At 44.1% G+C, this 144,179-nt stretch overlaps 3 protein-coding genes and 2 long non-coding RNA genes across 31 annotated transcripts in view; 1 reads left to right on the top strand and 4 right to left on the bottom strand.

Moving 5' to 3' along the window:
- Positions 1-267: 267 nt before the first annotated feature.
- LOC123793533 (uncharacterized) lies at positions 268-43,550 on the bottom strand. Of its 2 annotated transcripts, none has more exons than XR_006780020.2 (3): positions 43,417-43,550; positions 43,232-43,305; positions 268-3,105 (listed from the first exon to the last, which is right to left on the bottom strand). It is a non-coding gene; the product is annotated as an uncharacterized LOC123793533 (long non-coding RNA). The 2 variants fall into 2 exon arrangements; XR_006780019.2 differs by lacking the exon at positions 268-3,105 and adding an exon at positions 25,802-29,753.
- A 5,151-nt stretch (positions 43,551-48,701) lies between these two features.
- Positions 48,702-55,914, bottom strand: TSPYL2 (TSPY like 2). 3 transcript variants are annotated; one of them, XM_045799367.2, is made up of 7 exons: positions 54,943-55,914; positions 53,553-53,630; positions 53,317-53,428; positions 53,085-53,230; positions 52,858-52,955; positions 51,703-52,544; positions 48,702-49,449 (listed from the first exon to the last, which is right to left on the bottom strand). In XM_045799367.2, exons 1-7 carry the CDS (start codon positions 55,741-55,743, stop codon positions 49,262-49,264), a joined length of 2,265 nt encoding a protein of 754 aa, XP_045655323.1. In that variant the 5' UTR covers positions 55,744-55,914; the 3' UTR covers positions 48,702-49,261. The 3 variants fall into 3 exon arrangements, with proteins under 3 accessions (XP_045655323.1, XP_045655324.1, XP_045655321.1); XM_045799368.2 differs by having other exon boundaries at positions 51,715-52,556; XM_045799365.2 differs by having other exon boundaries at positions 51,703-52,556.
- Positions 55,915-57,041: 1,127 nt separating this feature from the next.
- On the bottom strand, positions 57,042-80,467 carry GPR173 (G protein-coupled receptor 173). Of its 4 annotated transcripts, XM_045799369.2 has the most exons (4): positions 79,757-80,467; positions 69,569-69,627; positions 66,063-66,198; positions 57,042-61,127 (listed from the first exon to the last, which is right to left on the bottom strand). In XM_045799369.2, exon 4 carries the CDS (start codon positions 61,028-61,030, stop codon positions 59,909-59,911), a length of 1,122 nt encoding a protein of 373 aa, XP_045655325.1. In that variant the 5' UTR covers positions 61,031-61,127; positions 66,063-66,198; positions 69,569-69,627; positions 79,757-80,467; the 3' UTR covers positions 57,042-59,908. The 4 variants fall into 4 exon arrangements, with proteins under 4 accessions (XP_045655325.1, XP_087716374.1, XP_087716375.1 ...); XM_087860248.1 differs by having other exon boundaries at positions 57,042-66,198; XM_087860249.1 differs by having other exon boundaries at positions 66,063-69,627.
- Positions 80,468-101,395: 20,928 nt separating this feature from the next.
- On the bottom strand, positions 101,396-108,252 carry LOC148106951 (uncharacterized). The gene is made up of 3 exons (XR_015723335.1): positions 107,861-108,252; positions 102,930-103,132; positions 101,396-101,798 (listed from the first exon to the last, which is right to left on the bottom strand). It is a non-coding gene; the product is annotated as an uncharacterized LOC148106951 (long non-coding RNA).
- A 113-nt stretch (positions 108,253-108,365) lies between these two features.
- The window catches only part of FAM156A (family with sequence similarity 156 member A), a 55,435-nt gene continuing 19,621 nt past the window's right edge, over positions 108,366-144,179 (top strand). For 11 of the 21 annotated variants that reach the window (XM_087859726.1, XM_087859736.1, XM_087859737.1 and 8 more), the window contains exon 1: positions 132,384-144,179. This exon is cut by the window's right edge. The gene's annotated coding sequence lies outside the window, so the exon portion shown is untranslated. Of the gene's footprint in view, positions 108,638-116,482; positions 116,584-117,534; positions 117,712-132,383 lie in introns of those variants that run through there. The other 10 variants (XM_045777962.2, XM_087859734.1, XM_087859745.1 and 7 more) reach the window with 5 other exon arrangements.

A 144,179-nucleotide genomic window follows, 5' to 3' on the forward strand; every position in this document is an offset into this window, starting at 1 on the left:
AGGAAAGAAAAAATCTTAAGCAGGCTCCATGCCCAGTGCAGAGCCCAACGTGGGGCTCTATCTTACAACCCTGAGATCATGCATGACCTGAGCCGAAATCAAGAGTCAGACCCTTAGCCGACTGAGCCACCCAGGTGCCCCTAGTTTTGTAACTTTTTATGTCAGAAATTATTACAAAAGAAAAAGCTAAAAAATTAAAAGGCACATATTGTTTTTTTTTTTTTGCTGTTAAACCAGAATGTTTGTTTATTTATTTATTTATTTATTTATTTATTTATTTATTTTTAATGATTTTTTATTATATTATGTTAGTCACCATACAGTACATCCCCGGTTTCCGATGTAAGGCTCGACGATTCATCAGTTGTGTATAACACCCAGTGCACCATGCAATACGTGTAAAAGGCACATATTGTTATGTAAACAAGTAGGAAACAGAATGAAATATACAACATAAGACCCTCAGATACTGTTAACTTAAAACAGCCAGTTATTTCACCAGCAAGATGGGTTTATTCGGGAGAAGCAGAATTGCAATTTGGGACATGCAAGCTGCAGCAAAAACCATAGGCAAGTCCAAAAAACAAAGGAGAGGAGTTATTTTATGGAGAAGAAGGAGGAAGTTGGAAGGGATTGTTTTGAATGAAAGTCCATGGAGAAAAGCAAGAGTTCAAGGCGCTGACGGTTTCTCATTGGCTGGGTTATAGGGGTGGTCAGTTTCTTGCAGGAGATGCAATGTGCATCTTTTCCTGTTGGGGCCTGGAATTGGTGTTTCTTTTCTGTTGACAGTTCTTCTTTTGGGGTCCGTAATTGTCAGTTCTTCCTATAAATGATGTTGAGTAGAACGGCTCCCCCTTCTGGCTTCCCAATTCCACTTTAGTGAGGTTTCCTTTCATTCATTTTCACAATGCATTACAAATACATGCAAACACAGCAGTATATTTTACCAGGACATGCACAAACAAAAGGTTATACATTAAAATATTAGCTTGATTCCCTGAGAATGGTGAATGGGAAAAGGGGGAATCGGTCATTTAGTTTATCAAGAGATGAACTTTATCAAGAGAAGGTTTTCTAGAGGGTGTGGGATTAGATCTGGACCTCACAGGATGTATGTAGGGACTTGGGAGAGTTAAGGGGTGGTCCGAAGTCATGATAGTGGCAAAATGTGGGAAATGGAGCTAGATGGGGCTTGCAGGTGGTGCCAAGAGTCTGCGTTGGTCTGAGAGGAAGGACCAGGTGCAGAAGCATTGGGAGTTGAGGCTGGCTAGAGGGGCTCAAGCTGTGGAGACGGCTTCAGGGCCAGTCTCCTCTCTGGCCCTGTCATCTCCTCAACTACCACCACGAGGTGCTGCTGGGATTGAACACTTTCCTGCCTTTTACCTGGTATTCAGGCCTCATTCTCTTCTAAGGACCTCCCTTCTAGCACCTTCCTGCCCCCTCTACCCCGGATAATGGTATCCGTTGTGTTGTCCTTTGATCAGGTCCAGACAGGGAGACAGGTAAAAGGCCAGACCTTTCCCCTAGACAAGGGATTAGGGTGAGGCTGGACCAGGGGCTGGTGCCTCCATTACTCCTGCTTCCCCAAACTATAGACCTCAGTGTCCCTAGCTTGGCCTATCCTGCTGTGTGGCTTATGTGGTCATCTGTTCAACCCGTAGCTTAGCCTGGAACAGCGCCAGTTTGGCTCCTCTCACAACCAAGCATTGCAGATGAAAAGCTGAGGCCCAAAGGGAGCATACAGGGGCCCAGAAAGAGCAGGCACATGAAGGCTGCCGAACCGCCTGAGTGCAAATCTTGCCTCCATCAATTACTGGCCATGTAATTTTTTTGCAAATGACTTGATCCCTTACAGTCTCAGTTCCCACATATTATATTGAAGGAGAATAGTAGAATAATAGTACCTATCACAGAGGGTTATTGTGAGAAGTAAATGAGAGTATGTATTTAGTGTCTGGCATAAATGAAGTCCCTAATAAATGTTAGCTGCCATTATTATCATTTCATGTTCTTTCTCAGTCCTGGTCCTTGGGCTCTCATAGCTGGAGTGACACATCACCCTGGCTCTGGCTATGGGTCTACTTCAAAGGAGGTATGGGGTACTGAGAAAGGGATGGGAAGTGGGCTTGATGAAAACAGGTACTACTCTGTATTTATTTTATATAGTTATGACAAGGGGTGCAGTTGGTTAAGGGTCTGACTCTTGGTATTGGCTCAGGTCGTGATCTCAGGGTCGCTCAGCTTGGAGTCTGCTAAAGCTTCTCTCTCCCTCTCCTGCTGCCCCTCCCTGCTGCATGCTCGCGCTCTCTCGCGCTCTCTCTCTCTCTCTCAAATAAATAAATGACTGCAGCTTTGTAATAGAGCTTGAAGTCCGGAATTGTGATGCCACCAGCTTTGCTTTTCTTTCTCAACATTCCTCTGGGCTTTCGGGGTCTTTCCTGGTTCCAAACAAATTTTAGGATTGTTTGTTCCAGCTGTGTGAAAAATGTCAATGGTATTTTGATAAGGATTGCACTGAATGTGTACATTGCTCTGGGTAGCATAGACATTTTAACAATATTTGTTCTTTCAATCTATGAGTATGGAATGTTTTTCCATTTCATTGTGTCTTCCTCAATTTCTTTCATTCATAAGTATTCTGTAGTTTTCAAAGTAAAGATCCTTTCCCTCTTTGGTTAGGTTTATTCCTAGGTATCTTACGGGTTTTGTGAATTGTAAATGGGATTGATTCCTTAATTTCTCTTTCTTCTGTCTCATCAAGACAGTATGGTTCTGGCACAAAAACAGACACATAGATCAATGGAACAGAATAGAGAACCTAGAAACTGACCCTCAACTTTATGGTCAACTAATCTTCGATAAAGCAGGAAAAACATCCAGTGGGAAAAAGACAGTCTCTTCAACAAATGGTGCTGGGAAAATTGGACAGCCACATGCAGAAGAATGAAACTGGACCACTCTCTCACACCATACATAAAAATAAACTCAAAGTGGATGAGAGACCTAAATGTGAGACAAGAATCCATCCAAATCCTAGAGGAGAACACAGGCAGTAATCTCTCTGACCTCAGCTGCAGCAGCTTCTTGCTGGACATGTCTCCAAACCTGTCCAGGGAAACAAAAGCAAAAATGAACCACTGGGACTTCATCAAGATAAAAAGCTTTTGCACAGGGGTGCCTGGGTGGCGCAGTCGTTAGGCGTCTGCCTTTGGCTCAGGGCGTGATCCCGGCGTTGCGGGATCGAGCCCCACATCGGGCTCCTCCGCTGGGAGCCTGCTTCTTCCTCTCCCACTCCCCCTGCTGTGTTCCCTCTCTCGCTGGCTGTCTCTATCTCTGTCAAATAAATAAATAAATAAATCTTAAAAAAAAAAAAAGCTTTTGCACAGCAAAGGAAACAGTCAACAAAACCAAAAGACACCCTACAGAATGTGAGAAGATATTTGCAAATGTCTTACCAGATACAGGGCTAGTATCCAAAATCTATAAAGAACTTATCAAACTCAACACCCAAAAAATAAATGATCCAGTCAAGCAATGGGCAGAAGACTTGAACAGACACTTCTCCAAAGAAGACATACAGATGGCCAACAGACACATGAAAAAGTGCTCAACATCACTCAGCATCAGGGAAATACAAATCAAAACCACAATGAGATGCCACCTCACACCTGTCAGAATGGCTAACATTAACAAATCAGGAAACAACAAATGTTGGCGAGGATGCGGAGAAAGGGGAACCCTTTGACATTGTTGGTGGGCGTGCAAGCTGGTACAGCTTTTTCTCTGTTAGCCAGAATTTCTATTTCATTCTTGAAATCATTAAAACAAGTTGAACATTTTAATAGTTTTTAAATAATGGTTCTTTTCTTCAAGTTATTCACAGATGCTACTCTACTTCTTAAAATTTTTTTTTCTTTATGATTTAAATTATAATATCAATACTACCAGGGAATGATTTTTTAAATCTCACTTTTCCAAAGTTGAATTTTTGCTTTGAACCCTCTAATCTTTGTCAGTGCACATTTTCACAAGGTCCTTCCAAATCTCTACAAAGTATATTCAGGCACCCAAAAAAGTCAGCTAATCTTTTTTCCACAAATCTACCAGGTGAGAATGGTTCATGGAAAAAAACTCTATTTTTATTTTTTGCTTACAAACTTCAGAAAATGTTTTTCCTTTGGATCAGCTCACACACGTACGAAACAGCAAAGAGGGATGTTCTTATCCTTCATCTTAAAACAAAGATGACAACAGGTGGGATGTTAGTGCCTTGTATTTTAATTAGACTCCATACCAATAGTACCATTTCCCATGGAAATCAGATCAAAAGGCAAACTCTTACAACAGATGAGGATTCGTCTGTATAAAACAATGTATTACTAGAATCTCAGGATTTTCAGAACAAACTCTAGATGCAAAGCCTTTTTATCTTCTTATCACTGTGGTCTCACTACACAAATTCCTTTGTTTCAAAATATTCATTAAAAAATGCAATGCATGATCCTGGATTGGGTCCTTTTGCTATAAATTATAGAATATTATTAGGAAAACTGGTGAAATCTGAATGAAATATGAGGATTAGGTCATAGTGCTATATTAGCATTGATGGTTGTATTGTGATTATGTAAGAGAATGTCCTTATTTGTAGAAAAGTCCACTAAAATATTCAGAAGTGATGGGTCTGCAACAACGTCTGCAACTTGCTCTTAAGTGGTTCAGGAAAAGAAGTTCTCTATACTGTTCTAGCAACTTCTCTTTAACTTTGTGACTGTTGCAAAATAAAAGATAATTCATGAAATATTTGCTTGGATATTTTAACCTGGAATCATCTGCTTGGCATTGTTGCTTCTCTCAATAATTCTCCGTGAAAATCAGACATTTAGGCTCAGGAAGGAGGGCTTGTTGGGCACCCAAATCCAAACTTGAGATGATCCTCATGACTAAACCATCATTCATGGACCCAGGGTTGGTCCTGAAAATATGATGACATTGCAGCTTTACTCCAAAAGTTGTCCATTATGATACTGTGGTGGTTAATTTTATGCGTCAACTTTGCTGGACCATGGGTTGCCCAGATATTTGGTCAAACATTATTCTTGGGGTCATTTTGCTGAGATTCACATTTAAACCAGTAGACTGAGGAAAGCAGATTGATCTGAATGTGTGTGGGCCTCATCCAGTCAGTTGAAGGCCTGACTAGAACAAAAGGGCTGACTCTCCCCAGAGTAAAGGAGAATTCTTTCTGCCTGACTGCCTTTGGACTGAGATATCAGCTTTTTCCTATCTTCAGAACCAAATGAAACAATGACTCTTCCTGGCTGTGTTGGCCTTTGGACCAGAAATACACCAATTCTCTCACTTGCCAACTCATCCTGCATATCTCGGGGCTTGTCAGCTTCTATAATCATATAAACCAATTCCTTATAATAAATCTCTTTATCTCTATATTTGCATCCTATCGGTTCTCTTTCCCTGGAGAACCCTGACTAATAATTTTGATATTGAAAGTGGTTCTAGAGGAACAGAATTTTAAGGATGAGTTTTCTAAATTGGTTTTGGGGTTTTGGGAATTGGATCTCTAATCTGATTATATTTAAAGACACTAATGACTCTATTCCAGTAGTAAAGAGAGAATTGATAGTCCATGGCAGGAACTTCTAGAGATACACAAAATATCACCATGTAATACTCCTAATCAACCACTTATAAGAAGCAAGGATCTGGGTTACCATGTATTTACTTCTGAACATTTTTTTTTTGTCAAATTAACAAATATAATGAGATTGGCTGGTTGCTCCTAATGTTGTTGGACAAAGTTGGGGGGAGCAGAAGATGAGCTTTGAATTCCCAGTGCAAGAGCCACATAAATGACCTGAAAGCTTCTATGTGTGCCCTGGAGGCCCTTATCTTCTGTAGCCACAGGGACAAGATGGCTGAAAATCAAACACAGAACCTCATTCCACTACTGGTTGAATTATAACACAAGTTGAACTCACAGGTCACAGGGTGTCTACTGTTAAAATGAAAACATTGATGGGGGAAGGAATATTATCCTGAAGGCTGGAATGGTGAGGCCAGGTCTCCCTGAGGAACACTGAGGAACACACAAATTTATACTGCTAATCTTTTTCTTAGCCTTCCTCCGAAGGGACCTACAGCCTTTTCCCAGGATAACTGCATTGGGTAAAAGGAAATGATCAGATCTTTGGGGGAACTACTGGACACTAGCTCTGAGCTGACACTGACTCCAGGAGATCCAAAACATCACTGTGATACTTACTTACCTGGCAGGGGAGATACCATGATCACCAAAACCTCACTGTGGCCCTCCAGTCTGAGTAGCGGCTTACAGAAGTCAGATGATCAATGGGGTTTTAGCTCAGTTTCATCTCACAACGCGCCTGGTGGGTCCCTAAATCCATCTCATGGTTATTTCTCTAGTCTGAAATTCATAATTGGCATCTATATACTCAGCCACCAAATACATAATTGGAATACACATACTCATGTTGTTTCCCTGCCCTGTGGAGTGAGGGCTATTATGGTGGGAAAGGCCAAATGGAAGCCACAAGAACTGCACCTGCCGAGAAATATAGTAAATAGTAAATCTAAAGCAGTACAGCATCCCTAGAGGGACGGCAGAGATCAATGCCACCATCAAGGACTGGAAATATGCAAGGGTGGTGATTCCCACGATATCCGCATTCAGTTCTATTTGGCTTATACAGAAGACAGATGGGTCTTGGAGAATGACTGTGAATTATAGTAAGTTTAACCAGATGGTGCCTCCATTTGTAGCTGCTGTACCAGATGCAGACTCATTGCTTGAGCAAATTAACACATCCCCTGGTTTCCCCTGGTACCTGGTGTGCAACTGTTGATCTGCAAAATTCTTTTTCCCCCCATACCTGATAATAAGGACCACCCAAAGTGGTTTGCTTTCAGCTCACAAGGCCAGCAACACATCTTCACTGTCCAATCTTAGGGGTATGTCATCTCTCCAGCCCTATGTCATAGTTCAGTTCACAAGTGTCTTTATTACCTTTCCCTTCCACAAGATATCACACTGGTTCATTACATCGATGATGTTTTACTGACTGGATCTAGTGAGCAAGAAGTAGCAACCCCTCTAGACTTATTGGTAAGACACATGGTGTCAGAAAGTGGAAAATAAATCCTACAAAAATTCAGGGACTTTCTACCTCAGTGAAATGTGGCGGGATCTGGTGGTATGGGGGTGTGTTGAGATATCCCTTCCAAGGTGAAGGATAAGTTGTTGCATTTGGCCCCTCCTAGAACTAAAGATGCAGCACAATGCCTCATGGGCTTCTGGATTTTGGAGGCGACATATTCCTTATCGGGGTGTGTTACTCTGGCTCATTCGCCTGGCGTCCTTAAAAGCTGCTAGCTTGGTGTGGGGCTCAGAACAAGAGAAGGTTCTACAGCTGATCCAGACCTCTGTGCAAGCTCCTCTGTCACCTGGGCCCTATGGTCCAGCAGATCCAATGGTACTTGAAGTGGCAGTGGCAGACAGGGGTGCTGTTTGGAGTTTTGGCCGGGCTCCTAGAGATGAACTGCAGTGCAGGCCCTTAGGATTTTGGAGCAAAGGCCCGCCATCCTCTGTGGGTAACTACTTTCCTTTGGAGAAACAGCTCTTGGCCTGCTACTGGGCCTCAGCAGAGACTGAAAGCTTAACCACAGGCCACCAAGTTACCGTGTGACGTGAGCTGCTCATCACGAACTGGGTGTTATCTGACCCACTACACCATAAAGATGGTGGTGCACAGCATCGTTCCACCATCAAATGGAAATGGTATTTACATATGCATGTTGGGCCCGGGCAGGCCCTGAAGGCACACGTAAGTTACATGAAGAAGTAGCCCCAGTGTCCATGGTCCCCCCACTCGTGCCACTCTCCCTTCTCTCTCCAGCCTGCACCTAGGGCATCAGGGGGAGCTCCCTATGATCAGTTGACAGAGGAAGAGAAGACTCGGGCCTGGTTTACAGATGGTTCTCCACGATAGGCAGCACCACACACTAGAGCCTGGGACATCCCTGAAGGCAGTGGTGAAGAGAAATCTTCCCCGTGGGCAGAAGTTAGGGCAGTGCACCTCATCATTCACTTTGACTGGAAGGAGAAATGCCCAGATTCCTTGCTTATATATCAATTCATGGACTGTGGCCAATCGTTTGGCTGGATGATCAAGAGACTTAGAAGAAACATGATTGGAAAATTGGTGACAAGGACATTTTGGGAAGACATGTGGACAGATATCTCTGAATGGGCAAAATATGTGAAGATATTCATGTTTCATGTAAATGGTCACCAAAGGGTGACCTTGGCAAAGGAGAATTTAAATAATCAAGTAGATAAGGCAACCCGTTCTGTGGATATCAGTCTCCTTCACCAAGCACCCCTGTCACTCAATGGACTCATGAACAAAATGGCCATAGTGGCAAGGATGGAGGTTGTACACAGGCTCTGGAGCATGGATTTCTACTCATCAAGGCCAGCCTGGCTCTGGCCACTGCTGAGTGCCCAACCTACAAACAGCAGAGACCAACACTGACTCCCTGATACGGCACCATTCCCCAGCGTGGTCAGCCAGCAACCCGGTGGCAGGCTGACTATGTTGGACCCCTACCATTGCGAAAGGGGCTAGATTTTGTTGTTACTGGAAAAGACACCTACTCTGGATACAGGCTCGCCTTCCCTGTACTTAATGGTTCTGCCAAAACCACCATCTGTGGACTTGCAGAATGCCTTATCCACTATCATGGTATTCTATGCAGCATTGGTTCCAATCAAAGAACTCGCAAAAAGTGCAGTGTTTGGAATTCACTGTTTGTACCATGCCCCCTACCATCCTAAAGCAACTGGCTTCATGGAACAATGGAATGGCCTTTTGAAGGCTCAGGTACAGGGCCAGTTAGGTGGCTCTAGCTTGCAGGGCTGGGGCAAGGTTCTCCAGAAGGCTCTGAGTCAGCATCAAGTTGTGGTGCTGTTTTTCCCGCAGCCAGCATGCATGGTCCAGGAATCAAGGGCTGGAAGTAGAGTGGCACCACTCACTAGCACACCTACCGACCCACTGACATGTTTGCTTCCTATTCCCGCGACCTTATTCTCTGCTGGCCCTAGAGGTCTCTGTTCCAAAGGCAGGAATGCTTCCCCCAGGAGACACAACAATGATTCCATTGAACTGAAGTTAAGTCTGCCACCCAGCCACTTTGGGCTGCCCACACCTCTGAATCAACAGGCAAAGAAGGGAGTTACTGTGCTGGCTGTGTGATTGATCCCAACTACCAAGGGGAAATTGGACTGCTATCCCACATTGGCAGTAAGGACACGTCTGTGGCTATATGGATGATCCCTTAGAGCATCTCTTAGTGTTACCGTGTCCTGTGATTAAGGTCAGTGGAAAACTGCAACTTGATCCAAGCAGGACTATTAATGGCCCAGACCCTTCAGGAATGAAGGTTTGAGTTACCCCACCAGTAAAGGACCACAACCAGCTGAGGTGCTTGGTAAAGACAAAGGAAATATAGAGTGGGTAGTGGAAGAAGGGGGTTATAAATATAACCATGACCATGTTACTATTTACAGAAAGGAGGACTATAATTGTCGTGACTATTTTCTCCTTGTTTTGATATGAATATTTGTGTGTGTGTGTGTACTGTTTATCCCATAGCCTCTATCTATCTATCATCTATCATCTATCTATTTATCTATCTATCTATCTATCTATCTATCTATCTATCATCTATCATCTATCTATCTATCATCATCTATCATCTATCTATTATCATCTGTCTTTATCTTTGTTTTTGCCCTCCTTTACATGCCCTTATCATGTAACATAAGATGTATTGGCTTTATATCAAGGTATTTCAGTATGGTTAATTTTACATCATAGTTTTTAAGTTATGGAATATCAAAGGGAGAAGTTAATATCTTTCAAGGATTTTATCTTCTCTTCTGGGTAAGTGGATAGCGCATTTTTGGTTGTATGCAAGATAGTTGTATCATGTTAGGTGGAAGCTTGACCTCATTATTGTCTTCATCTGGCAGTTAAGTCTGGTTTAGGGAGATGCGTTTGAGTGTCAAGATGATGGGGGTAAACTTGTGATTGTTAATTCAGTGTGTCAACTTTACTGGGCCACAGACTATCAGTTATTTGGCCAAGTATTATTCTGAGCGTTTCCGGTGCTTTGGGATGGTATTGACATTTAAATTAGTAGTCTGAGTAAAGCTGGCTGCTCTCCCTAACGTGGGTGGGACCGATCCAAGTCCATAGCAGGCCTGAATAGAACAAAGAAGCAGACCTTCCCCAGGGTAAGGGAGGATTCTTTCTGCCTGACTACCTTTGAACTGGGACATTATCTTTTTCCTGCCTCTTGAATCATTTCCAGATTCAAAATGAAATAGCAGCTCCTCATGGGTCCTGAGCCTGCCAGCATTTGGGTGGAAATACACCATCAATTCTCCTGGGTCTTCTTGCTGACTCACTCCACAGATGTAGGGGCTTGTCAGCCTCCCTGATTTGCCTGAGCCAATTCCTTATAATAAATCTATCCCTCCTTTTTTTCTCTCCTTCCCTCTCCATATACATGGATATAAGGTTCTGTTTCTCTGGAAAACGCTAATACAGATTTGGAAATAAATATTTGTATAAATTACATCTATTTATATATTAGGTTCCCAAAAATGGTTTTTAATATCAGGATGCATTTAGAATGCTTTAAATTGAATTTCATTGGAAATTACAAAAATCCACATGTGGTAAATGAAATATTAATTGTTGGTTAATTTCCTAATCGAAAACTCTAAAAATTCTAAATATTCAAAATAAATGTTACTTATACTCATGTGTGAACATATTATGAGTAACAGATTTTTTTCTGAAGCTGCAAGGGCTTATAACCAGCCCACTGTAATGAATTGACCTGATTAAATAATTCCACTATTACACTTTCATATTTTTTCTAAAAGGAAATGATTCAGAATGAAATTCCATCAAAAATCAGCATGTGGCTAGTTGCTAACATCAAAATCCAATAATGCAGAAAGATGGGGGAGAAAGACAAGTTGGGGAGAGAGAGTTACAGAGGGAAGGTAGAGAAAGAAAAAAGGATGAAGGAAGGCAGGCAGGCTGGCAGCCAAGAAAGAAGGGAGAGAAGGAGCAATGGAGGAAAGCAGGGAAGAAGCAGAAAGAAAATAGGGGCAATAACAACTTCGAAAATAACAAAATCAACTGTGTTCCTTTTAGCAGCGCCTAACAGTAGATGCCCATGACTCTGCTAACAAAGATTTAACTTACGTAACTTCAGCGTTACTAGAAAAAAAAAACTGTAGAAAGAACAGAGTGAATCTAATACAGTTTTACGTATCATCCGTATGCACACAAGACAGGAGCAAAGTGAAAATCAGATCAAGTGGAGCAACTCCCAGAGGTCAGAGGACTGCTACGTTGTGGTTGTGCAGCTTGCAAAGAGCTGCTCTCTGACGGCAGGAGCCGCACATTTAGTCTTTCATACCAGCGTAATAAACCCCGGATCTAAAGAAGTTCACAGAGGGAACCACTGAATACCGTACTGTTCAAATATCCCTTCAAACTATTTTATTTACTTATTTAAAAAAAGATTGTATTTATTTATTTGAGAGAGAGAGTGCAAGCAGGGGCAGAAGGAGAGGGAGAGGCAGGGTCCCCGCCAAGCAGCGCACAACACACGGAGTTCGATCCCAGGACCCTGGGATCCTGACGCGAGCTAAAGGCAGACGCTTCACCGACTGAGCTACCCAGGCGCCCCACTTTCCAACTATTTTAAAACGGGTTAAAAAAAAGTTGTAAAATTACAGCTATCAATAACTCCCACCTCCTGGAACCCGGGCACATAGGTTGGAAGATTTCACTTTAATGAGTGAGCGTTTGTATTTTTGCCCTTGGAGGCTTAGTGGTTTGCCTTTTCTTTTTGGGTTTAATGCTGTGATGAACACCCTCACATATGTCCCCTTATGTCTCTGTGTATTTCCCTGGGACTTACTATTCCCATGGGCAGAACTGCTGGGTCATATCCGACATGCATATGTCACTTGACCAAGTGCTGCCAGGCAGCCCTTCAGAATGGCTGCCCAAGTCCACACTTCTCCCAGCCACACAGGTGGGTATGTAGGTCCTCACATCCCCACCATCACTTGTCATCGTCCTGCTTGCTAATTTTGTCAGTCTCATAGATACGAAGTCATATCTCACTGTTATTTTCACTTCCCAGATTTTCAGTGATCTTGAATACCTCATCATATGCTGTTGGCTTTTCAAATTTCTTCATCTTCAAATTGCTTATTCTATACTTCGCTCAATTTTATATTGGTGGTGGTATTCTCTTCTCATTGATTCATGGGACATTTTTGTATATTCTTTTTTTTTAAAGATTTTATTTATTTATTTGACAGAGAGAGAGACAGCCAGCAAGAGAGGGAACACAGGCAGGGGGAGGGGGAGTAGAAGAGGAAGAAGCAGGCTCCCAGTGGAGGAGCCTGATGTGGGGCTCGATCCCAGGACTCCGGAATCATGCCCTGAGCCAAAGGCAGACACTTAACTGAGCCACCCAGGCGCCCCAGTTTTTGTATATTCTGGATATGAAATCGCTTGTTGATTTCTGTTTTTAAAAGATTTTTATTTATTCATTTGACAGAGAGAGAGAGAGCACAAGCAGGAGGAGGGGCAGAAGGAGAGGGAGAAGCAGGCTCCCCACTGAGCAGGGCGTGGGACTGGAGTCCTGATCCCAGGATTCTGGGATCATGACCTGAACTGAAGGCTCAGCCAACTGAGCCACCCAGGCGCCCCCCCCCCTTGTTGGTTTTGACACTGCAAATATCCTCTTCCATTCTGTAGATGATTTCTTGCCTTTGTCCATAGTGTCTCTCATCAAGCATGAATCCTTAACTTTGATGCAATCAAATTAATCAATTCTTTACTATATAGGTTATAGTCTTGAAGTTTCATCTCAGAAGTTATTCCGAGCCTTTAGGTCACAAAGATATCCTCCTACAGTTTCTTCTATTAACATTATCTTTCACATTTAGGTCCTCTATCCAGAGTGCAGTTTTGTATGTGGCAGGAGGTAGGAATATGGTTTTATTTTTCTCCATGTCATGAGCCAGAGTTTTCAACACCATCAACTAAACAACTGTCCTTTCTCCATTGATTTGTCATACACTAGGTTCCTTTATACACACAGGTCTGTATCTATGTTGTTCTATTAATCTACTTTTCCATTTTTGTGCCAATGTTACATGGCTTATATTACTAAATTCAAAGAAACAAAGAAATCATTATGATAAGGTAGAAATAAATGAAACAGAGAACAAAAGACAATAGCAAAAATTGGCCCAACCAAATCTGGTCTCTGAAAAGACTAATATAGGAGAACAGGGACGCCTGGGTGGCTCAGTCGGTTAAGCATCTGCCTTTGGCTCAGGTCATGATCCCAGGGTCCTGGGCTCAGCTCCCTTCTCAGCAGGGAGCCTGCTTCTCCCTCTTCTCCTCCCCCTGCTTATGCTTCTTTCTCTCTGTCTAATAAATAAATAAAATCTTTTAAAAAACATAGACCTCTGAAAAGAGTGATCAAGAAAAAAACAAAGAGAAAATTTAAAAACTCAGATACTGAATAAAAAGTGGGTAGTAACTACAACAAAATAGATTTTTTTTCAAAAAGAAGTATGAATGATATGCCAATGAATTCAAAAACCTAGATGAAAAGGATACATTCTTAGAAAACTAGAACATGCTAAAATTGGCACAAAAAAAGAAAGGTCTTGAATAGTCCAGTGAGTATTAAAGAAACAGAAATGGTAGTCAAAGAACTCTCCTCCTTCAAAACCCCAGTTGGTTTTGTAGATGAGTTGTAGCAAACTTTTGAGTTTCCGATCTTATGCATAACAAAAGAGTGAAACCTATCCATTTCACTTTTTGAGCCTACTGTAACCTAGATGGCAAAACCAGATAAGGAGAATCCAAGAAAAGAAAATCCTAGGGTCATTTCATTTATGAAACAAAAATCCCCAATAAAATGTTAGCTAACAGATATTAACACTATATTCAAAAGCACAGATGATGACCAGATAGAGTGTACCTCAGAAATATAAAGATGTTATGGTTCAACATCAAAAGTCACTATATAAATGGTCTAAAGGATAGAAGTCATAAGACGAGCTCAGATGATGCAGAACAAGCCTTCGAGATATTCCTTTTATGTTGAAGTTAGTGCATTAGCTTTATTTTTAAGAAGTAGGCGTGGAGGTGGGTTCCATTACTATTGAATTTCATTTCAGGATAGTAAAATGTACCCTGAGTCTTATGTGTTGAGACTTACTGCTCTCAGGGGATGCTGAGGCATATTGAGGACCAACTGAACACTGTCTAGTTAGTGGGTCCTGGAAAGGGACAGTGCATATTGTCTGTTGCTGATGGTGGGTGAAGGCAGAATTGGGGGGAATTGGGGTGTCCTGAGACACAGAAACAAAGTGTTGGTCGGATCAACCTCAAAGAAGCCTGAACTGGATTCATGGAGAGGATGATGGTGAGTTCAGAACTCTGGCATGAAAAGGGTGACATATTCAGTGATATGGTGTGGGTCCTGATCATGGTGGCAGACCTGTCTGCTCTTAAAATACATCTGCCTAGGGGCGCCTGGGTGGCTCAGTCGGTTAAGCATCTGCCTTTGGCTCAGGTCACGATCCCAGGGATCGAGTCCCACATTGGGCTCCCTGCTCAGTGGGGAGCCTGCTTCTCCCTCTGCCTCTGCCTAGCTCTCTGTCTCTCATGAATAAATAAATAAAAATTTTTAAAAATACATCTGCCTGACTTTCTTACAGGATAGGGCTATTGCATAGATTCTGAGCTGGCATTAAGATGCCCTGTTTGAGGAGGACACTGATAGAAGGATCTCTTCCCTCTTCTGCCAGTTTTGAAAGTGGGCGCTGTGACAGCAGGATGGCAACAGGTGCTGTGTAATTTTGACTTTAATGGGAGTGTCCTAAGCAGCTGCTGTCCCTTGTTAAGGCCAGCTGTCCACCAGCTGACTGGGACTTCCGCAAGTGCCCAGCCCAGAAAGTCAGCTATTGTGGGTCAGACCAAATTGTTACAGATGGCAGGGGGAGGTCCAGTTACCGTCCAACTTGCCTACAGCACATTACTATGTTTAATTTGCAAGAAATATTTCTACCGTATATGTTAGTAGACACGCAGGGGTTAGCCAGGAAGGCACATACCTCAGTGAGGCATCCCATGGTAAGAGGAAGCCATTTCATCAGGTAAGATAATTGCCTTGATCCTGATTTCAACTGCAGCAAAAAGACCTGACAGGGCAAACTGAACACAGAGCGACAAGGCAGAATAGGTGACTTTAGTATCGAGGGGAAAATGTTCATTGGTTCATCGAAGGAGACAGGGACACTAAGACTGGGGGACAAAAGGAGGCATAGTGTGGCTCGAGGTGACCTGAGTAGACTCATTGTAACCCCCATGATTCTTTTCCAGGCTGAGGATGGCTGAGGTTTACACTTATTTTTCCAACAGCCAGGTTTTAGTTTCTTCTTTTTAAACTACAGAGGCCATTTCCGGGGCGCTTGGGTGGCTCAGTCGGTTGAGCAACGGACTCTTGATTTCATTTCAGGTCATGATCTCAGGTTCGTGAGATTGAGCCCCATGTTGGGCTCTGCGCTCAGAATGGTGTCTGCTTGAGATTCTCTCTCTCCTTCTCCCTCTGCTCCTCCCCCTGCTCACATGCACTCTCTAAACAAATAAATAAATATCCTTCAAAAAAATAAACTACAGAAGCAATTTCCAAGACATGGTCCAACATGGGACTGTACTTCTAAGGTATGAGGGTATGGTCTCTTCCTCTTGTAGGGACAGGAGTCTAGTTCCCTGCTTTCTTTGCTGGTTTTTGAGTTTTACTGTAAAATGGGCTGATGAGCCAAGGGCTGCATTTGGAATTCTTCAGGAACACTGGGCAGTAGTTCCTGGATGAAACTTTGGAGAAATGACCACTCAGAGGGGACTTCAAAATCCTCCACCTTGAAAACCTTTGTATAGCCACCACTTACTTGATTATAATGATCTTTTGGATATTCATGTGATTTGACTTTGTACCTATTGGTTTTGGACCAGATTTTTAAAAAAGATCTTATGTATCTATTTGAGAGAGAGAGAGAAAGAGAGCATGAGTAGGGGGAGAGGCAGAGGGAGAAGCAGACTCCCCGCTGAGCAGGGAGCCTGCCGCGGGGCTCGATCCCAGGACCCTGGGATCATGACCTAAGCCAAAGGCAGACGCTTAACCAGTTGAGCCACCAGGTGCCCCTGAACCAGATTTAATAAAGCCCAGCTTTCATCACATTCAATATTGAGGTGCAGAAGGTAGAGAAAACTGCACTCCACTGGTCATATCACATTATTATCTTTGATCAGTAGAATGTGTATCTTTTTCTTTCTTGCTTCAAGCATTCCATTTTCTCTTCATTCTCCACTCCCATTTCCAACCCCGTCCCACCATAGAAAGACATTCTAACGTGTTTATTGTGATTTTTGTTGATTCTATGTGTTCCATCAGGTGTAAACGTTGCTAAGTTTGAAAACTGTGTTTCTTTCAAAATTTTAAATGCATTCAACATACAGAAAAGTTTCTGAAAAATATTTTTACAGTTTAAGGAAAATAGTAAAGCACTTATATATCCACCAACCAGGTTAAGAGCTAGAACATTAGAGTATTTTAGAAGCCTCCCGTGTATTCCTTCATGTACCCCCTTCCTCTGCCCTAGAGGAAACCATTATCCTGAACTTTACATTATCATTCTCTTGCTTTTCTTGAAAATTTTACCTCCCGTGTATGTGTCCCTAAACAATGTATCGTTCTGTTTTGAAAACGTGAGTGGCCAGCACACACCAAGCTGGTCACTGAAGTTATTATTAGGCGAAGATGCTCAGGAGTGCATAAGCTGAACAGTCTCTTGGTCATAGTCTGGCTTCAGCTTTATAAGAGTTTACAAAAGACACTTCTGGGGAAGTCAGCCCGTGAAGTCATGAATGAGTCTAGGGAAATAGACCAGTTAGGGCACCAGTGGGCTGTTGTGTGAACCAGAAATTAGTTGTCTGGTAACAATATGGTTTGATGGGGAGTGGGCCCCTCTGACTCTTTGTTTTTATTTTTTTTAAGATTGATCTGTTTATTTATTTTAGAGAGAGCAAGAGAGAGAGAGGGAGAGAGAGTGTACTACCGGGGGGATAGGCAGAGGCAGAGGGAAAGCAGACTCCCCGCTGAGTGCAGAGCCCATCATGGGTGGGTCGTGGGGCTCTATCTCTGGACCCTGAGATGACCAGAGCTGAAACCAAGAGTCAGACGCTTAACTGAGCCACCCAGGCTCCCCTGAATTCTCTACTTTTTAAAGTAATATATAATTAACAAACAGGTTTATGTTAGTTTCAGATGTACAATATAATGATTCAATAATTCTATACATTGCTCAGTGCTCACCATGATAAGTGTAGTCACCATCTGTCACCAAACAACATTTTCACAATCTTATTGACTATATTCTCTATGCTGTACTTTGATCATCCCTGTAACTTATTTCTTATGTAACCAGAAGTCTGTACTTCTTAATCCCCTTCACCCATTTCACCCATCCCCCTACCAACCTCCCCTCTGACAACCACCTGTTCTCTGAATTTAAGTCTGCTTTTTTGTTTCTCTTTTTTCTTTGTTATTTCTTAAGTTCCACATATGAGTGAAATCATACGGTATTTGTTTCTGTCCAACTTATTTCACTTAGTATGATACCCTCTATGTCCATCTATGTTGTTATAAATGGTAAGATTTTTTTTTAAGATTTTATTTATTTATTTGACAGAGATAGAGACAGCCAGCGAGAGAGGGAACACAAGCAGGGGGAGTGGGAGAGGAAGAAGCAGGCTCATAGTGGAAGAGCCTGATGTGGGGCTCGATCCCATAACGCCGGGATCACGCCCTGAGCCGAAGGCAAACGCTTAACCGCTGTGCCACCCAGGCACCCCTAAATGGTAAGATCTTATTCTTTTATATGGCTGAGTAATATTCCATTGTATGTATATACCACTTCTTCATCCACTCATCTATTAATGGACACTTTGATCGCTTCCATATCTTGACTATTGTAAATAGTGTAAATAGTGACTATTGTAAATAAATATAGAGATGCATATATCTTTTTGAATTAGTGTTTTCATTTTCCTTAGGTAAATACCCAGTAAGGAAATTACTGGATCATATGGAACCTCTATTTTTTTTTAAAGATTTTATTTATTTATTCGACAGAGATAGAGACACAGCAAGAGAGGGAACACAAGCAGGGGGAGTGGGAGAGGAAGAAGCAGGCTCATAGCGGAGGAGCCTGATGTGGGGCTCGATCCCATAAGGCCAGGATCACGCCCTGAGCCGAAGGCAGACGCTTAACCACTGTGCCACCCAGGCGCCCCCGGAACCTCTATTTTTAATTTTTTTAAAAAAAGATTTATTTTGGAGAGAGAGAGAGTGAACACAAGCAGGAGGGGCAGAGGGAGAGGGAGAGAGAAACTCAAGCAGACTCCGAGCTGAGCATGAAGCCTGACACAGGGCTCAATCCCGTGACCTCGAGATCATGACCTGAGCCAAAACCAAGAGTTGGACTCTCAATCAACTGTGCCACCCAGGTGCCCCTTTAATTTTTTTAAAGATTTATATATTTATTTTAGAGAGAGAGTGAGCGTGTGAGTGGTGGGAAGGGCAGAGGGAAAGAAACAATCTCAAGCAGACTCCGCACTGAGCCTGGAGCCTGACATGAGGCTGGATCTCACAACCCTGAGATGATGACCTGAGCTGAAATCAAGAGTTGGATGCTTAACCAACTGAGCCACCCAAGCACCTCGATTTTTAATTTTTTGAGGACCTCCATACTCTTTGCTACAATGGCTGCAGCAATTTGCATTCCCACCAACAGTGCATGATGGTTCCTTTTCCTCCAAAACCTCATCAACACTTCTTATTTCTTATCTAAAAAGATAGAATCAAAAGATTCTAGCCATTCTGATAGGTTTAAGGTGATATCTCACTGTGGTTTTGATTTGCATTTCCCTGATAATCAGGGATGTTGGGCATCTTTTCATGTGTCCCTTGGCCATCTGTATGTCTTCTTTGGAGAAACATCTATTCAACTCTTCTACCCATTTTTTAATCAGATTGGTTGTTTGTTGTTTTTTTTTTGTTGCTGTTGTTACTGAGCTGTATAAGTTCTTTATGTATTTTGGATACAACCCCTTATCAGATATATCATTTGCAAATATCTTTTCCCATTTAGTAGATTGCCTTGTCATTGTGTTGATGGTTTCCTTTGCTGAACAAAAGCTTTTTATTCTGGTGTAGTCCCAGTAGTTTATTTTTGCTTTTGTTTTCCTTGCCTGAGGAGACATATCTAGAAAAAAGTTAAAATGGCTAATGTCAAAGAGACTACTGCCTATGTTTTCTTCTAGACGTTTTACGGTTTTGGGGCTCACGTTTAGGTCTTCACTCCAGTTTGAGTTTATTTTTGTGTAAGGTATAAGAAAGTAGTCCAGTTTTATTCTTTTGCATGTAGCTGTCCCATTTACCCAGTACCATTTATTGAAGAAACTGTCTTTTCCCTATTGTATATTCTATATTCTTGCCTCCTTTGTTGTAGATTAATTGGCCATATAAGGTGGGTTTATTTCTGGGATCTCCATTCTGTTCCACGACTTCCCTACTTCTAATCTCCCCATGACCTGCCCCCACCAAGAGTTGATGACAGCAGTTAACAGAAGTGGGATGGAATGTGTGTCCACACCTGATCAGGCTGCTGCAGCGCTTGGAGGGAGGGTGTGCAAGAGCTTTGGCAGCACGTGATCAAATGAAACAAGTACAGACACTTTGAGCCAGGCTCACCTGGACATTCTGTCTTCAGGTTATAGAGATCAGGTGGGGCTGTCTCCTTCTTACAAGAGGGCAGATACTAAAGGATAAATGGTATGGGAGTGGGTGACTGAAGACAAAGGAATATACAACTTCTTTCTAGTTTTTCTTTCTCCTTCTTGTTTTATTTATTCTCTATTATCCACATTCCCATTCCTCGCCAGACCCTGCCACACAGACATCTCTTTGAATGTGTTTAACTTATATCCTTTTATTTGTGTGAGTTCTTGTAAGATGTGTATTTGGTATGTATGTGCATTCATTTGTAACTTATGTGAATAGTGTTTTGGGTGTTCTTTTGTTCTTTTTTAAAGACTTTTTTTTTTTAAAGATTTTATTTATTTATTTGACAGAGATAGAGACAGCCAGCGAGAGAGGGAACACAAGCAGGGGGAGTGGGAGAGGAAGAAGCAGGCTCATAGCAGAGGAGCCTGATGTGGGGCTCTATCCCATAACGCCGGGATCACGCCCTGAGCCGAAGGCAGATGCTTAACCGCTGTGCCACCCAGGCGCCCCTAAAGACTTTTTTTTTTAAAGCAACCTCTACACCCAATGTGGGGCTCAAGCTCACTATACCCCAAGATCAAGAGTTGCATGCTCCTCCAACTGAGCCAGACAAGGGCCCCGCAAATAGTGTTTTTGTTATACGGTTTATTTTTTTCTGCCCAGTGCTATGTGCTGAAGATCATCAGTGTTGCTCTGTGTATATCTAACTCACTGATCCAACTGCTGAAAGGGTATGGAGTGCATCCTTCGCTATTTCCCTGTGCACTCCCCTGGTGACAGACACCCAGAATGCCTCCAACTCCCCACTGTTGCAAACCACACCATAACGAACATTCTCCTACATTATCCTTTATGAATCTGTATGAGAATTTCTTCAGAGAGTCCATGGGGGTAATGAATTTGACTATGTACTGACATATTCAGCACATTGGGATGGCTGCCAAAGTCTCCACTACCACTAGAAGTGCATGAGGGGCCCTATGCCCCTGCATTCCCGCCACACGATTTGGCACGATTCAACTTTTTAAAATGTTGCCTACCTAGGAGATCTAAAGTGAAATCTCATTGTAGTTTTATTTTGTATTTCTCTGATAACGAACACATTTGAGCATCTTTTATTTTTTTTTAGATTCTATTTATTTGTCAGAGAGAGAGAGGGAGAGATCACACAAGCTAGGGAAGCAGCAGGCAGAGGGAGAAGTAGACTCCCTGCTGAGCAGGGAGCCTGATGTGGGACTCGATTTCAGGACCCTGGGATCATGACCTGAGCCGAAGGCAGACGCTTAACCGACTGAGCCACCCAGGCGCCCCTTGAGCATCTTTTCTTACGCCTGTTAGCTTTTTGGGTTTTCAACTTGAGGAAATTGCTTGTTCATATACTTTATAGACCTGTTTGTGGAGTCCCCTCCACTGGTTTTCCTTTCTATGTAGGCTGCATTGATCATCCTGAACCCATGGAAGGGTGGACTCTAACCAAGGCTTCTGTATTCTGTATCAGGCACTGTAGTGCCTTTGCATTTCCATATGAATTTTAGGATCAGCTGGTCAAGTTCTGCAAAAAAGCCTGCTGAGATTTTTACAGGTATTATGTTGACTCTATAGATCAGTTTAGGAAGAACAGACATATTAGCAATACTGAGTTTTCCAACGCATGAACAAGGTATATCTTTCCATTTGTTTGGTTCTTCTTTCTCTTAGCAATACAGGTGTACAGGTCTTTCATATCTTTTGTCAAATTTATTCCTAATTCACATTTTTAGATATTATTACAACTGGAATTTAAAAAATTTCTATGTCCAGGGGCGCCTGGGTGGCTCAGTTGCTAAGTGTCTGCCTTCGGCTCAGGGCATGATCCCAGGGTCCTGGGATCAAGCCCTGCATCGGGCTCCTCCTCTGGGAGCCTGCTTCTTCCTCTCCCCCTCCCCCTGCTTGTGTTCCCTCTCTCGCTGGCTGTCTCTCTCTCTGTCAAATAAATAAATAAAATCTTTTAAAAAAATTTCTATGTCCAATTCTTCATTGCTATATACAATTGGTATAAACAATTGTTTTGTGTATATTGATCTTATATCTTGCAACTTGCTGGATTCACTTATTAGTTCTAGTAGGGTTTTTTGTTGTTATTTGGTAGATACGATTGGATTTTCTACACAGATGATCATTTCATCTTCAAAGACAGTTTTACTTTGTCCATTTCAATCTGGGTACCCTTAATTTCTTTTGCTTGCCTCATTGCACTGGTGAGAAGCTCCAGTACAATGTTGAATAGAAGTAGTAAGACTGGACATCCCTGTCTTATTTCTGATCTTGGGGGAAAAACATTCAGTCTTTCCCTACTACATACAATGTTAGCTGTGGGTTTTTTTAGATGCCCTATATCAGGTGGAAGAAGTTCCTTTCCAGTCCTAGTTTGCCAAGTGGTTCTTTTCTTTTTTAATCAAAAATGGCTATAGGATTTTGTCAAATGCTTTTCTGCATTTATTGCAATCATCATGTGGGTTTTTCTTTTCTTGATTTATTGACACGGTGAATCGCACTGATTTTCTAATGTTAAATCAACCCTCTATTCCTGAGATAAACCCCACTTGGTCATGATATCTTTTTAATATATTGTTCAATTTCATTTGATAAAGTTTTGTTTAAATTTTTTTCATCTCTTGGAGCACCTGGGTGGTTCAGTCGGTTGAGCATCCAATTTTTGATTTCAGCTCAGGTCATGATCTTGGGGTTGTGGGATCGAGCCCCATGTTGGGCTCTGCACTGGGCATGGAGCCTTCAAGATTCTCTCTTTCCCTCTCCCTCAGCCCCTCCACCTGCTCTCTCTCTCTCTAAGAAATTTTTTTTTGCATCTCTTGAACCTACCCTTAAACACTGTTACCTCAAATTTGCCTCACCACCGAGTACTTATCTTCAGTATGACCCGCTCCTCCTGTCCATATCCTCCAGACTGTGGCCGCGGTGGTTACTAAGGCTGAGACTTGTCCCAAACTCAGAGAGGGTCCAAGAAACTTTAACACAGAGATTGAAAGCATTTCTGCTGAGGTAGGTCCTACCTCTGAGAGCATGAATCTCCTGGCAGCAGCCTTACCCCTCAACAGATGCAAGTTCCCAGCCTGAAGAGCTGTCACACCCTTTGAAGCCTCCCAGTACCTGACAGGTTTGTTCTGAAGAGAAAAGCATTATTAAATGCTTAGAAAATCCCTTGCCCTGAATTCACCCCTCACTGTCACTGTTAGCCCCATTTGGTATTGCTCTGCACTAAGGAAATAGCCAACACAGATCACCTCTCAGGAGGGGTCCATCCTTAAACACTACTTCCCATTTTCCCACTGAAGAATCCTATCCCATTCTACCTAATGAACTTGATATCCCACACCCTAAGCTGACCAAATAACTGCTTCAAATTTCTGACTTTGTGTTCTTGTGAATGACCTTCGTCTCCAAGATATTGGGAGAACACATGGGAGGGGATACACTCTGTGCTTTTCTCATTGTACCACAGAAACTCTTCTCCCTTCAATCCCTTCAAGCACAAAAGTAATAACGGTAACAATAGCAAACACATATAGAGTGCTTACTATGTGCCAGACACTATTCTAAATTAACTCATTTAATAACCTCAATCACCCTATGAAATAAGTACTGTTATTATCCCCAGTTTTACAGATGAAACTAAAAAATACAGAAGTTAAGTGACTTGCCTACCTATGAAATGACACATCTGGAACCCTAAGACTAAAAAAGGATAGAAAACTTGACCAAGGTCACAATGCTAGTAAGTAATCGAGCAGCAATCCAAATCGAGGTTGGTCTGGATCTACAGCTCATGTTCTTAACCACTATGCTACTTTCCCTTTAATGTTGATTGTAGTAGATGTTCAGTAAATGGTGGTCAGGTGCCAGGTACTTGACGTATGTTCTAACATCCACAAAAACTTTCCAAGGTAGGGGCACCTGGGTAGCTCAGTTGTTAAGCGTCCAACTCTTGATCTCAGCTCAGGTCTTGATCTTAGGGCCGTGAGTTCAAGCCCTGTGTTAGGCTCCACACCCAGTGCCCTACTGTCCAAGGTAGGCATTAGGCTCATTTTATTGATGACAAAACTGATGTTTAGAGGATAGGTGTAAGGTCACACAATCAAGACGTGGGGGTTCCAGGCTTTGAAACTGGGCTTGCCAGACTCCACAGCCCACTTGTCCTAGATTATTAGTGCGAATGAAACCCAAGGGAGATGAATCACAATGTCTGAAGACAAGATGGGGCAGGCCGCTTTTACTCCTTGAGAGATGAGGGTCTCTACATCATTGCTAGTGTCAGGAGTCAGAAAAACTCTTCTCCACAAGGAGATCTCCACACATAGGGCTGAGGGAGACTCTAATATCCAGGAGAGTGAGAATGACCCCAACCCCAGGGAGGCCTAAAGGAAGCAGGTCACATAGACGTCATGGTCTAGATAAGGAAGCCAGGGACATTGGAAGCTAGCGTGGACAAGCTCCTGGACAGTCATGTCTGAATAACTTTTCATGACTTTTCTGAAGAGTTTGAACACATTAGCATGTCGGAGGGCCACAAACTCCTCATATCTGGGTTTTGGTATTAGAGTATCTTAGGACGATCTCATAGAAAGACAGGCGAACAGTAAGCATAGTTAGGCAGGTTCATGCACATCATGCTGCTTCCTATCTTTTGGCCTTTGCCCATGCTGTACCCTTTGCCTGGACTGCCCTCCTCTCCCCTTGTTAGTCACCCAGAAGATTCTTACTCATCTTTTTAAAGCTCAGTTCATATGCCGCCTCTTCTAAGAAATCTTCCCTGGTCCCCTGACCTGACTTCCGTGTTCCTCAGAGGCTCTCACAGTCTATTGTACCCACTGCTACTACACTGGCCACACTGAATTGTGGTTCCATGTCTGGGGACACACCTTGTTCATCTCTGGGTCCTCAGTGCAGAGCAGGAGGCCTGACGTGTAGTAGGTGGTCAGTCTATTTTGCTCAATTAAACTTATGATTAGTTGGATGGTTACACTGGTAATGATGAATGAATTCATGTTGGCCTGGAGAGGGAACTCTCTAGTGGCACGCTATAGGGCCCTGTGTATATTGATGACATTCTGATGAAATCAGTGGGTGACAAAAAACTAAGGGAGTAGGTTATATCTTAGACCAGAATTAGTATCTCAACAGTCATGGGCAAGTAAATACACTGGAGCCACACTGGTCACCAAGGAGTTTAGGGGAAAAGTCAGGACTAAAACCTCACAACCTATTGCAGTCTTGACAACGGGGGAAAAAAGGGTTTTTTGAGCTGAAACTTAGCTCCTCGTGTTGTCCACCATTATAACAGTACTTACTATGTGCCAGGCTCTGTATCAGCTTCTGTACCACCACCACCTCCCAACCCAGTAACGGAAAAAGAATAATGGGGGTGATTTGCTTGACCTGGGACCAAGAAACAGTTCCTCACAGAGCAGGAAAAGGGGGGATCCTAGCTGGGCTCAGAAGGCCCAGTGAGAGCTGCGGCTTTGGTTTTCACCAGGTAACAGGCAGGCATGACAATACAGCAGTTTGAGGGCTGTTTGAGAAAGAGGCAGGTTCACCTTCAGGAGCCTCAGGGCATACAGCCAGTCATGGGGAACGTGGGTCTTTGTCACCACCCTACCAACCAGGAACTTACTTCTCGAAAGAACCCAGGATCTATCCTTACTGCTTCTTCACAACCCTCACCCTTCTGAACAATGACATCCACGCTCCTTAGCATGGCATGAAGGCCTTCGTGACTAGCCTAGTTCTCAATACATTTCTCTATCATTCACATTAATTAATTAATAATTCATTAATACTGTTTATTCCATAAATATTTATTGAGTGTCTACTAAATATTACTATGCACTGTTTTTCTTGGCACTGGGGATACAATAGTGAAGAAAACTAAGTCCCTGCTTTGTGGAGCTTACAGTCTACTGGGAAAAGACACACACTAACCACAATAAATAAATAGAAAATATATCAGGTGGTGATCAGTGTTTTGTAATAAAAACATAAGACATCAAGTAGGATAAGGGGTTAGAAAACACTAGTGAATGGGACTAGTTTGGTCAGGGAATGCTTCTCTAGGGAGGTGACGTTTGAGCATACTGGAAGTGGGTGGGAAACTCATGAGATTATCTGGAAAGAAGAGTGTTCCAGGCAGTGAGAACAGCAGGCACAAAAGCTCTGAAGGGGAAGGGTACCTGACATGTTTGAGGAAGAGCAAGGAGGTCAGGGTGGCTGGAAAAGAGTAATGGCAAGATTAACAGGATATGAGGTCAGAAAGGGCATGGGGACCACATTGTGTGGACTTTTGGGCCATGGCGAGGGCTTTGACTTTTCTTCTGAGGGAGCTGGGAGCCATGGAAGAATTTTGAGCAGAGGAGAGACATGACATGATATGGATTTTAAAAGGGATTTCAAACAGTTAGTAATAGGTATGATAACATTAGGCAAAAGAAACAAAGACTGTTACTAGGAAAGCAAAAAGGTATACAACAGAGGATATATAATCAGAGTGTACTATGTGGTTTAGATGTGAACGAAAATGACAATGTCATACTTATGCAAACAGTGATTATTGGTTGAACAAAAAGTGTACATAATGTTCTTTTTAAATAAAAGATGCAACCACAAAAATGAGCAAGCAACAAAAGACTATTAGGGATGATTAGGCATATTAGAAAGGGAAAATACGCAGCTTGTACACATGAAAAATATACTTACTGAAACAAAAACTCAGTAGACAGATTAAATAGAGCTGTCAGACAGACAGAGCTGAAGAGAAAATCAGTGAACTAAAAGATATATCTCAAGAAATTGCCCAGAATGAAATGCAGGAAGACAAGGAAACCAAATATCAACAAGACATTATGAGATATGGAAGATAAAATGAGATCCGAAATATGACTGACTGGATTCTGAGAAAGAAAATATGGAAAGGGTGGAAGAAAGGCAATATTTGAAAAGATAATGGCTGAGAATTTTCTAGAAATTATGAAAAACATGAATTCAAAAGCATGAAGCACATTTCCAAAGTAGAATAAAAAAGAAATACATGCCTGAACATGTTAGAATGAAACTGCATACCCCTCTGAGAGAGAGAGAGAGAGAGAGAGAGAGAGAAAGAGAAAGAATTTCTTAAAAGTAGCTCAAGTATAAGAAAATAGCAATTAGACCGACAGGAGACTTCTAAACACTTATAACAAATTATCTTTTAAGAATGAGGATAAAATAAAGACATTTGCATATAACAACAAAAACTGGGAGAATTTAACACCAAGAGACCTGTACTAAAAGAACATCTAAACATTGTATTAATGATAAAAGAAAATGATCCCAGAATGATGGTCTGAGATGCAAGAATGTATGCATGGAAATCCAAACAAATACTGTCTATATAAAATAATACTAATGATGATATAGAATTTGTGAGGTTAGGGGAAAAAAAAGAAACAAACTAACATACTCAAGACAACAGCATGTGGCAAAGAGAGGAATGACCAGAGCTGAAGGTTCCTGCATTCTTCAAGAGGGAGGTTAAAACGCTATTTAGCTTTAGACCTTATAAGTTACACATGCATAGCAAAAGTTCAAGGATAACTGCAGAAAGAATTTTTAAAAAAAGAATGTGTAAATTTCAAACAGTACAGAGGAAAATTTTGAATAAGAAAGCGAATAAATCTCAAAACTAAAAAACAGGCCAGAAAAGGGAAAAACGAAGCATAGAAAAGGTAGTGGTAGGAAATAGAAATGAAAAAGCACAATGGCAGGAACAAGTCCAAATATATCACAGAAAATGTAAACAGACTAAACTCGCCCATTAAAAGATATCATCAGATTAGATTTTTTGAGGGTCCAGCTGTATGCCATTCTCAACAGATATAATTAAAGCATAAGGGCATGAAAATGTTGAACAACGAAAGGATGGAAAATTGTATGCCACACAAATCCGAACAAGAAGAAAAGTTTGTGTTAAGGTAAGATAAGATAGACTTCAAAAAATGCATTATCGAGAATAGAGAGGGTCATTACATATTTACCAGGAATGTGTAACAATTCTTCATTTGAATATTCCTAATAAAATATCCTCAAAATATATAAAATTTTTAAAAAGAACTATAAGGGGAAACAGACAAATCCACCATCATAATTGAAAATGAACACACTTCTTACAATTACTGGCATAGCACGACCAAAAAATCAGTGTAGATATAGAAAATTTGAACAATATAATTAACAAACTTGATAGTAGACATATGTAGAACTCTGTGTTCAACAATTAGAGAACATACATCTTATAAAGCACATACGAAACACTCAAAAATATTGATCATGTACTAAGCCGTAAAACAAGTCTCAATAAATTTCAGAGTTGTTATCACACGGACCACATACTCATACCATAATGCAATTAAGATAGATTTCAATAACAAAGAGATACATTAAAAATTCCCCGCACATTTAGAAATTTATAAACACACTTCTATATCACTCACTAAAGAAGTAACCATGATGGAAATGTTGAAGTACTCGGAACCAAACAATAATGAAGTAGGACATGTTTGAACGTGTAGAAAAGTCGTGTTTGGAAGGAAATGTATATCCTTAAATGCACACGTTACAAAACAAGAAAGGCTGAAAATTAATGATCTCCATGTCCAACATAAGAAATCAGAAAAAGAACAACAGAATAAATCCAAAAAATGTGGACGGAAGGAGATCAAAAAAGATAAGAGCGGAAATTAAAGAAATAGAAAACAAAGAAACAATAGAGAGGAGCAACAGAGCCAAAAGTTGGTTCTTGGAAAAGACTAATAAAATAGACAAACCTCTGGTGAGATTGATCAAGAAAAAAAGTGAGAAGGCACAAATAACCAGTATCAGCAATGAAAAAGGAGACATCGTTACAGATTATATGCAGCAGAGGATTTTTTAAAAAGGGATCTTTATGCCAATAAATTCGAGAATGCAGATAAAATGGACCAATTCTTAGAAATTGATCACTTACCAAAACTGACTCAAGAAACAAAAAGAAATCCCGAATAGCCCTCTAATTACTACAGGAATGAAAGAAGCAAGTTAAAACTCTTCCTACCAAAAAACAAACGAAAGAACAAAAACTAGGAGGCAGAACTTTCCAGCTGATGTGTGGATCCTGGGTAGGTGGAAAGGTACTGATCCCCTCAGTCCTGGAGGTGCCCACGTGGGCCTTAAGGCTGTGGAGAACCCAGGCAGGCCACTTCTCTCTATGGGCGGCCTCCTGTGGAGATCCTTACAGGGTGGCCTTAGTGAAATGGGGCCTGACAAATCCCTCTACAGTCCCCGTGGGTAGTGAGTACGAACAAGGGACACCCAGCGCGCCGTTACTGCTCTGTGGTAAATGTGCTAAGTGGAGCCAAGGAGGAGTGCTACGGCTCGGACAGCCTCTTCAGTAGCCGGCTTCTGTCGTCTTCTGCTCACTGAGGACAAAGGGGCTGTGGAGCTGCTGGAGGAGTCTGCGTTCCAGTCGCCAAGAATCACCACACACAGCCCGAGTAGTGACTGGCTGGGGTGGCGCTGGGTGCAGGGAAGCCAAGCAGGGGCTTCTGGAGGGCGTAGCTCCAGGTGGCAGCCCTGAAACTCAGTCTTCACGAATACCAGATACTTCTATCCGTGTGCAGCTGATGAGCCCTTTTAATGGCGTCCAAGCTAGCTGCAGGGTGATGGTTCTAACAGTGATGCATGTTCTGCAAATAAGAGCTTCATCATTATTTCAGAATAATTAATATGAAAGAGTTCAGGCGGATTTGAAATCTAATCACACTGTCTCAAGAATATAACAATATATTTGTCAGTCAAACAAAAAAGGCTGCTATCATTTCAATCGGTAAACATTTCTGAACAAGTTAAAAATTGGTTCTAAATACTTTATCGCTTCCATTGTACAAAGAGAGATTTTTGTTGGTGGTGACTGTTAAGAATTTGAAGAACATATCATTAAAAAGTCTTGATCAGGATTTGTGTGTAGCCACTTCAAGCATAAAACCTCATATAAAAGAAACACGTTATGGGAGCAGATTTCAAGTTTCTCATTTAAATGTTTGAAATGATTTTATGTAGAAGTTGAATATTAATTCAATGTTAAAAAAGCAAAACACCAGGGCAAGATGGTTTTACAGGAAAATTCTACCAAACAGATCGTTCCAAAGTCATGTACCATCTTCCAGAATATTGTAAAAAAGGGAACACTAACTCATTCTAGGATCCCAGCAGAACTTGAGGCCAAAAGCAAATTATGATTGCATGAGAAAGGAAAATTAAAGACCAATTTTACTCATGGACACAGACACAGAAATCCTAAACAAATATTAACAAACTAAATCTAGTACCGTATACAAAGGAAAAGATCACGACCAAGTAGTGTTTATATCAGAAATGCAAAGGTAGTCTACCATGAGGAAAATACATACACATCATTTACCACATTATCACATTACTGAGGAGAAAAAAAAACCCATAATGATCCTAAGAAATAGAAAAGGTATTTCATTAAAAAAAAATCAACACCCTTTTGTGATTTAAAAACAATAATAAAAACTTCTTAGCATAGTGACAGGTTGGCACTTGCTTCACTCTGGTAACACCCGGGGTAATCTACAGCAAATGTCATTCTTAATAGGGAAAAAGTTAGTGGTGTTTCCTTTAAAATACCCAACAACACAAGGATGCCCACTACCGCCTTTTCTCTTGAACACTGTACCGGAGGGCCTGCCCATCTCAGTAACACAAGAAGAATAAACGAAAGGCATTAAGATTGGAAAGGGAAAAAACAAATTGTCATTATTTATAGCTGATATTGTTGTCAACATAGAAAACACAAAAGAATATACAGACAGTAATGATGTACTATACCTTGGCCAATTGAATTTAAATTAAAAAAAAAGAATATACAGACAACTTAGAAGAAACAAGGGCTCCTTGAGAAATGGTCAATTCTAGGGATGGAGCAGGAAAATAACAAGATGAGTAGGTAGTATCTTGTAGCCCCGAAACAGGTAAGGCAGTGCTAAAAACAAAAGATGGAGGCATTTGAAACGGGACACAGGAGCCAACTTGAAAGAGCTCCCAGTGGCCAAAGCTGGAACAATTTGAGCAACAAGACAAATGACAAAGTATTGGATTTATAATTCAAATTATTAAATAAATATGCACGAGTGCATACTGATACACACAGGCAACTGAATAAATAAGCAAATAGGCAGGTAAATAAACAAAAAAAAGAAACAAATAGTTTTTACAGAAGAATTGCAAATACTACATATAAATACACGCCCTGCCAGAAGTGGAGCTTAAATCCTTTCCCTCTCCTTGAAGGGGGGTAGAGTCTTCTAAAGAACAGAAAATAAAAAGGGAAAAATAACAACTTTACAGTGGAGACATTTGGCAAACTCTACCTTAACCAGTGATTAAGGTCAACATCAGTGATGTCATGGGGATACCACATACGTCTGATATAATATGATGAAAAGGGCACTTCAACTCTACGTTATTCTTTCCAAAAACAACCCCAGTTTAATTACGAAGAAAACTTCAGACAAATCCAAACTGAGGGACAGTCTACAGTACGCCTCAAAACTGTTAAGGGCATGAAAAGCATGGAAAGACTAAGAAACTGTCAGAGAGCAGAGGGCAATAGAGATGACAACTAAACACAATATGGTATTTTGAACTGGATCCTGGAACAGAAAAAAAGACATTAGTGGGAAAACTGATAAATCCATATGAAGTCTGAAGTTTGGTTAATAGGAATATACCAATATGGCTTTCTTAGTTTTGACCAATATATCATGGTGAGGAGTACACAGGAACGCTCTGTACTATCTATTTACTTTCCTGTAACTGTAAAATCAGTCTAAAATAAAAAGTTTGCTTAAAAAAATAAAAGTTTAGCAAGGTGAATGGCTGGAATATTAACATAAAAATCAACTTCATTTCTCTACACCTGCAAATGAGATAAAACATGTTAAATGACAAGATCTCCCTTATAATAGCAGCAAAACCGTAAATACCAAGGAGTAAGTCGAACGCAAGATATGCAAGACCCTATGCAGGAAATTAGAAAACCGTACCAAGAGACATTCAGGAATTTATTTAAAATGAAAGGGTATGTCATGTTCATAGCTAGGAAGTCTCAGCATCACCAACATATCGATTCTCTTCAAACTGATCTGTAGATGCATTGCAATTGCAATATTCTTGTCGGACCGGACAAGATGGTTCTGAAATGTGTTTGAAATAACAAAGGGCTAGGAATATATGATACTCCTGAAGAAGAATAAGATGGGAAGATGTTGCTGTACCAAATGTCAAGATTCTTTATGAAACCAAAGTCATTAAGGTAGTAAGGTAGTAAAGTAATGAAGGCCGTGTGACACTGGCTCAGGGACAAAACGTTGGCCAGTGGCAGAGATCCCAGCAACGGACCAATACAGATATGGACCTTTGGTATATGACAGAGTGGTACTTCAGATCATGAGGCTATCCGTGTGGAAAATAATGAAACCGGCTCCCTCCCTCATACCTTTATACCGCACAAAACTCAATTCCATTTGGATTAAGGACTTAAAGAGGAAAAAAAAAACCCATTAAACTTGTATTCAAAGAAAATAAAGAATGTTTCTATGATCATAGGTTAGGAAAGACAACACACAAAAAGTGTTCTAGCTATACAGAAAAGATTGAGTTGTCAACGAAAATTAGGAATTCCTGCTCATGCAAAGATACCATAAAGAAAAAAACGCCACAAACTGTGAAAAGATAATTCAACACGTATAACTGGCAAATGATGAGTATCCAAATAATTAAATAGCTCCTGCAAGCCAATAAAAATGAGAAAAATCCCAATTTTAAAAATGGGCAAAAGACAGTAACAGTCATTTCACAGAAGAAGAAACACGAATGGACAAGAAACATGAAAAAAATGCTCAACCGCATTAGTGATTGGAAAAATATTAATTAAGTCCACAATGAGATATCACTTTACACCCACTATAATGACAAAAATTAAAAAGTGGGACAGTATCAAGTACTGATTAGGGTGTGGATCAATGGGACCTCTTATAAATTGCTGAAAGGTATATAAATTGGCAACCTTCAGATAGGAATACATTTGGGATAATACTGTCAAGCTGAATGCTTAACTGTCCTATTAACTAGCAATTCCATTCCTCAGTATATACCTTCGAAAGATGGGTGTGTATGTGTACTAGGAGACACGCACAAGAATATTCATAGTTGCACTGTTTCTAAGAGCAAAAAGCTGGAAACAATCTAAATGTCTATCCACAGATAAACGGATGAATAATTTGTTTTATGGTCACCCAATGAAATATTATACAGCACTGAGAACGAACAAGCTACAGTTACATGCAAGAAACCAGGTGAATCTTTGAAACATAATAATAAGTGAAAAAAATAAGTCACAGAAGACCACATACAGTATGATGCTATTTTTTTTACAAAGCTCAAAACCAAACCAAATAAATAATGTATTGGTTAAACATTTACACAAATATGAAAAAAAATGTATCAAAAAGAGCAAGGGAAATGCTAAACATAAGACTTAAGAGAATGGTAATTTCTGGCAGGGGGGATGGTGGGGAATAGGACAGAAAAGGACATAGGGATAGATGCTATCATTAATGTTGTTCTTGGGTGGAGTTGTGACTTCTACAGTTTTCATTACATTACTTCTTGATAACTCATGTATATAATTTTAATTACATATCTAATATATTTTGTATGAACAAACAGAGAATAGAAGAGTAGGAGAAAGTGAGGAATGATAGCTCTTTTGGAGAGTTTTGCTGTTAGGGGAATAGAGAAAGTCACAGTTGCACAGGGATGTGTGATGAATCAGGTTTTAAATGCTTTTTAAAGACGGTAGCAATGGGAGATAAATGGAATGACAGAATAAGGGATTTGGTGAACTGGCTTTCCCTTTAAAACAATGACAATATGGGCAAACCAACAAAAATCAACCATTTCAAAACTTGAAATTAACCAAAGACACAGAATGAAGTAAAAATCATCCGTCTAAGAGAAACCACTGAATCTTGGGAAGACAACAGGTTCTATGACATTTTAACTTGTAGCTAATTCCCATCCTCTTTCCCTCTCTAGCTCAGTAGTATAGTAGGCAAAGGCTGACTAAATTGCAGGCAACAGAGAGGCCTGACTGCTTTGGCCAGGAATTTAAAAGGAAAATCCTAGAGAATGAGACAACTACAGGAAACTTTGAAAAGCCCTGATATATTCCCAGGTATGTTAAGGGCTGTGCACATATTCAAGGCTATGCACATGCCCAATAAAGAGGTGGAAAAGGAGAGGCCCCAAGTCACTCACTTCTGGCTGACTGTAAGCAGAATGTGAAAGCTAAGCCTGCCTTGTAAACTGGCTAAAGTTGGAAGACACGCTTTCTCACACAGATTCCCTTGGCGAAGGGTGGAAGACATATGGACAAGGGATTTAAGGAAAGCCAACCAATCAATGGCTGACCACTAACATATACTTACACAGGTGCAATCTCCTAGGAATCCAGGCTTAAAAATAAAAACATGAAGTTTTAAAAAAATAAGCTAGCAGAGAACTCAGGGGCCACATAGTGCAAGGAATATAGAATCTACAGAATTAGTTGAGAAAAGTACTCAACAAATTAACAGTAATGACGGAAATAACAACAACACACACATACAACAACCACACACACACACACACACAAATACCACACATACACACACATACCCCAGAAAAACAAACCTTGAGGGTAGAAGAGGTTGATACCAGAGTTGTTAGAATAGAGTATCTAAAATGCCCAGTTTTGGGGGTGCCTGGCTGGCTCAGTCAGAAGAGCATGTAACTCTTGATCTTGGGGTCATGAGTTCTAGGTCCATGTTGGGTGTTGAGATTATTTAAATAAATAAAAACTTTTTAAAAATGACCAGTTTTTGACAAAAAAATTATGAGATATGCAAAGAAATAGCAAAGTATGTTACATGTACCAAAAAAAAGCAGCCAAAAGAACTTGTCCCTGAGGGAGTCCATGTTTGGAACTCAATAGACAAAAACTTTAAATTATTACTATAAATATTTTCAAAGAAATAAAAGAAAGTATACCTATAGAACTAAGGAAAAGTTTGAGAACAATGTTTCACCAAATAGAGAATATCAATGAAGACACAGAAATCATAAAAAGAATCAAAAAGAAAATCTGGAGTTGAAATGAAAAATTCACTTAGTGGGGCTCAACAACAGTTTGAGCTGGCAGAAGAGAGAAAGGGTAAAGCTGATGACAGGGCAATAAAAAGTATACATTCTGAAGAGCATAAAGAAAAAAGAACCAAGAAAAAGAAACGGAGTTTCACAAAACTATAGGACACCACCAAAAGTACCAACATATGCATAATGGGAGTACCAAAAGGGCAAGAGGAAGAGAAGGGGCCAAAACACTGCGAACTTGATGAAAAATATTAACCTGTACACTTAAGAAGTAAATGCAAGTAGAATAAGCTCAAAGAGATCCACACCTAGACACATCATAGTGCAACTGATGAAAGCAAAGACAAAAAGAAAATCTTGACTGCAGCAAGAGAAAAATGACTTATCACATATATGGGACCCTCAATAAGGTTAAGAGCTGACTTCTCATCAGAAATCATGGAGGCTGGATGATAGCATGATGGCATCTTTAAAATATTTACAGAAAAAGACTATCAACTCAGAATTCTGTATCTAGCTAAATTGGTTCTTCAAAAATGAAAGAGAAGTTAAGATAAACAAAAACTGAAAGAATTTGTTGTTAGCAGACAACAAACACTACTTTCAGGCTTAAATTAAAGGACACTAAATGATAACTTGAAATAGGTATTATGAAAGAAAGTGTTTTTATTTGTAACCTTTATTCTCTTAACCGTTTTAAAAGACAACTGTGTAAAGCAATAATAATTATACTGTGTTGATGGGCTTATAATGTAAGAAGTAATTCATATGATAACAACACTACAAAGAAGGAAAGAGGGAACAGAGGCAATTGGAACAAAGTTACTATTGATATTAGAATTAATTCGAAGTAGACTGTTTCTAGTTAAGATATTCATTGTAATCCCCAGAGCAACTGTTAAAAACCTAACTAAAAATACATATAGTTAACAAGGAAATTAAAAAGTTAAAGTAGAAAATATCTACTTAACACAAAAGAAGAGAGGAACTGAAGAACAAAGGAACAGAAAAGACAAATGGCATACAAAAAGCATATATTAATCCTTCACAAACTCTTCCAAAAATAGAGGAGGAAACACTTCCCAACTCATTCTATGCAGCCAGTATTACCCTGATACCAAAACCAAAGACATCACAAGAAAACTATAGAACAATATACTATAAGAATATAGATGTAAAAATCCTCAACAAAATACTAGCAAACCAAGTCCAGCAATGTACGGAAAGTATCATATAACATGACCAAGGAGGATTTATTTCAGGAATGCAAAGTTGGTTTATTATCTGAAAATTAATCAAGGTAATATACTATAATAACTATATAACTATAATATAATTAATCAATGTAATATACTATATTAATAGAATAGAAGTATAAATTCCAGATGGTCATCTCAATAGATGCAGAAAAGCATTTGACAAAATCCAACATCCATTCATGGCAAAAAGACCCAGAGAACTGGGAGTAGGAGGGAACTTCCTCAACTTGATAAAGGGTAACATCACATTTAACGAAGACTCAATACCTTCCCCCTAAGATCAGGAACCAGACAGGAATGTCTGTTCTCATCACTTCTAGGCAACACTGTACTAGAAGATCTAGTCAGGGCAATTAGTCAAGAAAAAGAAAGGAAAGGCACCCAGATTAGAAAAGAAAAGTAAAGCTATATTTGCAGATGACATGATCTTGTATATAGAAAATTCTAAGGAATCCACTAAAAAACTATTTGAATTAATAAGTTCAGCAGTGGGCCAGGACAGAAGATCAAGAAACAAAAATCAAATTTATTTCTATGCACTAGCGATGAACATTCTGGAAGTGAAATTAGGAAAATAATTCCATTTATAATAGTAACAAAAAGAATAAAACACCTAAGAATAAATTTAACAAAAGAAGTGCAAGATTTGTACACTGAAAACTACAGAACACTTTTGAAAAAAGGTAAAGAACAGCTAAATGGAAAGACATCTCATGTTCATGGATTGGAAGGCTTAATATTGTTAAAGGCAGTACTTCCTAAATGGATATATAGATTCAATATAATCCTTATAAAAATCCCAGCTGTTTTTCTGCAGAAATTGACAAGCTGATCCTAAAATTCACATGGAAATGCAAGGGACTTAGAATAGTCCAAACAGTCTTGCAAAAGAAAAACAAAGTTGGAGGACTCCCATTTCCTGATGTCAAAACTTATGACATAGCTATAGTAATCAACACAGTATGGTCTGGCATAGTGACAGACCTACGGATCAATGCGGTAGAATTGAGAATCCAGAAAATTAACCTTTACATTTAGAATTTATGGTCAGTTGACCTTTGACAAGGGTTGCCAAGACAATTCAAAGGGGTAAAATACTCTTTTCAACAAAAGGTACTGGGACAACTGACATCCACATGCAGAAGAATGAAATTTGGACCCTTGCCTCACGCCATACACAAAAATGAACTCAAAATGGATCATAACTATAATCACACAAATATAAGAGATAAAGCCATACAATTCCTAGAAGAAAAAGCAGGAAGAAACCTTTGAGACCTTGGGGTGAGGAATGTTTTCTTGGATATGACACAAAATGCTCAAGTGAGAAAAAACTGATAAATGGGACTTTCCCCAAATTAAAAACTTTTGTGCATCAAAGGATACCATCAAGAAAGTAAAAATACAACCCACAGAACGGGAGAAAATATATGCAACTCACATAGCTGACAAGAGACTTGTGTCCCAAATATATAAAGAATACTTACAACTCAACAAGAAGACAATCTAATTTTAAAAGGGCTAAGGATTTGAATAGACATTTCTCCAAAGAAGATACACAAATAGCCAATAAATACAGGAAAAGATGTTCAACATTATTAGTGATTAGGGAAAGGCAAATCAAAACCACAATGAGGTACCTCTTCATACTCACTAGGATGGCTATAATAAAAAAGACAGACAGTAAAAAGTGTCAGTGAGGATATGGAGAAATTGGAACCCTCATACATTGCTGATGGGGATTTAAAATGGTGCAGCCACTTCTATGAACAGTTCTTCAAAATGTTAAACATAGATTTGCCATATAACCAAGCAATTCCACTTCCTAGGTGTCTACCAAAAGGAAAAGAAAACACACATCCACACAAAAACTTGTGCACAAATGTTCAGAGCAATATTATTCAGAACACCAAACATGAAAACAACTGAAATGTTCATCAACTGACAAATGGATAGGATACAAGAAATGTGGCATATCCGTATAATGGAATCTTATTTGGAAGGAAAAAGGAATGTTATATCAACAACATCGATGAACCTCAAAACCATTATGCTAAATGAAAGAAGTCAGTCATAAAGAACAATATATTGTATGATCTCATTTATATAAAATGCCTAGACTAGACAAATCAATAGATAGAGACAGAAAGAATAGTGGTTACCTATGACTGAGGGGGCGGTGTGGGGAAGAACTGCTAATGAGTTTGAAGCTTCTTTTCTTGGGGGGAGGATAAAAATGTTCTAAAGTTGATTGCAGTGATGGTTGCACAACTCTGTGAATATACAAAAAACACTAAATAGTACCCTTTAAAAGGGCGGATTTTATGATATTAAATATATCTCAATAAAGCTGTAACAAAAAGATGGGAACAACAACAGAATGTCTGTGTGCTAATGGGAATGATCTTGTAGAGAGGGAGAAATTGCTGAAGCAATGTCTTCAAGTAGGTAAAAGAGGATGGGATCTAGTGCCAAAGTAGAGGGACTGGATTTTGATGACAGCAGGGCTAGTTTATCCATAATAACACAGAAGAAGGCAGAGTATGTGAATACAGATGCTGTTTGGTGGTTAGGTGTGGTGAAGGGAATCTATGCAGGTTTTCTTCTGATAGTTTTGATCCTTCAGTCAAGCACGCAGCTTGAGTATAGGATGGAAGAAGTGGTATCAAGAGATTTAAGGAGAGAGAAGATACAAAACATCCAACTAGGAAGGTAGGAGAGTGAATGGCCTAGGGAAGTGCAGTGGAGCAGGCAGACAGTTGGATTTCACCGGGGCTGGGGTTTTGCCCTATAAACACGCTGAAGTACAGAGGGCCATGGAAGTGAGGATGTATGCAAAGGAATGATGGTCATGATGGACCATGGAATCTAAGCTGATTAAAGGAAGGACACAGGAACACAGAGGAAGTAAAGGGCAGTGGAAAACGTTCAGTCTTGGTGGTGTTGAGGGATTGTTGGGAGTTGGGGAGCTAGAGGGAGTAGACTACAAGGATAAGAAGCACTGGCTGGATGACAGGATGCCTGAAACAGTATGGAGGCAGTGCAGTCAGAGGTACTGATAAGAAGAAGGGTAAGACTGTTGGAGAGGGTGGCTGAGGCAGGGTTGAAAGGCAAGAGCATTATAGGAAAGCGGATCACAGAACTGAGAGACGAGAACATCAGAAGGATCATCTAGGAGGATATTAAAATCACCAAGAAGTGGGACTGGGGTAGTGTTAAAGAGTGACAGTGAGCGAGTAGCTAAATTGTATGAATGAAGTATGATGGGGGCAGGTATGTGTATATGTCTGTACCTGACTATAACACAGATGGGCAGGTAATGGTATAGTCTGATGGTATGAAATTTAAAGCAAGGTGGTTGTGGGGCGCCTGGGTGGCTCAGTCGGTTGAACGCCTGACTCTTGATTTCAGCTCAGGTCATGATCTCAGGGTTGTGAGATCGAGCCCCATGTTGGGCTCCAAGCTGGGCATGGAGCCTGCTTAGAGTTTTCTCTCTCCCTCTCTCTGCCCCTCCCCAACTCCCTCTCTAAAAAAAAAAAAAAAACCAAACCCCAAAACAAGGTGGTTGATATTTATATAATCTTAAAGTATCTCCCCACAAATTACTTACTAACTACAAAGGAAAAAAGAGTAACTATACTGGAGAAACCTGGCAGGCACCACCTTAAACAAATAGTCAAAGTGAACAAATCCAGTACTAGGAGAAACTGACATCATGTGCCTTCTGATATAAAGCACTGAAGACACATCTCTTCCATGGTCTTCTTGCCAAAATCACATAACTTAACTATAATCACGAGGAAACATCAGACAAGTTCTATAAAATAGCTGGCCAGGACTCTTCAAAAGTATCAAAGTCATGAAAGACAAAGAAACACTAAACAACTGTCCTAGATTGGAAGTCTAAGGAGCTAAGACAACTAAATGTAATATGGGATCCTGAATTAGATCCCAGAAGAGAAAATTCATATTAGTGGAAAAACTGAAGGAATCTGAGTAAGTTCTGTACTTTCATTAATAGTATTTTACCAATGTTAACTCCCTAATTTTGATAATTGAAATACAGTTGCATAATTTATTAATACTTAAGGAATCTGAGTGAAGGATATATGAGAATTCTTTGTACTCTTTTTACAGGTTTTTAAATCTGAGATTACTTAAAAATAAAAAAAAATTTTTAATTCTAAAAAAAGGTAGTTTGAGGAGGAGAGAGAGTAAGTGTCTGGGAAGGTCAAGTAGAGTGACAACACCTACCTTCGCCTCTTGGCCTCCTGGCAAGAGGGATATGAGGGGGCTTCTGGGGAGCAGCATGATCAGGAGAAAGCCAATTTCTATTCAAGCAGTGGTTCTCAGCAGGGGGTAGACAGTCAAGGGATGTTTTAGGGTCTTTTTGATTACCACAATAATTGGAGATCACTAGTGACATTTAGTGGCCATGGACCGGGGCGCTCAGCATCCTGCAGTGCACAAGACAGCTCCACACAGCAAAGAATTGTACTGCATCCCATACAGCTTTTGAACACCCCACCAGACAACAATGTAAGTGAAAAACCCATTCATTTCATTCATTTATTCATTCAACATTTTTTTTTTGAGAGAGCCTATTCTACGCTAAACATTGTTTTAGGTAATAGGGATACATCAAGGCACAAAAAAGACAAAAACCTCTCCCTTCTGGAGCTTACAATCCAGTAGAAGAGTCAAACAATAAATAACAAACACAATAAAGGTGTAGATTAGATATTATAGAAGAGGGTGAGGAGCACTAGGGTAAAACAGATTGGGGTATGTGCTAGGGGAGAGCTGCAATTTTAAACAGGATGGTCAGGGTAGGCCTCACTGAGAAAGTGACATCTGGATAGAGGCCGAAGGAAGTGAGGGCATGAGCCTTGTATATATTTAGGGGCAACGCCTTCCAGGTCCAGGGGATGGCCCAGCACAAACCCCTGGGGTGGGAGTGTGCCAAATTTGTTCAAGTAGCGTAAAGGAAGCCAGTGTGGGTGGAATAGAGGGAACAAGTGGGGAGAATGGTAGGAGAGAAGGTCAGAGAGGTTATGGGGGCCAGATCATGGATTCTAGTACTGACATTTTCAGAAATTCAATGAACCATATAAATTGAGGGAGGATTGCACTTGGTTTTGTTTAAAACTTTATGAAGAATTATTCATGACTCGGAAAATCACATCACCCTACCCATGGTATTTGAGTCAGCAATCAACACACATGTAAGTGTCATATTCCCAGATACAAGGATCATTACGTGCAAGACCATTCATTATGTCTCCTAGTGAAATTATATCCTAGCCTTTACATATTGAAATACATATTATTTTATTAGAAATTACTCTTCCTTTACTTCTCCCTTATATTATAATTAGGACATTACATTGGTTTGGGAGGAATTATGTGGGGAGACAGATTCTGTTATCTATGCACTTCATTTCAGGATAGTGAAAGGGACGTTTCAAAATAGAAATTATAAAAATTGAGTGTTGGGTCCAGTAGGTATGAGAACCACTAAGGCATGGCAAGAAAAAAAAGGAACTGTTCAGAAGCCAAGGTGAGAATGGAGATTTTGCTGGTCACTGACAGTGAGTTCCAGAAGGCCTGGTTAAAGGATTTCAGGATGGGGACAGAAAAGAGGGCTGTGTAGAGATGTAACTAGGAGAATTCTGGTCTTCTTGTGGTGACCAACATAATAAAGGATAAAGGGCCTGGTTCACTTTTTCATCTAAGTTGACCCCCCACCCTGGAGGCCTCTGCCTGTTTAACACAGTAGGGTGGGAAACAAAGAGGGTTCTCTCCTCAGTGAGGCGAGAAGTAGACCAAAACCAGGCTCCATTTTTTTTTTTAACCCACAGAACAGTCCAGAGCCCCAGGCTAAGCTCATAGATGCTCTCAGGCCAGGCTCATTGCTATAAACAATGCACCTCTAACCTGCTTAGAAATGGGAAAGAGACAGAGAGAAATATGAAAAACAGTAACAGAAAAAGAAGCAATCAGAAAGAAGAATCAATGGCGCTAGGGTCAGAGACAGGCAGGGAGAAAACAAAGCCAAAGACCAAGAGAGATCATTTATTTTTTTTTCAGTCACGACAGTCATCATTTATTGAAAAATTTCTAGGGGCCAGGCACTGGGCAAAGTGATGCACATGTATTGTCTCAGATGGAGATTATTTTTTTAAAGATTTTTTTATTTATTTGACAGAGGGAGAGACAGCCAGCGAGAGAGGGAACACAAGCAGGGGGAGTGGGAGAGGAAGAAGCAGGCTCCCAGCAGACGAGCCTGATGCGGGGCTCGATCCCAGAACGCCGGGATCACGCCCTGAGCCAAAGGCAGACGCTTAACGCCACCCAGGCGCCCCTCAGATGGAGATTATTAGACTCCCATTTGACAGATGAAGAAACTGAGGCCTTTATGGGTGGTGTAGATAAAGGTTTCATGGCTAGTCTTAACTGGTAGCGTCAGGGTTCAGCCTTCTAGGTCTGGGCTGTCTAGTATGTCTCAGAGAAGGAGACAGGCAGAAATATAGAGACACACAGAAAGATGGAGAAGGACAGGGAGAAGAGCGGCAGAGAGATGGGAGACTTACAGGCACGCAGACGATCACGTGAGCTGCAGACCTGCACAGAACCGTTTCCCAAGAGACAGGGGTGGGCATGGGTGATGGGCTCCGCAGGATACTCACCTGGTTGTTGTCTGGGGCTGCAGGGGCACTCGCCCTCCCTTTGCTACCCGCACGATCCTCCGCAACCCGCTGACCTAGGGTTAAGAGGCCGCCCAGGTAAAAGCTCGTCCAGGCCCCACCCCTCATGCGCTCCAGCCCGGCCTCTTTCCCTCACACCCCCCACCTCCGTCTTTACAGCGTCTCACCAGACACCTCCTGCCTCCGCGCCACCACTGCCGAGCGCCAGCAGATTCGAGGGGCCGGCGGCTGGATCTAGTGAACGCACTGGACGCGTCCCTCCAGCCGGCTGGAGAGCTAGCTGGTTAGCAGGCCTCCACGGCTACTGACCGCTCTCGGGCTCCCATTGGAGGAGTGCCCTTCTGCCTTCCCTGGGATTGGCTGGAGATGGAAACACTTTAGTTTTACCTCCCAGGCCCGGATCCAAGCCGAAGAAAACTCCGCCCCTCTGGGGGTCTTTGATTGGTTTATGAGCCAAGCCCACCCTTTCATAGGATTGGCCAGGAGAGGAGGACTTGTTGCCTTTTGCCAGGCTGTTTGACAGGCCTTCGAGAATTAGTTGGGAACACGCAGACGCTAAGGCCAAGGTAGCCTGGGCGCGAGTCACTGAACAATAGTAGATCCCCGGCTTCTTGACGTCTTACTCTCCGTAAGCCACCTTGCTTAAGCCAACGCTGTAAGAGACATGACTCGACCCCCCACCTGCAGGATTTCTGAGCCAGGTTTCTTTTGCTCAAAATGAGCGTAGTTCCTAATTTCATCCATGGAGGATGAGGTGGTTATGGGGGTCTGGCCAGTCACACACCAGCCCCTGCCGCTAAGACATTGTTCAAGTGACAACCTCGCTAGGAGCCTCAGTTTAACCATCTGGAAGTGGGAACATAATTTAAAAATCTTTCCTTACAATGCTGTTGTGAGGTTTGAGAATACACAAATTAATTGCCTGGAGCGTATATAGTTAAGGTCTCCCTCTTTTAATTCTTGCCTTTCCCATTGTTCCAGACTGAGGGAATTATGGCCCAGAGAAGCAAAGTGATTGGCTTGAGTTTACACAGCAATAAGACCCTGAATAAAACCCAAGTTCTGTCCTCCAAAGGAAAGCTATTTAAGAAGGAAGGAGAGACGGAAAGGACATTTCTATTATCAGGTGTTCTTAATTTGGGTTGATGGACCTCCAATCCAGTCCCGGGACAGGGTTTGGAGGGGCCCATGAATTTGGATGGGAAAAAATATACATAAAAATATACATCTTTATTCACTCTAATTGAAATTTAGCATTTTTTCAGTAAAGACTGTAACATAGTAGTAGTACCTGTGGTTCTGTCATCAATAGAAATCACAGAGATTTTCATATCGCATTATAGATGTTGTAGATCTGAAATATCATGTAATCTCATCTCTATTTTAATATCATGATAGTCATTAGACCCTCCACTAGATCTTATGATTTAAGGGATTAGTGAGGAGCACATATATTACCATAGCACATATCTGCTTTTTCCATATTTTAATAACTATATTTCAATATAATCAATTTCTTTTGTAACTCTAGGTATTTTATGTATTTAAAGGATACTGTTTTCTGAGGAAAGGCCCATAGGCTTCACCAGATCACCAAACAGATCTATGGCACAAATTGTCTTTTTTTTTTTTTTAATGATTTTGTATTATATTATGTTAGTCACCATACAGTACATCCCCGGTTTCCGATGTAAGGCTCGATGATTCATTAGTTGTGTATAACACCCAGTGCACCATGCAATACGTGCCCTCCTTACTACCCATCACCGGTCTATCCCATTCCCCCACCCCCCTCCCCTCTGAAGTCCTCAGTTTGTTTCTCATAGTCCATAGTCTCTCATGTTTCATTCTCCCTTCTGATTACCCCCCCTTTCTTTATCCCTCTCTTCCCCTACCGATCATCCTAGTTCTTATGTTCCATAGATGAGAGAAATCATATGATAGTTGTCTTTCTCTGCTTGACTTATTTCACTTAGCATTATCTCCTCCAGTGCTGTCCATGTTGTAGCAAATGTTGAGAACTCGTTCTTTCTTATAGCTGAGTAATATTCCATCGTATATATGGACCACAACTTTTTAATCCAGTCATCTGTTGAAGGGCATCTCGGCTCCTTCCACAATTTAGCTATTGTGGACATTGCTGCTAGGAACATTGGGGTGCATATGGCCCTTCTCTTCACTACGTCTGTATCTTTGGGTGGCACAAATTGTCTTAAACTCTGGGAAGGAAGACAGACCTGGTTTATCATATTTCTTTATTGTATCCCTATCACCCAGTTTAGTATCAGACACACAGTAGGTGTTCGATAAATGTTTACTGAATGAATAGGATTCCTCCCCAACCATCCTCCATACCCTCAACCAAGGAAGCCAGTGCTGGCTCTCTTGGTCACCTGAGAAGGGGGGTATTCCTGAATCTAGTTTTGTCCCTGCCAATTGCTTTTGTTCACAGAAGGGTGTGGAACTTTAAAAGTCTGGTCCCAGGAGAACTTGGTCCCTGAGAACCTCACCCGCAGGCACAGGGCCCTCTGCTGCAGAGGAGTGGAGTAAGCTGTGAAGGATACAAAGACAAGTAGCTTCAGCATGGGAACCGACCCTGGGGCACATTGGGCCCATGACTCCTCATCCTCCACCTGGTCCTCCTTCTGGTTTCTGTTTAGGGTCCCAGCAAAGGCAGCCTATCTTCTCTGGTTTTCAGCAAAGACTGTATTTTGGAATTGGATGTGATCTTAAAGACCTTCCAGAACAGCCCTCTCTTTTGGAAGCCCAGACTGGGCAGGACCTGAAACCACACCACACACAGAGGAGTGAGGACACAGGGAAAAGATGTCACCCTAGGCAAAGAACATCTTCTCCTCCCATGCCTTAACCCAAAACATGAGCACCCTAGCCAACTATATCAGAATCCCAAAATTGGCTCCTAACAGTGTCCCTGAAGCCAGAGGCCTTCTCTAACAGGGTGAATGAAAAGGAGTCTCAAATGCCAGGATGAGGGGCTGGGGATTTGATTAGGGGAGCAGAGAGGAATCAGGGAAGACATGATGAGGGCCAAGCTTTGGAAGTCTGCTTCAAGGCTAGTCTCCATCTTGGGATCCTAGGCAGGTTGCTTCTCCAGGGCTGATCCCCCAGTAAGATTAACCTCAGTTTACGGAGGGAAAACTCAGGCCCTCTAGCGAGGGTGATGGAATCACATTGTGAGGCAGAGCACACTGAGGGAAGGATACCCAAGCCGTCTGTCTCTCAGACTGGCTGGGATCCTTTTGCTAGGCTGACCTCTTCTCCTGGCCCACTCCAGGCCTTTTGCCCCTGTTGTTTTCCCCTCTACTTCACCCGCTGGTCATTGGGACTGGCTCCTGATTATGCATGTAGGTATCTCTTCCCTCCGCACAAGATGCCTTTGACTCAGAATCTTGCACTCTCAGCTCTGGCCCTGAGGCAAGATGTTCCCCTCTCCAGGCTAGAGTCTCCTCTTCCCACCTCTGACAGTGCAGTCCCAGTCAGAACCAGGGGAATCAAAGCCTTCATGCTCTCCCCAAAACATTTATCAGAATCATGGAGTATGTCTAAGATCTGGCATTCCAACTATATCACAGAGGTGGCCCAGGGAGGGAAGGGGCCTTGCCAAAGGTCCCACAACAACCTGGTAGTCATCCCTGACTCCTCTCAGTCCCCTCTTTTCCCATATCTAAAGCCCATTGATTCCAGCATCTAAAAAGCTCTCATAGAATAGACATGTTTCTCGTGCAGAATTCCAATTAATTTATGTAGATATTTCCCCCTCAAGGAGTTGGAGCTTAACTCCCCACTCCCTAAGCATGGGCTACACTTAATGGCTTCCTTCCAAAGAGTATGGTATGGAAAAGGGGTTGGGGGCAGGGAGCAGGAGTAACTTTACAGTGGAAAATCCTGGCATACACTGCTACCTCACTCAGGTGATCAGCGTTAACATCAACAATGGTAAGACATATTGATCGTATGTACCCTTGATATGATGAGGATGGCATTTTCTTTTTGTGGTCTTCCTTCCCCAAACCCATAACCCCAATCTAATCATGAGAAAAAACATCAGTCAAATCCCAGTTGAGGGACATTCTACAAAATACCTGACCAGTATTGCTCAAATGTCGATGACTCCAGGTCATCAAAACCCAGGAAAGTTTGAGAAACAGTCAGTCACAGCCAAGAGGAGCCTATAAAGACATGACAACTAAATGTAATATGATATTCTGGATGGCATCCTGTAACAGAAAAATTACATTAAAAACTAAGGAAATCTGAATAAAGTATGGACTTTAGTTAATGATAATGTATTGGTATTGGTTCATTAATTGTGACAAATGTACTATGCTAATGCAAGATGTTAACAATGGGGGAAACTGGTTGTGGGGTATATGGGTACTCTGTATTATCTTTGCGATAATTCTATAAGTCTTAAACTTTTAAAATAAAAAATGTATTTTAAAAACCTCCCATATCCGCCCATTACACCACTCTAACCTGAGGAATAAGCGTCAACTTCCTCACTGCTCTCCCTCCCTCCAATCCATTCTCCTGGTATCCAGCAGAGGGCATTCTCTGAAACTGAAATCTGACCGTATCTGAAGACTTCCATTAAAACATGAGCGTTGGATGGAAAATTCGGGAGGTATATCGCAGAAGACCAACGTGGGTATTTGTAAAAGTTATCATTATGAGCCACAAAGAATCTGGAGGTATTTCAGGTGTCCACCGAAATAAAGTTACTGTATCCAAAATCTAAAACAACTTGGCCTTTCCAAGGTCTGCCTTTCAGACGCCCAACTCCTGACCACTCCCCCACCCCATCACACAGCTACATAGTAATTTCCCTTTGCTTTCCCCTTCTCTCTATGCACTCTTTGGCTCGAGCCATCTTTTCTTGCCTTCTCTTCCAGGCCTAGTTCCAGGAATCCTGCACCCTCTCTCTAAAACGAGAGAGGATTCCTGAATTATTAGGATGTAATGTCTCGACAGATTATCATTTTTTAAAAACTACATGCAAATGAGAAAAATGGATTCCAATGGTTCCCCACACCCAGCTCACAGTAGGCCCGAGGAAAGGTTTGACGCATGATAAATAAAATGATGAATCACTGAACAAATGGATATTCTAGGGCGCAGGGCGTTTCTGCGCGCCTGCGCGAGAGGGGAAGGCGTGGGAAGCTGTTTGCTACCTGCCGGGGTCTACTGCAGCCGCTGGTAGGGGGTGGGGCTTTCTCAGCCTCGCCCTGCCATTGGTCAGGATGGTCCGCATTGGTCTGACGCAACACCTCTGCGGCCTGCAGAGTTCTCCCCCAGAAAGCCAACCGCCCCCCCCCCCCCACACCACCATCTTGCAGGCCAGTGCGTACAGACACCGATTTGAGGGTCTGTGGAAGAGAGACTGGTTCCTGGGGATGGCTCGCCAAATGGGACAAAAAACTAGAAGCAGCACTTTGAATTTGCTCAGAATTTTATTGGGATTACCAAGGTTCACAAGGAACAAGGAGGGGCTTCTGGGGGAGGGGGACAGGAATACCGCAATGACAAGCGGCCTTGCATAGACACCAAGGCGGGCTAGCGGAAACAGCGTGGGGGAGGGGGCGAGGGATGGAGGGAAAGAGAGGCTTGGGAGAACAGGGTGGCAGCAGAGCCCCCCAAGGCCACAGCGGCCCTCCCCGCTTCGGGATCAAGGGTATCCACTCCACACAGCACGAGGAGGGGGGGTAGAGGGGCCCTGACCAAGGCATCACAATAAATACGTTTAGCAGCACACAGAAGCCTGCAGGGGAGGAGGGCCAAAAGGAAGGGGGAATCCCCCTCTCCCTCCCCCCCAAAATAAGAACTCTGCAATTACTAAACCATAAAAATAAACTTTAAACCCGTGTACGAAGTCGGTCACCCCCCAGAAGTGCAATGTGGGGCCGCGCGGCCCTAGCTGAGGGGGAGGGCAAATGGGGCAGGGGGAGAGGGATACAGAGAGGCAGCCCCTGCAAGGCTGCAAGGGTAAAATGTTTATCCAGTTTTGCCCCTCTTCCCCGGGTTGGCCCAAGCATTTTGGACCTGAAGCACCTCCTCCATGTCGGAATCTTCAGAGTCTTCCCCTCCTTCTGAGTCTTCTTCGATCCCTTCCTCTTCATCGCTCCCTTCCTCCTCATCGCTTCCTTCCTCATTATCGCTCTCCTCGCTTTCTTGTTCACTGTCTGCAAAGAGGAAGAGAGGCAAGGAGGGGGAAACGGAGGGTGATTAGATGGACAGGTAGATGTCATTCTTTTTTTGTTGTTTGAACAATAGAAATTTATCTTCTCACAGTTCTGGAAGCTGGAGGATAGCACTTTTACCAGGGAACAGAGCCCATAGCCAGGGTTTTGGGGGCCTTGGTACACCTGCCAAGCACCTCTGCTTGGAACAAGCCACTGTGTGTATGTGTACTCAGGCAAGCCTGGAGTGAGGGAGGAGCGGAAGGGAAGCAGGCAAGCAGGGTGGGTTCCCTGCCTCTGGCCTATCAAAATTGATACATCTCTGAAAGTCACTTTTTCTCCCCCTGTAATGTGTCAATGTGTGTGTCCTTCCTGAGTTCTGACCTCAGCTGAATAAACCTTCTGTTCATTCCAGGGCAGCTCCCCCGCTCCTTCTCCACAGTCTGATCCAAACAGGCTCCAGTCTGTCTTCTTTAGCCCAATTCCCCACCCCCACTCCCACCCTAGGGCCAGGCAGATAGCTCTTCCTCCCCCTTCCTGAAAGAAGATGCCATCCGGTGGCAACTCCTTCAGTTTCCCTACTCTAACTGAATATATGTCTACATTGAATCTACTCATTCATTCAATGCCTCCTTCCTTGCCCCTGCCCTCAGTGGAAATTTGCCAGAGCTCCATGGCCAAAACCCCCAGCAGCAGTTGGTTTTCCAGCTCCTTCTACCTCCTCCAGGGGCCTGCCTCTCCAAGGTCTGCCTGCACACAGCCAGGCTCAAACATCTCCCTTGCCCACCCTCCACCATCTCCTTCCTAGCTAAGATTTGACTCTTTTGCCTTGCCCCTTACTCAGTCCCTCCTCCTACCCCACTGTGGTCTGGCTCTGCCCCCACTAATATATTGAAACTACTCTTGCCAAGTCCTCATTTTACCTGACCTTTCAGCAGCACTGGATACTGTTGACAATGCCCTCCTTCTGAGAACGTGCCATGAAACAGTTCTCTTCCTAATTCTACCTTCTCAGAACCTCAGTTTCCTTGTCTATAATAGTACCTACCTCTTAAGACTTGCTGTGAGGATTAAATGAATTAATAAAATAAGTAAATCACTTAGAATAGTGCCTGGCACATAGTAAACACTTCATTAATGCTAACTGGTCCCAGAATCCAGGGCTAGGATTCTACTCTGGCTTGTTACCACCTTTATTTACATCTTCTGACTTCCCAGACATATAACCAATCACCTTCCTGGGCTACCTGCATCTTATGTCCAACAAGCCCTTTCCAACTCCATGTTTCTCCCTGCATCTCATCAATCCTGCCACCATGTCATTCCTCATCCTAAGAAATGGCACCTCTGTTTGCCAGTCATCCAGGCCAGACTGAACCTGGGAGTCATCTTAAATACTGCCTTCTCCCTCAAACCCACACACGCAAACCTTTCCCAGCATTTCCTAAAATTCATGCTTTGGTGTAAACAGTGGCTTCTGTGGTCAAGAAGTTTGGGAAATGCTGGGTTCTAACAATGTTTAAATGGATTTCTTACAGCAGGACTTTTCAGAGCCTTTAAGGTGCTAATGGATATGTGACTCTACCTGAGAATATTCATGTATGCAGTATGTCCCCAACATATTTGACTACTGGACCTTTTTGTGAGAAGCAGCTTTCAGGACTGGTGAAGGATCCTCAGAAGACAGAGAAGCCTGAGAGTTCCCTGAAGCCCTAGGCTGGGTACAGGGTATGCTGAATTATAATGTGTTTGTCATTTACCCCCTCTTTCTGTGTGTGAACTTGTCCTCAGTTTTCTACCCACCTTCTCCTATCTCTTCACTCTTCCTGTGTCTTTTGCTCTGTTACAACCTATCTACCCACCACCTAGAACTGGAATTTGTTTCTTTGGTTCCGCTACATTTTTAAGTTAAAGTTTCCCTGGCCTTGCTTTGTTTAAAAAGTTGCACAAAATGCTGCTTCTTTTCTCCACAAGAGCAGACTGTATTCATGCCTTGATGCCTTGACCCTGGCCAGCTTTCCTGAGGAGAGAAAAGGAGGGAAGAGGGGCGCCTGGGTGGCACAGCGGTTAAGCGTCTGCCTTCGGCTCAGGGCGTGATCCCGGCGTTCTGGGATCGAGCTCCACATCAGGCTCCTCCGCTGGGAGCCTGCTTCTTCCTCTCCCACTCCCCCTGCTTGTGTTCCCTCTCTCGCTGGCTGTCTGTCAAATAAATAAATAAAATCTTAAAAAAAAAAAAAAAGGAGGGAAGAGCCTCACCTAGAGCCTCACCTTCCTCACTGTCCTCTTCCTCCTCCACTGATGATTCTTCTTCAGAGATGTTCTCTACCTCGTCCTCATAGTCGTCCTGGTTGTTGCTATTATCCTGATCCTTGTCAGGGTCATCAGTGTCATTCTTGTAATCTTCAATGTCTCTGTCGTCATCATCGCTGCCTTCATTGTCACCTTCATTGCCATCATCATCACTGCCTTCATTGTCACCTTCATTGCCGTCATTATCTTCATCATCACTGCCCTCATTGTCTCCTTCATTGTCACTGTCGCTGCTGTCCTGGTTGTTGCCACTGCTGCCATGGTTGCCACCTTTGGGGTTCTCATCATCACCATCAGGGTTCTCGTCAACATCAGGGTTCTCATCGTTGTCATCAGTATTCTCTTCATTGTCATCAGGGTTCTCTTCGTTGTCATCAGTGTTGTCTTCAGGGTTCTCACTGTTGTCATCAGGGTTCTCATTGTCATCAGGATTCTCGTTGTCATCGGCACTCTCATTGTTGTCGGTGGTCTCGTCATCAGAGCTCTCATTATTATCACTGGTCTCATTGTCGTCAGGGCTCTCATTGTTGTCAGTGGTCTCATTGTCAGGGCTCTCATTGTGGTCAGGGCTCTCACTGTCACAGAGGCTCTCGCTAATGTCAGTTATCTCATTATCAGTGGTCTCAAAGCAGTCGGTGGTCTCCATGAAGTCAGAGATCTTGATATCATGAATGGTCTCATTGTCGGTGATATCATCACTGTCTGAGGTCTCGCTGATAATGTCTTCCATTACATAATAGTCATCAGAGTCTTCCAGGATCACCACCTCACACCTGTCCCTGTTTTTACTGTGGAGAGGGCTGGGGTTGAGTATAGGGTTGGTGGGAGGCAAGGCAGACACTGAAAGGTAGTAACTAGGGAGGCAGTAGGCTACAAGGGATCCCAGGGATGAGGTTAGGGTGGGGAAATTCCCATTTCTGCTCCTGACTGCATGACCTCAGGCCAATCACACCCAATTTATGGGCATCATTCCCCACTTGTAAAACATATTGGACTGAATTCTCTCAAAGGCCCATTTGGCTCTATAAATCCTGTGTGACACTAGCCTAATCTTTGTCCCATCTCTAACAAACCACCTCTCAGCCACCAAACCCCCATCACCTTTCTTCCTTTTCTTGCTTCTTTCTGTTTGCCCTGTAGCCCCCTTCTCCCATCATGTAGTAGCGCAGAGGGTTAACCCACAGGTCATTTTTGATAATCTGTTGAAAGAGGGGGGGGGGAGGGGAAGAGAGTTATGAATACAAGCCCCAGAGCCTACTCCCAATTCCCCAAGCATCCAGAAGCAAGCCTAGCAAGGCTTTCTCTGGCAATGCCAGGAGGGGCCTCACCTCAGCAATCCTGTCAGCCTCTGGGAGGCTATGGTTTGAGAACCAGCTGAAGAAGCTGTGGTTGGTGTCCTGGTTCCTGTGCCTGCGGGCCTGGGGTTCCTGGCCCCGGTGCCAGCGGATTGGAGTGGAGTGAGACACCAGCCGACCTGGGGGAAAGGAGGCTATGGAGAGGGCAGTGGACAAGGACAGATGAGGGTGGGGGGTGTGGATTTTCCCTAGGACTGCTTCTTACCAGAGCGGTTGCGCTGGAACTCCTTGACAATCACCATGTTTGTGAAGTAGGGGTTTGTCTGGAAGTACAGCTTCATCTTGTAGCCCATGGAGATATGTCTGAGATCCTGTACCTGCTCAGGGTAGAGGTAACGTTGGAATCCCCACCACACCAAGGCCCCTCCCCCCCAACCCCCCTCACCTCCAAGGGCCAGATTCCTTGCCCGATCCTAATAAAAAATAGATCTTTGGCCTGACCTGCAGATTGGTCAAGTAGCGGAAGATGTCTTCATCGCGTCGGTTGATCAAGATTGAAATTTTGGGGTGGTTGAGGAACTGATGGAGGGAGCAGTTTAGGTCAAGGAGTGACTGTTCAATGAGAAGGAGGGAGGGAAGGCCAGGCAGGGCAGAGCAAAAGAGAGGCTGGAGCAGAATTCCCTCTGTGTTTATGTGATGTGTGTGGAGCAAGTGGGTCATGGGACATGACCCACACTTTTCTTCCCATGATACTGTGTGGTGAGCCTGTGTTTATGCAATGTCAAACCTCTGTATTAGGTTGCCTTGCCTCAGTTCACATTTGCTGTGTGTCTGGGTGCTAAGGGCCTATGTCTCTGTGATGTTGTGTCCCTGGGTGCTGAGAGTTTGTATTCAGAAGACATTGTGTGTCTGGGGGCCAAAGGCCCATGCCCAAGTGATGTTATATCTGGTTGCTGAGGGCCTGTAGTCTCATGTTGTTTATTTGGGTGTTACAGTTCTGTGTCCGCATGATATTGTGTATCTGGGTGTGAGGGTTTGTGTCCAAGTGATGCTGTGTGTCTGGATGCTGAGGACCAATAGTCACATGATGCTGTGCGTCTGCATGCTGAGGACCTGTGGTCACAAAATACTGCGTGTGCCTGAGTGCTGACAGCCTGTGATCATGTGATATGTCGTAGGAGGGTACCAAGGGTCTATATCCATGTATTCCACCAGGAAGTTAAGCCCATGTATTCCTAACATGTTGCACGTATGTATGTATGTGCCCCAGAGATAAGCTTTTCACCAATAGTGAATGAGATTCTTCTTACTCTCTTTCCTTCATTTAACTCCTTAATCTCCACTTCTAAGTACTCCTTCCCCTGACGCTTTAGCAGCTCCAGCCCCTTTCTACCTCCCTTCTCTCTAGCCAGGATTGGGGTCTCCCTAGCATCTAAGCAGAGACCTAGGCTTGAGAGCCAGGTGTGACTTAGGCACCCTTTCTGGGCAATTTCTCTGCTATGTGCCCTTCCCCTCTCTCTTCACCATCTCTGAGTCAGTTCATCTTCTGTGTGTCCCTCCCCTCCTCCTTTCACCATCTCTGGTCTAATTTTTCTGCTTTGTGCCCCTCTATTACCCTCCCCATTTCACTGCCTGTGATCCATTTTTTTTTTTATTATGTTCCTCCTCTCCTCTGTTTCCCATCTGTGGTCCAGGTTTTATGCTGTGTGCCCCTGTCCCCTCTTCACCATCTCGAGTCCAGCTTCTCTGATGTTTTGCCCCTCTCCTTCCATTCCTCCTCCACCAAACCTAGTCATTTTTCCAATAGACGTCCACCCCCACATCTTTTCTCCCCCCCTCCCCCCCTTTACGTCATGGGCTCCCGGCCCATGAATATAGATGACAAGGATACTGCTTTGACCCAGAAGCCTGGGATATGCCGGATGATGAGGTCTCTGCGCTCCAGGAAGGGTCTTCTCATCTGGATGAACTTGCGCTTCAGACGGAGGAAGGCCTTGCCTGCCTTGATGTTCACCGCCTCCAGGTCCAGTTGAATGTTTTCCAGCGCCTGCAGGATGCACTCTATCTTCTCGGCATTCCTCTCCTTGCTTTCCTTCTTCACCTTCCTCTGCTTCCTCTTCCTCCTCCTCCTCCTCTTCCTCACGCTCTCCTTTTCATCCTCGACGTCATCTTCCACTATGATGATAGTCTCCTCCCTCCCCCTCGGACCGGCTAACCTCTGGTACCCCCACTCCCCTACGCTACAGGTTTCTAGGACATTCTCTCCAGCAAAACTGCTGGGCTCCACAACCTGAAAGTCAATTTCCAGACTTTCCCCAGAAACCTCCGAAGGAGAGAATGTTTCCAGGCTCTCCGTGGGAGGGGGCGCCCCCCCGTACCCTGACTCCATCGCAGTCTCCCAGCCAGGACCCCCTGCACCCAGGGTGAAGTACGCACGGACCCCCCCCTCCTCCAGAATGACATAGGGCGGCGGCGGGGGCAGAGCGGGGCCCAGTCCCACCCCCCTCATGTCAGCCAGCACCTGTGCCGCCTCGGTTTCCTCCTGGAGCCTCGGGCGCTGCTCGGGTGGAGGTAGGGGCAGTCGCAGGAGCGGCGGCGGAGGCGGCGGCGGCGGCAGCTGGTCGTGCTGAGAGGGCTCTGAGCTACTCAGGCGGCGGGCCTTGGCCGGAGGCCCCTCATCCTGGCGGTCCATGGTGACCGCGCTCTCAGGTCTGGGGATCGAACTCGCCCCTTCGCTCTCAGCCAGGCCGCCGCTGCCTGTCACACCTTAAGCTGAGCCGCAGCACCTAACGCCACCAGCTCTCCTCGCAGCCTCGCTCTGGCGTTCCCTCTCACAGCGCCTGCCCTACTCCCTCCGCGCCAAGCGTCCAGGACCCGCCCCCTCCCTGACGTAAAGGGCCCGTTGTGTCTCTCCATTGGCTGCTAGCCTCCGCCGAGGCGCTCGCTCCCCCTCGACCTCTGCCCGCTCTCACGCAATCTGCTTGCCAACACCGCACCTCATCGTTTTCCGATTGGCTCCTCTCGGGCCCGCCAATCATCGGGCTGACTCCCCCAGCGACGAGAGGGAAACTGCAGGGCGGTTGGCTGCAAGGAAAGCTAAGGGGAAGAAGCCCCTCTCCCTCACCCTTCCTGCGTTTTATCCAATGGGAAAAGTACCAGTGGCTCTGAAGACCAAAAAACAAAACAAAAAAAAAAACAAACGCAGGCTCTGAGCAGGATGTGCTCAAATAAAATTGGGAGAGCCTCGCTATCGTTTTCCCCTTTCTCTGCCCTCCCCTCGGCAACTACGCACTTCTTAAATCTGCCCCTTACTCTATTCCTGGCGTTTGCTGCTGTGACGAACCGTGATGTGGCCCCCGGGGCTAGGGTTGCCCTAAAGGAGCCTGGCATTTAGAAACCTAGGACCTTTGGTTTGGGGTCGGATTTTGATGTGGCGTTTTGCATCTCTGCAAAATGGCTCTAGAAATAATCGCACACAAAAAGTAACTTCTTCTGCGTCATTAAAATGATTGTGATTCCGTTCATCCGCTAGATTTTTCTAGGATTTTATATCTCTTCATCCACTCGATACTTGCCCTCCTTCCAATCCTTTCCTCAGCGTATGCCGTTTTTAATTGTATTTTAGATTTTGGGGGGCCAGATTGATGGTCTTTTCCTGAGGCATGGTGGTGGGGTTGTGGCTTTGGTCTGGGATTCATATCACGGGGGTGCTGCTCACTTTGTAACCCTAACCAAATCACTCCCTCTCTCTGAGCTTCAGTTTCCTCTCCTCTAAATTAGGCATCCTTAAGACATGTAGGAAACTGCCCATTGCAGCTTTTCTGTGGTAGCAGAAAATTGGAGGCGACCTAGAGACCCATCACCAGGGGAATGGATAAGAAAAATGTGATATATGTAGATGGACCGCTAGGATGAATTAGATCTAAGTACAGCAACAAGGCTGGATCTCTCAAAAACAGAATGTTGAGTGAAAAAAGAAACAGAACAAGATTTATAGTACAATACTGTTTATGTAAATTAAAACACATAACAATACCATATATTTTTCAGATACACATATATGTAAATAAACACATGAACGGTGAATTGGAAGGACATACATTAAATACACGAGAGTGGGTGCCTATGTGCGAGGGGGTATTGGATCAGGGATGGGTGATGAAGGGGAAGAAACAAAACAAAGCAAAGAATAAAAGGGACTCGCATGGACCAACGATGATGTAGTGTGCCAAGAACTGAGGAGTATGGTCAACTCAATTCTGTGCACCTGAGAGAATAAGTAAATAAATAGTAAAGTAATTGAGTGCCCAGGGAGCAGGCTAGCTGGGTAGACTCCCAGGCTTGGCTTTTTCTCCCCTGTAATATCCCTCCTCTGAATTTAGTCAAAGCTTACCGAAGTTCCAGCTGTATACAGTGGACTGTTCAGAAGGGCTCCCATCCCAGACTGAGCAGTCCTTCCAGAAGTCATTACTTTGTAGGGGGCATTTTCTAATCCCGCTAGTTCCCCCATTCAAGTTTGATCCCCAAATCACAGTCCCTGTTCTCCAAAGTGGTCCACTTTCAGAAACACCTCATTTGCGTTTTGGAGAGGAGACTGATACAGGAGTTGGAATGGTACCCAGGGGCTCCAGGCTTCGGGAAGAGATGGGATTCTCAAGTATTCTATCCCTCATGTTCAGAGCCTGGGACAAAGGAGGAAGATTTTACGAGATGGGAGTCTACCCTCTTGCTGCATACATATGTACGGTTTTAAAATTCTTTTCTCGGACCACTCTAGCTCCCAATGCTGGCACATAGTCTAGTTCGTCTCCTTTCAATTAGGTGCATACATGTATGTGTGTGTGTGCCATATGTCTCCACATACAGGCATTTGCTCACATGTGTGTACCAGGCAGTGGTGCCTCCCCACACAAAGTCACACAGACACAGTCCCACTTGACCATACTTCCCCACATGTGGTCACGCAGACAGGACACACACGCACACACACACACACACACACACACACACACACACACAGAGTCAGAAAGAGAAAACATCCAATATAGCATTGTTCTTTTCAGTTTTCCATTTACAAAATCCAATGGTGAATCCAGGCAGTTAGAAAAAAGAAATGGAGGAAAACCCTCCAGAATATACCCTACCTACTCCCACCCCTGTGGTTCCCTCCCACCCCACTCCCTGGGAAAGGCACCCCCATCACTATCACTGAGAGAACAGGTACCCTCCACCCCAGCCTCTCAGCCACTCTGGCCTGCCTTTCCAGGGTCACTCCACAGCCAGGCTCATTAATGTCTCTCCTGCCTAGAGTGCCCTCCCCATTCCTCTTGGGTCAAGGCTTCCCCAGTTCTGGGGCTGTCTTGGGGGTAGGGAGGGAGCTTAGGACAACGGCTTCTATCAGGAAGGGAAAGGGGGTAGATAAATACAGATCTCCCCCTCCCTCAGGAAATGAGAGGGAGACAAAGAATCTGGGCAAGGCCAGGCAAAGGAATGCCAGCTTGGCTCACCAGTCCATAAGAACTGGCAGTGATATGAGCCCAGAGTGGACTCTGCCCTGGGAGGGAGGCTTGGGCTCTCCCACCTGGAGAATCTGGCTGCAGTCTGCTCCACTTTGGGTGGAGGGAGGGGGAGAAGGGCTATTCAGGGGAAGGAAGTTGGGGGCTGAGGGCGCAGAAGGCCAAGGGCTACCAAGAGGGGCTTGAGGTCCCCGAGGCTTGAAGGGGACAAAAAGAGGTCAGATAGGAATGGACTCAAGTCCACAGTGCCTTGGAGCTTATACCACTATGTGTTATACCAAGGCCACCCCCCAACTTTTCATCCTCAGAAGAATAGTGTGAACCCAGGAGACAATTCTGGGGTTGAGTTCTGCTCTGACCCCAGGCACTGGGATCCAGTTACTCTGGGGAGTTTGGCTCCCTCCCTATACTTCCCTGGGGGTATGTTCCTCCCTGTATGGCACCCACATCAGCCCTAGTGGGGCTGGAGTGGATTTCCATCCTCAGGAAGAAGAGTTGGGGGCTGGGGATCCAGGAGGCAGCTCGAAAGAATGCAGCCAAGCTCAGGTCTCTTCAGCTCCAGGCGTGCAGCTCACATCCCGTTCTTCACCTAGCCTGGGCCCATCCCAGGGGTCCTTCTCCCTCCCCTCTGGCTTCTTGAACAGATGCTCAAGAAACACTTGGGAGGTCAGGACATGGTGGGGAGGGAGAGGAAACCAGGCTTTGGACCAGGGTTAGCTTAAAACAACATTGCACACAACATAGCAATTAAACGTCTCTGCTCCCTGGGGACCCAGCACCCCCTTTGGTCCCTGTTGTCAGCAGATGAATTTCTCCCTAAACATCCAGCCCTTGCTAAAGGACTCAGAAGGGGAGGGTGCATGGGAGCAGAGGGGGCAATAAGAGCTCTGGAAGTCTATTTTACAGGACAAATTTCCCCCTTCTGGACAATGTCAGAAGGAGAGACATTAAAGCAAGAAAGCCTGTCTCCTCAGCTGTTAGTAGAAAAACCTGCATTTCAGTCTTATTTTCTTTTTCTGAATTGTCACTTCTGAGAGAGAGAGGAAGAAAGAGAGAGAAAGAGAGAGAGAGAGAGAGAGGAAAGGAGAGAGATTGTAGAAGTGGAGAAGGAGGCAGCGGAGACAGGCCCCACAGAATTAGAAACGCCTCTTTCCCAGTCCCCCACCCTAGTCTCCAACCCTGGGGAGGTGTTGGCAAAGGTGCCTAGATTCCGGGTGGTTTGAGGGGCTAGGGCTGGAGCTCAGAAAGACAGGCTCCTGTATGGGGCCCACCCTTTCCTTACTGCTGGCCCCATCTCCGTAGCCATGACCTTCTCCCTGCCTGTCTGCCTACCAGCTTGCTTCACATGACACAGTAGGGTTCTCTGGGAGCCGGGACACCTCCTGTGCCCCAGCAGGGAGCGTGAGTCCTCAGGCACTTCTTGAGGTCCTTGTTGAGCAGGAAGCAGACGATCGGGTTGACAGCAGCCTGGGCGAAGCTCATCCAAACAGCGGTGGCCAGGTAACGGTGGGGCACGGCACAGGCTTTCACAAACACTCGCCAGTAGCAGGCCACGATGTAGGGTGACCAGAGGAGCAAGAAGAGCAGTGTGATCGCGTAGAACATACGGCCCAGCTGCTTTTCACCCTTGACCTCGTCCATGCCCAGCAGCCGCCGGCTGGCTGCGTGCCCATTCTGCCTGATACCCAGCAGGGTTGGTGGCATGGGCCCACGGCCAAAGCCAGCGATCCAGTTGGCAGCAGCCTGGCCAGTGGCCCCAGGGCCATGGAATGTCCAGTTCTGGCTGATGGCTGGCACCATCTGCACTGGCTTCATCTTGCGGTGACGATACTCGAAGAGGAGCAGCTTGCCATAGACAGCATGTGTAGCTGCCATGAGCACAGCCAACATAAGCATGAAGCCCAGCGTGTCATTGGCCTTGAAGTAGCGATGCTCAAAGATGCACTGGTCCTCCTCACGGATAAACTTGTAGGTGCCCACATCAAAGACGGGTGGGAAGGCCATGGCCACAGACAGGGTCCAGGCCATGCAGATGACAGCTGCGCATGTCCAGAGTGTCATGCGCTTGGCGTAGAAGCGGTGGTGGGCGATGGCCATGTAGCGGGTGACGCTGATGCAGAACAGCATGAAGGCCGCATGGAAGCAAAAGAGCACTGCCATAAAGGCCACAATCTTGCAGCTGAGCGCACTGAAGGTCCATGAGGAGCCATGGCGCACAGAAGCCAGCACAAAGGGGAAGCAGACGGCAGAGCGTATGCCGTCGGCCAGGCACAGGTCCAGCAGAAAGTAATAAGGAGCCTTGTGCAGGGCACGCTCCTTGAGCACCAGCAGGGACAAGATGGCGTTGCCTGCTAGGCTTACGCACATGATCAGTCCCAGCAGCACCAGCTTCACATAAGCTGATGCCGATGGCGGGGACAGTGCGCCGCTCACCTCTTCAGGCTCTCCAGTAGTGTTGGCCATACTGAGGGGCAGGGGCTGCTCCCAACCCTAAGGGATCAGCCAGTCCGGTATTCGATGGGCCCTGGGGGACTCCATCAGTTGTCCTGCTGGGCTGCACCTGCAAATGGGGATAATGGGGGAGACACAGACACAGAGAGACAGAGAGATGACGGCAGGAGAGAGCCAGAGAGAAAAACGCGGGCAGAGGCACAGAGACAGAGTGAGAAAGGATAGAATAAAAAAAATGGTGACAAAGATATCAATGGATACAAATTGAGAGGGAAATAGGGGGATGAGAATGAGAAGAGATTAGAAGAAACAGAACCAGAGAGACAGGGAGAGAGGGAAAGGAAAGATAGAGATGGAGAGAGAAAGAGAGATAGAAACACAAGAAAAAGAGACAGTGAGAACAGATGGAAAGGAGAGGAAGAAACAGAAAGGGCAGTGTTAGTGGGGCTACATGGCCTCCACACATACTCCCGAACTGGTGTCAGGCTCTGTCCCTCGCCCACTGCTGCTCCTACCCCCTCCTTGCTGGGTGAGGGGGCTGCTTCACCTCTCTGGATGTCCTCTGTTACCTGTTTCCTCCATTGGTGGGTCTGTGGGGCGGGGATGTTGGTGCAGCTCCTCTCCCCCTTTGCAAAGCCCTGAGGTTATGTTCTTCAAACTTTTTTGACTGCTACCCATAGTAAGCCAAACATTTGACATCACAACCTGGTACACATACACGAGTACACACATAACTGAACCAAAAGTTTCACAAAACAGTACTGATCCTATGTGTAATGTACCCCGTTAGGTCTATTCTATTTCATGATTTTTTTTTGTTAATGCTGGTAGTCACCCATTAAATGGGCTTTTTAATTCATGATCAGGAATGTGCTTAGCGTCCTCAAGAAAGAGTGGGAAGACCAGTGTGGTTGGGAAAGGAAAGGCGGGGGAGACAGTGGTAGAAAGTGAAGTCACAGAGGTGTCTGGAACCAGATTGTATAGGGCTGTGGGCCATGACAAGGACTTGGGTTTTTATTTTAAGTGGGGCAGGGAGTATTGTGAATATAAAGATATGAGTGTGCTTGTGTGCATTTCTTCACTGAAAACCGATTTATTGAGCATCTACTGTGTGCCAGGCACTGGGGACACAGCTGTGAACCAGATAGAAAAGGATCCCTGCCCATATGGAGCTGATATTCTAGATGATAAAGAAGATGTATAGGTGAAGTATAGTAGGTCAGATGATGATAAGGTCCTAAAAAGAAAAGGAAAGGAGAGAAAGGGGATAGGAAATGCTAGGGGTGGGCAAGGTATACTTTTAGATGAAATGGACAGAGAAGGCTTCACTGAGGAAGTGTCATCTAAGCAAAGACTTAAAGGAGGTGAGAGTGGGCCATGTGGATATTGGAGGGAATAGAAGTCCAGGCAGAGGGAACAGCCAGCGCAAAGGCTCTGAGGTGGGATCACACATGGTGTATTTGGGGAAGAGCAAGGAGGCCACTATGTGTGGAATAGAGTGAGTGATCAGAAAATGGGGGGAGGTAAGGTCAGAAAGGTGGTGTGGCCAGATCATGCAGGCCACGGTGAGGACTGTGACTTTTACTCTGAGTGAGATGGGAGCCATGGGAGCAGAGGCAAGATGTGATATGACTTGGGGTTGAAAAGGATCCCCCTTGCTGCTGTGGGGAGCAGAGACCAGGTGGGGCAAAGGTGGAAGTAGGGAGACTACATAGGAGGCTCCTGCAGTAAATCAGATGAGAACTAAGAGCACTCTGTGTCCCTTGCCCAGCTTTATTTTTCTTTGTAGAACTTATCTCTTCTAATGCACTATATAATTTACTTAAAATTCAGTTTATTGTCTGCCTCTCCCTATTAGAATGAAAGCTCCACAAGGGCGGGGATTAGAGACTCAGACATTCTCCTCTAGAAGAGCAGTGCAGAGCACACAGTAAGTCCTCAGTCAAAGGCTGTCAGATCAATTGGATGTGGGACTGAATGGGCTGGTGGCTCAGGGAGGGTTGCCTGGAGGCATTCAGGTAGGATTTGCTGAAAGAGCAGCCTGGGCAGTACAGGAGTGGGAGGGCACAGGCAAGGCTTGAGGGGGAAACAGGAGGGCTCCTGGTGTGTGTGAGCAGGGGGCAGGGGGAAAGGAGTGTGATAACGTAATGTGGTAGGTCCCAGAGGGAAGGCAGCAAGCTCAGAACTATTGTTGGGGCTGGGATGGGCTTGAGGTTGAGGTACACGAGGCTGAGTGGAGCCTTTCTACCTTCTCCCTCCCAGGAAGTCACCCCTCGGTATTGTTTCCCAGCTCGCTCCAACCTGGCCTGCCACAGCCACCTGGGGCCAATCTCTTTTGATGGCACCCCGAAGTCTCAGACACAGTGCCAATAGGCCATGAGAAGGTGCTAGGGCAGGGGCTTGGGAGAAGTGGGGTTGGTGGGCCCTCTTTCAGCCCCCTCAAGGCCTGACAGCTCCCACAGAACTGTGGCCCAGCTGATAGCTGGGGGTTTGTAAATGTGTACACACATACACACACACTCCTTAGCCTTGAGGGGAAGCAGGGGGAAAGCAGTAGAGACAGAGAGAGATTGAATATAAAAGAGAAACAGAGAGACACACAGAGTGACAGAGGAGAGAGGTTTGTGAGAGAAAGACAGACATAGGAGGGAGAAGGGGAGAAATAAACAGAGAAAGGGGAGCAGGCCTTACACACAAACAGGAAGAGATAGAAATAGAGACAAAAAGGGAAAGAAGAGTGAGAAAAAAGAGAGAGACACACATAGAAACAGAGTATGAGACAGAAGAGAAATAGAGACAGAAGAGACAGAGAGAAAGAGAGACAGAGAAGGAAGGAGAGAGAGAAAAGTGAGAGAGACAAAGGGAGAGAGGGAAGGAGGGAGGGAGAAAGAGAAAGACAACAACAGAGAGATAGGAGAGGGATAACGCCAGGAAAGAGAGAATAGAGAGATAGAGAGACAGGTCGGGAGAGAGGCAGAGATAGAGACAGAGAGAAGCAGAAATAAAGATGGAGAGAGAGGGAGACACAGAGAAACACACTAAGATCCAGAAGGTGGATAATTTGTAGCCCAGAGTCTCAGTGAAAACAAAAGAAAACAAAACAAAAAACACACTAAAATGAACAAAACACAAAACAATAGCAGCAAACGAACAAAACCCTGGTGTTGCCTGGAAAGCTGGGGCGACTCTACAAGCGAGGAGACGGTTCTTCAGAGCAGACTGGCAGCCACAGCGTGGGCCCATCCTAGGCTAAAAGTGTGAGCAAATGCACACAACACATACACACCTGCTCGTGCCCAGACGCCCTCAGAAAGATACGCAGACAACTACTCACACGCTCACACAGAGACATAGGCTCCTGCTATGGAGACCTAAGGACAGCAACCAGCTCACACGTACGGACGTTGCCTCGCACGCATGCGCACACACGGTATATGTTCTATGGGGCCTTTTTTCACAGGCACAGTATACCCATCTAAACACCAGTGCATCATCTTCAACAAAGGCGTTACTGCCCCCTAGGGGACATTTTGGAAATCTCCAGGAGCATTTTTTGTTGCCACGATGCTGGAGTGTAGGACTTCCTTCTAACATTTAGGGGTCCAGGGCAAGGATGCTGGCCATCCAGTGATGTGTGAGGCAGTCCCACACAGTCAACATATGTCCCAAGTCCCCTAGGACTTTGGGCTCGTAATGAACTGAACCTTGAATCTAATTACTCTATTTCACATATAAATACAAATTTCCCACTAGTTTAATATACCCTGAATTACTCAAGAATATGGCTGGCAAGTAAGTCCAGAAGAAACTGCACTTTGCTTGGGGGAGCACTTTTTTTTGAGTTGTTAACTATTTTGGAAAATCTCACCCCTAGGCCTTTGCCTGTCATTTTCCTGCACTTTGAGCAAGGGGCAGCTTCTGACTTTTTCCCCTTCCAAATCCACATTTACTCATAAGATGTTACAAGCCTCTAACTACCTTACTGAATTTCCTGGGGAGTGCCATGCCCAAACATTCATATATCAAAATACAAATTACTACCTTATAAATCACTTTCCTTTAATTAATTTATTTGTATTAGGGTTAATACAGTATGCATAATATATGAAATAGTTACTATATGGATTTTCTTTTTAAATTATATGTGCAGAGAGATTATATTATCTAAGAACTTCATGTCTGTTTAGTAAAGGGGTGTTACAAAATACGTTACATAAAAGAGAGTGTTAGCTATGAGAGGGCTGAGAACTGCTCATATACACCAACACACTGAGACACACACATGTGCAATGGCTCATAAACCCACAATTATAACTCCCCTAACACACACACACACGCGCACACACACAGATGAACACTCAAATCCTGACAGATAGATACACATATGCAAACCTACTCACACATAGACTCATATATACAATCTACCTGATTATTCAAATCCTCTCACATAATCAGATAAACTTCTGTGACACAGGCATGTACACAGTGGCATACCTATATCATCACATACAAATACTCTTACACAATAACACTCGAAGTCACTTACATATGCCACCATACTCACATGCACTTGAAACCTACTACATCCATACACACACACAAACACACACATGTATGTACACACAGACAGAATCCCCCTCAGATATCCACAGATACATTTACATGGAGAAAAAACCAGACAAGCAAAAACTCCTTACATATACATACATGTACATACTCTAACACACTCTAACACACAGGCCGACTGAGCCAAACCCTTTCACATAAATTAGGCGCACTCAGCAAAACAGACACGTACATCCTGACACAGGTACACAGATACCCATTCAGGTACATACTCACTTCTGTAGAGAAGTATACCAGCTCCAACACACACATACCCGCTTGCAACGTGCAAGCACAACCAACCACAAAGAGAAAAACCACCCATGTATACTCTTGCACACACAGACATGTGTACACACACAAACTTGCTCACATTACTTGATATACACACCCCGCAATAGGTCTACACCCAGAGACAAACTTGCACACATGCACATACCAGCAGACTCCTTCAGGCGCAGGTGGAAACATCAGCAGAGCTGCTTGGCTGGTGAGGGGCACCTGCCATAGCAGGGAGCCAGACCAAGAAAGGCTCTAGGGGCTCAAAGGGAGGTTGTAAATGTTTGGATCGCTTCCTGTTGAAACATCCCAGATAGTCTGATTATTAATTTGATTGCCACTCTTGTTCATCAGTGAGGTTTTTTGGTTTTGTCCATACATGTACAACACTTGTTTTTCTTTTTAATTTGACCTTATTTAAATTTTTCCGCAACTTTTTTCCTACAAAAATAGTTGCATGACTGTTGCTTTATTATATTATTATTATTATTATTATTATTATATAGTAGCAGGTATTCCTAAAGATAATATAACTATTTTGTTAATTGCCCTGATTGTTCCTTCTTTATAAAAAATTTTTTCCTTATAGAACATTTCAGATATAAAAAAGTAGAAAGAGAGGGGCGCCTGGGTGGCGCAGTCGTTAAGCTTCTGCCTTCGGCTCAGGGCGTGATTATGGCTTTCCGGGATCAAGTGCCACATCAGGCTCCTCCTCTGGGAGCCTGCTTCTTCCTCTCCCACTCCCCTGCTGTGTTCCCTCTCTCGATGGCTGTCTCTCTGTCACATAAATAAATAAAATCTTTTAAAAAAAAAGTAGAAAGAGGGTACGCCTGGGTGGCTCAGTTCGTTAAGCATCTGCCTTCAGCTCAGGTCATGAGCCCAGGGTCCTGGGATCAAGGCCCCACATTGGGCTCCTTGCTCAGCAGGGAGCCTGCTTCTCCCACTGCCTGCTGCTCCCCCTGCTTGTGCTCTCTCTTTCTGACAAATAAATAAAATCTTTAAAAAAATAATAATAAAAAAGTAGAAAGAGTCCTGTAATGAACTTCAGTGCACCCATTGCCCAGATTCACCAATGATCAACCCTTAGGGTCTTGTTTTGCCTATAACCTCACCCACTTCCCCCGCTTCCAGAGTATTCTGAAGCATATCTATTATACCACTCATCCATAAGTATTTCCCAGTGTTTCTAAAAGGACTCTTTTAAAAACGTTACAATATAATTTTTATTATTTCTTGGTTTATTTACTGATTTACTTGTGACTGGCTTTTAATATTAAAAATTAGCCAAAACTGATTCTTGGTGGGATTTCATAATTTATTTCATAATAAATTATTACCTTTTGTTGTTAGGTAAAAATATTTGTCAATAAAAGAATAAAGCCTGACTGTGGTTGAATTGAATTGATTCATTAAAGGGAAAGCTAGACCTTTAAGGCTTTGTTTCCAGAGTGCTGTTCTTTTAAGAATGCAGAAGACCTCAAATTTGTTTTTGCTTTAAATCAGTTTTCAGAAGTCACTAAGATCTGCTGGCCCCTTCAATACTTCATATTCAACTAGATTTAATTTTTAAGATATTTTTTCCTATCAAAATGGACTTTTTGATTAAAGCTGGAAAATCAGGAGACTCACAAGACAAACACAGTCTGCCCTCCAGAAACTCCAAGCTGTCCCCAGTTTAGTGAGGATTGTCCCAAATTTGGATTCAGCTGCCAAATAAGCCTCTCATCCTCAGCCTATATGTCCAATTTGTAGGGAAAAGTTATCAAAAGAAATTTTGCACTGGGTGTTATATGCAACTGATACATTGTTGAATACTACATCTGAGACTAATGTATGTTGGCTAACTGAATTTAAATTAACAAGATTTTTAAAAAAGAAACGATTTCCCAGTAGGCTATGTTGGTCAACTGGCCAGGAAACACTCTTACAAAGAGAAATATTTGGACTTTTAAAAGCATCTCAAAATGCAAATTAAGAAACCTGGCTCTTTTATGAGATGAGTTAGAACATTACTTTTTCTTTTTAATTTGGGTTAGAAAATTCTTAGATGGAGTTCAACCAGCTAGGGACAGGATTGCATGATTAACAAGTAAAGCTAAGATGCCCCTGCCAGTAGTATCTCAGCATTCTGCCAGGAAAGTTCTAGCAGTCTGCCAGGAAATTGTCCACATCATATTTGGGACCAATGAAGTAAAAAGAATAGGAAAGAGGTCACTTTCAAATATTGTTATTAGGAGACACAGTGATGATGGGTCAAAGGACAGTGAAATGACACTAACTCAGAAGATTGCTGAATCAAAAGGGTTTTCATTTTATACTGATGCATCTCTAGATGTTGATTAATTGTGCTCAGTTCAGAGTACTAGTCAGAAAGCCTGAAGAGAAATGCAAGAAGCACCAAAATAAACTAAGGTTGAAATATTCAAAATGATACATCAATATTTTCTAATATTATGGAAACTCTGCCTTAGTCTGTGGACTGATGCTGCTGTTGAGATGGCATGGAGTTTATATCTGGAATTTGTTCTGAAAATGCCAAGATTAATGCACCAAGGAGCACTCACCTATAAAAGTCTACCTGTAGGTCTAATTTCCACAGTAATTGATGGTAGGTGAATTTGATTAAACCCAAGATACTACCCACCTGTGTGTTGGATTTCTGTGAAGCTTCGGGATCAGTACACTTTTCTCTATTGTTTTAAACCTAAATATGTAAGGATTCTGTAAAAGATTTATGAACTAAAAGAAAAATTTCAGCATTTTTTTTGTGAATGATTCTCATTTGCAGATTTGATGCTTACTCATTTCAACAAATGGCTCTTTGAGCACATGAATAAAATTACATCAAAAAATATTAAGACTCTCAAAAATATATGAAAGTATACTGTCAAGGTTTATGGATTCAAAACCAAACTTCAACTTAGAAGTGAGGTCATGTATGGTTCCCTGGATGATAATTAGTTGGTGTTATTAAGTTGACTACTAAAAAATACTTATTAAGATGAGTAGAGCAATGTCTGTGTCTACTTAAGGCAAAAGTTTCATCAATTATTTTGAAATACTCAAAATGAAAATTTTTTTGGTTGGATTCAAAATTCACGTGCATTTGTTACAAGGAATTTCAACATCACATTTGATTGAAAGAAAAGAAAGAAGTGTTAGATTTAAAGAAGGATCCTATCTTTGAAGCACAAAATTCAAAGACTATGAGTTATCCAAGTCCCGATTATTGATAAGAAAGGAGTTTAAATCAGTAAACAAAACAAAACAAAACAAAACAAAAAACTCTTTGGTCATTTGCTGCCACCTACTCATGCTAGCAGTTTCCTGTTGATGGTGACCACCAAGAGACAGAGGAGGTCATTAGCCATTTTGAGCATAAAACCTGGGTCTCTGCCTGGCCATGGCAAAAACAAGTGAGTTATCAAAGGGAGGTCAAACAGAGGGATGAATAAGCAGTTAGTTGTTGCATTTCTTAAGAAAGGTTGGTATGGTGTGAAAGCTTCAGAGAAACCAAAATGGCACCTAATGACCGCAAAGCTAATGCTTTTAAGGTGAACTTTGCTGACCTGCAGAATCATGCAGCTACGTTTCATACATTCAAGCTAATTACTGAGGACATTAAGGCAAACGGTGCCCACACGACCTTCACAGACTAGGTCTTACCTTCATCAACAGGCTTTCCAAGATCAAGAAGTAGCAGGTCACAATAGAAGCTTATATCCCTGTCAAAAGTATTAATGGTTATTTGTTTGTTTTGTCTGGGTTTTTACCAAGAAAAACAATAACTTGATGTAGAAGATTGATGCTCCGCACAAACTACTTTACCAAATCATGATGAAAATGTCCATAAAGGAGTCAAATTACCATAAAATAAATAAAGGCAGTCGTGACCAAAGGCTCAGAAGTGGCATGAATGCTGACCATTACAAATTTGCACAAGTGAATAAAAGTTATGTTTCCAGACGTGAGCTCAGTGTTCCATGAAAAAATCCTGAAAATATTTCACTTGGAAGTTGTATACCAAAAGTTGTATACAAATTCAATATTTAATAACTCCCCTAAAACTGCATTTTTGTTTTCCTCATCACGATTTGTATAATGTAAAGAAAATGTAAGGAATTTCTTTTCACCAAACCACAGTACCCCTAAATCCTCTTCAGTTTACTCCAATGTGCCATACAGATATTTTACCTTTCCCATGTGCCAGATTGGGAATGCCCTAAGACATTCACATCCAGTCACATTGCATAGACACACTAGCACACATGGACAGATAAGTGCACACAGGAACACATGTACATCAAGATTCAAACCCAGACTTACACCAGCTGATAAGCACAATCAGGTGTATGTGTTCAGGTACACACACACACACACACACACACACCCCTCCTCTCCTACACAGAAAGTTAGGCATGTGCGTAGGTACCCACCTTCCAGCAAATCATGCAAAGATATACAAAACCCACGCAAACACACACACACACACACACACACACACACACACACACACACAGAAAGTTAGGCATGTGCGTAGGTACCCACCTTCCAGCAAATCATGCAAAGATATACAAAACCCACGCAAACACACACACACACACACACACACACACACACACACACACACACACAGATAGCCACCCTTCAGTAGAAATATAGACCTAGGCAGAGAAAAACTCACCATACACATGGGCACATGCAGGCACATACACAAATAAACCAAATCATATGGACCTGGGGCACCCGGGTGGTTCTGTCAGTTAAGCAACTGACTCTTGATTTCGGCTCAGGTCATGATCTCAGGGTCATGAGATCGAGCACCACTGGGGCTCTGCACTGGGTGTGGAGGCTGCTTAAGATTCTCTCTCTCCCTCTGCTCCTCCCCCCACGCTCCCGCGTGCACGCACTCTCTCTCTCTTAAAAAAAATAACCAAATCATATGGACCTACATGCTTTCAGACACAATCATGCATGCACAGACATAAGAACAGACATTCACACACAGGGTTTAAGTCTGATTCACATCCAATAGATCCAGGCCCTCCCCAACCCCAGGCTCATACATTAAGAGATTAAAATCCACTATTTTATGGAATACTACTCAGCCATCAAAAAAAGTGACATCTTGCCATTTGCAATGACGTGGATGGAACTAGAGGGTATTATGCTAAGTAAAATAAGTCAATCAGAGAAAGAACATTATCATATGATTTCACTCATATGTGGAATTTAAGAAACAAAACAGAGGATCATAGGGGAAGAGAGGAAAAAATAAAACAAGATGAAATCAGAGAGGGAGACAAACCATAAGAGACTCTTAATCATAGGAAACAAACTGAGGCTGACTGGAGGGGCGGGTAGAAGGATGGGGTAACTTGGTGATGGACATAGAGGAGGGCATGGGATGTAATGAGCACTGGATGTTATATAAGACCGATGAATCACTGACCTCTACCTCTGAAACCAATGATACATTATATGTTAATTAATTGAATTTAAATTAAAAAAATAAAATCCACTATTTTGTACAAAACTTGCCCTGATACACATACATTATACACACAGTACAGACATGCTCACACACACTGGCATATCGCTCAGGTTCACTGCTACACACACATAGACAGGCATTATACAGAGCAATGCAGACTCACACATACATAACCACATAGTTACCAATGCTTATAAACACAGACAGACATAAACCCTCAGATGCACACACCCATTCACACCTATGCATTCACTTATACAACACAAATATATACATCCTAGTACATGGCTATATGGGCACAAATCCTTTATACACACACACACACACACACACACACATCACCACATATAAACCTGGTACTACCTGTTTACATATTCAGATAAAAACATACTGGTGTGTGCGCACACACACGTGCATACATGCACACACGTGCTTATATACGCAGCATACCAGCAATGCAGGTAACATCTGCACTGACAGGGACACACATCACCACAGACACAGATGAGTGCATTCATACACCCAGATGTACACTGGGAAATACACATGCATGGCCAAACCCCCTTCGTTGACCTCCTGGACACACACTTCCTTTCTCATACACTCATGGTTTCATATACACACTGGGGGCACATATAAGTATAAAGCCAGTTTTATGTATAAAAACACTCACATACACACAGAATCGACTCACTTTTTTACATATACACATGGATACAGATAATGGGGCAAATATGCACATAGAAACTACTCCGTTGCACTTGCAGATGGACACATACTGTTACTTACACACCAGGCACATGAAATAATTGTAGTACCAGGTTAACACCTGATAAGGAACAGAGGACTTATTATGTGCCAGGCACAAACATTAACTCATCTGATTTTCACCCTATGAGATAGATAGTATTATTATCCTTACTTTACAAATAAGAAACGGGGGCTTACTTGAGATTAGGTGACTTGCCCAAAGCCCCACAGCTAATAAATGGCAGAACTAGGATGCAAACCCAGAGCCTGGCTCCAGAGACCTTGCCCACTGAAATTATTAACGTGGAGAAACACACTCACACACACATACAGATTCACACCACTCTAGCACAAACACATGCACACACAGGCCACGTACCAACATACTTGGCTACCAATAGCCACACATGTAAGCACATACACAAATACGGATGACATTTACAGACACTCTAGAGAGGTATATATGCCCTAGGAAAGATATACACATACATACACGCCCACAATCACACACCCCACCCAGGCACACCCACACTATCATACACACAAAACACCCAGATACACCACCTATGAACCATCTGGATAAATCCACACTCACATGCAGATACACCCACATTCTCAGATACGTTCCCCACCCAAATACACCCAAACACTCTCACACACACTATGCAGATACACTCACATGCACACACCCTCACCCAGATACTCACACACCCCACACAGATTGACCTATATACTCGCTTTCACACACCACCCAGATATACCTTGTCTCTCACACACCAGCCAGAGAGAAGCCCATGCTTCTTACTTAGATACACCCACACTCACACCTCAATCCAGATAGGTGCACATTCTCTTCCTTACACACATCATTCAGACACACCCACTTTCGCACACATACCCAGTACTGATACAACCACACTCTCTCACACACATCCCATCCTCATACACACACACACCTCAAATATACCCTACATTCACAGCCACTCCACCCAGCTACAGCCACACTTACGGGGAACTCCCAACTCAGTACACACACACTCTCATATGCAACATTCAGATATACTCTAACCCATAGAAACGCCTAACCTAGAGCCCTCATATTTGACCCAGGCACACCTACAGTCTCTTTCACACATGGTATCAAGACACACGCCCACAATGACACACACACCATTCAAAGACGCTACACTTACACACAGCCAACCCGGATACTCACACTCACAAATTCCCAACCAAGTACGTTCACACACACACAGATACCCACACATTATCCAGAGACACCCGTTCACACACAAATCCTATCCATATATACCCATATTTTCTCTTGTTCTCTCTCTCTCTCTCACACACACACACACACACACACACACACACACACACACATACCCCAAACACAGTCCCACTCACAGAACCCAACCCAGATACATCCACCCTCTAAAACATATATACACCATCCAGATTCATCCCAAATGGACCATTGAAATACACACATATCAACTAGATACACTCCACTACCATCTAAATACATCTGCATTCACACATACCCATCCCACCCAGATACATCCAACTTTCACACATGCCTTCCCTTTATCCCTCCCCAGATACTCCGCTGCTCAGCTCATGCTCTCATCCCCTCCACACCACTCAGATGTACTCACACTCCAGACACACACTTTCCACCCAGATATATCCCCCAAATCCTCTCACACACCCCATCCAGTTATAAACACCCTCACACAGATACCCAAGTACATATATGCTCAGATACACAACCAAAGCTCTTAGAGCACACCATCCAGATACACCTTACTACACATTCCACCACCCAAATACACCTGCGCTTTCACCCACCCACCATTTAGATGCACTCATATTCAAACACACTCCACCCAAACTATACCCACACACTGTCTCACACAGCCAACATGTACCACTACACTCTCTCTCACACACCATCCTGATATATCCACACCTCACACACGACATCCAGATACACCCACTCATACCCCCAATCCAGTTAAACCCAAACACTTACAACCACCCACCTACACCCACACATTCCTCCCACCAGATATATCTATGCTGTCACATGCCCACCACACTCAGAAACACCTGCACTCTCTTCTACACATACACACAATCCAGATCCCTCTCTCTTAAACACCATCATACCCACACTCCACACACACAATGCAGATACACCCAAACTCTCTCACACATACTACACACACATCTCATCCACATACACTCCCACACACCATCCATAGATACTCCAATTATATATACATTCACACATACCCCCTTCATCACCTAGATGTGCTCAAATTCTCTCTCTTACACACACGCACCATCTAGATATATTCCATCACACATCTCCTTTGCCTAATAGACTTATATGCTCACCCACCTAGACACCATCCAGATATACCCATACTTAAATGCTCCCACCCCGTTACACCCATTCTCCCTCATGTACACACTCTACCCAGGAACACCCATGTTGTCTTAACACAACACAGATACATCTACACTATAAAACACATACATCATCCAGACACCCCCGCACTCCCTCTCACACAATCCAGATACACCCATACACACATACTCCTCAAAAACACACAGCCTCACACATATTCCCACGTAGCTATACCCAAACTCTCATATATCCTCCACCCAAATAGGCTGATGTTCTCATATCGCCTCACAAATGTACCATTTACATGCACCCATACTCACACTCACCCCTCCCAAATACAGCCAATGCCTCACATAGATATCTTACCCAGACTTTCTCGTATGTACACACAACCCAGATCCCTTCCCTTCCTCTCCCTCCCTCCCCCTCTCACTCCCTCATTTTCTCATTCTCTTATCAAATATACCACCTTCTACACACACACACATATACACACAGACACACTATACTCTACCCAGATACACCTTTACTTATACATACACATTGACATCTAGATTTCTGCCTGGCTGGCATAACTCGGGTGCTCTCCGTGAAAACCATTTGCCAACCTTAGCTATTATACAAAGCCATTTTGTCCTGGGCCTTCAAGGGTGGGGGGATGGGAAGGGAGGTCTTTGGGTTTCAAGAAACCCGTTTCTAAAAGGTCACAGGCCCCCTTCCCTAGGGGGACATCAGCCATGATTGATTCCTACTTCTTGAGTGTGAATGATGACAAGAATTATCCTGAGACACCCCCCCCGGCCACCACCCCGCAAAAGCCCAGCACATGGTTGAGGCCAGCGAGGCCCCAGAAGAGGGTCATGGATTGCTCAGGTGTTGCCATCCTGTAGGATGTCTACACAGAGCCGGATTTGGTCTAGCAAGGTGCACTGAGTCTTAGACATGCACATCAATACATGCTGGGGTGTAGACACAGCATCACACAGACTTGTAAATACCCTCCTTTATCACTCCCTCAGGGATTAGACCCATCTGCATAGGCCTAAGGCCAAATCTCTCTCTCTCTCTCTCACATACAGACCATCAGACCGGCACATGCACAAATGCCTACACTTACCCTATGCACAGGCACACTTATAGCAATGCACACTCACATTGCACTTGGCCCCACGTCTGCACATTCATTTACTCTCAAACATAGGTGTACATTCATTGCACACATTCACATGACATAATGCCCGTGAATGACACACATTCACTCACAAACACAGGTATACATACATTCAGGCATACTTCCACATGTCCACGGACAGGCAGACTCTCACACCCAATGAGACAGTGAACAAACATGACACACAGAGGTGGGATCCCAAATGTACACACACATATACCCAGATATGACCACATAAACATTTGCACACACACTTATGTGTAGGTGTACGCATGTACATAAACACCCAGATGTGCACCTGCTTGTCAATGAGACAATGTATTCATATACAGACATTGTAATACACACAGAGACATACAACTGGGCATGTATGCCTATGAGCATATTCACATGCACACAGACATGTACGTCATTCATTCCTATATGCATAACCATACATGAAGACACAAATGTACTTAAAAAACACACTCATGCAATTATAATAGGAATGCACACGATGTGTGCTCAACACAGTTCATACATCCATATGAGAAGCTATGCAAACAAATATTCATTTATACTTAAATTGTCAGATAGATTTGGACACAAAGCTATGTTCACACACACGCACAAATGGAAGAATAGTCACATATTCTCACATCCTTGTACATCTGCACAAGAATTGATAACACTTAGCACATACACATGCAAAGACACACACACACACACAAACGTATGTATGGCATGCATATACATTCACTTAAACTGTTCTATGATATATGTTCCAGAATAAATACAAACACACATATACAAATAATTAGAACTACACAAACTGGTACATTCACACACCTGTACATTCAGACAGGCACACAAAGGCATATTCACACACACACACACTTAGATGTACGTGAACACATGGGCAAATATAAAGACATGTTCACTCAAATGCACACACAGCCAGATGTTCACACATATTAGCATATACACACACATATACACTCATGATCCCTCACAGGCATATCCACACTCACACATTCACACTTGTACTCAGAAATTCAGACAAAACACATATTGAGGTATGTGCACCAGGTATTATGAAATCTAGTTACTCATGCATACCACAACCAGACTTGCACTCACATGTAACATTGTACCCACAAACACAATTAGACATGTACCCAAATGCATTCTTTCAACTATGCACACAGCCTTTTGTGCATATATACACAGGCATAGATCCCCCCCACAGCCATACCTATATACATAATCAAATGTGTACACATGGGCATACCCAGAAAAAACATTTTCATGAACAAAACATGTATTCATACACTCCCCCCACACACAATTAGTTCTCTTTATATGAGGGTGATCATCTACACTAATATCTCCCTAATCAGATGTGAACCCATAGGTCTGTCTACAGACCTATGAACCCAAACACACACACACAGAGACATACACACAATTGAAAATGTTGGAGAATCCACATGGACATCAACACACAGACCTAGTCATACACATACGTGACAGACAGACCCACACAGAAGCATATTGACACACACATACACTCCCATACATGCATGGACACACACACCCCCTTACACTCACAAACACACCATTTAGATATACCTATACTCATGTGCGCACATAGTCACATACAAATATACACAGAGACAGCTAGACGTTCACTTAATTGGGCATGCATACCCAGGCGTTCTGAAACCCTCATACTCACACGCATATAACCAGACACGGACACTCAAAGACAAATTGATACCACACACATATACAACTAGACATTCAACAGGCCTGTTGGCTCACAGAAACACAATCTTAACTCAGCCTCAGAATCAAACATGCCCATTTGCTCACCCAGACAGACATGCAAAGTCATACCCACTCCCCTGTACACACACAAGCCTACCCAGACACTCACACACTTGCACACACCATCGTGTGGTCTGGTCCACACACAGACTCATATATATCCACAATTCCCATGGACAGACACATATACTCACAGACTGCACACGTACATCGTTACACATGTCTACCCACTCTCAGGCCCAGATGCCTCCAAACCATGGGCTGGGTCCTCTCCCTTCCACACCAAATGCTTCTACAGAAAAGTCTACTCTATACCTCAAAGCCCCACCCCTTCCAACCCTCACCATGGGGTCTTCTGGGTCTCAGATTTTCCCCTCCTCCTCCTCCTCCCCTGCCCGTAAGGACCTTCCTCCAGCCACCCACCCCTCACTCAATGTTCCACCGCATCTCCACACCCAGAAACCAGCCAGCAGACCCCACTGTCCCCCCCAGTCCAGGCTCTAGGTTAGCAAATCCCTGGGACCCGTCCCTCCATGGGTCTGACTGCTGCATGGGCCACACCCCAGCACTACCAGAAGCCCTGCGATCTCAGAAGCTTCAGCCTTGTCTCCAGGCACTGCCAACCACTGACCACAGGCCCAACTCTTGCCAAGTCTCCCCTCAACAGGGAGACGCCTACATCACCAGGGCCAGGAATGGTGCAGGCTGCAAGCCAGGCCTCTGCTAGCTCATGGGAGCTCAAGCCTCTGTGTGTGTGTGTGTGTGTGTGTGTGTGTGTGTGTGTGTGTGTGTGCGCGCGGGCAGGGGCAAGTACAGGGAAAGGAGTGGAGGGGGGTGGGAGGCTCTGCCCATAGCCACCACTTATCACTCCCTACAAAGGAAGAGTGACAACATTGAGCTGCTCCTGCCTCCCCTCCACTCCCCAACCCCCATTTGCCTACCTGCTGTCCTCCCTAGATGTCTGCCAAGACCCTGGAGAAGAGGGGCCAGTCCCTCCTCCAAATAATCAATAACAATATTAATCAAGAATAATCAGCAATATCGACCATGAGCTTTGCTGATACTGTTTCAGTGCCACTACTATGCACATCCTTTATTTGCATGCACCGCCTCATTTAGTCACCACACACGCCCATGATGGGAGGGTTACTGGTCTCTTTGACAGATGGAAAACTGAGGTTCAATAAGTGGCACACTCTCACTAAAGTTGCAGAGCTAGTAGTTGGGGGAAGTGTCCCAGGAGAATCCACGTTCTCCATGTATCCGGCTTTCCTGCCCTTCCAGGCATAGGGACCACTGGCCACCGTGCACAAGACCATAAGATCTGGGGATCCCAGACACAACACGGGCATGTGAAACAGAGATAGAGAGCCTTGGATGGAGGCTGGGACCCACACTGTGGCCCCGCAGGTTGTGTGGCATGGTCCTGGCCCCCACAGAGCCATCAAGCAGCCTGGGGCCTGGAAGTGCTTCCCACCCCCACCCCACTTTCCCTACAGTGGCTTTCTGCCCCTAGCTGGGAATCACAGCAATATCTTCAGTGCAGAGCCAGCAAAAGTCTGTGCTACCTGTGGGGAGAGACGGGAAAGTAGAAAGGAAGGGAAGTAGGGAGGGAGGGAAGAAGGAAAGAAAGAGTGGGGGGTGGTCTGGGCTTGGATCGGCTTCTCTGTCATGTCTACCCACCTGCCTGCTCACACACACACACACACACACACACACACACACACACAGAAACACACATATCCTGCATGCAGGCCAAGGAACCTCGAGGAGAGTGGAGGAGGAGGGAGAGGGAGAGGAGGCAGCTGCATGAGGCTGAGCCTGCCCAGGGTGCAGGCATTTAGGAGAGCACTGCCAGGCTCCCAGGCATGCCTTCCACAGCTAGCACACAAGGGATTATTAACACAGCCTCATGCCCCAACGCGACCATAATGATAAAAACAGACCCCCGTGTGGGGAGTGGGGAAACAGGTGGTAGTTCCCTTTCTCATGGGACATTTGCGATTGAGAAGATGGAGATGGCTTGAGGACTCTACAGGCTTGGGTGCCCAAGTAGTCCTTGTGATGGAGCAGGGATGGGGGGTGGGGGACACACTAACCGAGTCAGAGAGAGACAGAGAGCATGGCAGTGATGGAGACCCTGAAATATGTGTGGGGAGACAGAAGAGAAATCTCAGCCCCCCCATCCTTGGTGGAGGGATGCTGACTACTTACCTGGGCTCTCTCAGCAGGGCTGTCTTGGAATCCAGGGAGGGGGCTCAAGCTGTCTCACCCAGGATAAATCACAGCCCAGGCCACATTGTGGGACCCTCAGTGATCTGGCGGCCAGTGACACTCCTGCTTCTGTTGCCGTGGATACAGCAGCCGGGCTGGTCTAAAACGCAGACAGCGGGGGAAGCAGGCACCGAAGGGGTGCACCGGGCAGGGCTGGGGGCGTCGGGGAACACCAAGTGGGCAGCACACAGCCTTGGGGTGCCCAGGTAGCTGGCAAGTGAGGATCCAGGCAGGTGCTTCCCCCACTACACACTCCCACCCCCATCTTCATGCCACCGCCAAGCTGGGAGGGGGGCCAGTCCTGGCCCCTGCTACCCGTCTGCCCGCCCTGCTGCCGGTCCCCCCTCCCCCCGCCCCGTCTGCTTTGCTGGCCGCCGCCTTTTGTCCTCAGAAGACACGGTCCCCGCGGGGCCTCTGCCAAGCCTCTAGCAGATGCTCAGGGGCCATGGCTCCTCTCTGGGAGCACTCTGGCCATGGCCTGGGAGAGCCCCAGATTGGGGGGCTCTCATCCAGGCTCACCCCGCTTCCCAGGCCTGGTGGGGATGGGGAAGAGGTGTAGGTCCACAGCCAGAGGCAGCAGCCGAGGTGCTGTTGGGGAGGGGATGGACGCCAGAAAGAGGGGGTGGGGTGGAGAGAGAGGCTGGCCTGATAGCTGTGTCCCGGGTTTTAGATCCGGGTTGAGGAGGGTGGCTCAGAGCATCCGGGGGGGGGGTGTCCTGATGCAAAACGGGGGTACCGTGGGCCTGCCGGAGGCAAGCTCCTGACCTGGGAACCACTCCAGCTCACACAAATCCAGGTCCCAAGATGTTGGGGACACCCAGCCTGGACGGGGTATCAGTGGGGATCCCAGGGCGTTAAGCTGGACCCCATCCAGCTTGTCTGTCCCCCCTCTCCTCGATTTGCACGGTCCCTGCCTCAGGGGCGGGCGGGGGAGGAAGGCAAGCAGGGAGGGAGAGGGAGGGAAGGAGGGAGGCTGAGCAGGCAGGGAGACTCCCAGCCGCCAGCCTGGTCCTCCGTGGGGCGGGGCGGGGCGAGGCTGGGTGGGGGCTGGCGAGGCTGGGGAGCAGCCGGCTGGCTGGCTGGCTGGCCGACTGGGTGGGGATGCTGGCGTGGCGGCCGTGCTGCCAGGACAATAGCTGGCTGGGGAAGTCAGACTCCGGCCTTTCTGAGATGTTTGAGGGAGGCACGCGTGGAGGTGGGGAGAGGTGGCCAAAAGGCTGCTGAGAGAGCAACTCACCTGGGCTACAAGTGCAGAGGACGGAAGGATAAGGGTCCTGGGTCGGGTCGGGTCGGGGCAGAAAGGTCCTGTGGAAGGTTCTCAAAAGCTTTGGGATGGGAGGGATGCTTAGGGCTGCGCGAGGTAGGATAGATAACCTCATTCAGAATGGGTTCTGCGGGCATTTTCCCACCAAGGCCTGTGGGCTGGTGGTGGGAGAGGGGCAGGGAGCGCTGCTCAGCTCTGAACAGCCCTTCTCAGGACACATCCCGGGCCACCCCTACTTTCTCTGTGCCAGGAGACAGGCACATACTCATACCTAAGGCCATGTTCCAGGACAGCAGAATGGGACAGGTGAGGAGAAAGCTTAGTAGGCAGAGATTTGAAGACAAGGAAAAAAATATCTGTCCTGAATGGATTTAATTGGGACCAAATGATGCCGCAGTGGTTCGCGAATTCACAGTATTCAAAAACTCCAAGTGTTTCCATAGAAACAATTTTCTTTTATTTATTTCCTTCTTTCACCCATTGGTTCACTCTTAAACATGGCTTTATGCTAAGCCCAGTGGTGGGCACTGGAGATACAGGTGAATCAGACTTGCTCTCTGCCCTTAGGATACCCTTGCTGTGCTACCAAACTGTGGTCCTGCAGCCCACCTGCATCTGAATCCCCTGCAGAGCTTGTGAAATGTGGGTCCCCGGACCTACTTCCCAGAAACACTAATCTGGGAGGTTTGAGATGAGGCTCCCAAACCTGTATTTTGACAAGGCCCTCAGGTGGTTATTTTTATGCCTACAGAAGTTTGGACACCATACTTTGGAGAGGGAGAAAAACCCATGAGTCAAAAATAAATTCACAGTGGAAAATAGCAAATATTTTGAACTGACTGATAATGAAAATATTACATTTGAAATCCTGTGGGGTGCTGCTAAGGCAATGCTTAGAAATGAATAGTCTTAAATTATATATTAGTTTTCAAAAGGTAGCAAATTCATCTCAAAAAGTTAGAAAAAGCAGGGGCGCCTGGGTGGCTCAGTCATTAAGCGTCTGCCTTCGGCTCAGGTCATGATCCCAGGGTCCTGGGATCGAGCCCCACATCGGGCTCCCTGCTCTTTGGGAAGCCTGCTTCTCCCTTTCACACTCCCCTTGCTTGTGTTCCCTCTCTCGCTGTCTCTCTGCCAAATAAATAAATCAAATCTTAAAAAAAAAGTTAGAAAAAGCAAATTAAACTTAAAGAAAGTAGAAGGAGAGAAATAACAGATAAGAGTAGAAATTAACATGGGGGGCTCCTGGCTGGCACAGCGGTTAAGCATCTGCCTTCGGCTCAGGGCGTGATCCCAGCGTTCTGGGTTCGAGCCCCACATCAGGCTCCTCTGCTATGAGCCTGCTTCTTCCTCTCCCACTCCCCCTGCTTGTGTTCCCTCTCTCACTGGCTGTCTCTATCTCTGTTAAATAAATAAATAAAATCTTTAAAAAAAAAGAAAAAAAAAAGAAATTAACATGGGACGCCTGTATGGCTCAGTCGGTTAGGCATCTGCCTTCAGCTCAGGTCATGGTCCCAGGGTCCTGGGATCGAGTCCTGAATCCCCAGTCTCCTTCTTCAGCAGGTAGCCTGCTTCTCCCTCTGCCTGCCGCTCCCCCTGCTTGTTCTTGCTCTCTCTCTCTCTGATAAATAAATAAAAATTTTTAAAAGAAGAGTAGAAATCGACAAAATAGAAAACGGAACTATTACAGAGAGGGTCAAAAAGCTAAAAGTTGGTTCTTTTTAAAAACTAGGAAAATGATAAATCACTAAAACTGATCCAGAAAAAAATGTATAGAAGGCACATAACTAGTATCAGGAACAAAAGGAGGAAGTACAATATGGGTCATGGATACATTAAAATATAAGACAGCATTATGAAGAACTTTATATGAACAAATTTGAAAATTTTGATAAATAGGAAAATTCCTGGAAAAACACAATATGCTAAAACTCACACAAGAAAACAATTTAAATATAGATAATCCTGTAACTATTAAATGATTGAATTTACAATTAAAAAGCTTTCCATAGTCCTCCAGATTCAGAGACTGTCAATGGTGAATTCTACAAGATACCTAAAGAAACTCACCAATTTTCTAATTTTACACAAATTCTTCCTGGAAATTGAAGAAAAATCGTATGATCACTTCAATATATGCAAACAAAGCATCATGACAAAGTTCACTAAGAATATAAGGGAAATTCCTTAATTTAATACATGCTAACTACAAAAAAAACCCTATAGCCAATATCATACCTAATGAAAGATGTTGAATGCTTTCTGTAAGGATGCCCACATTAACTATTTTTATTCAAATTGTACTGGAGTCCTGGCTAGTGCACTAAAGCAAGAAAAATAAATAAAAGACATAAGGATTAGAAAGGAAGATATGAACATACAACTTCATTAGTCAAGAAAATATGAAATAAATCAACACACTAAAATGACTAAAAAGAAAAAAGACAGGGGCGCCTGGGTGGCACAGCGGTTGAGTGTCTGCCTTTGGCTCAGGGCGTGATCCCGGCATTGTGGGATCGAGCCCCACATCAGGCTCCTCCGCTGTGAGCCTGCTTCTTCCTCTCCCGCTCCCCCTGCTTGTGTTCCCTCTCTCACTGGCTGTCTCTATCTCTGTCAAATAAATAAATAAAATCCTTTAAAAAAAAAAGAAAAAAAAAGAAAAAAGACAATACTGAATGTTGCTGAGAATGTGGAGTGACTGAAATTCTCATACAATGCTGATAAGAGTATAAATTGATATAATTACTTTGGAAACTGCTTAGCAATATCAACTAAAGGTGACCATATGCACACCCCATAACCCAGCAACCCTTCTAGGTATAGGCCTAACAGAAATGCCCGTGTATGTTTACCAAAAGACATATGCAACAATGCTCATAAAAGCACTATTTGTAATAGTCCAAACTGGAAATGACTCAAATGCCAACAACAGAAACATGAGAAATAAATTGTGGTATATTCACACAATGGAATACTACACATTGATGAGAAGAAATGCCCCACACATACATATAATATGGATTTCTACAAACATTAAGCTGAGCAGAATAAACCACACACAAAAGAGCACCTGCTGTATGATTTCATGTAAAGTTCTGAAACAGGCGAAACTAATCTATGGTGATAGAAATCAGATTCGTGATTGCCTTTAAGGGCTGAGTAGGAGGCCTAAGGAGACTTTTCCCAGTGCTAGGAACGTTGTGTTTCTTGATTTCCATGCTGATTACATGGGTGGTTACTTAGTAACAATTCATTGAGAGCTGTGTGTTTATGCCTCCTTGTACTTTTCTTTATGTGTGTTATACTTCAATCAAGAAAGTTTTTAAAAATGAAGGAGTGAAATAAGCAGTCAGATTGTTCCATCCTAATGGGAGGTAAAGGTGGGAACTGGGAGCTGTGGGCGCTCAAGGATGTCAGCTGTTGATAGCCAAGGTCAGTGTGGAAGAAGTGAAAGTGAGTTGGAAGAAGTTTAAGAGGCAATATAGCGTAGTGGCTAAGAGCGTATTTATTCTGGCTCCAGGCTGCTTGGGTTTGAATCCATGCCTCTCACCCTCCTTGCACCTCAAGTTCCTTATCTGTTAAATGGGGTTGTAATAGTGCTTACAACATAGGGTTGTGAGGATAGATGAGGTAATATTTGTAAAGTGTTTATAATGACGCCAAGACATATAATTAGTATCATGAACATCTTGATTAAATAAAAAAATGGTGGCCTAGGTAAGTGGAACATCCTGAACAAAAATTTGGGGGTCCCAGAAGGCAAGACGCGCTTGGAGCATGGTGAAAGCAATTTGCAGTGGCCTGTGTGAGGGATGTTACCCTGGCACGGGCCAGGCCCTGAATGCCAGGCTGAGGATCTCAGACTTTCTCTTGGAGAAGGAGATCCTGACCTTGCCTCCTGCTATCTTGGTTTTCCCTCAGTGAGCCTCCGACCCATGTCCTTCGAAGGCCCTCAGGAGAAAGGATTGTTCTGGTGAGGCCACTGGAGACGGTGAGGAATAACAATGAGGAAGGAAGGACTTACAAAGGACCATAGGACAGGCCAGCTGATTTCAAGCCCCCCACCCTATCCTCCACCCTGAAGCAGCCTTCTTCCCTTGGCAGGGGGAAGAAAGGGTTCTTTAAAAAGGCCTGTCTCTATGAGATAAGCACATAGGAACCAACAGGCAAAGCCATAGGGGGCAAAGACAGGGGAAACTGAGTCATACACTTATAGCCACAGTCTCCCATCTTGAGTCAACTCCAACATTCTAGGAATGGGAGAACCCTGCTTTCCTCCTGCTTGTGCCCCTCTGTTTACCCTCTGAGCAGGAGGGGACATAAGCACATTTTTAGAGGATTTTAGAAGTTCTTTTTTTCCCCTTGTTCCTTTCTCTGAAATGACAGTACTCTACCACCAGGTGGGCAAAAACACCTTAGTGGGGCTGCTGTGTTCTGCTTGATGGGTCCAGTCTGTATTGAATTGAGAGAAATAGTGCCATATTTTACCACTCAGTTATGCTTTAAAAAGTCTAACGTTTTAAAGTGTGAGATATAATATACAGATAGAAATGTACATAAGATTCATGCATGCAGATTAACAAATAGTTAGAAAGTGAACACCCATGTAACCACAGCTCAGCTCAAGAAATAGAATATTAATGGTATCCAGAAGCCCCTAGCATTAATGATTCTTTTATTTTAGAGAAGAAAAAATATATTCCTATTATAAGGAATGTTCTACTTGGTCTCTAAACAGCTGGGAATGGTTTGGTACATTTCTCACTCATGTTTAACTGTCCTAGTTACCGAATCTAAACGAGGCTTTTACCCCAGGCTTGAATAAAAATGCTCCTTTCCAATTTATTCTACAATTTTTCTTAGAGCTCTCATTCATTCTCTCAACAAACTTTAATTTTTTATGAACATTTCAAACATATAAAGAAGAGAATAGCATGACCACACGCACGCGCACGCGCGTGCACACACACACACACACACACCCCAGGAAGATTGGACAATAAGATTCTGCCATATTTGTTCCATCTTTTCCATTTTTTTCTTTTTTTGAAGTATTTCAAAGCAAATACCAGGCATCACATCACATTCCTATATACTTCAGTATGCATTTCTAAAAAGGGACATAATTTTAAAACCCCTATGCCATTATTACTCTTGAGCATAGCAACAATTCCTTGTTAATGTCTAGTAATAAGCAAGTCCACAGTCACCCAACTGTCTTCGTAATGAAATGTCTTTTTACAGCGGGCTTGTTCCAATCAGAATACACTGCACTGTCTGATGTGTCTCTTGAGGGTCCCTTAATCTAGAGCAGGTCCTTTCTTCCTGATTTTTTTGTGTCATGCTCTTGACTTGTTGCAGTTGTGCTATAGATGGACTCATCTTCTGATTTTGTCTGTTTGCTTTCTGGTGGTGTCATTGACCATGTTCTTTACTCTCCATTTTTCCTGGAGACGGAAGTTAGTTCTGAGGGCTCTATTGCACTGGGTTTTTTTAAATAATAATATTTAATAACAATAATAATTATTATAAGAACACTTCATAGGTGATGCTGTGAGATTCCTATTTCATCACACCAGGAGGCATTCACTATCCGGTGGTCCTATTTTAATGATGTTAAGGTTCATCAGTGGGTTAAGGTGGTAATACCTGACCTCCATGGAAAATTTCCCCATCAACCATTTATCTAATGATCCCAGCTCTTGATTGTTGCCTGAATCAGTAATCTTTTGAAAATGTCTAAAATTCTATCAATTTTCTACATTTACTTATGTAAGTAAAAACTTTCCTTCATCAACTTGGGCTATTGTGTTATCCAAAATACAGGTAAGACAAGATAAAGATGTAATTCTGTCATTACAAATGCCAATTTTAGAGTAATTGATGCTTTATGGTTCCAGTGGTTCAAATGAGGTTTTGTTTAGACTGTTTCTTTGTTTTTTGCTTCTTCTTATTTTTAGTGTCATTCTGAACTTAATGGGTTTTTAAAAATACATATTCAGTGTGTTTCAATCCATTGTAATCGTTATTCTGTTTGATGTTTGAAGTATTCCTCATTTGGCCGGTGGGAGCCCCTTCAAGTTTGCTTTGTGCTTATTTGATGTGACACTAGTAATTTTTGATAGTTTTCTTGGTTTCTAGTATGAAAAGATGTCTGGAACACATGTTGGGCATTTTCTGCTCCAGACCTGGAATAGATATAATACTTACGCTTTGCATTCCCCCCTTTCTTATGCAAAGGTAGCAGGCTGGATGTGCTGTTTCACCTTCTGCAAGCATCTGTTCAGTGGTTATTATATTTCCAGCACTGGACTGAGCAACTCAGGCAAGAGCAATCCCACTTATCACCATGTTCTAGTGTATTTTTCTGTATTACAGTTAATTACGGCTGCTGCTGTTATCTCTGTCTCTCAGGAGACGGTGCTCCTGGGTGCCACCTCAGTGTGACTTGTTTATCTCTTGCTATCTTGCAGTACGCACTGACAGTGACAAACACTTGTCCCTCAGCATGTCAAAAGAATAAACATATTTTTAATTACACAAGTTATGCATGAGAACATGCACGTTGTGAGATGCTTGAACAACACAGAAGTGTGTGGAACAACAAGTCTTCGTTTGCCCTCACTCTCACCCAATCCCACTACACTTGACTGAAATAATTATTCCGATGGTGGTTGCGAAACGGTGATTTTCTTTTCTTTTTTTAAAATTGATTTTATTTATTTATTTGAGACACACACACACACGGATATAGTGAGAGAGAGCATGAGCAGGGAGGAGAGGGAGAAGCAGGCTCTCTGCTGAGCAGGGAGCCCAATGCAGGGGCTCAGTCCCAGGACTCCAGGATCATGACCTGAGCCAAAGACAGATGCTTAACCAACTGAGGCACCCAGGTGCCCCCAAATGGTGATTTTTTAAAAAAGATTTTATTTATTTATTCGACAGAGATAGAGACAGCCAGCGAGAGAGGGAACACAAGCAGGGGGAGTGGGAGAGAAAGAAGCAGGCTCATAGCAGAGGAGCCTGATGTGGGGCTTGATCCCGTAATGCCAACATCACGCCCTGAGCCGAAGGCAGACGCTCAACCACTGTGCCACCCAGGTGCCCCCCCTTTTTTTTAAAGAGCAAATGGTGATTTTCTAATTCCATTATTCCTTCTACATCTATTAGTTCACATTCTACAATAAGGAAGAGCTTTTCCTTCTCCTCCATTTATTTATTTCTTTGTTCATTTAGTTTTGTCAGATGAATTTGTGGATTCTCATTTTTTTTCAATGGGTTATAAATTGCAACATCTATTATTTATTTTGATGCCAAATTGTCCTAGAATTTGACAAGGGGAGTCTTTTCAAGCTTGTTTTTGTGTGCTTTTGATATGCATCATTCCTTGAACACTTCTTATTTTCTGGAACAGCAAGATGTTCCAGGCTCATCTTGTACTTTTCCTGCCCCAGCTCTAAAGACAGCCACTTCTCCAAGAATTCAGCCTTGGTTCCTTTTGTTAGCGATATCAAGATATTACTGCTGTACTCACTGCTTTTAGGCCATTTCAGAGGACAGAGCTAGTATAGGAATATATATATATATTATATATAACACATATATTATATTTAACACATATATATATTATATATAACATATAATATGTTAATATATATTATCTGTCCATCCATCTATGCAATCTCTGTTATCATTTTAAAAATCATGAGTTCATCCTGGTACTCCAATTCCAATCTCAAACCACAAGGTTCATTCTAGCCTTTTCCCTTTCTATGTTTCTAACACCCTTCTCTAACAGTGAGAAACCTGGTTCTCATTATCCACAATATACTTAACTTGTTCGGTTCTATTGTATACACATTCTAATGTATACACATTCAGTAGCTTCAGAACTGCCAACCCACAGCACCGTGAAAGATAAAGCTACTAACTAGGGCTTAATATTTTTTTACAGTTCTTTCTGTTTTCCCCTTCAGTGTAGTTATGTATTCATTTGAATTAGGCTCATTTGTTTCTGTTCATATTCCATTTTGTTCTTCCCCCATCACTGTTGATTGGTTGATTGTGTAAAACATTAACATGATTTTAAAAACCAAAACTATACAAAAACTATAACCAAAGAAGTAGGTATAATTCCCATCCTCTGTACCCCATGCCCATCCTCCAATCCTTTTCAACCCATTCCCACTCATCCCCTGTGTGTAATAAATCCCGCTAGCTTCTGGTTTACCCTTACTGTGTTTCTTTGTGCACAAATAAACAATAGGTATTTTTCATTTCTACATCTTTCTTACACAAAATTTAGCATACTATAGATACTGTCTTGCACTTTGCCTTTTTTTTCTGCACCGTTTGCTTTACAAATACATCCTGAAAATGTATATACTTACAAAAACACTTTAGTGGTAAAATGTAATACAGAAAAGTACATAAAACATACATTCATTTTATTTACTTATTTTTATTTAAATTCGATTAGCCAACATGTAGTACATACTTAGTTTCAGATGTAGTGTTCAGTAATTTATCAGTTGCGTATAACACCCAGTGCTCATCACATCATGTGCCCTCCTTAGAGCCCATCACCCAGTTACCCCATCCCCTCACCCACCTCCCCTCCAGCAACCCTCAGTTTATTTCCTATAGTTAAGAGTCTCTCATGGTTTGTCTCCGTCTCTGATGATGTCCCATTCAGTTTCCCTCCCTTACTCTGTGATCCTCTGCGCTGTTTCTCATATTCCACATATAAGTGAACATACATTCATTTTCAAAGAATAATTATATAACCACCATATAGGTTAAGAAATAGACATTGCCAGCACCCTAGAAGTCTTCCGGGTGACTTTTGTCAAACATGGCTCCCTCTCTCCCATCCTGAATGTTATGGTATTTACTTCCTTGTTTTTCTTTTTTCTTTCTTTTTTTTATTGAAGTATAACTGACATATAATTTCTTTGCTTTTCTTTATGGTTAACTACCTTAGTTTAGTTTTGCCTTTATTCAAGGAAAACACACACACAAAAGTGCACGAAAATTATTGACAACTTGATGAGTTTTCACAAAGCAAATATACTCAAGTCAAGAAACAGATGACCAGCACCCCAGAAGCCCCAACTGTGTCCCCTCCCAGTCACTTTCTACCTCAGGGTAGCCACTATTCTGACTTCTGAGACCATGGTTTACTTTTGCTCTTTATATAAGTGGAAAGCTAATAGAGTATGTGCTTCTTTTACTTAATTATGTTTGTGAGATTTATCCACTCTGTTGTCTGAAGATAGTTCATTCTTATTGCTGAATAGCATCCCGTTGTATAAATATACCACGATTTTTAAAAATCTGCTTCACTGGCATTGTTGGGAACTTGAGTTGTATAGAGATGGTTTGTAGAAGAAAGAAAAAAATAACCTGCAGATCACAGCCCCATAGGTGAGACAGACAAATGAGGCCGAGTTGCCGGACAAGCTTTCCATGAGGTTTATACACGTGGAGTTATGGATAAATGGACTTTGAGATGTTGGAGGTAAGTTTTGAAGGATGAGAAGATAGTAGCTCTCTAAGAAGATACAGGGAGAGAAACAGAGACAGAAAGAGACAGGGAGCTTCCAGGCAGAGGGAGAGCTTGGTGAAGATCTGGGAACTGGTCGCATTTTGGCAAGGCTGAGTCAGAGGGAGCTGCATTTAGAGGTGGAGGGGAGAACTGAGGTTGCAGGGTAGGTTGGTAAGGCAAAGGATGTGTCACAAAAGTCCTAGGGTGCTAGGATAAAGATGAGACTTTATTCCTTAGGGGATTGGAATGTTACTGAAAGATTGTTTTCTCTCCTCTTTTATTTTTTTCCTTACATTTTATTTTATTTTATTTTATTTTATTTTACTTTAATTTTTTTTAAAGATTTGTTTGAGAGAGAGAGAGAGAGCATGAGCAGGTGGTAGGGGCAGAGGGAGAAGGAGAAGCAAACTCCCAGCTGAGCAGAGGGCCCCACGTGGGGCTCAATCCCAGGACCCTGAGATCATGACCTGAGCGGAAGGCAGACGCTTAACTGACTGAGCCACACAGACTCCCCCATTTTTCCCTTTATTTTTAAAACAGGGGCATCATATGGACTATTTTGCAGTTTAGTAGAGTCCCTCCGGCCATGGCAGGAATGATGGATTGGAGGGGGAAGAGCAGGAGGCTAGGAGACATATTGGTGTTTAAGAGTGAAAGTCCTGGAATCAGGCTTCCAAAGTTTGTTAAGCCCAGTTCTCTCTTGATCTCTAGACTCTCACATCCAACTTTCCACTCAACATCTCCACTTGAATACCTAATAGGCATTCTCAAATTTAACACAACGAACAATGAACTCCTGACCTTACCCCTAAAACCAGCTCCTCTTGCAGTCTTTCTCTTACCGTGTTGGCAATTCCAATTCTTCTCGTTGCTCAGGCCACACTCTTAGAGTTCTTCATTCCTCTCTCATTCATATCCCACATGCAATCCATCCCGAAGTCTACTAACCTATTCATTTGCATTTCCCAGATTCCATATAAATGGAATCCTACAACATGTTTTCTTCTTTTTTTGCCTGCCTTCTTTCACTCGGCACAATTAATTTGAGCTTCATCCTTGAGGTTGTGTGTATCAATAGTTCATTCCTTTTCGTGCTGAGTAGTATTTCACTGTATTTATATACCACAATTTCTTTATCCATTCACCTGTTGATGAACATTTGGGTTGTTTCCAGTTTTGTCTATTACAAATAAAGCTGCTATGAAGATTTGTGCACCCAGCTTTGTGTGGACATATGCTTTCATTTCTCCTTGGTAAATACATAAGAATGAGTAGGCTGGATTGTATAGTAGATGTATGTTTAATTTTGTAAGGAACAGTTAAGCTGTTTTCCGAAGTGGTTGTACCATTTCATTCCCATCAGCAGTGTATGAAACTTCCAGTTCCTTCATATCCTTGCCAAAACCTGCTATTGTCAGTCTACCAAATTTTCATCATTTTAATAAGTGGGTAGTAGTACTTAATCATGGTTTTGGTTTGCATTTCCCTCATGACTAATGAACATTTTTTCACATGCATGTTTGTCATCTGTATATTTTCTTTAGAGAAGTGTATTCAGATCTTTTGCCCATTTAAAAAATTGGGTTGTTTGATTTCTTATTATTGAGTTTTCAGAGTTCTTTACATATTCTGGATACAAGTTCTTTATTACATATATACTTTGCAAAAATTTTTCTCCCAGTCTGTGGATTGCTTTTGAATTTCATAACAATCTCTTTTTGAAGAAAAAATTTCTAGTTTTGATGAAGTCCAAATTATAAATGCTTATTTTATATCCATGCTTGTTGAGTCCTAGTTAGGAAATATTTGCCAATCCAGAGATGACTAAGATTTCCTTCTATGTTTTCTTTAATAAATTTTTGTAGTTTTTGGTTTGACATTAAGTTATATTATCCATGTTGCATTAATTTTTTTATATGTTGTGAGGTATCTGTCAAAGTTCACTTTTTTGCATATGGCTGTCCAGTTATTCTAGCAACATTTATTGAAAATATTATTCTTACCCTCATTGAATCACATACTTTAGTGGAAAATTAAATATATATATATTTATATATATATATTACATATATATAAATATATACATATATATTCTTGACTCTCTTCTTTTTTACTGATCTTTACCCCATTGTTTTGTTTACTGTATCTTGAAATCAGGTAGTGTAAGTCCTCTAACTTTGTTTTTTTCTTTTTATGTTTTTTGGCTATTCTAGATCCTTTGCGTTTTCATATGAATTTTAGAATTGGTTTATCAATTTATGCATCTTAGTAATATTGGGTCTTCCAGTCTGTGAACATAGGATATCTTTCCATTTATTTAGATCTTCTTTAATTGCTCTTAGTAATGTTTTGTAATTTTTGGTGTATAGGCCTTGCACATTTTTTGCCAAATTTATCTCTAAGCATTTTATATATTGTAATGCTATCATAAATGGTATTTTTATTTCAAATTCCAGCTAATATAGTATACAGCTGCTAGTATATAGACATGTAGTTGATTTTGAATATTGAGCTTTTATCCTGCAACCTTGCTAAACTCATTTGATAGAGGGTTTTTGTTTTTGTTTTTAGACTTTTTAGGATTTTCTTTGGACAGTATTGTTATATGAAAAGAGGACAGCTTTACCTCTTTCTTTACAATCTGGATACTTTTTATTATTTTTATTTATTTATTTTTTTAAAGATTTTATTTATTTATTTGACAGAGATAGAGACAGCCAGCGAGAGAGGGAACACAAGCAGGAGGAGTGGGAGAGGAAGAAGCAGGCTCATAGCAGAGGAGCCTGATGTGGGGCTTGATCCCATAACGCCAGGATCACACCCTGAGCCGAAGGCAGACGCTTAACTGCTGTGTCACCCAGGCGCCCCCAATCTGGATACTTTTTATTTCTTTGTCTTACCATACTGCCAGGGCTAGAACCTCTAGTACAATGTTGAACAGAAGTGGGGTCAGACATTCTTGCCTTATTGCTGATCTTAAAGAGAAAGCATTCAGTCTTTCCTCCATAGAGTATGATATTAGCTGTAGGGTTTTTGAAGATGCTCAATATCACTAATCATCAGGGAAATGCAAATCAAAATCACCATAAGATATCATCTCACACCTGTTAGGATGTCTGTTATTAAAAAAGACAAGGGATAACACATGTTGGTGAGGATGTGGAGAAAGAGGAGCCCTTGTGCACTGTTGGTGGGAATGTAAACTAGTGCAACCACTTTGGAAAACAGTATGGAGGTTTCTCAAGAAATGAAAAATAGAAATACCATATGATCCAGCAATCCCACTTCTGGGAATATATCCAAAGGAAATGAAATCACTATCTCAAAAAGATATCTGTACTCCCATGTTCACTGCAGCATTATTCACAATAGACAAAGCACGGAAACAACCTGTGTCTGTCAACAGATGAACGGATAAAGAAAATGTGATTGGTGTGTGTGTGTGTGTTATATGTGTATATATTATACATATAAATGTATACACATACATATACACAAAAGTTATATATATTTATATATGTGCATATATATGCACATATAACATATCTGTACATACACACAGAAGAATATTATTCAGCCTTTAAAAAGAAGGAAATCTTGGGGCGATTGGGTGGCACAGTTGGTTGAGTGTCCCACCCTTAGTTTTGGCTCAGTTTGTGATCTCGGGCCCTGAGATCGAGCTCCATGTTGCGCTCCGTGCTCAGTGCAAAGTCTGCTGGAGACTTTCTCTCCCTCTCCCTCTCCCTCTGCCCCTCTTCCCCTCTCTAAAAATGGATGAATGAATCTTATAAAAACAGAAAACTACTTAAAAAAAAGAAGGAAATCTTGCCATTTGCAACAGCATGGATGAACTTGAAGGGCATTATGCATGATATCACTTATATGTGTAATCTGTAAAAAAAAAAAAAAAGTTAAAGTTATGGAAATAGAAAGTAGAACGGTGGTTGCCAGGGGCTGAGAAGTGGGGGAAAATAGGGAGAGGCTGGTAAAAGGGTACGAACTTTCAGTTATAAGATGAATAAGGTCTGAGGATATAATGTATAACATGGTCACTAGTATAGTTGGTAATACTGCATTATATAATTGAAATTTGGTAAGAGAGTGAAACTTAAATGTTCTCACACACAAAAAAACCAAAAACCAAACCAAACCCAAAAAACAAAAAACAGTGGTTAATATGTGAGGCAATGAACATGATGGTGGGAATACCTTCATAATGCAAACTTATATCAAATCATCATGTTGTACACTTCATTTTTTTCTTTTTATTTTTTTAAATTTTGTTTATTTTTTAATCCAAGTATGAATAACATGCAGTGTTATAATAGTTTCAGGTGTACAATATAACTATTCAACAATTCTATACATTACTCAGTGCTCATCACAGTAAGTCTGCTCTTAATCCCTTTTACCTATTTCACCCATCCTCCCACCTATCTCCCCACAATTCCATGTGTTAATCATACCTCAATAAAGCTGAAGGATTTTTTCTATTGCCCCTTTTTATTTCTTCCTTGACACAATATTTAGAAGTGTTAATTTGCTTCGAAAATTTGCATATTTCCCAAATACCTTTTAAAAATTTATCTCCAATTAAATTCCATTGTGTTGAGAGAAAATACTTTGTATGATTTCAATCTTCTAAGTTTGTGGAGATTTGTTTTGTGGTCCACAATATGGTTGTATTAGTTTCCTAAGGCTGCCATAATAAATTACCACAAACCTGATAGCTTAAAACAATAGAAATTTATTCTCTCACAATCTGGAGGGCAGAAGCCTGAAATCAAGGTATAGGAAGGGTTGGTTCCTTGTAGAGAGACTCTGAGAGATCAGCTGTTCCATGCCTCTCTCTTCACCAGCTTTTGGTGGCTTCCAGCAATTCTTGGCATTCCTTGGCTTATAGATGCATTACTCTAATCTCTGCCTCTGTCTTCACATTGCCTTCCTCTCCTTGTCTCAAATCTTCCTCCACCTTTCTTTTATAAGGACACCTGTCATTGGATTTAGGACCCACCCAAACTGCCCTGGGTAGAGCCTCTAGTCTGTTTAGCTTGTTGCTCTCCTAGAACTACCAGCCTTCTCTTAATTGCTTACCAACAGGATCTCCATTGTTTTTGAGAGCATACTTAAGTTTGAACTTCTACAAATTCTGTATCATGTAAAATCAGTTCCTTTGAGGACAACTTGGAGTTCTCCCTTATGAACGGCCTCTCTCCTTGGGCAAAATCTCTGAGCCACTGCTCCAGGCACTGGGTGAGGGTGGTAACTTCCAGCTTTTCCCAACGGAAACCTCTTCTCACGAGTGAGCTGGGGCAAAGGCTATAGAGGCTCTAGTATTTTTGGCCTGCTCTGCCTAGGGTAAGTTTTCCACCCTATGAGTGGCGGCTGGATGGAAGAAGGGAACACCAGACCTTTTAGACACTTTCTCTAGGAATTTGGCCTCTGCAATGGAGTGGGAGTGGATGAGAAATGCTGGTGTCCTGCCCCCTCCAGTGAGATACTGTATCCCTTGATTGGGAGCTGAATGGCGAGGGAGCTCCATTTTTTTGGCCACATCCTCCCGAAGTGGACCTTCCATCTAGCTGAATTGGGGGTTGGAGGATGAACTGGGTCATCATGGCTCAAGTGCCACAGACTCTCACTGTGAGATTTAATAGATTTTCTTGAGTAACTGTTTCCTTATTTGTTGTATTCCCTTAGGACAACTTCTGGAGACTTCAAATGTTTTGATTGTAAAACAATAATTTTTACTACTCCACAGAGCTCCTTGTGTTACCATTCTCGAAGTGAAATCCCCTGAGTGGCCTGTCCTTTTACTTTTAACCTATTTGTATCTTTACATTCAAATTGGGTTTCTTTCAGGCAGTATATAATTGAGTACTGCTTTTATTTAACCCCATAATCATTGTCTTTAATGGACTCATTTAGACCCTTTATATTTAATATGATTATTGGTCTGGATTTACATGTTCCACGTTATTATTTGTTTTCTATTTGTTCCATCTGTTCTTCATTCCCAGTATCCTCTTTTTATGCTTTGTTTTAGATTACTGTAGTAGTTTTTTATTCCATTTTATCTCCTTTGTTGATTTGTTGGCTTATTTGCCATACTTTTACTTTTTGGTAGTCAATTCAGGGTTTATAGTATATACCTACAATTTATCACAATATACTCAAGTAATATATACCACTTTGAATAGAGTATAAGAATTTTACAACTGTAAAATTCCATTTTATTTTTTCCAGCCCTTTTTTAATTTTAATGTTTTTTTATTATATTATGTTAGTCACCATACAGTACAACCCTGGTTTCTGATGTAAAGTTCGATGATTCATTAGTTGCGTATAACACCCAGCGCACCATGCAATACGTGCCCTCCTTACTACCCATCACCAGTCTATCCCATTCCCCCACCTCCCTCCCCTCTGAAGCCCTCAGTTTGTTTCTCAGAGTCCATAGTCTCTCATGCTTCATTCCCCCTTCTGATTACCTCCCCTTCTTTATCCCTTTCTTCCCCTACCGATCTTCCTAGTTCTTATGTTCCATAGATGAGAGAAATCATATGATAATTGTCTTTCTCTGCTTGACTTATTTCACTAAGCATTATCTCCTCCAGTGCCGTCCATGTTGCAGCAAATGTTGAGAAATCGTTCTTTCTGATAGCTGAGTTATATTCCATTGTATACATGGACCACAACTTCTTAATCCAGTCATCTGTTGAAGGGCATCTTGGTTCCTTCCATGATTTAGCTATTGTGGACAATGCTGCTATGAACATTGGGGTGCATATGGCCCTTCTCTTCACTACATCTGTATCTTTGGGGTAAATACCCAGTAGTGCAATCCCAGCCCTTTTTTTTTTGCATTTTTGGCATATATTTTGCTTTTAGTTATGTTATAACCTCCCAACATAGTATTATTTTTGCCTAAACTGTCCATTTTTAAAGTTATACTTAAAATAAAAAATGGGTGGTTTATATTTATACATATGTTTATCATTTCTGATGCTATTTCTTTGTGCAAGTCCTAATTTCCATCTGATATTTTCATTCTATCTGAAGGACTTTTAAAACCTTTTTTTTTTTTTTTTAGAGAGAGAGAGAAGGTGAGTGTGGTGGGGGAGCTCAGAGGGAGAAGGTGAGAGAGAATCTTAGGCAGGCCCCATATCCCGTGTGGAGCCTGATGTGGGGCTTGGTCTCACAACCCTGAGATCATGATCTGAGCCAAAATCAAGAGTCAGATGCTTAACCGACTAAGCCACCCAGGCGCCCCTAAAACCTTTTTTTCAATCCTGCATATTTGCTGATGAATTCTTTGAGAGTTTGTATCTCTAAAAAAGAGCATTATTTGGTCTTCATTATTGGAAATTATTTTGTCTGTTTTCAATTTTAGTTTGACAACTTTTCTTTCACTACGTTAATGATGTTGCTCCACTGTTTTCTGGTTCCCATTGTTTCTGAAATGTGTTGTTATATTTTATCTTTGTTCCATGTTACATAATGAGTCTCTTTTCCCCTCTGTCATCTTTTAAGATTTTCTCTTTTTTTACAGCTTTTAAACATTTTGATTGTAATGTAACTCAGTGTGGGTTTTGTGTGTGTGTGTTTCTTGTGCTTGGGATTCATTGAGCTTCTTGGGTGTGGGTTTATGGTTTGCATTAAATTTGGAAATTTTTCAGCTATTATTTCTAAAAATATTTTTTTCTGTCCACTTCCCTTTGACAACTACAATAATATGTATATTAAGCAACTAGAAGTTGTCCTACAGCTCATTATTGCTCCATTCATTTTTAACAAAGCTTCTTTTTTCCTACATGTGCTTCATAGGAAGTTTTTTTTTTAAATCTCATTATGTCTTCAAGTTCACTAATCATTTCTTCTGAAATGTCTAATTTTAAATGTTTAATCTGTTAATCTCATACAATGTAATTTTCACCTCAGACCATGTATTTTTGATCTCTAGCAGTTCAATTTGAGCCTCAAGATAATTATCATATGGTTTCACTCATTTGTGGAACATAAGAAATAGCAGGGAGATTGGTAGGAGAAGAAAGGGAAGAATGAAGGGGGAGTAAACAGAAGGGGGAATGAACCATGAGAGACTGTGGACTCTGAGAAACAAACTGAGGATTTCAGAGGGGAGTGGGGTGAGGGATTGGGCTAGGCCGGTGATGGGCATTAAAGAGGGCACGTATTGCATGGAGCACTGGGTGTGCAATGAATCATGGAACACATCAAAAACTAATGATGTACTCTCTGGTCACTAACATATAAAATAAAAATAAATAAATAAATAAATAAAATAACTTTAGGGGCACCTGGGTGACTCAGCTAGTTAAGCGTCTGCCTTCAACTCAGGTCATGATCCCAGGGTCCTGGGATAAAGCCCCGCATCAGACTCCCTGCTTGATGGGGAGTCTGCTTCTCCCTCTCCTCCCCACTCCTGCTCTCTCTCTCTCTCAAATAAATAAAGTCTTAAAAAAAACTTTATGTCTCCTATTAACATGCTCACTCTTTCCTCTATTTTTTTCAACACACAAGACTACATTTATAATAGCTGTTTTAATGTCCACATCTGTTCAGTATATCACCTCTGTCATTTCTGGATCTGTTTCTATTGATTTTTATCCTCATTATTGGTTGCATTTTCTGCTTCTGTGCATGTATAATAGTTTTTTTAAAGATTATATGCAAACAATGAAGCAAGGAACACTACATCAAAAAACTAATGAAAGTACTTCATTATGGTGACTAACAACATAATAAAAAATAAAAAATTAAAAAGATTTATTTATTTATTTTAGAGAGGGGGAGGGATGGAGGGAGAGGGAGAGAGAACATCTCAGGCAGACTCCTTGCTGAGCGTGTAGCCTGATGTGGGGCTCATCATGAGATCATGACCTAGCAGAAATCAAGAGTCAGATGCTTAAGCGACTGAGTCACCCAGGCACCCCTGCCTAATAGTTTTTTTTTTTTTTTACTGGATGCCAGACATTGTGAATTTTACCTGTTGGGTTCTGGTTTTTATAATAGTAATAATTCCTTTAAGCAATTTTGAGCTATGTGCTGGGATGCAGTTAAGTTACTTGGAAACAATTTTATCCTTTTGAGGCTTGCTTTCTAGCATTATTAGATGTAACCAGAACAGTCTATAGTACAGGGTAAAATTTCTTGGTGACTGAGGTAATAACTAGCTGAGAGATCTACCCAGTACCCTGCATATTTTGAGGTTTTCTCACCTCTGGTAGGTGAGAAGATGAACTATTTCCATCCCTCTGTGAACTCTGGGGTTGTTCCACCCCTTCTTTTTTGGTGGTACTTTTCTCTGTCTTGGGTAATTTCTTCACACATATGCACTGATCAGAATTCAGCTGGAGACTCCAGGGGAACCCTATGCAGATCTCCAGAGCACGTGCACTCTCTCTCTTTGCAGTTCTCTGCCCACCAAGCAGGTCTCTTTTCTCTGGTCTTCTACTCTAGGAATTTTACTTGTCTTGGCCTCCCTGAAATCTCATCTGTTTCCTCAACTCTGGGAGACCATGGGCCTCTGGGTTTCCTCTCCCTGCACTGATGCCTGAAAACCCTCTCCAGGCAGTAAGATGAGGGAAATTATACTACTTACCTTATTTCTCTATTAATTATTTAAAGTGGGAGGATAAATCCAGACCTGTTTCTCCATCATGGCCAGATCCAAATCCTAAGTCAGTCTTGAATTAATCCTTGGATGCTGTGTTAAGAGGATCGGCTATCTTTCTCATGTGACACGGGCATATCCTGTGACGAAGAGGTTCAAGGGAACTCCCGAACCTCTGTCAGTGTAAGGGTGTAACAGTTGTTGCTATCATAACAATGGCCACTATTTATGATAATGAGGATGTTAGAGAATTGTGTGTAAAGCATGGGGCATGTGGGTACCATTAAAGAGCATCTGCTACTAGAGGCAGAAGGGAATACAGTTTTAGGTCAGTACACCTAGAGTCACAAAGGGCAGTGTGTGAATCCAGGCTTTGCTGTGGACTAGCAGGGGGACCCTGGGCAAGTTGTCTAACCCCTTGGTACATCAGTCTACTCATCCACTGGTCTATTAACAGAATCAGGGGTGAGTGTGGGCTGTTGCACCCACTCAGAGGGTAGAGTGCCAGGAAGTAGGTTGTGAAGGTTCATCTGGGTCCAGGAGCAGAGGGTCCCTAGAACATGGGACCTCAGCATGTCCCACCCTGCATTGCAGGGAGAGGTAGGTGTTGCTTGGATCAGCCTTGGACACGATCCTGCAAGTGGCTAAGAGGCCCCTGGAAAACAAGACCCACAGGATGAATCCTCGAGCCCACGGGACAGGTACAGGGAGGAGTGACTGACTGAGATTGAGAGTACTCTGGGTATCTAATCTTTCCACTTCATGTTATGGGGACCATATTTGTTTCAAGGTCTTTGCTCAGCTTTGGCTACCTCTATGATGTCAGCAGCTACTGCTGTCACTGACACTGCTGTGGGAAAAGGCACAGCCAAGGGCTATGGGCAGGAGCTCTGTGGTCAGACATACATGTGAATAAGTGTTGACATCTCCCCTCCTGCCTCTGGTGAGCTTGAGTAAGACAGTTAGCTGGTACATAGTACATTAGTTACTCATCTGTAAAACAGTGATTAATAATAATAACCACCTCCCAAGGATGTTATGACTATTAACAGAATTAACTGATGGTCAAAATAGGGCATCTCTGGAAACAGTAATAATGACAAAAACAATAATAACACCAGCTAGTGTTTACCTCATATTTATTCTGTGTCAGGCCCTGTGAAAACTCTTGCTGGGATTATCTCATTTGCTTTTCACTACAACCTATGAGGACTGACACTGTTTCACAGTGAAGAAGACTGAGGCACAGAGAGAGCGAGGGCAGATCCCCAGTCACACAGCTAATATGAAGAGAAAAAGCTGAGATCGGCACTCAGGAAAACACCAGAACCCAAATTCCAGACCACCGTCAGGGATAGGGGTATGGCATGGAGTGGTCCATTCCAGGAGGGGCTCTGCTAGGGCTGAAAGCTCAGAGAAGGAATCAGAGTGGGCTGCTGTGGGCAGTGACTACTGGGAAGACACACCAAGAGGATGAAAGGGTCAAAGGGCAAGTGATGATGCCTTCCAGATGGTGGGGATCAGAGTACTTATCCAGGACCTAAGAACAGAGGAGAAAAAGACCTGGGATGCATTCATACATTTATCATTTCAGTAGCATTTCCTGACCTCTTGTTGTGTTCTGAAAGGGATCCAGAAGGGTTTCAGAAAGATCTGTCTTGGAACGGAACCCTCAGACCCAATCTCAGTCCCATACACATTGTTCTATATGACTTATACAGACCTAGGCTGAACCACAATTTTTGTCAATTGAATTTGTTTCTATGATTTACAACAACAGCAGATGACAAGAACCCAGACCTCTGGCTTCACTGGGAAAATAACAGCTCCTTGCCATGCAGGGCTCTCATTCCTGCCCAAGGACAGTAGGCGGTAGCTGCACTGGGGGATGCACCCTCAGATGGGGGCGCTATGAGCACCCACCCTGGAGGCTGACGGGCAGGGAACATATATCACACCCAAGGGCTGCTCTTCCACACTCTGAGATGAGCTGGGTTCTCTGATGCACATTAACTGCCTGGCCCTGAGGCATGTAAGGTTGAGAACCCTTATCCTGGACACCTTCCAGATGTCCTCACAAACAAATGCTCTGTGGAACAGATACTGTTTTCATCACATGACTTTGCTTTATAGAGTTACTCAAATAATATATGAATATGGGCCAAGGGTGAAAAATTCCATTAGTATATCAGTGCCTTCCTGGGCCTACCCCTGGAGTTAGTTCTGGGTGTTTCCTTAAAATATATTTATCTGTATTTGAACTACACACACACACACACACACACACACACACACACACACACGCATTCACCGCAGCCCCACTGTGAGCATTTCCCATTTGTTCTCTGCTCCACCCATTACTGGCATATCCTGAAAAGATCCCTCTGATCTGTACAGACTGGTCCCCTCATTTGGTTCCATGGCCAGTGAGCACTCCATGGTAAAACATAACCCTTCAACTTTCAGTTACCATCCAATGATCACTGACTATTAATGGACAATTAGAGGTTGTTCCTGATTGAATTCTACTACCTTCGTTGAATATACAGCTCTGTTCATGTGGGTGTTGATTATACATTCTTTTAAGGGCAATTGCTGATCCAATCAGCACCCGTTATGTAGGCACTAGAGAGACTGAGGATATGGAACCAAAAAAAGTCCTTGTCCTCACCAGCCTAGCTCTGCAAGTTTTTTCACGTCGACAGATGCTGCCATGATACCGTCCACCAGTGGCCCAGAGGAAGAGAAGCTTGTTCACCAGCATCCTCACATCTTTCGTGGGACAGGAGCTCTGATGCAGGGTACTAGACACTTACAAATTTGACCTCATCAAGACCTTCAGGGTCCAGGGATAAGACTCTTCATCTGGGTGTGCTATGGGGTGAGGAGGGAGAGAGACAGGAAAGGACTGGTCCACTAGTAATGAGGTGGAGGGAGATGGGAATCAGAGTCCACTCAGTTGTGTGGCAGGGAGGCTGAGCCTGGTGAGAACTGAAAATTCCTGGGCCCACCCCTGACCTACCGAATCACAATTCTAGGGGTAGGGCCCAGCAGTCATGTTTGAACAAGACCAACAGGTGATCTTGAAGTTTCACATTAGCATTAGAACCACCAGAATGATCCACAGGACTTAAGTGAGAAAGAGCCCCTCTGAGGTCTCAGCTCCTGGGGGTGTCCTGGGAATGAGGTGCAAGACTTAGCACTGTGGGAACAGAGATGGACCACAACCACTACAACTACTGTGTATGGAGGGGCAATAAAGTCCAGCCCACCGCAGGGTGACTAGTCCCAGCCTCTGACACAGGTGACGATGATGCTGTCTTGCACCCCAGACTGCTAGCCCAGCTGCGGGCAGACACCCATTCGAGGACATCCTCACGGGGCCGCTCCAGTCCCACTTTGGCCACGCCACCTCCTACACATTTGAATGACACAGGAGGCAGCTAAAGGGAAGGTGGCTGGTGGTGGGATGAGGCAGGCAGGAATCCAGGGTGGCCCTGGGTGGCCCACCTGAAGACTGCCAGCTCTGGCTCTTGCCGTGCACAGAGGGAAGGAGCCCCAAACCCGGTGCCTGTGCTCACATGGTCAGGCGCTGTGGTCCAGGGCGGGCATTCGTAGTGCGGGTCTGGAGGACCAGTACAAGCCAGTCTCCAGAGTGGTCCACTGTCCAGTCAACAGGGCTGAAGACGCTTGCCCACCAGTGCAGGGTGTAGTGAGATCACACTAGGGGTCCACTAGCACCCTGTGCACCTGGCTCTGAGTGTTAGGTGATCACTGAACTATTTTGCAGTGTCCTAAGAACTTCTTAGGTACCAGCTCACTGAATCCTCACTAGGCCCCCTTAGAAGAAAACCTGGTCACCAATGAGGCCACTCAGGCCCAGACAAAGCAGGTAACAGACTCGGGTTGTCCAGCTGCCTTGGGGCACGGCAGGCCAGAGGCTAAAGCCCATAAGGACAGCCATGGGAACACTAATGTGATCAAGCGGCCCCCGTCCCTCCCAGGGGCCCTTCTCTGTGCTCACAGACCCAGCCCTGCACAGTGTCATCCCACCTCCTGATGGGACACTCACCGCAGCTCCTCCTCTCAGAAAACCTGCCCTTTACCCTCAGCCCTGGGGAATTGCCCAGGGACTGCCAGTCTGGAGCTGGAGATTCACCCGCATCCTGGAGAATTTTCAGTTCCTCCCTAACAGGGACGTTATGACAGACCCCTGCGGGATGAAGGAAAGAGCTCTATCCTGAACAATGTTGTGCACTTGCAGGGAGCAGGAAAGGTCCAGAGTGAGTGCTCTGAGGCACAGCTGGGGTGCTGCTTGACAGGACGAAAATGGGAGAGACGGGGTGTACCTGAGGCCCCGAGACTAGGGCTGGGGAGGGAGCTAAAGAGGCTCCTGGGGTGGAAGGGGATGCCTGGTGGCTGGCAAGGAGAGCACGGAGGTGTCTGCAGACAGAAGGGGTGTAGCACCTGCCACCAGAAGAGGGGGTTGGGGGAAAGGACAGGGCTGTTCAGAGGGATTTCGGCGGGGGGGGGGGGGGGTTGCCAGAGACAGTGAGAAGGAAAGGCCTCTCCATTCTCCAGGATGCTGTAGCCTACAGTGGGTGCTAAGAGATGGCAGAGATGACAGGATCCATGGGTCTCATTTTGTGGATCTAGGACTCAACCTAAGACCCCAAGGGGCAGGATGCAGAAGTCACTGTGACCAGAGGTGACTAGGGTGGGTCAGATAACAGGCATCCCCAAGATCCAGCCCTGAGAGGTCACTCTCAGAACCCTTCAGTACCAGAGAACTCCCCAGCCCTGGGGTGAACCTGACTTCCGGATGACATGGTGGTGACTGCAGACAGCGAGGACGGCAAGACACCAGGCCTCTCCCCCACAGGGTGGATGGAGCAGAGATTCACTGTCACTGCCCACACAGCTGCCCTGAGCTGAAGATTTGTGGCTCTGTGTCACAAGGTGCCGCCTGTAGGCTCTGGGAGTGGGTGTGTGAGGCCTCTGAGTGGAAGGGCAGCTGTTACTAGGACTAGGAAACCTCTCAGCCAGTTGGGACTATGTTGTCAGGTGTGACATCCTTGAGCTGTTTGTGGTTGGTGTCTAGGATGAGAGCTCTCTGAACGGTTTGTGCGTCTCCACCCCAGGGTATGAGGTCTCTGAACTATTTGGTGGGGCGGGGGTGTCTTTGTCCAGACGGTTGGGTCTTTGAGCTGTTCATGTATCTGCATCTGAGAATGTGGTTGAGAGGAAGGCAGGATGGACCTCGCTCTCACAGGGCTTAGCACTAGGCCTGGGATTTCACATTTGCTGTGCTGTCTCCCATGCCTGCCCTGCTACCACAGGGATGAAAGCTTAGGGTACCCATCCTCAGGGAGGGCCTTTCCTCAGCCACATGCAGCTCCTAGGACCCCACGGTAACGATGCAGATGAAAGGAATATCTGCTGACATTACCCCCATCCCTGCTATGGGCCAACCCCTGTCACGAACCTATGTACATGTATTAACTCAGTTAATCTCTCCAACCCCTAAGGAGAAGGTCATCATTTGCACGTGAGGGGGCTGAGGCCCACGGAGGAAGGGCAATGTCAGCTCTTGAGGAGGGAGGAAATGGATGTGACTTAAGCTATTTGAAGGAGGCAGGCAGAACTCAGCACAGCAAGGCCTGGTGGGGAGTGACCAGGAAGGGGGAAGGGCGAGAGTTGCCCAGGGCCGCAAGGACCCTGTAACCAACTCACTTTCACTTTCAGGATGTCTGTCCCTCTGTCTCTCGTGCACACACCCTGCTCCCCGGCTCAATTCTTGATGTACGAAATGTGGAGGTGGTGGTGGAAGGTAGAGAGGTGAGGAAAGCACCTTGGTGCATCAATTTGCACAAAGCCTCAAGCAAACCTAGACATTCCTGCCTTCACTTCCCTCCTTGCAGCATTTTTGGGCACTGAGTTCAGCAGGAGGCCAGTCAAGGGCATGAGGGGGTGGGAGGAATCATGTGTACACGTAAGACTCCCCATAACTGAAACGTGTCCTTGTCCTGAGGGGCAGAGGGTCCTGATGTAGGTCAAGGCAGTGTGACTGAGGCCCAAGACCACAGGCAGCTGAATTATTATGTCAGGTACATCTTTTGCTCTGGGGAGACATCCCGTAGCAGACCTGGGGGCCCACCGGTGGGCACTAATTCAGTGGGGACAGTGTGTGGCCAGAGAGTCTCTCTGTCCTGGGCTCTCTAATGCTCTTCTTTCTCTGGCTTCTTTGTGCCTGTAACTTTGTCTCTGTTGCCCACCCACCTGTGTGGGACCTCACTCATGCCAGAGGGCCCTTGCTTGGCCTCTCCTGAGGCTATCATCCTTTGACATAGATGTTCATGGGGAACCGTGGGGGGTCGCTCATGGGTCTATGGGACTTTCCAAGGCAGGCGTGTTCAGCCACAGAGGGGTAGAAGGGAGGTTCTCCCTTGGGGCAAGCAAGGAGCTGCTCCCCATACACTGGGTGCCCTGGGCCTCTGGCCTCTGAAAGAACCCTAGGGGCTTTTCTACTACAAACAAAACAAAAAAACCCAAACCAAACCAACAAACAGAAAAACCCCAAAACCAAAACCTTCAGGGCTCAAACAGAGTAAATCAAAGTCCTCACCAGGGCCCTGAAGTCACTACAGGATCTGACCCCTCCCACCGCATCTCCTACCTCTCTCCCTCAGCCATGTTGAGCCAGCCACACCGGCCTCCTCACTGAACCTCATACACCCTGGACAAATTTCCACTCCCGCGCTTTTCCACTGGCTCCGACTTCTGTCTGAGATACTTTTCTTGCAGATACTCATCTCCTCTAGGTGTCTGCTCAAGACCTTCCTTGCTTGACCTGTTTCTAGAAATGGACCCCTCTATTTCATTTCTCCAATTTAATTTTAATCGCAGCAATTGCCACAACCTGACAACTTCCTTACGTTTTTGTGCTGTATGATCCCAATAGAACGTAAGCTCCGTGAGAGCAAGGTTTTCTTTTTTCCCTGTGTCCCTATTAATGAATGGATGAGAGCATGAATAAATAAATGCAAGGCTGTGATGAGACGCATACCTACACAGGCTAAAGGATTCTCCTAGGGAACATGTTCAAGGGTGACAGGATGGTGACCAAGTCGGCGGTCTTTCTCGGGGGTGTCCTCGGGGGCTCTTGGGAGATGGCCCCTTCCCTAACAGAACCCAAGAGTCCGCTATCCCTCTGACCTATTACTGAGAGGCAACCAAAGGCCTGCCCCGCACCAGGCCTCTAACACCAGTCCGGTGCTCTGTCTTTCCTGCCCCTGTTCCCCCACTACACCCATTCCGCATTGCCCAGGGAGCCACAAGCCAGCACAACGCCCAGCACATTAAAAACGCTTGTAACGCTCCCTGGTACAATGGTGGCTACTGGAGGGAGGTCAATTTCAGCTTAGGAAGCTTTGTTCCCGAGTCCAAGACTGCAGCGAGCTGCGGGGTTTGCATCCTGGCTTTGTCCTCCCTCCCTTTGCAACCAGCCTGGAATGGCCCATGGCCATCTGCATCGACCAGCCATTCCAGGTTCGCACCACCAAGGGGCGCTCGAGATGGAACAGGAAGAGTCTCCGGACGTACCTCTCCGGGGCGAGGAAGGAGGACCGTCCACGCCGGGAGGTGCCACCAAGAAGGGGGCGTCCGATTTTGGAATAATCCATTGTGTAGGTGACACCTCTGTGGGTCCGCTTACACACCGCGTGTGGCGTCGGCCACGGATCCCAGCGGAGGCGCTAATGGCGCCGCCGGGGCCTTCCCCACACGCTCCACTCCATTCTCCTGGCCCATTTGAGCCCGAGTGGACACCCGGTCTGAGGCCGCAGCCTTCAGTCACTTCGCCGATGCCACCCCTCCGTCTCTACATGGTCAGGTCCAGCTGGGCAATAACCGGGAGACAGATTGGCTCTCCACTGTAGGGGGCGGGGTCAGAGACTTTCTAGGCGGTGACTGGTTCCGGCGAGATGGCCGGAGTAAACCCTTCCGGGGCGCACAGTGCCTCCGGATAAACCCCCCGTAGTCCCCGCCTCCGTCTTCGCCTACCCAGTTCCCATTGGTCGTTGGGCTGGGACGGGCACGACGATGGCAGAGCTGGTGCTCGGAGTGAGGGGTGTGTGTGGTGTTTGTGTGTGAGTGCGTGCGTGGGTGTGTGTGTGCGCGCGTGCGTGTGCTTGTGTGTGCGTGCGTGTGCGCGGTGGCCTTTCAGAGGGTAGAATTTTTCTCTCCGAGTTGAACTACTCACCGACCGACTGCCCCGAGGGGCTGAAGATGCTGCCCCAGTCGGTGGCGAGGTTCGGCGCAACAGCTGGCTGGTAGCCGGTGTCTGGCGCTGGACGCGCGCGGTGACTGTGCCGTCTTCACGTGAGCTCTTTCAGTCTCGTTCAGCCCTAACACAAGCCTAGTGGGGCGCGTCTGGCACGGCGCCGTCAGTCCCACAGATGCAGTCAATTAACGTCCAGGGCGAGGTCCGTGGGCTTAGTTGGCGATCCTGCCTAGGAAGTAAAGTGTGTCAGGCAGTTTGGGGATGTGTATCGCTATAGATAGGTCAGTACGGATGCAGTTTGGGTACATTTGATCTTTCTGAGCCTTTGGGGGGATTGTGAGTGAATGGGATATGCCGTCTGAGCGGATTGTGTACGCCATGGGATCAGGTGTTTCAGGCTGTGTGTACCTGTATACCTGGGGGTGCACTTTCTAAGGTTTTTGTGCATTGGTGTCCCTGGGTTTGAGATCTCTGTGTTGGCGTCTGCACCCTAGGATGTGAGGTCTCCGAGCTGTTTGTGAATCTGGGTTTCAAGCTGTGATGTCTCTGAGCTGCCTGGGCTGGGGGGCATTGTCTTAAGGTGTAAAGGATCTGAGCGGTTTGGGAGCTTGTGTCCAAGGTGTAGGTTGTCTGATTTGTGTGGGGGCTTTATCTGAGGGTTCTGTGGTGTTTCCGAGTTACTTAAACTTCTGTCTTTCTGGTTTTGGAGGTCTTTGTATTAGCTTGGGAGGTGTCTGCATGGTTTGGGAGTCCCTCTAGGATGTGACGTATCTGAGCAGATTTAATTTGTGTCCTAGAGTGAAGACGCTGGTCTGTTGGGGTGTGGGAATTGTCTCAGTGTGTATGATCTCTGTTGCCTTGGGGAGGCTGTGATGCACAAAGGTGTGAGCTCTTTGTGCGGAAATTTTCGGAATCTTTTTAAGGCTGTGTCCAGTGATCTGTTTTTGTCGTCTCTGGGTATCTGAGCTGTTTGGGGTCTGTCTTGGAAGTAAAATCTTTTACCTTAGTGGTTTGGGGACCTGGCAGATAAGATTTCAAGGCCCAGAGCCCCAAATCCTGGTTGTGTCATTGGGCAAGTCACCTGTCTCCTGAAGCCTAACTATGGATCATAATCAATAAAATGGGGCCAGTGCCTGTCTTGGAGGGTACCTGTGCAACTTAGAAGTGTGTGTAAAGGTCCTGACTCCCAACCACCTTCCCCCAAGAATTTTCTGATCACCTGCTGTGTGCCTGAGTACTTTTCTAGGAGTTGGGAATACAACACAGGACAAAACTGACAAAGTCTCGCATTTCATAGAGTTAGCCAGTAAGTATATATTGACCATCAGAGGGTGGCAAGTGCTACATAGAAAAGGTTAGAGGAAAGAATATGTGGGGTGCATGTTGTTATTCAGGGCGATGAGGGAAGGACTCCCTCAGACGGTAATGACTGAGCAGAGGACTGAGGAAGTGAAGGAGCAGGCCGTGGACCTACCTGCATTGTTAGAGTGTTGCAGGCAGAAGGTACAGCAGGTGCAGCAGTGCTGAGGGAAAATCCCCTGGGTGTGTTGCTGGATATCAAGGAGTCCTGTGATGCTGGTCAAAGTCCTCGTCGCTGGCTTTGACCCACAGAGCTCATCGAAAGGTGTCTGGTGTTGGTGTCTCTGTTTCTCCCACAGCCTGTGAGGGAAGTGGTCTTCATCCCCATTTTACAGACAAAGGACCCAAGGTTCCAAGAAGTACACAGAGTCTGCTCTCCTGCTTACACCTGACATTGCTAAAAGAGGGGGAGACCTTGTGCTCCGTCGCAAGAGACAGAGGGCTTGAGTGTCAGAGCTGCACGGTGGACGCCATCCACGCTGGCTGTCAGCCAGCCAGCTGATATCAATGATAATACGGGAATCATGACCCTCGTTACCTTTATACACTTGATGGAGGTCAGGACTGAGAAAGAACAGGGGTAGAGAAGACAGGCAGGAAGAGAAAGCTGGAGAGCAGTGAGGAAAAAAAGGCACTGGCTTCATGATATTGCCCAGATTTGGCCCAATTCACCTTAATTAACTGATCGTATTGAGGTAGATTGACCTCTTCCCCTCCCCTTTCTTCCCCTTCTCTTCTGTGCCTGAGCAGTTGAGCCCTAAAGCCATTCGGTGCCACAGAGCAAGGCAGGTGTCCGTGTGTAGGGGCATCCCATGCTTGAGGAGTCAGAGCCCAGGCACAGTGAGCAGGGCATCCATACGTAGGAGCAGGCTGCGTTAGGGACAGAGCCCAGGGTGGTGAGGACGATGTCCCTGGGGGTTGGATGGGGGAGAAGGGTAACTGGCTCAAGGATTCTAACTCGAGTGGTGTATGGACGTCAAGGTCAGGGAATGGTTCAGCAGAGCATGTGAGGGTGGGCCACTGTTGTGCAGGAGGGATGGCTTCTATACAGTGGGATTCATCCACTCAGTAAATGTATAAGGATACTGGGAGACATGACTCTCACTTTTGGAAAAGGGAGTTTCAAATACAGAAGGGAACAGAAAACAAATTCTGAGGTGTTACATTGGGATTGGAGGTCTCCGTGTAAACTCCTGCTTTTTGGTACGTGTGTGTGCATTATGCATAGATCGATAGATACAGGCGTACGTATGTGTGTATGTTGGGATGGCAGAGGAAAAGGAGAAATGAGCCTGGCTCAACTTGTGGTACCAGTAATAAGGGACAGTTCAAGGAAGGATTGGCGGATGTCAGCAGGACACAGAAAATCGCTTGAAAGGGCTCCCACTGGAGCATACTGGGGATAATTTTGTTTTTTCAGCTTTATTGAGATACTATCGATATATAACACGAGTAAGCTTAAGGTATACGAGGTGATGATGTGATAATGTATATACTGTGACATATTTACTATGTAAAGTTAGTTAACAGTCTGTTCTTCACATAGTGACTGTTGTTTTGTGGTGATAACATGTAAGATCTACTCTCTTAACTTTCCATATCTAATACAATATTGTGAATGATCGTCACCAGACTATCTATATATGTATTAGATCCCCATAACTTAGGGCTGGAATTTTGTACCCAGGACCAGCGTTCCCCCCAACCTCTGGCAAACACCATTCTCATCTCTATTTCTATGAGTTTGCTTTTTAAATTTCCACATATGTGAGAACATACAGTATTTGTCTTTCTCTGTCTGACTTATCTCAGTATAAAGCCTTCAGGGTCCATCCATGTAGTTGCAAAAGGCAGGATTTTCTTCTTTTTTATGGCCAAATAATATTCCATCGTGTATCTCTAGCACATTTTTCATGACCCAGTGATCCCTCCACGGACACGGTTGTTTCCAAATCTTGGCTGTTGCTGCATAGTAAATCATAACATTGGTGTCACTCCTCCAATGTTCTTTTTCAAAATTATTTGACGATTCTAGTTCTTTTGCCTTTCCACCTAAACTTCGTAATCAGTATATATTTCCAAAAAGTCCTACTGGGATTTTTGATTGGCATTGCATTAAAGTGATGGATCCCGGGGCACCTGGGTGGCTCAGTCGTTAAGCATCTTCCTTCGGCTCAGGGCGTGATCCCAGCGTTCTGGGATCGAGCCCCACATCAGGCTCCTCTGCTGGGAGCCTGCTTCTTCCTCTCCCACTCCCCCTGCTTGTCTCTCTCTCACTGGCTGTCTCTCTCACTGGCTGTCTCTGTGTCAAAGAAATAAATAAAATCTTCTTTAAAAACATAAAGTGATGGATCCCTTTGGGACCTAGTGACATCTAAATTTTACTGACCTTATCAACCCATGAACACAGTGTGTGTCTCCATTTGTTCAGGCCTTCTTATACTTCCTTCCTCAGCTTTTTGTACTTTAGGGCATACGGATCCTGTGTATGTTTCACTAGGTTTGAGGGGGGACGCTATTGTGAATGCTATGTGTGAGTGACTTCTGCTTTTTGTTTTGTTAGGTAATTGTTCATAGCTAGCATGTAGAAACTTGCTTGACCTTCTGTGTTGAGCTTGTATGCTGCAACAACGTTGAATACACTTGTTAGTTCTAGAAGGTTTTTTTTTTTTTAATTTCATGGGATTGTCTATGTACATAATCCTATCTTCTGTGAATTGGAACAGCTTTATTTCCTCCTTCCTGATCTTTGTTTTTTCTGTCCTTTCTGGAATGGCTAGGACTTCCAGCAAATATTGAATAACAGAGGGGAGAGTAAATATCCTAGCCTCATTTCTGGTCTTAGGGAGAAAGGATGTAGTGTTTCTCCATTAAATAGGATGGGAGGTGTAGGGATTTTTGTAAGATGCTTCATATCCAGGTTAAGAAAACTCCCTTCTGTTCCTGGTTTGTGGAATGGTTTTATCATGAATGGCGGTTGAATTTTGTCAAATGCTTTCTCTGCATGAATTGATACGATCATGTGGTTCTTTTTTTGATACACTAATAGAATTGATTTATTAATTGATTTTTAAATGTTTTTAAAGATTTTATTTATTTATTTGACAGAGAGAGAGGCAGCGAGAGAGGGAACACAAGCAGGGGGAGTGGGAGAGGGAGAAGCAGGCTTCCCGCGGAGCAGGGAGCCCAATGCAGGGCTCGATCCCAGAACGCTGGGATCATGACCTGAGTCGAAGGCAGGCGGTTAACGACTGAGCCACCCAGGTGCCCCTATTAATTGATGTTTAAAAGATTTATTTACTTATTTTTAGAGAGAGTGAGAGCGAGAGTGAGCATGAGTGGGGGGGGAGGAACAGAGGGAGAGGGACAAGCAGTCTCCCTGCTGAGCATGGAGCCCAAGGCCAGGCTTGATCCCAGGACCCTAAGAATATGACCTGAGCCGAAACCAAGAGTGGGACGCTTAACCAACTGAGCCACCCAGGTGCCCCTATTAATTGATTTTTGAATACTGCACTGCCTTTGCATTTCCAGGATAAACCCCACTGGGTCATGTTGTATTATTCTTTTCTTTTTTAAGATTTTATTTATTTATTTGTGAGAGAATGAGAGAGAGAGCATGAGAGGGGCTAGGGTCAGAGGGAGAAGCAGACTCCCTGCTGAGCAGGGAGCCTGATGTGGGACTCTGTCCTGGGACTCCAGGATTGTGACCTGAGCCAAAGGCGGTCGCTTAACCAACTGAGCCACCCAGGCTCCCTGTATTATTATTTTTATGTATTATTGAATTTGATTTGCTAGTACTGTCTTTGCCTGATTTCGGTTATCAGGGTAATGCTGATCTGATCAAATGATTCAAGAAATATTCCATCTCTTCTATTTCCTTGAAGGGATTGTATAGAATTGCTGTTATTTCTTCTTAAATGTGTGGTAGGATTTTCCAGAGAAACCGTTAGGGCCTGGAGATTTCTTTCTTTTTCTTTTCCTTTTTTTTTTTTTTTTTAAGATTTTATTTATTTATTTGTCAGAGAGAGAGAGAGGGAGACGGAGAGACCACAAGCAGGGAGAGTGGCAGGCAGAAGGAGAACCAGGCTCCCCGCTGAGCAAGGAGCCCGACTCGGGACTCGATCCCAGCATCCTGGGATCATGACCTGAGCAGAAGGCAGACGCTTAACCCACTGAGGGACCTAGGCGTCCCAGGGCCTGGAGATTTCTTTCCTGAAAATTTTTAAAAAATAAAATTTTTTAAATAATATGTGTGTTTTTCAGATTACCTGGGTGGTTTTTGTTTTTGTTTTTGGTTGAGTTTTAATAGTTTGTGTCTTTCAAGCAATTGTTTGTTTCATCTAAGTTGCCAAATGTAGGTACATAGAGTTATTTGTTAGAATCCTTCCAATTTCTGTGGCGTCTGTTACCAGTTTCTTTGCTCATAGCATTAAGTTGTATCTTTCCTTATCTTTCTGTGTCAGTCTGGATAGAAATTTATGAATTTTATGGTTTCACTCATTTATGGAACATAAGAGGTAGGAAGATCGGTAGGAGAAGAAAGGGAAGAAGGAAGCGGGGGTAAACAGAAGGGGGAATGAACCATGAGAGACTATGGACTCTGGCAAACAAACTGAGGGCTTTAGAGGGCAAGGGGGTGGGGGATTGGGATAGGCCGGTGATGGGTATCAAGGAGGGCACGTATTGCATGGTGCACTGGGTGTTATACGCAAGTAATGAATCATGGAACTTTACATCAAAAACTTGGGATGTACTGTATGGTGACTAACATAACATAATACAAAATTATTATTAAAGAAAAGAAATTTATGAATTTTATTGACCTTTTCAAAGAACCAGCTTTTGGTTTCATGGACTGTTCTTTTCCTGGTACCTGCTCTAATGTCTGTTTCCCTTATTTACTTGCTTTGAGTTTATTTTTATTTTCTTTTTCTAGTTCTAAAGGGCGAGGCTTTCATTATTGATTTGGATCCTTGATTCTTTCTAGTACAAACATTTGATGCTGTACATTTACTACCAGGCGCTGCTGTAGCTGCATCCTGCAGATTTGGATATGTTGTATTTTCATTTCCATTCAGTTCATCTGATAAAGGGTTAGTATCCAGAATATTTTCTAATTGCCCTTGAGACTTGCCCTCTGCACCGTGGATTGTCTAGAAGCGTATGGTGTAATTTCCTTGTGTTTGGAGATGTTCCTCTTCACTTTTTCTTTCATATTGGTAGTTTTTCTCTTTTGCTCAGACAACGTTCTCTGTATGATTTCAACTGTTTTATAACTTGCAGTATTTGTTTTATGACCCAGGATGCAGGGTACCTTGGTGAAACTCGCATATGCCCTTGAAAAGAATGCATATCCTGCTGCTGCTATGGGAAGGGTTCTGTACTTGTCACTTACATCCAGCTAGTTCACAGTGTTGTTCCGTTCATCCACATATTGCTAATTTTCTTCTGTTCCTTCTGATTACTGAGAGAGTGTTGAACTCTACAACTATCCTTTGTAGATTTGTTCATTTATCCTTCCGTTCTGTCTGATTTGGTTATGTATCTTGAAGCTTTGTTGTTGGGTGTTGTGCAGAGAAGAGTTAACATAGCAGGCCTGAGACCACTATCCTTGCAGAGATCAGCACGTTGGCCCTTACCTTGCATCCGAGAACTTGAATTTCAGAAGGCTTCCCACCGTTCCCTACCCGAGCGGGATGCTTTACTCTTCTTAAACTGTCCAAACAGTATGTTTCGTGCCAAACACCCGCTTTCCTTCTGGAACTCTAAAATCTTGGTACGTGCTAGGCAGAGAGTGCCTATGTGACCAGCCCCCAAACAAACCTCAGACACGGTGTTAGTCATGAGCTTCCCTGGTAGACAACGTTTCGTGTGAGTTGTCATGATTTGTTCTGGGAGGCACAAAGAGCATGACTCTACTGGGAAAGGAGTCTTGGAAGCTTGCACTGGTTTCCTCCAGATGTTACCCAGGGGACCTTTTTCCCTGGGTAATTTTGCTTTGTATCCTTTTGCTGTAATAAATCTTAGCCCTGAGGATGACTGTATGCTGAGTCCTTTGGGCCCTCCTGGGGAGTCACCAAAGCAAGGGTGGTCTTGGGACGTCGGAAACAGCGGTGGTAGCCGTGGGACTCACTAGCAAGAACACCCTGACTCACTAAAATATGGTGAAAGATTTCGTTGAGTAGGAAGGGTGATGCGGTAGAGATGATGAACCTTTTGTGCCCCAGTGACTGTGGATATACCCATGGGATGAAACACCAGCTGAACTGTTTTGAGAGGGAAATGTTACTTACAGAATGTAAAAAGAAAAGATCCACCTCCAGGAGCGTTAGCTCACCGCGTGCCTTGGCTGCTTTAGCCATGCTGGGTGATAGGAGGGGAGCAAGTGTAGCCACCTTACGACTTGGGGCTTTATTTTCTCAGGGCCAGGGAAAAGGATACAGACCTTCCCAAAGGTGAGCTTTGGGTCAGCCAAAAATGTTGAAAGTTTAACTTGCTGTCTCCTCCCAAGTGGGAGGAAACAAATCTAATCCATTCCCTGAGCCGGAAAAAGCTTTCCATAAACTAGAGGCAAAGACGGGGGGGGGGGGGGGGGGGGGTGTTTCTTCACCTGGCTTACTGCTGCTGTGGCTTCCCCTCCCAGCATTCCAACCAAGAAGCCCCCTGGCCCCTGTGTGGTCACCTGGTAAGTATCAGTTTACTGCTAGCAGTTTTGATAAACTTTCAGTGAGAGGGGGAAAAGGGAGGATTTCAAAATGGCTTCGAACGTTGTGGCTGTTGGCGTCTGGATGTATCGAGAAAATTGATTCAGGATGTGAGGCAGGGCCGCTATTCAATGCAGCTGCGCCCAGCAAGGGAACGACCTATTCTAGCCTGGTCGCCGCATGAATGAGAGAGACAAAGGGGACAGGAGATGATGTAAACCCATTTTGAAAATGTTGAAAATTCAGGATTTCATCCTGACAGTTCTTAATGATCACGAGTCTTTGTCGTTACGCAGTAGGATTTTCTATGAAAATGCTTTTGTCCCTTTTGATAACAGCCCCTCCATACAAAGGGTTTGGAGGAGAGTGGAGGATAAAGAAAGAAACGTAAAGGTTCCATTTCAGAATTATACACACTGATTTTGTAACAGTGGAGAAAACACAAACCTGGCACCTGGGGAGAGGCAGAGGGGGGAAGCAAAGACATTAATGACCTCTGTTTGTCCAGACTGTTCCTGGAAATGGGCTATTTTTTTTTTTAAAGAAATACTCACAGAGCGATCTTGCCAAGTGGCTGTGAGTGCTTTGGTGCAAACTGGCTGCTGAGCCTCCAGCCACACCTGCCAGAGCGCTGACTGTGGGACAGCAGGCATGGCCCCGGCTCTCGGGCTTTGCACACACAGCACTTCCACATGACCTCCTGCCTCAGAAAGAGGGCGAACTGGTGTTGGGGACAGACCATACTTTCGGAACTGACTGCCTCCAGGCAACCCTCTGAAACCAAGGGCTCAGACGGATATTCCGAGTGCACGGGGAGTCCTGGAGGGGAAGGTCTCATGGTGGGAGGCCACGTGGAAGCCCTGGTGAGCTGTATCGCCTGATTTGTGTATGTCCAGCTCTGGGCTCCCTAACAATTGTAAACTCTGTTTCAGGAGTGTCACGTGTGCCCTCTGCAATTACACTTGCTGTGTGTGTGCTCTCACTAGCCTGACACTGCCTCAGCCTGGAAGACTTTCAGGTCAGCTTCTGCTTCCCGACCAGAGAGTGTGCTGTGCCTGAATTTGTGCCTCAGGCCAGCTAAAAACAAGGTTCATACACACACTTAAGCAGTAAGTTATCTCTTTTTCTACGTTAGACTTTTATGGGTAGTGAGAATTGTTTTAACTGGTCAAGTCTGGGACCCCTGAGGGATGTAATGGAGATGAGTTCCACAGGCTGCTGTTACCCTGCTTCATGGGTCCTAAGACGGAGACCCGTGGCACTTGTGTCCCACCCTCCGCAGCCTGACATGCTTCAGCCTGGACATGGTTCTGTCAGATGGTTCGTCATTATGACATGGGGTCCAGCCATTCCCAGTTTCCTTCGTTCCACAAGTGTGGACTGACCTTCTGTCAAGTGTCAGGTCCTCTGCCCTGAGGACACCAAGATGAACTGGGTGTGTTTCCAACCTTCCAAGAAGGAGGTAAGAGTCTGGTGAGGGAGACAGACGTGGAAACAAAGTGGTGTGGTTAAGTTAAGCTGGTTTTGTTCAGCCACTCCTGGCAGATGACAGGATGAACCTCTCCCAGTGAATTCTTTCCGTCCTTTCCCAGCATATCCTGCAGAAGATCCATCTGGCGCGTACACTTGGGTTGCCCTCATCCCGTTTCCTCCGTGCACAGCCGCAGCTATCAAGTGATACTGGCATGTGGTCGCAGACTCAAAGCCAGGAAGGGAATGGCTTTCGCTCATGTGTTTTCCAAAACGGTCAAGGGTAATTGGTACCTTTCCAGGTAAAACAACATGCCAGTTTCCCTCAATTTACAGGAGAGTTACATTTATGGAAAATCCAGTGTATTGAAGTCTCTGCAAAAAAGGTTTGCATCCCTACAACTTTCCCTTCCTAAATGCCAGTACCTCCGTTTCATCATTTCAACAATCAAAATTGCCCTCTAAGCTTTTCAAAATGCGCCCGTATTTTGGTGTAAATATTATGTATTATGTGGTTTTAAACCACAAGAAGATGATCTTATGCAGGAAGCCCCCAAAGCCTCGTATTCGCAACCAAAGGATAGGAGTGTTGTCATTGCCTGCATTTGGTCAGAGGAAATAGCGTGGCAGCATGGAGTAGGGCACACTACCACCCAGAAAGGATTCCGGGCACCTTCATCTTCTGTCTGCTTACTGTGATGGGAAAATGTTTCAGGGACAGCTGGGGTGTGAGGTAAAGCTTTGTTCCAGGGGTCACCACTGCCACGGGTTGTCAGCGCCCAGGATGGTTTTGCAGTAGTCATGGTTCTTAGCTCCTGGACCTGGGGTTCTCCTCATGGATGAGAAGCCTTTCCAGGTGCGGACCGTAGAGTGAGGGGCTGGGCTAGGGCTTGAGGCTACTGTCCTGTTTGGGACAGCAGATGAGATCACAGACAGACGACAGCTGAAAGGAGAAGAGGGAGACGGTCTTCTAAAGTCAGGGGCAGGTTTCTGGCAGGTGAAGGGAAAACATTATCCCCAAGTTCTGGTTGCTCCAGGCTGACGTGGAATGGACTGTGGGTGCAAGAATGAACCGAAGGCTGAGAGGAGGTGGGGATAATAGATCACATAACCTCACATCATATGGGTCACATGGTCCCCGAGAAAACCCATGCCATCGTGGGATCTAAATGTCATCTCCTGTCACCACCACCCCCCCCCACACCAGCCATGAAGAAAATGGTTTTGAGATAGACAGACAGAAGCCTTCAGGGAGAAAGGCCAATGTGGTCATGGTGTCTTCTCGGAAAATTCTCTGCCCTGCCCCTGGTTTGACTCTCACACTATGTTTATTATGTCCTGTCTTCCTGCATGCTTTCAAGCTGGACTTCTCCTGTGCCTGTCTGTCCAGAAAGTCAGTACATTGGAGACAGGCTTGCTCCCAAAGGGGGTTAATAAAGTTCTTGAGTGTTTCCTGGGCAGAGATAAAAATGACAGATTCTAGGGCACAGTTGTGGCCACACTAAATGAGATTCACTGGGTGTGGATCGCAGCATGTGCGTTTTTTAAAAGTTCCTAGGTTCTGACTCATGTGGACAACTTGTCTGGGAACTACTGGAGCAGGGGAATGGTCGTGTTTTTCCTGCCGCCAGGCTTCTCTCTCCATTGTGAGGGTGCGGAAGCGACCACAGTGTGGTGCCTTCTCTGATGCACAAACCCAACACCTTCAGCTAGGAGACTGACGCGCTGTCTGCTGTACTAAGGAGGCTCTGAGAATTCTCCTGAATCCAGTCCTGTCGAGCTCCCGTCTACGTGATTGCTGTTGAAGTCACGTTTCTGTTTACTGCGCACTGCCATGCTATAAAACGAGTTTGTGGTATATGTTAGCCGTTATTCTAAATTTTTTGCAGTGACCATTGGATCTTGAACCATTGATTGAACAGATACAGAGCAGGGTGAGTTTTCCACAGCATCTTCAGACCTGTGCGTCCACCACTTACAGCTGGGTGACGCTGAGCAAGTTCCTTAACACCTGTGAGTCTCGTTTCCTGTGGCAACATGGAAACACTAGTTAGTGGTAAAGGTAGCTACTTCTTGGGGCAGTTTAGAGCACTGACTACATTAAGGCAAGGAAAGCTGTCAGGACAGTGCCTGGCATGTGGTGAGCTGTCAGGCAGTTCTAGCTGCTGTTCCTGTTGTCGTTCCCACATTTCCCTGAAGCACGTTCCAGACAGATGGTGTCAGGACTACCTTTGGCTCACTGGAGGGACTTGGCACTATCACGTCAGCTCTTCAGGAACTCCAGAATCGAGTCGGGGTTGGGGGAGGGTGTTACAGGGGAGGGCGTATTTTTCTTAGCATAACGAGTATTCAGCTCTCCCTTTGGGTTGTTATGAAGTCTGAATGGCAACTTCTGTAGGAAATTGGAACAAATGGCCTGTTCATACGTCGTGTACAATGGTTGGAAAAGCAAGTGATCACTGGATAAGGATAGAACACTAGTCTGTGAATTTGCATAATCATGTCAAAGAGTGAAATTTAAAGGCCAGAGAACCTCATCATGTGGCTTCTTTTCTTGCTGTTAGTTCTATTGAATCCACTTCTCCTGCATCAGATGGTCACATGTGAATCTGGGAAAGATATGAAACTGTTACTAGTCAAATTGTCATTGGTAAGACTTTCTCATGGAGTTTTCACATGGCCAGTTTTATTGCATGGATTTTTCTCTTCCACAAATGTTCATTATTGATTTAACAAAAGGCCGATGTATTAAAATTTTCTGAGCTCCATCATGAGGAGAGGGTAAACAGTGTTTTGGGGGAGTCTGAGGAAAGGGGCAGTGGCAAGGGAAGGGGAGAGGGCGAGGTGAAGGTGTACAAGGGGCAGGAAGAGAGAAGTCGTGGCAGCGGAGGGGCAGGAGGGAGGGATGAGGGGCAGAAGCAGAAAGCAGAAGTAAAGAGACATAGGAATAGAAGGTCACACGTCAGGAGGCTTACTATAGGCCTGGCATTGTTTTTAGCTCTTTCCCTACAGATAGAACTTTAAAAGTCATTGAGTAGGAACTGCAACACTGGGAGGTATTTTTAAGGTGAACGTCCCTTTTTACAGACCGGGAAACTGAGACATGTAGAGGTTAAGAGGGGAGGTAACTTACCCAAAGCCACCTAGCCAGCAAGGGCAGAGTTGGGGTTGTACCCAGGTCAGAGAGAAACATAAAGAGATGTGGGGTTTGGCCCTAAACTGCAACGCACCTCAGTGTCCAATGTCCTCTGGCTCAAAAGGCAGGTGAACGTGTGCAGCAGCTTCATCTGATTACACTGGATCTGGGTATGGATTGAACATGATGTCTCCTCAGTACATGAAACAGTATGGGGTGACAGGTCACTCTAGGCACATCACTAAGTGGGTATCTGCTTCCTATCAAGGTCTATACTTGTGGACGTCAGCGTCAGTATCCTCATCATTATCGTGATGGACAGTAGTTTATGGTATAATGTTCGGAAACAAAACAACAGATAAAAGAGTGTAGATGACCTCCCCACTCCAGTCTTATAATTTAAAAAATGCATAGAATGAAGTCTGGAAGGGAGTACACCACCTAAGTCATTTTCCCTAAGGGTGAAACTCTAGATAATTTGCAAATAACGTTTTAGTCACTGTTTTATTTGCTGTTATATCTTCATTGTTATAGCACAGCCAGTGTTCCTGTTACAAGTTTTAAGTCGTTTCTGTGAAGACTCCGGCTTTGATATCCTCGCCAGGTGACAAACCAGTCAGGGCGTTTAAAGCAGAGAGGAGCTAGGTGGTACATAGAGGGGAGCAGTGGGGGAAGTAGAGCGCTTCGGATGGAAGGTGAGCTAAGTCTGCCAGGGCTATGAAATCGCCCCAGATGCTGCAGGCCAAAACCAAACCAAACCAGACAACAACTTGCATGTCCCTAGAGGAGACCGTTGTGCCACTGAGAGGAGTATCTGCGTTAAGATTTCGTAGGCTTTTGCTCTCTTTTGGCCCCTGTGGTGCAGCGGGGCAGCGTGTGGTTCTTAGGAGGCAGCACTGCTTTGCGCCGTGCTGTGGATGAGAGTGGCAGCCTACCTGAAGCGTTCTCCTGTTGTGGGCCAGCTGGAGTGCTTTTCTTGACGTCTGGAAGCTTACAGATTCAGGAGAGAAAAGAGAAAGGAAATACACAGTACAGTAGTTAGCTCCAGCTCTCCTCCAATAGATCCCTGCCTCGCAAGTGAGCCGCAGGCACAGGTGTTGTAGTCATTGGTTGGTAATTAGCAGGGTTGGGTTGGGAGACTCAGAGAAGAAACACGGAAGTGAATCCAAGGTGAGAAAACACATCAAGAGGGGACAGACATCGAAAATCCCATTTTCTGGCCTTGGCTTCTCTGCTAAGAAACTAGTGTGCTCCATTATTGTGGGGAGAGGGCACCGTGGCCCGAGGTCTGGGAGGGAATCAGTGCACTTGGTGCTGAGCATTCTGAGGACCCACCATCAGCAGTAACAAAGGGACACTGAATGTGTGAAGGCACAAGGGTCTCAGCCTTTACCATAGACTCAGAAAGCATCTTAGCCCTGATGAGAGTAATGCTGCTTCACCTTACCGAAGCTCAGAGCCGCCGTCTCGCAAAACTGCTGGTACTCCTCCACCTCCTAATCCAGCTAAGGGGGTCTGCCCCGGGACTGCTCACTGATCGGCAAGAGTACGATGGTAACCGTGTGTGTGTGTGTGTGTGTGTGTGTGTGTGTGTGTGTGTGTGTGAGAGAGAGAGAGAGAGAGAGAGATACACAAGGGGAGAGACTCTGTTCATTTCAGTGTGATTCACCAAGTTCCCAACTACTGTCTAGGCACTGTGTTGGGTGCCTGGGGGATACAATAAAAAAAGAAGACACTTCCCTGCTTTTGTGGAATTTATGCCAAATAATAAGAGAATAGTTCATCTAACCATCATACACAGAAACATAAAAATTACACCTGTGATTAGTGATACCAAAGAGGTGCATTTTATTGAGGTGTGATTGATAGGTAGAGCTGTGTGTATTTCATGTGTACAACTTGAAGAGTGTGTATGCAGATGTAGGTCATCACTGCCATCAAAGACAGTAGATGTAGGCATCACCTCCGAGAGTTTCCTACCACCCCTTTTGTTCTTCTTGGTGTGGCTGTTATATTATTATCGTTGGTGGTAAGAACACTTAACATAAGATCATCTTTTAGCGATTTTAAGTATACAACACGGTATCAACAGCTAAAGGCACTGTGCTGTAGAATAGATCTCCAGAACGTATTTATCTTGTGTAATTATAACTTTCCACCTTTAACCATCGCTTCATCATTTACCCCTGCCCCAAGCCCTCGCAGGGGCCCCACTGTTCTGTGCTCTGCTTCGAAGAGTCTATTTTAGATTGCATATATAAGTGAGATCATGCAGTCTTTCTCTTTCTCTGTCTGGTTTAATTTATTTAGCCATCATGCCCGCCAGGTCCACACGACATGCTCGGGTTTTTTTTTTATAATAATATTTTTTTATTATATCTTAGTCACCATAAAGTACATCCCTGGTTTTTGATGTAAAGTTCGATGATTCATTAGTTGCGTATAACACCCAGTGCACCATGCAATACGTGCCCTCCTTACTACCCATCACCAGCCTATCCCATTCCCCCACCCCCCTCCCCTCTGAAGCCCTCAGGTTGTCTCTCAGAGTTCATAGTCTCTCATGCTTCATTCCCCCTTCGGATTACCCCCACTTTCTTTATCCCCTTCTCCTACCGATCTTCCTAGTTCCTATGTTCCATAGATGAGAGAAATCGTACGATAATTGTCTTTCTCTGCTTGATTTATTTCACTAAGCATTATCTCCTCCAGTGCCGCCCATGTAGCAGCAAATGTTGAGAAATTGTTCTTTTTGATAGCTGAGTAATATTCCATTGTATATATGGACCACATCTTCTTAATCCAGTCATCTCTTGAAGGGCATCTCGGCTCCTTCCACGATTTAGCTATTGTGGACAATGCTGCTATGAACATTGGGGTGCATATGGCCTTTCCCTTCACTACATCTGTATCTTTGGGGTAAATACCCAGTAGTGCAATGGCTGGATCGTAGGGTAGCTCAATTTTTAACTTTTTAGGGACCTCCACACGGTTTTGCAGAGTGGCTGTACCAACTTGCGTTCCCACCGACAATGTAGGAGGGATGCCCTTTCTCCCCATCCTCTCCAGCAATTGTTCTTTCTTGCCTTGTCAATTTTTGCCATTATAACTGGCGTGAGGTGGTATCTTAGGGTGGTTTTGATTTGAATTTCCCTGATGGCTAATGATTTGTAACATTTTTTCATATGTCTGTTAGCCATTTCTATGTCTTCATTGGAAAAGTGTCTTCATATCTTCTGCCCATTTTATGATTTGTTTCTTTGTTTCTCGTGTATTGAGTTTGAGAAGTTCTTTGTAGATCTCGGATACCAGTCTTTTGTCTTTAGTGTCATTTGCAAATATATTCTCCCATTCCGTGGGCTGCCTCTTAGTTTTTTTGACTGTTTCCTTGGCTGTGCAGAAGCTTTTGATCTTGATGAAGTCCCACAACTTCATTTTATCTTTTGTTTCTCTTGCCTTTGGAGATGTGTCATGAAAAAGGTTGCTGTGGCCGATGTCGTAGAGGTTGCTGCCTGTGCTCTCCTCTAGAATTTTGATGGATTCCTGCCTCATATCGAGGTCTTTCATCCATTTGGAGTTTATCTTTATGTATGGTGTGAGAGAGTGGTCAAGTTTCATTCTTTTGCATGTAGCTGTCCAATTTTCCCAGCACCATTTATTGAAGTGACTGTCTTTTTTCCACCAGATGTTTTTTCCTGCTTTATCAAAGATTAGTTGCCCAAGGAGCCGAGGGTCCATTTCTGGGTTCTCTGTTCTGTTCCATTGGTCTATGAGTCTGTTTTTGTGCCAGTACCATGCTGTCTTTGTGATCACAGCTTTGTAGTACAACTTGAAATCCGGCATTGTGATGCCCCCAGCTTTGTTTTTCCTTTTCAACACTTCCTTGGTGATTCGTGGCCTTTTCTGGTTCCACACAAGTTTAAGGGCTGTTTGTTCCAGTTCTTTGAAAAATGTCATTGGTATTTTGATCGGGATAACATTGGAAGTATAGATTGCTCTGGGTAGCATGGACATTTTAACTATGTTTATCTTCCGATCCATGAGCATGGAATACTTTTCCATCTTTTTGTGTCTTCTTCAATGTGTTTCAAGAGTGATTTGTAGTTTCTAGAATATAGATCCTTTACGTCTCTGGTTAAGTTAATTCCAAGATAACGTATGATTTTTGGTGCTATTGTAAATGGGATGGATTCCCTAATTTCTCTTTCCTCAGTCTGATTGTTCGTGTATAGAAATGCAACTGATTTCTGAGCATTGATTTTGTATCCCGCCACATTACTGAATTGCTCTACAACTTCTAGTAGTTTGGGGGTGGATTCTTTTGGGTTTTCCATATAGAGTATCATGTCATCTGCGAAGAGAGACAGTTTGACTTCTTCTTTGCCGATTTGGATACCTTTTCTCCCTTTTTCTTGTCTGATTGCTGTTGCAAGGACTTCTAGTACTATGTTGAATAATAGTGGCGAGAGTGGGCATCCTTGTAGTGTTCCTGATCTTATGGGAAAGGCTTCCAGCTTTTCCCCATTGAGAATGATATTTGCTGTAGGCTTTTCATAGATGGCTTTTATGAGATTGAGGAACGTACCCTCTATCCCTACATTCAGAAGGGTTTTAATCAGGAAAGGATGCTGTATTTTGTCAAATGCTTTTTCTGCATCTATTGTGAGAATCATATGATTTTTGGCTTTTTTCTTGTTGATATAATCTATGACCCTGGTAGATTTGTGAATGTCGAACCACCCTTGCATCCCAGGGATGAATCCCACTTGGTCATGATGGATACTCCTTTTAATGTACTGTTGGATCCTATTAGCTAGGATCTTGTTGAGAATTTTGGCGTCCATATTCATCAGGGACATCAGTCTGTAATTCTCCTTTTTGGTGGCGTCTTTGCCTGGTTTGGGGATCAAGGTAATATTGGCCTCATAGAATGAGTTTGGTAGCTTTCCTTCTGTTTCTATTTTTTGAAATAGCTTTAGGAGAATAGGTATTACTTCTTCTTTGAATGTTTGGTAGAATTCCCTGGGGAATCCATCAGACCCTGGCATTTTGTTTTTTGGAAGGTTTTTAATCACTGTTTCAATCTCCTCATAATTAATTGGTCTGTTTGAAAAATCAATTTCTTCCTGTTTCAGTCTTGGTAGTTTTTAGGTTTCCAGGAAGGCCTCCATCTCTTCCAGAATGCCTAATTTATTGGCATAACGCTGTTGATAAAAGTTTCTAATACTCCTTCTTATTTCCTTGGTGTTGGTTGTGACCTCTCCCTTTTCATTCATAATTTTATTACTTTGGGTCCTTTCTCTATTCTTTTGGATAAGTCTTGCCAGTGGTTTGTCTATTTTATTAATTCTTTCAAAGAACCAACTTCTAGTTCTATTGATCTGCTCTACTATGCTCCTGGTTTCTAATTCATTGATCTCTGCTCTAATCGTTATCAACTGCTTTCTCGTGCAAGGATTAGGCCTGTTCTTCTGTTGCTGTTCCAGCTTCCTGAGGTGAGAATATAAAAACTGCATTTTAGATTTTTCTATTCTTTTGAGTGAGGCTTGGATGGGTATGTATTTTCCCCGTAGGACTGCCTTTGCAGTGTCCCATAGGTTTTGGACCGTTGTGTTTTCATTCTCGTTGGTCTCCATAAATTGTTTAAATTGATTTTTGATTTCCTGGTTTATCGAATCATTCTTGAGCAGGATGGTTCTTAGTCTCCAAGTGTTTGAGTTTCTTCCAAATTTCTCCTTGTGGTTGAGTTCCATTTTCAAAGCATTGTGGTCTGAGAATATGCAGGGAATAATTTCAGTCTTTTGGTATCAGTTGAGACCTGTTTTGTGTCCCAGAACATGGTCTATTCTTGAGAATGTTCCATGGGCATTAGAATAGAATGAGTATTGTGTTGTCCTGGGGTGTAGTGTTCTTTATATATCTATGAGGTCCAACTCGTCTAGAATGGCATTCAAGACTCTTGTTTCTTTGTTGATTTTCTGCATAGGTGATCTATCTATTGCTGGTAGTGGAGTGTTGAGGTCCCCTACTATTAACGTATTATTATCTCTATGTCTCTTTATTCTGGTTAAGAGTTGGCTTGTGTATCTTGCTGCTCCCCTGTTGGGGGCATAGATATTTATAATTGTCATATCCTCTTGTTGGATACATCCTTTAAGAATAATATAGTGCCCTTCTGTATCTCTAACTATACTCTTTAGTTTAAAATCCTATCTGTCTGATATGAGAATTGCTACCCCAGCTTTCTTTTGAGGTCCATTGGCATGAAAAATGGTATTCCATCCCTTTACTTTCAGTCTGGATGTATCTTTAGGTTCAAAATGAGTCTTGTAGACAGCAAATGGATGGGTCATGTCTTTTTATCCAGTCTGCAACCCTGTGGAGTTTTATGGGATGGTTCAAACCATTTACATTAAGACTGAGTACTGAGAGATATGATTTTAATGATGCCATGTTGCCTGTAAAGTCTTTGTTTCTATAGATTGTGACTTTCTCTTCTGTATCACTCTTGGGGCCTTTTTACTTTTGTAGAATCCCCCTTAATATCTCCTGTAGGGCTGGTTTCGTGATTATGAAATTGGTCAGTGACCGGCGATTCTGGAAGGTCTTTATCTCTCCATCAATTCTGAATTGCAGCCTTGCTGGCTAAGGGATCCTTGGCTGCATGTTTTTCTCTGAAAGAGCTTTAAAAATGCCCCCCCCAGCCCTTTCTCTCATTCTGGGTCTGTGTAGACAGGTCTGACGTAATTCTGATACCTTTGCCTTGGTACGCAAGAAATGTCTTTGCCCTGGCCGCTTTCAGTACTGTATCCTTGGATCTAATATTTGCGAAATGCACTATGACGTGACGTGGTGTAGGTTTGTCATGGTTGAGCTTCGGAGGGGTCCTCTCTGCCTCTTGGACATGAATGCTTGTATCCTTTGCTAAATTACGGAAGTTTTCAGCTACAATTTGTTCAAATATCTCTTCTAGACTTCTGTTTTTCTCCACCCCCTCGGGAATGCCAATGATTCTGACATTGGAATGTTTCTTGAGTCAGTAATCTCCCGTAACCTACATTCTTGAGATTGGATTTTTTTTGAGCCAAGTTTCTGTTTTAGCTTTCTCTTCTAACCCATCCTCCAGTTCGCCAGTTGGTCTTCTGCCTCATTCACCCTGGCCATCAGAGCATCTAGTTTTGACTGCATTTCATTCACAGTATTTTTACTTTCTGCCAGATTCACTCTCATTTCCGCCCCTAGAGATTCTAAATTCTCGTTAATATTTTTTCAAGTCTACACATCATCTTGACCATTGTTACTCTGAACTCCATTTCTGATAATTTGGTTATATCCATATCCATTACTTCTGTGGCAGAGGCCACAGACTCATTGTTTTTTCTTTGCTGGGGGGCATGTCTTCTCGTCATTCTGATGAAGAGAGGTTGTGGGGTTGCCCAGAGCCCAAATTATTGACCAGGACCCAGGCAGTGTGTACTTGTTTTATAGGGACCTTAGGGATGTGGGCTTCTTGAATTTTCAGCCTGCCTTCTGGGGGAGGGGCCTGCTGCACCGATACTCAGGCAACCCTGTTTGGGTAGAGTCTCCGTGTCCCCTGCGAGGGGGGATGGGGACGGGCACACTGTGAGCCGGTATTTCCAGGCTTTTGTTCTCTGGCAGCTTTCCCTGGCGTTTTGCTGTGCCTCTTCTGAGAGTCAGAGCAGCAGTAGCCGAATCCCAGCCTCTGTCTCAGAGCAGAGGGATCGCAGACCGCTCTCCACTGGGGTCTTCTGGCCACTTTAACTCCGTTACTGTTGGTGCTGCTCAACCCTGCAGCGTCCCGGGATGTGCGCCCCACAGCCAGCGTCCCAGCCCTCGCTTCCAGGGCCGGCAAGTCTCTGTCCTTTGTGTTTCTAACACCGCCAGCCGCCCCCACGTGCTCCGAAGCTCCATTTCAGTGTGGTTCACGTGCACTCCGGAGCTCCGGTTTTCAGACTGGTCGCGTGCGTTCCCCGGCTCACGTCTTAGTCTGCTCTCTCACAGTCCACGAGTCCGCCCGCTCCCCACTGCAGGTGGCTACTGCTTCCCAGCGCCCGAACACGGCGGCTCCCTCCCCCTTCCGTTTATCTTCCGATATCTGTGCGCGGCTTCACTGCTTCCCACTTCCTATCTTAATACTCAGCGCTGGAGATGTTCGTTTGTAGAGGTCCAGATGTATCTTCCTGCGTCTCAGGCTGATTCAGTGGTGTTCAGGATGGTCTGGTACCTATCCAGCTCGACTCAGGGGACCAGCTGAAAAAGGGGTCCCCTACTCCTCCGCCATCTTAACGCAGAAGCGGACGACATGCTGTTATCCACAGAAAACCCTGAGGACTCTTACAAAAACCAAACCAAACCAAAACAACGGTTAGAACTAAGGAACAGATTCAGTAATGTTGCTTTCATCTTAAAAAGAATTTACTGCATGTGAGGTTCTTGGTCGTTGAGCATTTTGAATGATTATCCCACTTCCTTCTGGCCTCCATTGTTTCTGCTTAGAAATCTGCTGTTAATCTGATTGGCTTTCCCCCCTCTAAGAGAGGGGGGTCATTCTCTCTTCTTGTTTTCAAGAGATTCTCCTTGCCTTTGGCTTTCAGCATTTTTACTAAGCTATGTCTGAATCTCTTCTTGTTTATCCTGCTTGGAGTTCCTTTAGTTTCTTTCAGGCAGTATAGCTTTGAATATTTTTTCTGTTCCTTTCTGTCTGTATTCTGGCACTCTCATGTGCCTCTGTGAGTGTTGTTAAGAGTGTCCCATATTTCTCTGCAGCTCAGTTTATGTTCCTCATTTGTTTTCCTCTCTTTCTTCAGATTCCATAACCTCTGTCTGTCTTCAAGATAGCTAAATCTTTCTCTGGTAGTTCAACTACTGTTGATCTCCTGAGTGACTTTTTTTTTTTTAAGATTTTATTTATTTGACAGACTGAGCACAAGCAGGGGGAGAGGGAGAAGCAGGCAGAGGGAGAAGCAGGCTCCCCGCTGAGTTAGGAGCCCGATGTGGGACTCGATCCCAGGACCCTGGGATCATGACCTGAGCCGAAGGCAGACACCACCCAGGCATCCCTCCTTGAGTGAATTTTTTACTTCGGTTATTGCACTTTTCAACTCCAGAACTTCTATTTGGTTCTTTTTGATAACTGTTCTCTCTTTATTGTTATTCCCTAGTTGATGTGACATTTTCATCATACCTTCCTTTACTTCTTTGATTGTGGTTTCCTTTTGTTCTTTGGACCTATTTATAACAGCAGCTTTGAATTCCTTGTCAAATCTGACATCTGGTTGCAACCACAGCCAGTTTCTGTTGCTCACTTATTCATACTTTCCTGGGTGTTTTTTTTTTCTTTGTTTGTTTTTATTATTTTTTTGTTTTGGTCTGGAAACCAGACCTCCCTACAATAGTCCGGTTGCTACGCTATGTAAAATATTATAGCAATTCTGGGTACTGGACCATCCTACCCCTTCCCAGGTTTGTTATTGCTATTTGCTTGTTTAGTTGTTTGGTGTCTGGCTGGTTTATTTTAGTGGAGTCTGTTTTCACACCTTATTCTCCCCCTAGCCTCACCCTCCATCCTAGCTGTGTTATGCTTCAGCTGTTACTCCTCAGGGAGAGCCGACTCGGGTATGCCCACTGTCACCCTGGGATGAGTGCTTTTGGCAGGGCCCTCTTTGTCTCTTTCCCTGACCAGACCCAGCTGTTTGGGCCCACTAACTGGGGGCTGCTTCTACTGTATTCAGCAGTGCCCTGGCAATGTTGCTTCATAATATAAACCCGTGAAATCCCTGATCCTTTGAAGGGCTAGCTGTCAAAGTTAATGTTTGAGATTTTTTTCTGACCCTAGGCAGGTTCCTTCCAGCTATCTATTGTCCCTGATTGTCTCAGGTAGTCCAGCCAGCCTACAGTTGTTGATCCTCTGTGTCCAAGAATTCCACCAATCTCCTCTGGGTTGCCTTTTACCACAGCCTCCAGTGTTTCGAAAGTGCCCCTAGGCCTGACCTTCAAAAACACTCCATTGCAAATAGAATTCATTCCTCTGAGACGGGCTATCTGCTTCAAACCTCTGAGCCACAACTCTGTAGTTGGGGAGTGGGGACGATGGTGGCACACTTCTCTTCTGTTTTGTGTGTTATCCTATGTAGTGTTGCTTTTTACAATGTCCATTTTTGAGAGTTTATGGCTGGTACATAGAAACAATTGACTTTTGCATACTGATTTTGTGTCTTGTTAGTTTGCTAAACTGGCCTCTTAATTCAGGTAACTTTTCTGTGGATTCTTTTTATGGATTCAGGTTTTGCCTGTGAATAATGACTCTTTCTTTCTTTCTTTCTTTCTTTCTTTCTTTCTTTCTTTCTTTCTTTCTTTCTTTCCTTCCTTCCTTCCTTCCTTCCTTCCTTCCTTCCTTCCTTCTCTCTTTCTCTCTTTCTCTCTTTCTTTCTTTCTTTCTTTCTTTCTTTCTTTCTTTCTTTCTTTCTTTCTTTTCGATTTTTTTATTGGCTAGAACAGGCAGTAAACTATTGACTAGAAGTGGCAAAAGGACACATACTTGCTGTGTTCCCTGTCTTAGAAGGGAAGCATTCAGACCTTCACGATTCATGATTCTATTAGCTTTAGATCTTTTCGTAGATGCCAGTTATCCATTAAGGATGTTGCCATAGACTGAGTGAGTATTGCCATCTCCCCAGCATCCATGGTGAAGCCTTTCTCCAGTATCAGGGTAATTGGAGGTGGGGCGTTTGGGAGGTGATCAGGTCATGAGCACGGAGCCCACATGAATGGCATTAGCACCCTTATAAAAGAGACTCCTGAGAGCTCCCTCGGCCCTCCTGCCATGTGAAGGCAAGAAGTCAGCAGCCTGTGTGACAGGAAGCAGGTCCTCACCTGATCCTAAATCTGCCAGCACCTTGATCTTGGGCTTCCTGGCATCCAAAAGTGTAAGAAATACATTTCTGTGGTTTTTGTAAGTCATCCAGTCTACGGTAGTTTTGTTAGATCCGCCCTTAGAGACTAAGATAGAAATCCCTCTCTATTCCTAATTTCCTAGGAGTTTTTGTCAAGTACATTTTATCCAATACTTTTTATGCATCTGTCGAGATGCTCATACATCTTTAGTCTGTTGTTATGGTCAGTTAGCGTGATTGATTATCAAACGCTCAACCAGTCTTGATGCCGTAGAGCAAATGCCATTTCACTATGGTATTTTATCTTTTGTATGTATTGCTGGTTTCAAGCAGCTGATATTTTATTTTGGATTACTGCATCTGTGTTCATGAGTTATATTGCTCTTGTTAGCCTTAAAAGTAGAACAGCCAGTTATTTTACCAGCAAAAATGGGTTTATTCAGGAGTAGCAGAGAATTAGAAATCGGAACAAGCAACCTAAGGCAAAATCCTAGGCAAGTCCAACAAACCAAGGAGAGGAACGTTATTTTATGGAGAAGGAGGAAGTCGAAGGGGTTGTTTTGAACAAAAGTCCACTGGAGAAAAAGCGAGAGTTCAGAGTGATGACAGTTTCTCATTGGCTGAGTCACAAGGGTAGTCAGTATCTTGTAGGCCATGCCATGTACATCTTTTCCTGTTGGTGCCTGGAATTGAGGTTCTTTCATGTTGATGATTCTTCTGTTGGGTCTATAATGGACAGTTCTTCCTGTAATTGATGTTGAGCAGTAATGGCTGTCCCTTCTATTCTCTGGACTCTACTTTATAGAGATATTTCCCTTTATTTTTTTTTCCACGGTCTGTAATTTATTTTCTTAAAAAGTTTTTGTCTCACTTTGATGTCAGGATATTGCTGGCTCTGTAACATGCTTTAGGAAGTGTAACCTCTTCTTCAGTTACCTGGAAGATTTTGTACAAAACTGGCATAAATTTCTTCCCTGTATATTTGATAGAATTTAAACAGTGAAGCCACTTAAGCCTTGAGTGTTTTGTGAGGGAATGGTTTTTGTTTTGTGTTTGATTTATTGAATTCATTCTCTTTGACAGATAGAGGGCCATTCCTGTTAACAACTTCTTGATGGAGGTTTGCTAGCTAGTGTCTTTCAGGGAGTTTTCCCATTTCATCTTTTATTGGATAATATTTTTAATAATATTTTCTTACCCAGTTGGTGTCTGAAGGATCTGTATTGATGTCCCCTCTGGCCATACTGATAGTAGTCACCTGTATCACTCTGCCCTCATTCCTTTTTTTTTTTTTCCCAAGATTTTATTTATTTATTTGACAGAGCCACAAGCAGGGGGAGCGGCGGAGGGAGACAGAAGCAGTGTCCCCACTGAGCAGGGAGCCCGACCCAGGGCTCGATCCCAGGATCCTAAGATCATGACCTGAGCCAAAGGCAGACTACTTAACCAACTGAGCCACCCAGGCGCCCCTGCCCTCATTCGTTTTTATCAGTCTGGCTAAACCTGTTAGATTTACTAATCTTGTCAAAGAACCAATTCTTAGTTTCCTTATTTTATTTTATTTATTTTATTTTTTTATTACGTTATGTTAGTCACCATACAGTACATCATTAGTTGTTGATATCGTGTTCCATGATTCATTGTTTGCGTATAACACCCAGTGCTCCATGCAATACGCACCCTCCTTAATACCGATCACGGGCCTATCCCAATCCCCCACCCCCCTCCCCTCTGACACCTGCAGTTTGTTTCCCGGAGTCCATAGTCTCTCATGGTTCATCTCCCTCTCTGATTCCCCCCCCTTCATTTTTCCCTTCCTTCTTCTAATGTCCTCCATGCTATTCCTTATGTTCCACATGTGAGTGAAACCATATGATAATTGTCTTTCTCTGCTTGATTTATTTCACTTACCATAATCCCCTCCAGTTCCATCAAATACCCACCGTTTGCATCGACATGGATGGAACTGGAGGGGATTATGCTTAGTTTCATTGATTCCTTTGTATCGATTTTATTATTTCTAAGTTGATCTCTGTTCAGACCTCCATTAAACGTTTTCCACTTGCCTTAGGTTTAAATTGATTTTGCTTTTTTAATTTCTTAAGGTGACAGATAATTGATCTGAGACAATTCTTCTTTTCTAACATAAGTATTTAAGGATAGAAATTTCCCTCAGTGCATTGTTTTAGATTCACCTCACAAATTTTGATACACTGTGTCTTCCTTTTCAACTTCTTGCAGTTTCTTCTTTGATCCCCGCATTATTGAGACATGTCATTTAATTTCAAAGTATTTTGTGGTTTTCCAGATACCTCGCTACAACCCGTTTCTATTTTAATTCTTTGTGGTCAGAGAACCTAGTTTGTATGATTTCAGTCCTTTAGAAGTTGAGATATACTTTGTGGCACAGCAGATGGTCTATCTTGGTGAACATTGTATGTGCACTTCAGAAGAGTATGTATTCCGCTGTCCTTCATGTCTGTGGAGAGTGATGCTCCGGTGTTCCGTAGAGTGTCTGATTGAATTGTCCACTTGTGCTGTCAGTTGTGGGCAGGAGAACGCTGAAGCCTCTCACTACAACTGGTTTGTCCGTTTTTCTTTTTAGTTTCATCAGTTTTTAGTTCTTGTGTTTTAAAAATGCATGCACATTCATAATTTTTACATCTTCTCGATGACTAGACCTCTCTTATCATGTAAATCTGTCTTTTGCCTTGTGATAATCCTCATTCTTTAGTATTCTTTGTGTAATATTAATTTAGCCCCTCCGGCTACTCATTTGATTCACGTTTGCTGGGTGTATGTGTCTTAGTGTGTTGGGGATGCAGGAACAAAGTACCGCAGACTGGGTGGCTTCTACACAAACTTACTTCTCACAGACATGGAGGTTGGAGGTCCGAGATCAGGGGCCAGCTTGGTTGGGTTCTAGTGAAGGCCCTCTTCCAGGTCACAGATTTGTGGTCGTGTCCTCACATAGTGGAAAGACAAAGGCTCTGTCTGGAGCCTCTTTTCTAAGGGCCCCAGTCCCATGCATGAGGGCTCTGTCCTAGGACCTAAACCCCTCCCAAAGGCCAACTTCCTAATACTATCGTCTTTGGGGGTTAGCATTTCACATCAGAAATTTTGGAGGAGACACCTTCAGACCATAGCATTATCATTTTCCACTCATTTACTTTTAACTTATATATGGATTCATACTTAAAGTGGGATTCTTTTGGGGCGCCTGGGTGGCGCAATCGTTAAGCGTCTGCCTTCGGCTCAGGGCATGATCCCGGCATTCTGGGATCGAGCCCCACATCAGGCTCCTCTGCTGGAAGCCTGCTTCTTCCTCTCCCACTCCCCATGCTTGTGTTCCCTCTCTCGCTGGCTGTCTCTTTCTCTCTCTCTCTCTCTCTCTCTGTTAAATAAATAAATAAATAAATAAATAAATAAATAAAATCTTTAAAAAAATAAAAATAAAGTGGGATTCTTTTGACAGTATATAGTCAAGTCTTGCTATTTTTATCTAAAGTGACAAATTAGGTCTTTTAATTGTTGTGGAGGCAGGGTACATTTAGTGTGTTAACAGTTTGCGTGTTAATCTACCATCTGGCTGACTGTATATTTCTATATGTGTTTTTTATTCAGATTTTCCTTTTCCCTCCATAATTTTGAATCAGTTGAACATTCGCTGTTATTCCATTTTATCTCCACTGTTGGCTTACTAGTTATATGCCTTTAAACATTCTTTTCAGATGCTTGCTCTAGGGTTTCCAGTATGTATTGTTGCTTATCACAGCATGCCTTCTAATGGTATTCTGCCACTTCGTGTACACTGTCTGACTCATATGACTGTATACCTCCACTTCCTTTCTCCTATCCTTGGTGCTGTGGCTGCCTTGCATTTTATTTCTACCAGTGTCTTAAACCCCACAATACATTGTGACTACTGTTACTTTAAATAGTTCTCCTTTAAGGAGATGAAGCGTAAGAGAAAAAGTTCATATTCACCCGCAACTTTACCATGCTCAGCACTATTCAGTTCTTTGTATAGCTCCTGATTTTCTCTGGATATCATTTGCCTTCTTCCCAAAGAACTTCCTTTAACATGTTTTGTAGGGCAGATCTGCCGGCTGTGCATTTCCTCCGCCTTTTTGTTTGTTTTGAAGTTTTTGTTTCACCTTCATTTTTAAAAGCATTTGCATGAATCTGAAAATTCTGGGTCACATGGATTCTGATGCATAAGTAGCCTGCCATCCAGTTTGTTCCCTTGTATGTAATGTGTGTCTCTTCTTTGCTCTTTCCATCAGAGGGTGTCAGTGTTGGTGTTTGAGTCAGTCTTTTCGTTAGTCGAGTAGGACTTCAGTTTGTTATTGTTACAATTAGTTTAACCCTAGCATAAACTAGATTGATACATAAAAATCAATTCTATTTCTGTACATTAGCAGTGAATAATCCAAATAAGTAAGCAAGCAAACAATTTCAGTTACAATAGAGTCAAAAGAATGACATATTTAGGAATTAATTTAATCAAACAGGTGTGAGAGTTGTACACTGAAAATTACAAGACACAGTTGAAAGAGATTAAAGCATACTTAAATAAATGGAAAGACCTCCTGTGTTCATGGGTTGGGACACTTGATGTCGTCGAGTTAGCAACATTCCCCAAACGGATCCAAGCATTCAGTGTAATCCCTATCGATATTCTAACTGCAGTGTTTCAGAAATTGAGACTGATCCTGAAATTCATGTGGCACTTGCAGGGACCCAGAATGGTTGAAACAGTCTCGCAGAAGACAGCAAAGGTGGAGGACTCACACATTCCGATTTCAAACATTCTTTCAAAGCTCCCGTAATCAATGCGATGTAATACTGATATAAGGATGGCCACAGAGATCAACGGAATGGAATTGAGAGTCCAGAAATAACCCATCCAACTATGCTAATTGTTGGCAGCAGTGCCAAGACAATTACATGGGAAAAGAACAGGCTTGTTAGCAGATGCTGCTGGGACAACTAGATACTCACATTTAAAGAAATGAATTTGAATCCAAACTTGATAGCATAGACAAAAATTAAGTCAGAAGGGATCAAAACTCAAATGTAAGAGCTAAAACTACAAAAGTTCAGGGGCGCCTGGGTGGCTCAGCCGTAAAGCGTCTACCTTCGGCTCAGGTCATGATCCCAGGGTCCTGGGATGGAGCCCCACATCGGGCTCCCTGCTCGGCGGGAAGCCTGCTTCTCCCTCTCACACTCCCCTTGCTTGTGTTCCCTCCTTCGCCGTCTCTCTCTGTCAAATAAATAAATAAATAAATAAATAAATAAATAAATAAATAAAATCTTTAAAAAAAAAAAAACTATAAAACTTCTGTAAGAGAGCATAGGAGTAAATCTTTGTGCCATTGGGTTAGGTGGTGGATTCTTAGCTATGAGACCAAAGCACAGATAATAAATGCCAAATGGGTAAAAACGACTTCATCAAAATTAGAAAAAAAATTTTGTCTTAAAGGACACCATAAGAATGTGAAAAAAACAAATGGAAAGAATGGGAGAAAAGATTCATGTATTGATAAGGGTCCAGTATGCAGAATGTAAAAAGAGTTCATACAAATTAACGGTAAAAAGACAACCCAGTTAAAGACAGGCTAAGCATTTGAATAGACATTTCTATAAAAAAGATATACAAATATCCAATAAGGACATGAAAAGGTGTTCAAAAATATTAGTCGTTAGGGAAATAAAAATTGAAAGCACAATGAATTACAACTTCCCACCCACTAGTATGGACAGAACTTTCAAAAATGAAAATAAGAAGTGTTGGGGAGGATGTGCAAAAATTGAAATCCTCGTACCTTGCTGGTGGGAATGCAAAATGGAACATCTGCTGTGGAAGACAGTTTGGCAGCTCCTTAAAAAGTTAAACAGAATTGCCGTGTGACCCAGTTACGCCGCTCCTAGGTGTATATCGAGGACAAGTGAGGACATAAGCTCACACAAAAACTGGTATACAAATGTTCCTAGCAACATTAGTCACAACAGTCGAAGAGTGCAAACAACCCAGATGCCAACCATGTCATGAATATATCACATGTGGTGATATATACATGGAGTAGAATCATATTCAGCCAATAAAGAATGGAGTCGTGATACTTGCTACAACATGGATGAATCCTGAACACATTATGCTGAGTGAAAGAAGCCAGACTCAAAGGCCACATAATGTATGATCCTGTTCAGTTGAAATATCCAGAGTGGACAAATCTGTGGAGACATGGGGCCGGGTAGTGAATATCCAGGGTTCCTGGGACAGGGGATTGGGGAGGGACTGCTAGTGATATGGGGTTTGTTCTGGAATTAGATATCGGTGACAGTTTGCACAAGCTTGTGCATATATAACTAAAAAAGGGTGAATTTCATGGTACATGACTGACAGCTCAACAAAATGGAAAAAAAAAAAAAAACCCTGAAAGGAAAGCAGCTATCTTTGGATAGGTTTCTGGCCAGTTTTAGAAATAGAGTTGGCTACACCTGAAGACATGATGAGTTGTCCAAATCTTGCCTTCATCAGTTCGGTCATCAGAGGTGACCACTGTAGCCAGATTAGGTGTTTCCTCCTTGTCCCTGTTACCCATATTTACAAACTGCACGTGCACATACATACACACGTACAGACACTGGTTGACTTAGGAGTACTTCTTACATGCTACTCCCCATTTAAAAATATAAAGAAAATAAAAACAAAATAACATACAGCTCTCCGGCCAGTACAGATTTGCTCCTCTCCTGTTTGAAGGCCAGTGAGTGCTCCATGGTTTGATAGGAACACTTCCTCTCTCATTTCCGCTTCCAAAGGCGGTCGACTACTAATGGCCATTTAGAGTTTCTTTCCCCCAGAAATTTGCTCTTGTCATTATACACACAATTCTGTGCCTGTGTAAATATTTAAGACAAGTTGGTAGAGCGGTGGAAATTGCTGGATCACAGGTTCCTTTGGCTACAGGAACATCTCTGAAGTACCTACTTGTGTACCTGATACTGTTCTACATGCTGGAGACTGTTCTACATGCTGGAGAGACATCACAGAAGACCCACGTGTGCGCCTCTTTTCATGAAGCTGAAATTGTGCTGTGGGTGGGGACAGGGTAGAATCAAATTTCGGTAGGTGCCGCCACAGAGCCCTGCAAAGTTCTCTTAGCAATTCATGCTTCCCCCGGTGTGGCTGGGGTAACAAACGCCCCTTTGCTGGCATCGTCAGCACCCCATTCACGAAGTAGGGGCTGTTGACCGGAGGCTGAGCTCTTTCTCCCAGGCTGTCTCCAAGATCTTGGAGTCTGCAGCTGCAATGATCCCTGTGGGGGATTTTTAAGAGCAGCGAGACTGAGCTGGAGCAATCCACTACCCATTTAGGTGTATTCCCCCGGGCAGGAGGGGAGCTGGGGGGGTGATGTGACCCTCTCTGGGCAAATCACCGAGTGTGGGGTGTAAAGTTGGTAGAGGAGCGGTGGGTGGTACCTTCCTGTACTAGGATGTACCACTGAGAGGCTCGGAAGAAGCAGTCCGCTCTGGGACGCACAGCTGGAGTGAGGGAGCCTTGTGTTCCCAAACAGACCATGGTGTGCAGGGTGCAGGGGAGCTCACCACCATGCAAGGACCTGAGCCTCCCCTGAGGTCACCATCATCCCACGTCTGGCCCCAACCCGTCAGCTCTACAGATTGTAATCAAGCGGGGACCAGGGAACATGGCAGGGAAGCACGTGACTGGTTCCCTGATGGGTGAGCAGGGCAGAGATGAAGGACACCCCTGGATCTGATCGGTCTAGATGGGATTACCTACCAGGATCTTCCAGGGGAGAGAACACCCATTGGCTGGAGGTGGGGGTGTCCTCAGAGAGTTTATAGGTGCATAGGTGGGGCTTTGAAGAGTGGAGGTGGAAGTGAAGGGTTTGGAATCCTCCTCTGGAACCTCAGGCTGCTCATCAGCAAAAGAGGCTGGAGATACTCGCCAGCTCAGTGGGATCACTGGCTTTTATTCTGTCCTCTAGTCTGTCTTCCCCTTACGTTTTTAACAGTGGGTAGTGGATCCCACAATATGGATATCAGAGCCCAATAGCAAATCACTAAATCTTTCTCCGGTAGGTGCCCACCAGACTCCATGTGTAGGTCCTGGATGGGCGGAGATCTTTCAGGGGGCTCATGACATACTGCAGGCCAGGTTTCTCCAGGGAAACGGATGGTGGTGGCCTACTCAGCCCAAAGAGGTGAACACTTACTTAAATGATGGGATTTTAAGCATTAGGCGGGAGATGTTTGGGTGAGGGTAGGTAAGTAAGACATAGGTGGATTCTCAAGTCAGTGAACTTCTCACCAGTCAGTCATTTAGCCCTGACTGTATTCACACCTGGGTCTGAAAGGCTGCAAGTGCAAGACTGGGCTCCTGTGTTCCTGGGGCAGTGACAATCCACCATGGCCTCAGAGGTGGGCCAGTGTGTGTGTCCCCGGTGCACCAGTCGGGCCCACATCAGCCTCTGTCCCCAAATCCCACTGCCCTACAGTGGATATTGCCCATGAGCAAATAGCCCTGCTCTGGTGTTGGCCTCATGGTGGGAGAGGAGGGGGGAGACGTACGTGCCTCACAGTGTGCACAAAGCCCGGCAGGAACCGGAGAACCTCATGCCATGCCACCTTTCCCTTTAAAGCAGACTTAGACATTGAGAGGAGGGGACAGGTTTCCTCTCCGGGGATGGGGAGATGATAAGGTGGAGGGGTGGGTGGAACAGAGGCACCCTTCGGGGGTCAGGTACGTGGTCTGGCATGTCTACCTGGCAGGGCAGTGTGAACCCCTTCACCATCTCCTTCCCCCGTCGTGTTCAGGGGCTTGCAAAGGATCTGCTGGCTGAAGGTGTCCTTCCGTTCGGGGCTCAGCTAGACACTGGGAAAACCAGGTGGCTGCAGTGCCTCCAAGGTTTAGGGGCTGAGAAGGCTGAAGGAAGCACTGTGTTTAGGGTGAATGGGATGTGGGCCAGGCCTCCCACGAGGCTGGGGGGGGGCTGGATCTACCATGAGCAGCGTGGGACTTTCCTGCTCCACCTTCCACAGCTTCCACTCCTCAGCAGGGCTGAGGGGTCTTAAGGACAGTGTGAGTCTCCTGAGGATGGTATGAACACTTCCATCCTAGAGGGTATCCCTCTTTTGATGGGCGGAGGGCTCTACTGTGTGTCAAGCCTGGCGCAGGGGGTGCTGCCCTCCTGGGTGTGACCTGGGCCTAGTGCAGCTGTGTCTTTGTCCAGAAACAGCCAATGATGGCAAAACCTGGGGGTCATCCTTCCCCCTGGAAAAGGAGGTTCCAGAAAGGCTCTCTGTAATTCTGTCTTTCAGTCTCTGTGTGTCACTTATGGGGCTGGGTGAGACCTCATTGTGGCTCTCATTGGCGTGTGTCCTGTATGGGGTGACTTTTTGTGTTCAAAGGCAAGATGTCATTTCTCTGAGCTGGTTTGGGGTCTGTCCAAGATTTGAGATCTCTGAGCTGTGTGAGGGTGTGTCCGCCGTGTGCGATCACTGAGCTGTGGAGTGTTGTGTGTCCCAAGTGAGGGTTCTCTGGGCTGTTCAGGGCTCTCTCCCAGTGTGTGAGGTATCTGACCTGTTTTGGGTGCAGTGTGCAGAATGTAAGGTGTCTGGGGCTGTTGCCATGATGTATTTCAGGAATTGGGGTTTGAGCTCTCCTGAGGGTCTCTGTCGAGGTTGGCATATTTGAGCGCCTGGGGGCCCCTACTGTAGGTTGTAAGATCACAAAGGTGATTTGTCACAAGACAGGAGGTGTCCGAGTGTTCACAGTGCAGGTGCTCTGTGCTGTTTGTGTGTCTGCATGCAGGGTTGCGAGCTCTGTGATTGTGTGGCATCTATGTGCAGCGTGTGAGGCCTGCGAGCTATTAAGTTTCTGTGTTGCAGGTTGTTAGGTTCCTAAAATGCATGTGGATCTGTATTTTAGAATTTATTGGCTCTCGGCTGTTTCGTGTCTCCTTCCTCATAAGATTCTTGGGTTCCCAAGAGTTGAGTTCTGTGGGTTGTTTGATCTTGTATGTCCAATGCACTGAGGTCTCCTAGCTGCCCTTTCCTGGGTCTGGAGCTCATCCACTCCAGCTCCCAAACACCCAGCTTCCTTGTCTAGGCCACTGAGTCTATGTGGTGGCTTCCCTCAGTGTGTTATTGGGATAGTTTGGGTCTTGTGAGCCAGAGTGTGAGGTCTGTGAGGTATTTGGGAGTCTGTGTCCAGGTTGTGATGCTTCTGAGCTGGAGGGATATTCCAGGCCCAGGGTGAGGCCTCCTCTGTCTGTGGTGCTGTGTTGCAGGCATTGAAACTTCTGAGCCACGTGGCTGTTTACATCCCCATTGAGAGACTTTGTCACATACCGAGTTCAGACATGAGGTGTTTGTGACCTCTACCCATTGTTCAGTCTGACAACTGTCCAGAAAGACAGAGCTTGATCTGAGTTGACCACTGGGACTCATCCATTCCAGCTCCCAATAACCTGGCTTCCTTGTCTCCACCATTGACTCTCTGTGGTGTGCTTCCCTCAGACCCTTCCCTAGGGTTGGGTTCTCTCAATCCAGAGCTGAAACTTACCTATTTCATGCAAATCTCCAGTACAGTCTGAAATGTAGTCAATATCCAACTAAAAACGCCAGGACCAGTGCTTCCCTAAAAAAAACAAACTATTCACAAAACATTTTACTGAATCCCAAGAGGTTCCAGGTAAGAGACCCTGCCCTTTTGATAGGGAGTTGTTGCAAATCTCCTCAAAATATGGAATCTTTTTTTTTTTTTAATCCTTTCTCTGTTGCTGGTACCTTGAGAGGCTCAGGCAAGAAAAGCCATTCCATTTTATGTTTTTGACAAAACAAGCAAAACCACCCTAACACACACACACACACACACACACACACACACACACACACACACACACAGTAGTAGTCAGCATAAGGAAATTGTATTGGAAATGTAAATGGAATCCTGTGATTAATTATAAAACCAAATTTCTGATCACACTATATGTCTACTGTCAGGATCGGCTGTATTCTAGCAGACTGGACAACCAAAGATGCCTTCTTTCTCCAAATCTCATACACTGCAGCTTGTAATCTGATTACTACGGTCTAAATAATTGCAAGCAGTGTAGGAATCACAGAGCCTATTAAAAGCATGTCTTTTCCTGTGTCACATCGTGACCTCTCTTTCTCTCACCACCCAGACAGAATTTCTCAGCAAATACAGGAGGCAATGCCAAAGAAACTGACTCTTTCTGACCCCGTGGAACACTGGAGCCAGTGATGTCCCAGGGTCTAGCACTGCCCGTTAGAAGTCTCCCTCTCGTCTCCGCTAAAAATGGCAACCCTAACCAGAGAAGGAGAAATACGCCATACGCAGGTTCTCAGATCGCACTGCTGATACGGCTGAGATAGGGCTTGTGAGAAAAACAGCTATTCTTTCAGACAGCACCGCTCGCTCATGGCTCACGGAGAACGCTAGTCCTGCGACACTAATGCGCATACGGCCTGTTTAGGGAGATTCTCCCTCGCTCCCTCTCAGGCCCTCGCTTTCCCTCGTTCTTTCCCGGGATCAGGTTCCCGCCAGCCCGCCGCCAGCGCACCTACCGCGCCCCCCCCCCCGCCCCATCCTCAGCCTAGGCGGTGGAAACGCGCCTCCAGAAAACAGAAGGGTTAAGACAACCGAGAGGAGACGTCCTCCCGGCTTCCTAGAGAGAACAGCCACGCGCGCCCCACGGAAGGCGGGGCTGCGGAACTGCGCGTGACGTCATAGGGATGGGACCATGTGCCGAAGCCGTGTGGTTTTTAGCATTCCTCGGGCTGTACGGGGCCGGGAGGGAGACGGGAATGTCCCGGGGCACAGTGGGCTCCTCTCCGTGGGCCGCGGCGTGGGTGCATGAAACCCGAAACGTAAGCACCCCGCGAGTTGGGAGGGTTGAGCCCGCCCCCACCCCCACCCCGCCACGGCGGCGCACCAGAGTGACTGCACAGAACGAATGCTTCCTGAGGTCGCTGGGAGAGTTTCCGGGCGCTGCGGGTG

The sequence above is a fragment of the Ursus americanus genome, chromosome X (assembly GCF_024610735.1).
Source record: "Ursus americanus isolate L20-20 chromosome X, mUrsAme1.1.p, whole genome shotgun sequence".
NCBI lineage: Eukaryota > Metazoa > Chordata > Mammalia > Carnivora > Ursidae > Ursus > Ursus americanus.

Coding starts and splice junctions, on each gene's coding strand:
- TSPYL2 (XM_045799365.2), bottom strand. CDS start 55,743: ATGGACCGCCAGGATGAGGGGCCTCCGGCCAAGGCCCGCCGCCTGAGT. Junction 53,429..53,552: donor GCTACTTGACCAATCTGCAG/GTCAGGCCAAAG, acceptor TACCCTGAGCAG/GTACAGGATCTCAGACATAT. Junction 52,557..52,857: donor AAGCAAGAAAAGGAAGAAAG/GTGATGGGGGTT, acceptor ACTCAACCCCAG/CCCTCTCCACAGTAAAAACA.
- GPR173 (XM_045799371.2), bottom strand. CDS start 61,030: ATGGCCAACACTACTGGAGAGCCTGAAGAGGTGAGCGGCGCACTGTCC.